Source organism: Octopus sinensis, linkage group LG19 (genome assembly GCF_006345805.1).
Source record: "Octopus sinensis linkage group LG19, ASM634580v1, whole genome shotgun sequence".
NCBI classification, from domain to species: Eukaryota; Metazoa; Mollusca; class Cephalopoda; order Octopoda; family Octopodidae; genus Octopus; species Octopus sinensis.
In genome coordinates, this window is record NC_043015.1 from 19,284,717 (window position 1) to 19,411,407 (window position 126,691).

Sequence of the window (126,691 nt, forward strand, 5' to 3'; positions counted from 1 at the left end):
TTAAATCAGTATAGTTTTTTTTGGTGCATCTAAGTTAGGTACCATATTCAAGTAAATTCATTTAAATTAACTTGAATCTTTATTGCTCTTTGAATATATATATATATATATATAACGGGAAGCTTTATGAAAATAGACAAAAGACGAAGGCAGGTGGAAAACAAACAAACAATTGTATTAGTATGGCGCTCAGGAAATATAAATAAAACAAGTCTTTAACGTTTCGAGCCTACGCTCTTCAACAGAAAGATACACAGAGAAAAAAAACACAGAAAGAAGGAGAGAAAACAATGCGTGCAGTAACTAACAAATCAACATGGCGATCTGATTTCGGCCAGAAGTCAAAGATCAAACATGAGACGCGAGAGCGAAATTAGGGGAGATAATAGGGTTGAATGACCTACTCCAACATAAGGGTGTGTGTGTGTGTGTGTATGAGAGAGTATTAGTGCGTATGAGAGGTCTGGACGTGTGTATGTATAGGGTTGGTGTATGTATTAGTATGTATTAGTATGTATTAGTTGGTGTATGTATTAGTATGGCACATCATATATGATGTGATGTGTAAAGTCGTGTGGTGTAGTGTGGAGAGAGGAGAAGAGGGGGAGGGGAGGGGGAGGGGAGGGGGAGGAGGAAGGGGGAGGAGGAAAGGAGGGGAGGGGGAGGGGAGGGGGAGAGGGGAGAGAGAAGGGGAGTGAGGGAGCAGAGGGAAGGGGAAGAGGGAAGGATGGAGGGAGAAAGAGGGAAGAAGGGAAGGGGAGTAGGGGTGAAAGGATGAAGGACTGAAGAGAAGTAGGGGTCGGGGGGAAAAGTAGGTGAGGAGGGGGGAGAGGGGGGTTAGATGAGGAGGGGGGGAGAGTTGAGACCAAATGGCGTATAAGAGCGAAGAGAGAAGATTAATTCCTGTTCACGGCGCAAACGGGAATCCGGATGGCCTCTGAGTAAGGACAAACCGAACACAGACAGGTGTTGCAAGGAGTGACCGGTGGAGCGAGAGAGATAGATAATACACATACACATAAATATATATATATATATAATACATACATACATATGTCTGTCCGTGTGTCATAGTGAAAATGTAACACTCCTTCCCATGTGACTATAAAGTCTGACAGTCAGTCATTGTAGGAGGTCAATAGTAGTTAGAATTGCTGTGCAAGTTCTCAGTTGGAGTCAGTGTCAGCTACGTGATATATATGAGTTCGAGTTACCATCAAGGTAGACGTTTCAAAGCTATTGTGGAGGAGGATATAAACAATTCATGTAGACAACATTGAAAAAACATTTTTTTCACATAGAAAATAAATAATTCATGCGGAAGACATTGAAAAATTTTTCACATGGAGAAATTAAAACTCAACAGAGGAGTGACAAACATTTTTGTTGTATGTATTTTATGAAAAATTGGTAAAGTTATAGAAAACTTGTTAGAGGGTTTAGTTGAGTTGCAAAAACAGCAACAACACAACAACAAATGTTACAGCAACATATGCTACAACTAATGGTAACAAAATTGGAAAATTCATTTTTGCCAGACTATGTAGCAAATGAATTTAAATATGACCCAGAAGACGGAATCACTTTTGAGGCATATTACCAAAGATTTGAAGAAATTTTTGAAAAAGAATGCCAAGACTGGACAGACGAAATGAAAACTTGTCTAATTCTGAGGAAACTGGTAAATAGAGAGAGCATGAGAAATACTGTAACTGTTTATTGCCTAAAAAGGTTTCTGACATAAATTTCACAAACACAGTTGACATTTTATGTAGGATGTTTGGTGAAAGACATTGTTGTTCAACACATGGAAGTGTTTAAACATGGAGAAAAGTGATGATGAAGACTTTACCACATATACAGGTAGTGAACAGAGAGTATGAGAGATTTAAACTGGATAATCTAGCTCCAGACTCATCTAAGTGCCTGACTTACTGCTAAAAAGAATGCAGAAGTCAGAACGAAAATTCTTGCAAAACGGGAAATGAACCAAGATACAACCATACAGAAACTGTCAGAAGAATGCGTTGATATTAAGAAATCCTGTGCAGAGATTGTTTACAAATAAAACCAGTCTGGAAGAGCCAGAAGATAGATAAAGTGTTTCACAAAAGACACAATATATATCAAGAGATAAATCCATGTATGGCATGCAGTAGGAAGCATCTGAGAAAAGAGTGTCCATTCAAAAGAGTGAAGTGTTTTCATTGTGGAAATACAGAACACATTAAATTGCACTGCAGAACTAAGATGATAAAAGATTGGACCCAATGAGAGAAAATAAACAGTTTGTCATCAGAGGAAAAAGTTTGTACAACAAACAGAAAATTCATCAAGGTGAGAATTGAAACCACTAGGGTCAAAATGCAATAAGACACAGATAGTGACATCACAATCATAAATGAAGAAATTATTTAAATCAAAGTAGCATATGGTGTTACAGGATAGAAATTATATTTCATTGGCGAATGTATTTGCAACTTTTTGAGGTGAAATGAAAAGGACAATCATTTATGTGTTGAAAAATATCACTGAACCTATTTGGCACAGAATGCACGGAGTTATTAAAAATGTGGGATACCCCCATTAGTGTTCTCTGTGAAAATGTAGTCAGCATGGTTAAATGTTCAAATGAAGTCGAATAACTGAGACAAAACATTTTTTAATTATTTCCAAATGTTTTTTTTTCAAAAAAAAGTGAGAATCGCTGTAAAAGAAAAGGCAACACCTGTTTTTAGGCTCAAACAGAACTTGTTGTTTGCGGCATTGGACCAGGCTAATAAAGAGCTAGAAAGTCTAACTATAATTGACAAAGGTGACCATTCAGACTGAGCAGCTCTAGCGGTTTATGTAAAGAAAAAAATAATAAACTAAGAGTATGTGTGGACTTTTCAACTGGATTCGATGACTGTTTACTCAAACACAAGTATCCATTACCAAGCTCAGAAGAAGTGTTCCCAAAACTAAATGGAGAAAAATTTTCTCAAAGTTAGACCTCTCAGAGGAAGATTGCACACACCTTTTAACAATCAATACACAATGTGGATTGTGTAAATTCAAGCGGCTTCCTTTTGGAGTAAAAGTGACACTTACCATATTCCAATAAATGATGAACACATTATGAGATCAGTGACTGTGTGTCACTTTCAAAGTATATACCTCGAACAAGGCCTAGTACTGCCATCTCTAGCCAACGGTTATCCTGTACCAATGAAGAGAAAAAATTCAGAAACCATGGTCAACAGGTACCATTTTAGGCTGAGTGGGAACATTAGCTCCTTTGTTCAAGGTATAATGATGCAGTTATGCATTGGTAGCCAGCTGGAAAAGATATTTTCCTGGAGCTAAAAAAGGTAGTAATATCGTTTTAATCAGGACTACCACTTTACATTGGCAAATAGATTTTACTCTGTAGTACTGTAACTACTTACTTCTCGCTCAGAGATTTAAAACTAATTATTTTCTTCTCTATGAGATTAGTGTCTGTGTGTTACTTTAAAAGTAACTGATCTTTAGTCAATGATCAGGAGAAATAACAGCTTACAAGGGTACTGTCATGAACAAAACATAAGTTTAGAAGTGGGTTTTCATACTCTAGAAATGGCCACTTGTCGCTTGAAGACCAAGCTTGTTCAATCTCTCGAATGAATGAAAACCTTGTGAAAATTCATGATCTGATCATGCAGCGTCATTGTTGAACAATTGATGAACTTGTCGATATGGCTGGTGTGTCCTGCAGCTCCTGCCAACGAATTTTGAGCAAGGAATTGCCAATGAAAAGCGTTGCAGCAAAATTTGTGCTTCACTTGTTCACAGAAAATCAAAAGCAGTTATGACTGAATGTGTGTCATGAACTAAAAAAAAAAACAGTTGGAAGTTGATCCAGACCTATTTTCAAAGGTCATCATTGGGAATGAAAGCTGGTTCTATGGTTACGACCTAGAAACAAAGCAATAATCAAGTCAATGGAAGCATTCAATGTCGCCACACCCCATAAAAGCACGTCAAGCGAAGTCCTATGTCAAGATGATGCTGATTTGTTTCATTGATGCAAAAGAAATTGTCTACACAGAATTTGTTCCTCCAGATCAAACTGTTAACCAGACATTTTATTTGGCAGTTCTAAAACACATGCAAGACACGGTGAGACAAAAATGCTCAAACCTGTGGTGAAGTGGAGAGTGGTGGTTTCATCATGACAAGGCGCCTGCGCACACCACCATGAATATGCAATAGGTTTTTATCCAAAGCTAGTGTAGTGATGCTACTGTGTAAGGTTCAGCGTGCATGCGCAGAATGGGACTACTTCTGGGTGGCCACCGGAAGTCTTCCCCATACGCATGTGCGGGAAACTGACCCTAAGGCACAGTCCACTCACTCACTGTCTCTGGCCCTTTCAGCCCTCGTGAACAGACGTGCATTTGGTAGTCTCTGAGAACTCTACACTGGCTTAGCAATGGACACGCACCTGCTACAAGTGTCAACGGTCCAAGATTCAACGGCACGTTCGTGCCCCGCTTGGACATTTTCCCCCTACGGAGGCCCGTTTTCGCCATGTCCACATCGATCTGGTTGGACCATGGCCTGTGAGTCGCGGGTTTTCTTATCTGTTAACTTGTGTCGATCGCTTCTCCCGCTGGCCAGAAGCCATTCCGATAGCAGACATTTCTGCTGAGACTGTTGTGCGAGCCTTCATTTCGAACTGGATTTCCCATTTCGGAGTTCCGTCCAGATTGACCACTGATCGTGGACGTCAGTTTGAAGCTTCGCTATTTCGCGAATTGTCGTGCATTTTAGGTGTGCATCATATTCACACTACCAGCTATCATCCAGCGTCTAATGGATTAGTTGAATGGTTCCATAGACAGCTCAAGGCCGCTCTTCGTGCCTCCTCGGATCCACAGTCCTGGATTGAGTTTCTGCCCATTGTGCTTCTCGGTTGTCGCACTGCTGTCAAGGCAGACCTGGGGTTTTCTTCTGCAGAGCTACTGTATGGTACCACACTGGCATTGCCTGGTACGATGTTGGTGCCAGACACATCCCATCCCCATGATCCGGCGACCTATGTCGCCAGACTGCGTTCCTATTTTTCGAATCTTCCACCCATGGTTCCCAGGAAACAATCTCCACCATCCCATCTTCCACTGGATATGGACACTTGGTCGCATGTTTTTGTTCGGGACGACTCTGTCAAGGGACCACTTGTTTCTCCCTTTAAAGGACCTTTCCGTGTGCTTTCTCGCACACCTAAGGTTTTCACCATTGAAATAAATGGTCATTCGGAGACCGTTTCCATGGACCGACTGAAGAAAGCATACTTTGAGACGTCTTCATCTTTTGATGACAACTTTGCCACACCCACCTATGCACCTTTAACAACACCTTCACCTGCACAAACACCTTCACCTGCACAGACACCTTTGCCTTCACTGGCTCCCACAACACCACCTTCGCCGTCAACGGGTACCCCGAGCACACCGTATGTTACAAGATCGGGCAGAACAGTGCATTGGCCCAAGAAACTCTCAAAGACAATTTATATTTAACTTTCTTTCAAATTTCTTGTTTTTTGTATGACATTGTGTACCAAATCTTCTGTGGGGATCGGCAAGCCATCTGTTTTTCTGCAGCACCACTACAAATTTTCTTGTTTTCGTACTTCCGCACTCAAGGGGGAGCCATGTAGTGATGCTACTGTGTAAGGTTCAGCGCGCATGCGCAGAATGGGACTACTTCCGGGTGGCCACCGGAAGTCTTCCCCATTGGCATGTGCGGGAAACTGACCCCTAAGGCACAGTCTACTCACTCACTCTCTCTGGCCCTTTCAGCCCTCGTGAACAGAGGTGCATTTGGTAGTCTCTGAGAACTCTACACCGGCTTAGCAACGGACCACATCGAATCACTTCAATCAACCAACAAGAAGCAGTACAAAGATTCGGCTGTCGTTTCCCCTCAGAAAATACGTACACCATCACGAGTAATAAACAACATTTTCTGTCTTTCCCAGATAACCTGACTTCGTCTGTTATATCTAACTAAATTGAATGTGACGGGATCAGATCGGACACCCCTTCAGGGATACCGATTCCAGATCCTGTTACACTAGCATGACCCTGCTTACCCACCCTCCTTATTCACCTGATCTTGCTTCCTGTGGCTCCTTTTTGTTCCCCACAAATGAAAAAGTCCTTAAAGGAAAACGTTTTGCAGATGGAGTAAAAATGACAGAGGCACTAAAAGACAACAGTTCGCAAGAATTCCAGGACTGCTTCAAACAGTAAGAAATGCATTTGGACCAATGCATTGCTTCAAATGGAGAATACTTTGAAGTCAGTAAACCTAGAAACATGTAAAACTAAGTGAATAAAATAGTATTCCAATTTCTTTTGGGTATACCCTCCTATACACACACACACACATATATATATATATATATATATATATACACGGTCACACCGACGATTTACGGACATTTATGTAAGTAAAATTATGTAATATGTTAACAGTGAAACATGTATGCGAATAATCCATATTTTTATTGCTTTTTCTTTTGTCTTGCTCGATTACGTTTTGGTTGTTTTGCTGAATTTTTCTTGAGAACATTTCTTATTGGTAAGACCATAGTGGATCTATTTCTAGCATAAGGGTGTCTTCATAGTGGTTTCCCTCTAATATGTATATAATACAATTTTACTGAACCTTCAGTTTTTTTATATGCTAGACCACTGGTGTGAAATCGATGTTAATTAAATTAATATCTAATTTCTCACCCTCATTTTAAATTTAAATTTAAATTTAAATATATATATTTATAAAATTTTATAATTATGAGTATAATTATAATTAGGGTTCAGCAAAAATTTGCTTCACCACATACTGAAATTTAGAAATAGTAGTTAAAACAAACTATTTCACTATCAGAAGTAAATCTCCCAGTGAGATAGTTTTAACTGCTATTTCTAAATTTTGGTATGTGGTGAAGCAAATTTTTGCTGAACCCTAATTATAATTATACTCATAATTATAAAATTTTATGTATAAGTTTAACGATTATGGTTCTTTTAATATACCGAACTACTTGGTAAAATTATAATTATTAATTAATTAATTAATTTCACCCTTTATTATTTTATATATATATATATATATATATGGGGCTAAAAACATTAGTAACACCCTCCTTTATAGGACCACCACATTTAGTTGGCAAATATATTTTATATATATATATTACAGTTCTATATTTAAGAGATGAGGAATTATGTACATTATTTACATTGTTTACATTTGACAGATATTTGTCCTCTTCATGTTTGTTGTTAACACTACGTTTCGGCTGATATGACCTCCAGCCTTCATCAGGTGTCTTGGGGAAATTTTGAACCTGGGTTCTCATTTCTAAGGTACTTTTTTTCAATGTTGTTATTATTATTATTATTATTCAGGTCACTGTCTAGAATCGAGCTGGGAATCTTGGAGTTGGTAGCCCATGCTCTTAACATATGTCGTAGTAGTTAAAAGTGCGGGCTACTAACCCCATGATTCTGAGTTCGATTTCAGGCAGTGACCTGAATAATACTACTAATAATAATAAGAAGAAGAACAACAACAACAACATTGAAAAGATACCTTAAGAATGAGAACCCAGGTTCGAAATTTCCCCAAGACACTCAATGAAAGCTGGAGGGTGCACCAGCCGCAATGTTGTGTTAACAACAAACAAGATGAGGACAAATATCCATCAAATGTAAATAATGTAAATAATGTGTGTGTGTGTATATATATATATATATATATATATATATATAACAAATTAATAAATAAAACATATGCATACATACATGCATATATGTACATACCTACATTTATATGTATATATACATGCATATATGGGTACAGGACATACAAAAAACGTAGAACACTATGAGAAACGAAAACATAAAAACAAACACATGGAAACAGACTTTTTCAAACAACAAAAAAACAGAGTACAAGACATACAACACAAGGAACATTCCCCTTCTTCAGCTGCTCCTGCTTCGACTACTCCATGTTTCGAATATATATATATATATATATGTATTTAAATAATGTGTGTGTATATATATATATATATATATATATATATATACATATACATACATATACATATATATACATACACACACATATGTATTCATACATATATAAAAGTATTTATATATGCTTGTGAGTGTGTTTGTATATGTATACATGCCTATATATATATATGTACACAGGCAAACATACATGCACACACACACACACACACACATATTTATGTATATACACAAAAGTATTCAGCACTGCTATTAAAGAAGGTAGTCCGTGGTAAGTGGTACCTAGTGTAAGGGATACTCACTGGAGACTGTAAAGCATGAAAGCAAGAACAACTACATTCTAAATCTTACATACACACACACACACATGTTGTCATTATTGTTGTTGTTTACACTGTTCTTGTTCAGTGTCATATTGATTGCTGAAACATCTTTAGCTGAAGGTCTGCTCAGTCAAGGATGACCTAGAACTAGACAACAACAACAGAAATATCTAGAAACATTAAGAAATTATCAGTTTTAGCAGCCCAACAGACTTCAAGATCTCTCTTATGCCAAAAATAAAATTAAAATAACTTTTATGTATTGAGTTTTATATTCTGAATTAAAACCTCACTGAGGTCAATTTTCACTTTTCATTTTTTTTATGATCAACAAAATTTCAAGACAAGTTGATAGAATTATTAGAGCAAAATAATACCACAAAACACTTTGTGGTATTTGTTCCAGTTCTTTATGAGTTTCCAGGCAGTAAACTTATCTGTACCAAGCTTTCAATATAGTGCCTTTTTAAAAATGTCCAACTAAAGCTAAAACAAGAAACCATTTTTGTATTTTCTCAAGAAAACTCTATTACAAGAAGGTAGCAGACTTTTAAAGATGATACCAGGAATCAATTGCAACTGCACAGTAAGGAAAGTTGTTCACTTTATATTGGAAAGCCAAATCTAAGACTGTTCATATATATTAAGTAAGATTTCATTAGTATAAATAAATTTAATAAGAATTACATTGCATATAATGGGTCACTAGAAATTATATACCTTGTACCATAAACTCAGTACTCGGACCTGTTCTGTTCAATAATATTAGATTTAGCATTTGATACTATATTTTGTTACTTATAGTTATTTACATTTACATGTACATTATAAAAAATATAGTATCAAATAGTTTAAATAATTGAAAAGTATAAGAAAACAATGTAGATATAACAGAATAGTTTGAATATATAATAAAGAAAAACTGTTATCCTCTTATAATCTTCTGTCTGTTATGTTACATCTGCCTACTTAAAGACCTGATTAAATTAAACATTTTATATTGAACAAATAAATAGACCAACATGAATTTTTCTGAAATTTCTGAAAATTTAGAGGAGTCTAGCTGATTGAATTCACAGAATGTCAGCAGCACAGAAAAAGAGTTAGTGACCAGTATTCATCATCAAAATTGTACTTAAACTATCTAGTTGTAGAATAGGTAGAGAGGCAGAGCTCACTGTTGAAAGTAGTCTGAATAGTGTATCTGGCAAGTGTTTCAACTTGAATTTGTTGAGTCCTTAATTATTCTATGGGATTAATGTGCCATAAATTTGTATTTTGTTCCTGAAAATGTCTTTTAAACGAGTACACTGAGAACTGGAATACCTTCAGCATACTGCATCTTCATAGTCAAATGGCAAGTAAAAAAAACCTTTTAAATTTAGTTAAATTAAGCAATATATAATCATATTTAGAATCCTGAGGAGTTTGAAAAAAAATGCTCACCTTATAAAAAGATTATCTGCTGAAAGAAAGAGAAGGTATTACAATAACATTTCTCAGAAGTATCAAAAAGAATGATTTACTTTTAAATTTCAAAAGATAATGTTATGTATCATTTACAGTGTTATGTATATGTATTATGTATTATGAACTGATAACCTATGATCAAAAAAATTTAAATAGAAAAGAATACAGGATTTTTCCCTCATGATAACAGGGGTCAGATTCATTTATAATACAGCATCTGTCAATGAATCTTAATACATTATGTTATCAATGAGCCATAGTATTACATTCTCTTCTGACTCCTAATTTCATCCTTTCAAAACTTCATTAATCTACATCTACTTTCCAAGTAATTATACTTTTCGCTATCAAGTATCATTACGAGAATCACATGCTACTATTGTAAAACTTTCTTACATATATCATCTTTAATGAAAATATAGAGTTTCTATCCCAACTGCTTCACATCTACAGTTGCTAGTAATTTATACAATCACTGTATATTTTATGTTTATGTGTTAATGTACAAAACAATGAGAAAATCTTTATTTTATTTTTATCAAAACTAGTTTGCTTTTGGTGGTTTCAGCTGAAGTCTGCATCCACATTAGCTCATCAGCTTTGGTGTAACCAGCTTTTATTTCACACTTACTTGCCAGCTTTCTTTCTAGAACTGCTTCTAGTGGAATAGTGAGTTAGACGGAGTTGCTCTTCTTTACGTTTCTTGTTATCATGTGGGTTTATTTGGTACTTTAGATATAAATTTGGCCAGATTTTTTTTTAAAACATTCATATCTATATTTTGTAGAGCTTTTAGGTTGTTTGTCAGTCTTGAAAACCTAAGCTGTTACAGTAATACAGTTGTATATTTAAGAGATGAGGAATTATGTACATTATTTACATTTGACAGAGCTTTGTCCTCATCTTGTTTCGGTTGATATACCCTCCAACCTTCATCAGGTGAATTGAGGAACTTTCAAACCTGTGTTCTCATTCCTAAGGTATTTTTCAATGTTGTTGTTGTTGTTATTATTATTATTATTATTATTATTATTATTATTATTATTATTATTATTATTATTATTATTATTATTATTATTATTATTATTATTCAGGTCACTGCCTCAAATCAAACTCAGAATCTTGGGGTTAGTAGCCCACACTCTTAACCACTATGCCATATGCCCATCGGCAATTATTGAGTGAATCTTTAGGGCTTATAAATCTAATATTTTCCTATCTTTCCTTAATACCATTTCCCATATGCTATTCATATCTGCACTTGGTCTGCTTAGGAGGTTGATGTGTCCTATCATATGTGCTGCTTCTTTTAGTTTTCATATTTTCCAGTGGTGTTCTGTGTCTATTACTTTAACTTCACTCCACAGGGGGAGGTGGTCTCCATTTTTCTATACATGATCGGCTATACACGATTTATCAATATCTCCTTGTGTCACAGCTTTGCAATGTTCCTCTACTTTTATTTTGAGGGGGCGGCATGTTTCACCTACCACATGCAGCTGTGGTAGGTTATAACCTACCACAGCTGCATGGGATGGAGTACACACAGTTTTTGGTCATATTCTCTTCTATTGGTGGTTTTACCTGAAGGAGATATTTGCGAAGTGTTGTATTACTCTTGAATACTGTCCTGATGTCATATGGGCCGCATATCTTTTGCATTTATTCGGAGAAGCCTTTCACATTGGCTAGACAGACTGTAGATAGATTATTGGTTTCATCTTCTCTTTTCTTCATAATTGGAGTAGATAATATGTTTTTGGGGGTAGTTGTTGCTTAATAGATTGTTACTGAGCTTGATCATTTCTTTGTGGTGGGTATCACAATCACTGCTTATATTCCTTGCTTGATATTTTAGGCACTGAGCAATCTCTCTAGTGACAGACATCCATCTAAAAGAACACACTAGTATACCAATAAGAAACTTGATGGAAATGTTGACTTTCTGTGTAGAAACTACCTATTTCAGTATGGACACTAATATATATTGACAAGAAAAGGGTTTAGCTATGGGTTCACCATTATCACCAATAATAGCCAATATATACATGGAATTCTTTGAGAATTTGGCTTTAGAATAGAACACCACTAAAATCAACCCTATAGCTGTGATATGTTGATGACACCTTTATACTCTGGCCCCACCAGGAAGATGACCAAGTGCTGTTAGATCATGTGAACCCAATAAAGTCATCCATACAGTTCACAATGGAAAAGGAAAAAGACAATCAGCTAGCATTCCTGGACGTATTAATAACATGCACCAAGTATGGATTCAGGACATCTGTATACCGCAAGCCGACCTTCACTGGACAATACCTTAACTTCAATTCCCACCATCCATACAGTGTAAAGAGAGGGATTGCTCAGTGCCTAAAACATCGAGCAAAGAATATAAGCTGTGATCGTGATACCCACCACAAAGAAATGATCAAGCTCAGTAACAATCTATTAAGCAACAACTACCCCAAAAACATACTATCTACTCCAATTATGAAGAAAAGAGAGGGTGAAACCAATAAACTGTCTACAGTCTGTCTACCCTATGTGAAAGGCCTCTCCGAAAAAATACAAAAGATATGCGGCCCATATGACATCAGGACAATATTCAAAAGTAATACAACACTTCGCAAATATCTCCTTCGGGTAAAACCACCAATAGAAGAGAATATGACCACAGACTGTGTGTACTCCATCCCATGCAGCTGTGGTATGTTATACAAAGGCAAAACATGCTGCCCCCTCAAAATAAGGGTAGACAAACATTGCAAAGCTGTGACATGGGGAGATATTGATAAATCTGGTATAGCTGATCATGTATGGAAAAATGGGGACCACCTCCCTCAGTGGGATGAAGTTAAAGTAATAGACACAGAACACCACTGGAAAATACGAAAACTAAAAGAAGCAGCACATATGCTAGGACACATCAACCTCCTAAGCAGACCATGTGCAGATTTGAGCAAAATATGGGAACCGGTATTAAGGAAGGATAGGAAAATATTAGATTTATAAGCCCTAAAATTCACTTCATAATTGCCAATGGGCATATGGTGTTAAGAGCATGGGCTACTAACCCCAAGATTCTGAGTTCGATTCCAGTCAGTGACCTGAATAATAATAATAATAATAATAATAATAATAATAATAATAATAAAAACAACAACAACAACAGCAACAACAACAGCAACAACAACAACAACGAAAAATACCTTAGGAATGAGAACCCAGGTTCGAAAGTTCCCCAAGACACCTGATGAAGGTTGGAGAGTATATCAACTGAAACATTGTGTTAACAACAAACAAGATGAGGATAAATATCTGTCAAATGTAAATAATGTGTTACAGTAGTGTCCCTAATCTAAATGGAGAGGATAGGTTCTTTGGGACAATGCAGTGACATTCAGTCTGGTCATTGGTATGGCTTTCGATCCCTAAACCATCCAGGATCTTCTATACATATATCACTACATATCTTTTGCATCTTCTCTCTAGGGAGCAGATTCTCAACTTTTTTAGTCTTTCCCAGTGGCTCATCTGTTGCACCAAGTCTGTATTCTCTGTGTAATGGCATTAGATTGATTTGAGTTCTGCAGTTAGTTTGATGCTTTGTGGCAACAACAGTTGGAAGCAGTAATTTAGGCAGTTTAGAAACAAAATGTTCTCCATAAGAGTTGCATGGTATCCTTTCTCCTGGTTCTGAATGATCTCATAATCCAGCCAGCCACTCACCTGCATAATGTAGCCATCTCAGTAATATGCACATAGGAATGCTGCATCATTACTCATGTGGATTTCCAGGTCATACACAAAGCCTGACTCTGGGATTGCACTACACCCTGATCCTGTGCATTCCAATTGCAGCCTATTTGTGAACCAATAGTTGAGTATTCTAAACTTTCCAGCATTGAACTGCATGCTATTTTCATCAGTCAATTTGTATATTGCATATAGGTCTTTCTGCAGTTTTTGAGTCAGCATAACTGATGAGAGTGGCTGACTGTATGTCTGAGTGCATATCTGAGAGCCACTACAAACTGTAGTGGTCCCAGTACAGTTCCCTGAGAGACTCTGCTGAGAATTGGTGTCTCCTCAGAAAGAGCTCCATTGGCTGCAACTGTCTGACTTCAATCTTTTAAAAAGTCATGCAGCCACACCCCTAGTTTTCCAGCAATACTAAGATCATACAGTTTGTAACATATCACCCCATGATTAACTTTGTCAAAAGCCTTGGCAAATTAAAGATATATTACATCCACATTTGAGTGGCTGTGGTAACTATATGAACAGAAGCCATTCTGCATGTTTGTGAGCAAGCTATTTTCTTCTCAGAATGTGATCAACCTCCTTCTGACAATATGTTCTATGACTTTGCTAGCATGTAAAGTCAGAGAGGTGAGCCTGTAATTTTTAGCATTTATAATGCTTCCTCCTTTATGGTCAGAGTATATTGTACCTTCTTTTAACATTTTCAGAAGTTTACCACATGCAAGGAAACTCTGAAAAGTATGTCTTTAGAAGTATGCCTTGCATGCCTTTAAAATAACAGCTGGAAATCCATCAGGGTCCATTGCTGAGTTTGAATTCACCTCATCAATGGTCGATATTACACCTTCCTCTTTTTGTTTTGAGAATGTGAAGGTTAGGTGTATTTTCTTGGTATATTCACTTTTGGGGGATTAGTATTTGAGGGTTCAGAAAAGAATGTAGGTGGGTGGTAAGATTTATTTCGTTGACACATTGGTATTATTTATAATTTTTTCTTATTTATATTTATAGAACACTGGTTATCAACCAAGTATGTTACAGTGATATTTAATATGGAAAGTTTTTTAAACAAATGTTTTAATGTTCACAAGAATATGTTGGTGGGTTTAAAGGGTATAGATCAGCATATTTATCTCAAGTGGATTATCTTTCTGGAAAATATTTGATTGACATTTATAATATTCAATGTATGTGTTAAAGAAGGGGAAGTTTGTTGGCTGCTTTTTATTAATATTTCTGAAATTTGGTATCAGGCATGGGAACTTTTTATAATCTTACATTATTTGTATTAAAATGTGGCATATTTGTGCATTATAAGTCAGGTTGTTCCTCTGTCTTCCTTGCATAAATGTATGTGTGTGTTTTTTGCAGGTGTGATACAGATTTTAAAAAATTATGAGAACTTTTTTTTAAAAATGGTGACTCCTAAATAATTTCTTCCTGAATTGTTTAGTGTAGGGTTGTAATATCAGTGTTTATGTGTGTTATTATAGATGTGTGCATTCTATTTTATGTGTGTATATTATAGTTGATGGCGAAGGTATTAATGTTAGAAGTATGGTGGTGAGGTATTCTTATATTTAGCCATTAGTAAAAACTATAGGTTTGAAGTGTATTTAAGATTTTGTGCTTACATAAAGAGACTAATTTAGAGTTTCAGCTCAGATTTTGGTTCTTTAATATAAGAAAAATCAGAAATACAACAAATATTTAAAATATCTTTGTCAAATGAAAGAGGATCATGGAAAAATGTCACATTATATAAAATTAATGAAACTCCACTTAATCTAAAAACGCAACATAAAATTTTGTCTATAGCTTCTTCACAATCAGCTGAAATGGTGCTCTTCCTGATAAATTTATGCCCCATGCAGTTAAAGGTAAGAAATTGTTGAAATTATATATTACTCATAGGATTCATTCGTACAGAATTAGTATGGTTTGTTATTACCTTTATAAGGTTGTACATGTAACAATATTTTCCAGTTTATAGTAAATGGAGTATTTTTTTTATTTTAATGTCCATATCTGCTTGAATAGAGAGGTATCATTGTTCCTGTTTGAGTTGCAAAAAGTGCATGTGTTGGTTGCACTGTGTTTTGAATTGGTTTGCTGTAGACCCTATATATGTAGATGTAGTAGTTTGTTCAGTATTCATGGTTACAGTTGTGCTATAGAAAATATTGCTTGAGAGACACTTTCCTTCTAGAGGGTAAGATGATGATGTTCTACAACTGCAATTGTTATTATTTGTGTGATTTTGTTTTCAGATTTAGAGTGGATGTTGGTGGTTATAATTGACTTCAGTTACATCAAAATTGTTAGTTGTAGAATATGACACTTTAGTGTTGTGCCTATTAATCAGTTTGAGATATTTGTGATTAGGGTGGAAGTGTTTTTGAAATATTGTGAAAAATAATTTGGCTATTAGAGTAGAAACTTGTATGTTGAAGAGGAGGTTGAACCACATAATTTTTTTCTTTTTTGAAATGTAATATTGTTTATATATACTACTTTTTCTTTGTGTACAGTTATTTGACCTCTGTGTCTGATGTGATGCAGCTAGTGCAGACACATTAGGTTTAAAATTTGTCATCTTTAACTGCAAATCACCTCACTTGATTATATCCAGCCTATTTTTACATTTAAAAAACAAGATATTAACACAGCTGAAGCCAAGTAGGACATTGGGAAAGCTATCAAAATCAAATTTAAGTGCTTCTATAGATTAGGATAAGTTGTCACTGTACTTTGAGGATATCATGCTTACCATGAAGCCTTTACTGTATTGTGAGGTCAGTGTCATTTTGTAAATCTATCAATTCTTCTTGTACATCATCTTTGCAGTTGATTACGTAGACTTCAAATGTGTTAATATCCTGAAATCATCATTATGCAATGTTTGCAAATAATCACAATATGTAATGACATTCTCATAAACCAATTCATCTTTCAAACTATCCAATTGTTGAAATTGGTAGAGTTGACATCTTGAAATGTTCATCTTAAAAAGCATTAATTCAGAAATGAAGGTAGTGATGGATGATTTACAGTCAACAAGCAATCATTTAGCTTGGTGAATATGTCACTAAGAAAAAAAATAAGAGGTTGGGGCTGAATAAGTAATATTTACTACCATTTTGACTTTGAAGAAAAATATATATTTTTACAAATGTTCCCTACCTTACAAAAACTATATCAGCTAAGCAAATGATTCTGATTTTTAAAAAAATTCCAAAAAGTGTGGAACTTTTGAGACTGATGGGGGAGAGAAGCAGTTTAAATTGTTTTGAATTCCCATGTGTAGAATACAAACATGCAAAAATTTTCTGAAAATTCTAAAAAATATAAAAGTTATGAGGGATTAAATGGGGTGCTTAAACTAGAATTCTACCCTTCTCTAAATGCATTGAAATTACTATAACATATCCAGAACACTACTACAGAAAATTATCTCCGTTTTCTTTGAACATACAAAAAGACAAAATTAGATGGAGCAAAAATGAGTAAGACAAGTTAAGATAAATTTGTCTCTTCAATTCTCCAGAATTACATTTGGGAAAAGACTTATACACATCAATATCCATTCATAGTCATCAGAAAAATCAGAAATGCAACAAATATTTAAAATATCTTTGTTAAATGAAAGAGGATCATGGAAAAATGTCACATTATATAAAATTAATGAAACTCCACTTAATCTAAAAACACAACATAAAATTTTGTCTATAGCTTCTTCACAATCTGCTGGAATGGTGCTCTTCCTCATAAATTTATGCCCCATGAAGTTAAAGGTAAGAAATTGTTGAAATTATATATTACTCATTTTGTCCCAGTTTAGACATAATTTTAGTAGTATAGGAAAAAAATTGACTTGGAATCCAGATATTTTATTAGCAACTTCAATTACAATTGGGTCAAAGTTGAGAAAAACTTTCTAAAAAAGTTACCTGTCACCTGACTATGTTCCAAACCCTTAGGTTTCAACAACAACAATACTGACCAGTTTTTATTCCCAAAGATAATGCACTACTTGCAATGTAACAGTTTCAAATGGGTAGGGAGAAAATATCAGGAAATCAGGAATTGCTCATTTTGCCCCAGTTACTAATTTCCTCCATCTCCACCCCCTACCTCACCCCTATTACATTTTGAAGCAATCAGGAAAGTGGATAGTGGAGTGTTTTGAGAAAAAAATTACTATTTTATCAAACAGACCACAAAGTTACCTTTTGACAACCATCGTATGGTGCAAAAGCCTCACATTATCATCATCATTATTAAAGCACAGTCAAAGAAAATTCATTCTGACAAAGAATTCAATTTTAGCTTGTTAGCAGTCTTAATAACCAACTACAGTACATCACTAAACCAGCCATTGATATTTTTTAACACTAAAATCTTTCAGTGAGCTACACAGTGAACTGTTGAAACAGAATGTGGAAGTTCAAGTTTTGAGAGAGTATCTACCTACTAAAGCAGGTAACAATATTGTTGCCTGCTATAGTATGTTATGCTCATTAAAAAGTAGCATAACGTCAGTACTCATTTTATCTATATGTTGAGAAATTGTGTTATTACTAAGTGGAATTGTCTTGATAGTTGTGTCAAGCTTTTATGCATTACAATCGAGAGAACTTCTTCAATAACAGGCCTTTGCGACCAATATTGCAATGTTGTATGATGCAATCTTCTTGTTATCTTACTACACAGTCACTCTCTGAAATTCCAAGATCAATGTTTTCTGAATGAGTTCTTAAAGTGTGAGAAATATGACAAAGGTTTTCCTGGCCCAGGAACAAAATTTGCTTAGGGAGTGCAAACTCAGTTCCAAAATTTGGCACTACTGGAGAAGTGTGGATCCGAGTTCTGGGAGTGCGCATGTCGCAAATTTGCGCATGCAAGCACGTTAGTCATAAGTAGTCGATTTTAGTACACAGGTAAACAACGAGATGCATGCTACTTGCTGTAAATGGAGGGTGGGTTATCCATCTAATACAAGAAGAAAATTGCAGATAAATTGAATAAAAACATGAAAAATAACAAAATGATATTTCATTGAATGATAGTTCAGAATGTTGTTTTCAAAACATTCATCTCCAGCTTTTCCCATATTTTATTAAGGGTTAGAGTTAGGTTGAGGGTTAGGGGAGATGAATGGTTTTTTTTCAGTATTCAATGTTTATTTTTCACTTTTATATTCAATTTTCTTTTTGTATTACATGGATAACCCCACTCCATTTACAACAAGTAGCGCGCGTCTGTGCATCTCATTGTTTCCCTCTGTGTTAAAATCAACTAGTAGTGCACATCCACGCATCTTGTCATTTGCCTTGTGAGCTAAAATCGACTACTTACAACTAACGCGTGCGCACGTGCAAATTTGTGACATGCGCACTCCCAGAACTCAGGTTCCAAAATTTTTACAAACAAGGTAAAGTTTTCTAATTTGGGTATCAAAACAAACAAATGTTCAATAATAATAACTTTTATTATTATGAGGATCGACTGGAAAATTAACAGGCTGACCAATATATTCTCATGGAATGTGACCAAATGAAGTTCATTTTTAAATATTAGGATCTTTTCTGCTTGATTTCACCTTCAGAAATTTTGAAATTAAGCAAAAATTTTCAAATTTGAAACATTGGTGTAATTTTCCACCTTGAATCTGATGCTATTCACTTACTCCAGAAAAACTTTAGAAAACTGTGACAGAGGTTTAAAGTCTGATCATTTTTCCCTCAATCAGAGAACAGGATGTGGAAGCTGGCATTTTCTACAAGGTGACAACATTACGATGTTAAAACATTCAACGATAGAAGTTTTAATAAAGTTCTGTGAAATGTTGGATAAACATACTGTTGGTTTAGTTCATGTGAACAATACACATTTTTGAAATTGGAACAAAATTGAGGCAATTGAAAAGTGAACATCAAACAGAAAAGATCATCTACATACTTCTTTCAGTGATTCATTGCTTTGATTGCCTTAGAAAAGAAGCTATCCTGTTTGTTAAACAAGTTTTCAACAGCTGATAAGACATCATCACTATGATATTGGTTCCTAACTGAGTATTTTTTTTTTATATGTAGGGGATATAGATAATAAGATGAGGTCAAATCACTAAAGTAGCTTAGCAGTTCAAAGCCAATCACACACAGCAGCCATCGAAACCAATTACTTGTGCGCTGGAGTATTTGTTTCGATGAAAGAAAAACATACTCAACAGTTTTCCTTGCGTTTGGCCTTGATAGCCTTTCGCAACTGCCTTAGAAAGGTGGCACAGTACAGCACTCTCCATTGATGGTGAGAGCCTTTTGAAAGTAGTCAATAAACACAATGCTTTTTGAAAGTAGTCAATAAACACAATGCTTTTTGCAATCCAAAATCCTGAGGCCATCACCTTCCATGCAGATTAAACAATCTTGATGACCTTCTTTAGAGTAAGTGTTGAGGAGTGTCTCCACGGTTAGATTATCTCTTATTCTCTAACTCAAAATGATGAACCCAACACATTTAAGGAAACTGGATTTGCCTCAAGCAATGTCAGATATTCTCGAAATGTCATCAGCCTGGTCTCCTTTTAATCGGGTGTCAGAAGAGGCAACACCCACCAAGCAGAAACTTTCATCATGCCAAATTTATTGTATAGAATATTCTCAGCTCTCACACATGATATGCAATTAACATTGGCAATTTATTTTGTTTTTTGTCACCGATGGAGGCAGTTGCAGACTGTTCAGATCATTAGTCTTTTTCAAAATTATCTTTGCTCGAATCAGTTAATCACTTTTGCACTGGTGAGAAAACTGGAGCATCATCCTCCAATATATCAACATGTCCTTGGGGACTGAATCCTTTTTCTACAGGTACTTGATAACAGCACGATGCCAAATTTTGTTAATCTTCAAGAGAAGTCACTAATAGTTACTTTTGAAGTTTTCTCTGAACAGTCAAATGTCAGTTTACCAAGAAAGAAATAATGAAGCTATAAGAAGTAAGCCAAGTTTTTGCATCACTCCATAATTCACACGTATATAAAGAAAACTGTATCAACATATTCCAAAAGTTTTCCTACGCTCACACATTTTGTTAATGAAACGTTTCATGAGGATGTGCAAAGTGTTTTCATCGTATATTTTTTTATGTACATGCATTATGGCACAATGTGTAAGACAGTGCTGTGTCATTGTGGTACGGAGCCAGGTCTTCAAACGGCAAAGTGCGTTGAATGTTCTTTTGCTTGATGCAACAGATATAGGTGAAGACAAGACAAGCTGCATTAACACCACCACTTGTGGCATACTAGAACGAAAAATAGCATCAGACACTCTCCCATTTTTCAACTATGTCATTAAATGATTTAGACAAAGTTTCCCTTTCCGTCCATAGGCCAGCAAGAAGTTTGATTTGAGATGACAGTAAGAGCAAATCAAAAGAAGCAGGTAGATGTGCATTTTCAAAGTTAAATACACCACAATTGACTGCTGACAACAGCAACTCCTTTCACTCAGAGCATACACGCATTCCCTCTTGCTGAAACCAACGAGTCAATTCATTTTCGATGACATATAGAGAAAAATTGCCGACGCCAGTCATCGGTGACAGAAAGAGCAACTTCTTCAGTAGTTGTTGTGTGCCTAAAGCGCAGTGATATGTTTTTGGATCACAAAATGTTGGGCATTTTCACTAAGTCAGAAGAGGATACTTCATCGAAATATTTTTCAAAAACCTTCTCACTTCTCAATTTTGAATGAGAGTTTTTCAACTTTTCAATCAATTTCATACAATCACTGGCCATTGTGCCTGGACACTGTAAGCTACGTGCCACTGGCTCACATACTCCAAATATATCCCAGCGATTTTAATGCTGAACAAAGTGGAAGCTTTGCCAGATTGTTTTAGCAGCCCTTTAACAGTAACCTTTGTTGTTGCTCTTAACGACAAGTCATTAAGAAGGTCAATCAAACAATTCTGAATATACCTATAATTGTTTTCTGCTCGTTTCAGTGCTGTTGCTCTAATGCACCACCAAGTTGGACACACTGCTTGCAACATGATGACATTCTCACCACAAAGATTTGCCCATTGTGCTTTTCTTTTTGGTGACTCTGTTACAAGAATGGTGCATTGATGAACTAACTTCTTGGAGGACAAGGTCCAGAGAGTGGTTTCCACAGTGTACAAAATATGTACCTGGGAACAAATTTTTCAATCACATTTGTACACCTGAAATGTTTCCACTCATGGTACTTGCACCATCGAATGAACAGCAGCATAACTTTGAGCCAAGTAAAATGTTTAGACGACAAAAAACATCTAGAATAATCTTAGTCAGTGTCTCCAAAGAGCAGTCAGGGGGATTATAAAAACCTAGAAAATCCTCATTGACATTCAGGTCTTCAGAAATGTACCAGACAGGGATTGATTCTTGTTCCATGCCAGAGCAATCAGTGGTACCATCACATATAATGCCAATAAACCTGGAATTTTCTACTTTTATTTTGATCTCATGTAAAATGTTATGAGCATATGCCTCTAAAATTTCATTTTGAATTGTATCAGAGGAAATTGTCCCGATGCTTAAACCACTGACTTACATCTGCAATGCATTCTTCAGCAAGTTCCCTTACGAGATTTACAAAGTTTCCCATATCGTGGTCATGCCCTTGTAATGCTAGGCCTTGCCTACACAAAATCTAACCGCTTTGAAAATAATTTTTAAGCTTGCTGGGTTACTTCTTGTTGCTGAATCAGCTGCTTATTCAGAGTCACAGATATGTCTGTTTTCGACCGAAAAGTGCAGACAGCATTTATATGGGGACCAGAGCGGCTATGTGCAGCAATTTTTGCTGTAATTTTGCCCCAGTTTCTTACACCAGTCAAAAAGGCAGTTTCCTTGGGAGATGGAATCCTGTTAGCTCCTTCAAGACAATACCAGCAGATAACAACATCATACTAAATATCATAATGAAGCTATGGGTTCTCTTTAAACCAATCTGAGCGGCATGAACAGTTTTTTGCATCCTTGGGAAATTCAAATGTTTCACTTGGCACAAATTGTTCTGTTGATGTGCAATATTTCGATGGCACATTGCAATTTACTGCAAGAGCTTTATCAATAATTTGTTCATTGAGTTGCACTTCCACAATATCCGATGCTCCTGGATTCTTTTGATATGACGAAGTAATGAAGAAATCAGAAATTTTCCTCACTTTTGCTTCTCGTGGATTCGACATAGTACACACAGCTGAAAATAAAAGAAAACTTGTCTAAAACTGCAAGCAGATTAACAATTTCATATTTGGAAAGCAAAGAAATGGAGAAAGAGGGCAACAGTCACTGAAGAGGTCTCAGGTGTGTGACGAAAAATTTCCAGACATGAATATTGAGTTAAAACAACAATAAACAAATGAAGAACTTTGCTTAATAGTTTTTGATTGTTTTATTAAAGCTTACTCGTTATCAGATACATCATTATCAAATATTTCATTTAAAAACCTTAAAATTCAAAAACAATTAGAAGTTGCGTGATGCATATTTCTATATTCTTTTTTATTTATGTTAAATGAGTAACACTACATGCAACAATATGAAGTATATTTTGGGTACTATTTAAGAATAGTGGTCCCGGTGCGCGCACTCACGCATCCATGCTAGCTAGTTGTAACTAGTCGATCCTTACTTTGTGTTTTTGCTTTATTTACTTTGTTTTAAAAAAATTATTTACTTTGTGTAAAAAAATTATTTATTTTGTCTTTTATTTACTTTGCTAGGTAGTCGTTGTAGGATCAACTAGTCACGACTAGCTAGCGCGGATACGCAAGTACGCGTACCGGGACCACTCTTCTTAAATAGTACCTATATTTTGTAGGTTAAAATATACTTTATTTCGGAGATATACAAGTTAAGCAAATGTAAGCAGTAAAAATACAAATTGCAAATATAAGACATTCTATAACAAAAAAAAAAGAAGGAAATATCGGTTAAACTAAAGCATTTGACCCAGTCATAAAAACAAAAACAAAAAATAGTGTAATAGGTGTAAAACAACTTCCTCAAAACGAATATGACAAAAAAAAATGCGTGCTCGCAAAAGGAGAGGACTCGGAAAATTCACATCCGGAATTTCCAAAAGCATCTGAGGGTCTGACCCGGGCACAAAAACAAAACAAAAAATAGTGTAATGGATGTAAAACAACTTTCTCCAAACGAATATAACAAAAAAAAATGCGCGCTCGCAAAAGGGGGTGGTGGGGGAGAGGACTCGGAAAATTCACATTTTCAGTCCATGGCCTTTAAACTATAGAGTTTGACCCAGGCCGGAAAAAAATAAAAAAATAGTGTAATTGGTGTAAAACTACTTGTTCTAAACGATTATCAAGAACACACACACAAAGAGAAATGGTTGGTTCACTGCAACATTTAAATCTCCAAAGACAAAATGTTTAGACACAAACGTGTGTCTGTGTGTCTCAGAAAAACAATCTCAAACACAAATGCATGCTACACTTAGATGTGTGATATACGTTTGTGAAGCTTTCAAATATTTATTTTGAAGACAATCTACAATTTTAACAGCCATAATGTTCAGCATATCATTGGTTACTGTGTGAAAATTTGATCTTTTTTCATGAATCCGCTCTGGAATTCAGTGTGGTAGCATGCGTTTGTGCTTGAGAATGTTTTTCTGAGACACACGGACACACGTTTGTGTCTAAATATTTTTTGTCTTTGGAGATTTAAATGTTGCAGTGAACCAACCATTTCTCTTTGTGTGTGTGTGTTCTTGATAATCATTTAGAACAAGTAGTTTTACACCAATTACACTATTTTTTTATTTTTTTCCGGCCCCTTTCGTGAGCGCGCATTTTTTTTTTGTCATATTCGTTTACAGCAAGTTGTTTTACACCTATTACACTATTTTTTTTGTTTGTTTTTGTGCCCGGGTCAGACGCTTTCGGAATTTCACGATGTGAATTTTCCGAGGCCTCTCCCTCACCCCTTTCCTCGAGTGCGCATTTTTTTGTCATATTCGTTTAGAGGAAGTTTTTTTACACCTATAAAATTTTTTTTTTTATGACCGGGTCAAACGCTTTAGTTTAACCGAAATGAGAAGGGTTGCATTTGGAGGAAAAAATTATCTCGAGCCAGGATAAAGACTTGCTGCTGCCAATAAGAATACGTGTATTCTCTTGGCAGCAGGTTTAATGCTTTCCATAAATAGGAATCTAGAGAGGTATTGCTTTAAGTAACAGGCACGAATGCCTGGGCCTGTGTGTGCACCGACGCGTTTGTAGGATCAACAAAATTTTCACTGTGGTTGATCCAAAAGTGGGTATAGCCGAGATTTACCAGAGAATTATACGCAGCCCAAGAATCGCTATATTCTATGGACCCTTGGCGTATATATCGAGTAATTAAGGGGATCAGTGTGGCGGCATCTTGCCTTTCCTCTTCACCACACTCAGATGAAAGAGGTATCAAAAATTTCTTTTTGGCTACTCACTCTATCCCACCGAAAAGCCAGATAGTTTTTGTGAGTCTTCCATGATTATATTTTCTTCTTACAATAACCGTCTCATCAATTTCTACTTCAACTCCTGGTCCACCGATTTGGTCCCAGTAATTCTCAACCCAATGCTGACAAACCTCCGAACAGAAGGATCGCCAATCAATCGAGGTCGGATATGAAATCCTTAAATTCTCCATGACTAATGCATACGACCAACAGTCTGTGAGAAAGTAATTTACAAATAACAGGACTTTACAGGGTGGTATCTGATTCTGCTCCAAAAAAGTGTTGTTGTATAGGGATATAGAATATCCACATTCCGTGGGCCTTTGTCTTCGACGGCGAGCAGTCCTTCGACATCGGAAGATGCTTGTGTTTTCGCGGAGATTATGTTTTCGAAAGAAATCTAGTGCCTCACTGTCATTATTAAATCGGCGAATTCCATCTTCTAATGTTAATTCACATGAATTGCAAAGTGCCATTCTGTTGCTGAAGACCAAGTGTATCATACAACTTAATGCTTGTGTATCCATGACTGAAATGAATAAGAACTTGTTGGTACCAAGTCCATAGGCTTGTCAAAAGGAGTGGGAAATCCTCCACACCAGAAGATGGGATGAGTAAACACTGGTCAATGAAAGGTCCTTAGACAAAAGACTGACCTTTCATTGACCAGTGTTTACTCATCCCATCTTCTGGTGTGGAGGATTTCCCGCTCCTTTTGACAAGCCTATGGATTTGGTACCTTCGTTTAGAGGAAGTTGTTTTACACCTATTACGCACATTATTTTTTTGTTTCTTTGACCGGGTTTAACGCTTTAGTTTAACCTATTAATGTATATATATGTGCGTGCTTGTATCACTTTCTCTCTCTCTTATATATATGTATATATATATATATATATATATATATATATATATATATATATATATATAGGGGGCATATATACAGACAGGGGGCAGATCTAATGTAGCTATAAGTCGTGATTGGGCAGAATCTGGATGACGTCCCGCTATGCTTGACTAACGAAGCGACTGGTCAAGACAGGAAACAAACAAGAGGGAGTTATAATGCAGCGATTGGTCAAAATAATGATGACGTCCCGTTCCACTTGATTAAAGCCACCTAACGAAACGATTGGTCAAAACATTGATGACGTCACGCTACGCTAGATTGACCACCTAACAGGCATTATAAAACCGAGCATTTCACAAAAACTCACTAGAACCACCCATGGAACTTCCACCATGGGCCATCACAATTGCTTACGGTAAAAATGAATTCCTCGCTCTTTCGGAAACATCAATCTTCTGTATTGACCGCTTTCCACCACTTTGATCTGTTTTTTTGTATTGAATACGTATCGCCACCGTGGGCCACTGCATCGAACACTTTGAACATATACTTCAAACTATATATCAACTATACATGAACTATATATCAACTATACATGAACTCTAAGATGTCTGACTCCGTTGTGTATTATAAATGAATTTCTTGTGTTTGACGGCATGAGCTGTCTCTTTTTATATATAACTTTTTTTGATAAGGTTCATTTCAGGAACTGAAACATGTTATAATGTATATATAAAAATTAAAAATTGTATAATACAGCAGCATTTTCGAACTTCATTTTTTACAAATATATATATATATATATAATATATATATATATATATATATATATATATATATATATATATATATATATATATATATATATATATATATAATATATATATATATATAATATACGGTAAAACCATATAACTGGAGGAGAGCTTACTCTACAGGTAGAGAAGTGGGTAAATATAATATATTTACCCACTTCTCTACCTGTAGAGTAAGCTCTCCTCCAGAGTAAGCTCGTAACAATACCAGCTACCAAATGGTTTCACGGTGAATTGGGGCCCCGATAATCGGCTCGGGATTCTCCCCAATGACTTTACTAAGGTCACTCAGGGCCCCAATTCACCGTGAAACCATTTGATAGCTGGTACCGTTATGATTTTTTTTTTACTTCATCTAGTTTCAGCTCACGAGCTGTGGCCATGCTGGGGCACCGCCATTTTAAAAAAGTTGCCAGCAGATGGTTATGGCATTTGAACCCATACAACTCAGATACTGGCTGAGTACTTTACCATTAGCTAAATGACCCACGATGTCTATTTATATTTAGCCATTTCTCCGTAGATTGGAAAAAAGATGAACAACCTTAATCGATTTTCGAACTTTATTGGGTTCTCATCAGAGGCATAGTGGTTCAAACATGAAAAATAGAACTCATGTTGAGTCAGACTCAAATAATAAGTATAGATTTATTGATCGGCGAAAGTTACATAGTGACTGAAGGTTCGAGAGTTTTGTGCAGAGGCACTTATCAAACTAATTAAATCAGTTTTCTATATAAAACGAAAAAGCAAGACAGTATAGGAAACAAATATGACACAGATAATATTTTATATATACTCAGGAAGACTTTTGATTGATAATACGACAGAATTAGGGCAAGATGAAAAAATGAAAGTCGTCAATATATAAGGCATTCTGCCTAAACACCGTTTTTAAGATACGATTTGTTAGTAGTAACGCTAAAAGTAAACTATTTCCTAAGGAACTCAAGAAAAGGATAAAAAGAGCAGAGAGAGGGGAATAAAGACAAAAAGAAAGTAAGGATTGAATGAAAAATGAAAAGGGGAATCAAGGCTGAAGTGAATGCTAGGCTGGAGTTGAAAAAAAGGCACTTACCCAGGCAGTGATCAAGCAGATAATGGTATGGGATATTAAATGGTCGTTTTGCACCAAAAAGGTGGATGGGCGGGGAGACCTATTGACATGGGAGTGCAGGTAGAAAGAAAGAGGAAGTGTAGAGAAAGAAGGCAATAAAGATAGATAGGAGATGGTTATAGAGACAGGAAGAAATGAAAGGTAGTAAAGAGAGAAAAGGAGATGTGTAGAGAGAAAGAACGATAGAAATAGATAGGGAATGTTTTACAAAGAAGAGGATAGGAAAGGTTAGAAAATGGAGACAATGCCCACCAAATGTTGAGAGCTGTGTGGGGTACCATTGAGTAAGAATAGAAGCGGATGCGTGGCTTTACAAATTTATTTCGGTTTGCAATTATTTATAGTTAAATGTTTACTTTCACATTTTGGACCTAACAACCTAAATCGTTTTGAGGGAAAGAATTTTGAAAGGGTTTTATTTTTAGACTGGGGTCAAACGGTCGAATCCATTCAACCATATTTTAAGTCTAGCAACACCAATTACAAAGAACTTGGGTGTGGTACTGAAAGATGGTGAGAAGTATTTGACAAACAGAAAGAGAGAGTTACACATTTTAACTGGGTGGCAGCTGTCTTCAATAATTCAAGTAATGCTATATATTCAAAATTAACCTTACATGCTGGTTTTGTTGTTGTTATTGTTGCTGCTACTGTTGTCATTGTCACTTTTTTGTATTTTCACACTACTTTCCTTCAGAAGTTAGTGGTCATAAACTCCCTAGGGAATTTTATGCCAGCTTCATCACTTTTATTTTTTTTTCCTTTGTTTAAGCATTTTATACTGATAAATTTTAGACACTTTTGTCTGAAACTGGTAAGATTATGTAGGGGGTGCAAATTTTGATCTTGCACCCCCAGAGAATTCTAGGGAGTGCAGGTGCACCTGCTGCACCCCCTGTTCCCAGGCCCTTGGGTCAGGATGCTTAGAGTATAAATGATGCTTTAAGCAAGTATGGTACCAGATAGGAAATTATCTTGTCATTTAAGTTACTGACTTACTTTTGCACTGCATTCTTCGGCAAGCTCTTGGATCTTTTCTTTTTGATGGACGGAATTTTCTAGTTAACTAAAAAATTTGAAACTTCGTATACTGGTAGAATGTGTCAAAAGAAAACATTATTGTAAACAAAATTGAAAATAAAATTGTAATTTGTAAGTTTAACGTAGTTTAATTCTTCGAATTTTAACCAATGAAATCCCAGCATTTGAGCTCAATTCATTTGCTGCGTCTAAGTAAACAGCACACACACACGCACACGTGTTATTCATCCTTCTTTCTCACTTCTGTCTTCTGCATGTGCTAAAAATAACAGCTATATCTCTTAAATCGATGAATTTCGTCGCCCAATAAAAATATTAACGATATTTTTAAAATATTTTCTTTATTTTTTTTTACTGAAAAGGCTTCTCCCATGTTTATTTCAATGTCATCCCTGACTTATGGAATGATTACCTGTGTGTGTGTGTTTTTGTTGTGTATGTATGCGCGTGTCTGTGTTTTTTTGTTGAGTATGTGTGTTTGTTGTGTGTGTTATTGTTGTGTATGTTTTTTTGTTGTGTATGTGTGTGTGTGTTTTTGTTGTGTATATGTGCGTGTGTGTTTCTGTTGTGTATGTGTGTGCGTGTTTTTGTTGTGTATGTGTGTGTTTTTGTTGTGTGTGTTGTGTGTGTGTGTGTTTGTTGTGTATGTGTGTGTGTGTGAAGTATGTAAGTGGTGCGTCAGGCATGACTTTATAGGAAATAACAAGACAATGCATGGAAACCGCAAAAAAAATTGATGTCCTGCGAAAGCGGAATGAATACGAACATGTTATAAAAGTCCAAAAAATATCGTTAATATTTTTATTGGGCGATGAAATTCATCGATTATTTCTAGCACATGCAGAAGACAGAAGACAGAAGTGAGAAAGAAAGATGAATAACACGTGTGTGTGTGTGTGTGTGTGCTGTTTACTTAGACGCAGCAAATGAATTGAGCTCAAATGCTGGGATTTCATTGGTTAAAATTCGAAGAATTAAACTACGTTAACTTACAAATTACAATTTTGTTTTCAATTTTGTTAACAATAATGTTTTCTTTTGACACATTCTACCAGTATACGAAGTTTCAAATTTTTTAGTTAACTAGAAAATTCCGTCCATCAGAGAGAAAAGATCCAAGCTCTTTTACAAGATATATGAAGTTTCCTGTGTCATGTTCTTACCCTTGTAATGCTATGCTTTGTCTAGCACAGGATCTGACTACTTGAAAATAATTTTTAATGCTTGCTAGGCTACTTCTTATTACTGAATCAGCTGTTTATTCAGAGCCATGGATATGTCTGTGTTTGGCCAAAAAGTATGAACTGCTTCCATTGGTGACTGGAACGGCTATGTACAGCAATTTTTCCTGTAATTTTGCCCCAGTTTTATACACAAGTCAAGAAGGCAGTTTCCTTAGGCATTGTAATTTTGTTATGCCAAACTTATCCCAGACAATACTAGCAGGCAACAACATCATGCTGAATATTATAATGAAGCCACAGGGTTTCCTTGAACCAAACTGGCAGTATGAGCTTTTCTTTGCATCCTTGGGAAAGTTGAATGTCTTTCCAGAGACAAATTGTTTTTGACAAGCAAAATTTCAATGGCACTTTTCAACATGCTGAAAGTGCTTTATCATTAATTTGTTCACTGAATCACATCTTTGCAACCTCTGAAGATCCTGCATTCTCTTAACATGATGTGGTACTGAAAAAATTTTTTATTTGCCTCACTTTTGCTTCTGGTTGACTTTACATAGTGCACAGAGCAGATAATAAAGGTAAAAAGTTAAAAAGTGTAAGCAGATCAACAATTTCATATTTGAAAAGTAGGCTTTCTCTTAATTATTTTTGACTGTGTTTTTTTTAAACTTATTTGTTTGACATCGTTATCAGACAGAAAATTGAATATTTTTTTCATTCAACAACTTTAAAATTCATCACACTTCAGAAAAAAAGTAAAAGCAGTATGATATACACTCGCACATTTTTGATTTGAATTAAAGGAGTAAGATATAGTGTGCCTAATAATGTGAAGAATATTACATATGTTAAAATGTTTAATTTTGGAGATGTTCCAGGTGAGCAAGTTAATAATTAAATTATGCATTTATTGTGAACTTCACACAGCTTTTTTTTTTTTTTTTACTATGAAAGAAGTTTTATTTTCATATATAACATATAAACAAGTACAAGTACAAAAAAAAATGAACAACTCGTTTTTCTTTGCAAACATCATTTATTTTATAAACTATAACTTTGAAAAATGGCTATATACAACACAACAAAAGTAAATCACAGCATTTAAAAGTTAATAAAAATGAAGACAAAATATACTGGCCAATATACACTGTAAAACTAAGATATTTATTTAAATTGGTGTTAAGGTCACTTATACAGCTGTGGCTATTTGTGACAAAGATCAACAATCATTCATATCTGCACATAAAGACCAGTAAATAAGGAGTAACGGTATTCATTTTAAGGTTTGATTTTATGACTTGAAATTTGGAAGATTTGTTAAAAATGAATATATTTAGAATGTGCAGAAATAGGAAAAACACATTAAATGTGAGAGATATCATCAATAAAATTGTATTTGAAACCACAGATAGGAGTATTACTTACTAACCTGGTAAATGAGTAATTTGAATGGAAGACAAAATCATGTATTCAGCCTATTGTTACCAGTGTGTTGCTAAAATGGATTACCTTAAAAAACTGAGGTAACCCATAAATGGGTTATCTTAATTTATATTTTGTGCAGACCTGAGATCTGTGGCAGATTCATTGTCAAGAGCAGACTTATCCATTTTTTTTTTCTTTCCACCTTTGACCACCATTACTGTCACTGGCAGTCCAAAGCCATTCTCAAGTCACCAACTCAACCTCTGCTTCTACCAAGCTACCAAAGCTAGTACAACCACTCCCCACACCCACAGTCTAGCCAAAACAGTACTCAAAGTGAATATTAATATCATCCTATGCCCAGTCCAGGGCCATTTTCAGTCCAATGACCACAAATCAAAATACAAAAATGCAATCATTTTCAATACATTATGAGCAAAGGATAAAATATATGCTCAAATGTAAAGCAAAATGTAGAATAATGGCCTTTTTGTCAAACATCAAAAACAATTAACAGGCTTCCTGCATTTTTAAAAAGAAAATTCAAGAGTTTTCAAGGTTTTTCAAGGGTATTTTCAAGCTAGATTCAAGGACCATCATTACTACTCCTGATCAGCATCACCACTCCCCGACTCACAGAGCTGAGAATCCTTACATTCTGTTGCCAGTTTGTGTAGACACTGACCAGCAGGTCCCCGGATAAATCCAGCATGCTATGATAAAACTCATAGGGCAGACCATCAAGCTCCGGCAACTTGTCCCTGGTGCACCTGGCCAACACCTTCTGATAAAACAAAACTATTTGCACAACTTAGGTTCTCAAATCATATTGTTTAAATATCACCCAATCTGTTTCCTCAAGTTGTTGACTGATGTGTAGCAATGTTTCCACACCAGTATTGGCTGCCTCTACAGACAGCCAACACTGACATGAAAACATTGCAAATATGAATTCAGATGATTGGTTTGGTTTAAGTAGAACATTTTCCTTCTGTAGTACAGGGAATGGACTGAATATAAAACTTTAAATATAAAATCCAAAGTTTTCAAGGATTATTGTGTGTCTGGATAATTTTCAAGGGCTTTCCAGGCCTGAAATTTTACTTTTGAAATTCAAGAGTATTCAAGGAATCTAAGGACCCACAGGAACCCTAATTAAGAAATTGGTAAGGCCTGCAGCATGATTTTCATTTTTAGAGTTATATGTGAACACAGGCCAACCTGCATGAGGATCTGCCAGCAGTTATCCTCACATATATAACATTCAGTGTCACAACATAGTGGTTAATTTCAATACTCTGAAAACCAAACTAGCATGTGTCCATTTTTCAAAGATAATTCTCACATTTTTTCAACAAAACCATACAGATACGGATATTGTAAGAAGTGGCTTGATGAGCTGGTTCTAAAGATATCCATATCTGTATGGTTTTAACCGAGAGAGTCCCAAGAAATTTCAAGCTGTGGTAGTCTTATACTAGTTTATTTTTTGGCCATTTTGATTGATGATTTAGGTAAATGGTTAACATAGATCTGAGCTCTTTCACCTCCAGAATGCATAAACCCCATAACATTAATGTCAATACAACTGCTTTGTTAACTGGTTGAGTGCTGGAAGCAACTGTTGTTGTTTTGAAGAAAAGTGGATTATCAGCATGGTATCAGTATCAGCAAAAGATCACAATTCTGCTGCTATTGACAGCCGATATATGATTGGCTGTTGGTTATACAGCATATGTAATGGTGATAGCTTGTCTTGAAAATTATTCAGAAACAGAAAGACATGCCCCAAGTACAGTTCCACCCAGGATGATTTATTGAGTGATGCTGACTGTTGAACAGCCTCACCTCTCGTCTGTGATATCTAATAATTCAGCTTAGAAAATGTAGTGTTGCTGATGACTACATCAGCAGCACTTCATCCAGTAAGATGAACTTACTTATCTGAGTGGTGTTATCACACCTGTGTAATCAGAGCGCAGATATCAATTTTGGTATTGGTCAATATTGAATTGAGCTATTGGATATCAGAAAATATCGATAATACACATATCGGCTCAACCCTAGGAGATGGCTATTCAGTTTGGGGAATTGGGTATACGAAGGCTGATATCTTCAATACATACTGTGAATCACTGATGAAAGTTTCAACTGGCCAAATGAAAGTTTGCCTTTTTTGCCATACCAGTTATATGCTCGCCTAATTTGCTGGTCAGAACATGGTGTCATATCCTTCCCACTGTATCACTAGCATTTTTACCCCCAAGCACAGCAAAGTAATTAACCTGAAAATGGATGGATTCAGTTATAAAGCTTTATACTCTACAAGCTAAATGACTGATGATACATTAACACTTTATATTATGAGAACACAAAAAAGCACAGCTGTCTTTGACTGTATAGAAAATTTGTCAACCATTCCAAACATATTTGAATTATAAATTAGATGTAGGGGCTTCAACAATTTTGTTTTAATGACAGAGTGATAAATTTGGGCAAATATACGAGGGGTGTTCAATAAGTAATGCCCCTGACTCACTTCCCATAGCAGTAGAGCAACGAAACTTGGCACAGTTATTAGTCTTTTTTTACATAGGAACCACCCAGAGTTACGCATTTCTCCCATTGTTTGATGCAGCTCTGGAGACCGTTTTTGTAGAAGACCCCAGCTTGGTCCTCCAACCTGAACGTGACTTCAGAAATCAAGGCTGCATCATCTGGGAAAACGCTTTCCTTTCAAAAACAACTTCATGACTGGAAAGAGGTGAAAATCAGAGGGTACAAGGTCAGGAAAGTAGGGGGATGGGGGAGGAGTTCATAGCCATACGCCTGTGCTTCTGATCTGGCGACAAGCGAGTTGTGGACCGGAGCATTGTCCTGCAGGAGGAGGATGCCTTTGCTGATCTTGCCCCGCCTCTTGATTTTGATAACTTCTCTTAATTTCCTCAAAAGTGAAGCATAATAGGCTCCTGCAATTGTGGTACCCTTTGCCAGGAAATCTGTCATCACTACTCCGTCCTGGTCCCAGAAGACTGTGAGCATGACCTTGCCAGCAAATTTTGACTCATCTTCTTGGCACATCTCCAAATTCACCCTCGAGCACTCGATGCATTCTTGCTTCTGGAAAGGCGTGAGCAACCTAGGAATCCATCTGGCAGACACCTTTTGCATATGCAAATGGTCGTGAATGATAGTTTCCACAGACCCGGTACTAATCTTGACCTGATGGGCTATTTGGCGAATAATTATGCATCGATCTTCCAAAATGGTAGCCTCAACTTGACGGAGAGATGCCTCATCAATGGCAGAAGGGGCGACCAGATCTGGGAGCCGTTTCCACAGAGTTCCGACCATGTTTGAATTCACGATGCCAGCGTTTTACAAGGTCATATGATGGGGCATCATCACCATAAGTTACTTTCATTTCATCAAAAGTCTCCCGTGGTGTGCGTCCTTTCAAATACAAAAACCGGATCACTGCTCGACACTCAACAGGCTCCATTTCACACTTGACTCGGTTCAAACACCTGTAAATCGGAAACCACAATTAATTCAGAGCTGTAATTTGCCACTTACTCTATAGAGATATAAATGATTGCACATGCAAAATTTCAGCTAGATCCAACAATTGCAAGTGGGTCAGAGGCATTACTTATTGAACGTCCCTCGTAAGAGTCCAGAAAGATATCCCATCATTAAATTACACATGGTGCACAACGTCAATTTCGGCATCTAGGCTATTTTGTGACAAACAGTGACAACATACAAATAGGATCAAGTTTTGCGAATTGTTTATGCATGTGATGTCCACTTGTCAGAGGATTTAAACCCACCGCCATTGGTTGACTTATTTTACCATTAAAACAGAACTTGTAAACCATAGTATACAAGCACCATGCTACTTTCAGGAAGTTCCTGCAGAGACCTTAATCAAATAATCTTTTCAACTGAATATCAGGTTGATGCTCTTAAATATTTTTAATTACTATACATTCAAAACAAACTGAATCTGAGGTTATGAGTACCGAGATGAGCACACAATGGTGGGTGTGAGTTTCTATGGTGTGTGTGTGTGGGATATGGAAACACAGGCATGTAAAGAATGAAGGAAGCAATAGTCACATGTAAGTAGACAGATCAGTTAGAGATGGGCAGAGAGGTTATTAATGAACCAACAGGTAAAACCATGAAAATGTAAAATGTACAACTTAACATGTTATTTTGAACCACACCATCACTTAACTAAGCTTCCAATGCCTCAACACCCTCTTGACTCTCACAAGGGAAATGAATTGTGTCGGGGAGTATTCTTGTCTCCGAAATGGAGGATGAGGATGGAATATTTTGAATTAGCTTCAGTATAGCCTGCAGCATTTCCCTCTGCTGGGACTGTTCCTCTTGAATTTTTTCATTTGCAGGGAATAGCCGCTGATCCGGAACTGAAATAGAAAACAGAAAAAGAAAAGGTAGAGTAGAGTTACAAAATATTTGCTGAGTATACCTCATGACATTAGTAGCTAACAGATATACTGAAAATGATACACTATCAATAATAATCTCATTTCACATTTGCTTTCTGGAATCGGGGAGATCGCTAAACCAACAATCAACTATCTGTGGCCTTATATAAAGTCTAGTATAACACTAATATTTATTTGCCTTTTCTAGTTTGCCGTGATTACGGGTAGAGGTTTCATATTTCAGAAATGGGAATTATGATACCTATTTAACAGGGAAGTGGCACCATGTTTCAGTGCCCCGAGGGCCTCTAGAATAGTAAAAGACACTAAAGTTAATATTACAGTATTATATTCCTCATGCTAATACAAGCAAAGTTTTTGTACCTCTTCTCCCAAAAGAGAAAACGTCCAGCATGGAGATGCTGTGGCTATCTGAAGCTAAAACTTGACATCATTGCACAAATATCAACAGACCAGTTAGGATGAGTTATACAATTTATTGTTTTTAAGTAATCCTTTTAAAACAAGTTAAGTTAAATTCATAAAATTCTTGAACATGTGTTTTTTTCTTTTGACTCTACCCTCATTTACTTGCCAGTTATTTCTTAAGCACTGTAGTTATGTATCAGAGTGAAAGCATACATTTCAAACATGGCTCTGCATGGAATGATACCCAAGAGCTGCTTTCAAGCATGAAATGTTTTATTTTTCTGTTTATAAATAAATTTGAAACCACTTTCCACATACCTTAAAGTATACCAATGACATAATATTGACTTACCATGCAACAACTGTTCAGATTTTCCTGACAAGTTGGGAGGAGCTACATTTGCACTTCTTTCTTTTGGGTTATTGTGAATGTCAGTTGATTGTGGATATCTACTTGGCTCTGGAGAAGACAAGTGGGGTTTGAGATGCTCTCTCTTTTGGAAACTGTGGAGGTGCAATGGCCCAGTGGTTAGGGCAGCGGACTCGTGGTCGTAGGATCGCGGTTTCGATTCCCAGACCGGGCATTGTGAGTGTTTATTGAGCGAAAACACCTAAAGCTTCACAAGGCTTCTGCAGGGGTGTTGGTGAACCCTGCTGTACTCTTTCACCACAACTTTCTCTCCCTCTTTCTTCCTGTTTCTGTTGTACCTGTATTTCAAAGGGCCAGCCTTGTCACATTCTGTGTCACGCTGAATCTCCTCGAGAACTACGTTAAGGGTACACGTGTCTGTGGAGTGCTCAGCCATTTGCACGTTAATTCCACGAGCAAGCTGTTCCGTTGATCGTATCAGCTGGGACCCTCATCGTCGTAACCGACGGAGTGCTCCTATATTTGGAAACTGAATGACAGGAGGTGGCTTTTGAAGCATCCGTCTTTGATACTCAGAATCATCATCCTTCTCATCATCTAAAAAAACTGGTGCCCTGTACAAAATTGAATGGAAAACAAACAGGGAATTACATGTATTTCCCTTCACATAGTGAATAACATGGGTATATGTTTGTCAATACATAACCTTAGAACACATTGCAACTCATACAAATGTTTATGATAAGCCTCAAACTTGTAGTGCTATCTATGGACGTGTCTGACAGCCTACCCGCACTTTCACGTAAAATGAAAGGTGGATGGTATGTGGGGACTCAGAGTTTTACATAGGTATCCTGAGGAACTGATATTCAGCCCCACTTCCAATGCAAATAATAAAATCAGCAAACATGGGGTCATCCTAGCTGTCAGATATGTTGATAAACACCAAAACAAAAAAATAAACAAACATCTAAAAGTGATACCCCAAATTATACTACTTATTAAAGAACTGTCTGTCTGGAATCTGTAGACAGGCTATCTGTAGCTCTCCTAATGATATCCATTTCTGTAGGGTTTCATTGAGAAATTTGAAATACATGTTGAGCTGTGGTAGGTTTATGTTGGTTTATTTTCTATTTGTTTTTGGCTACATGCACCAAAACGAATAACCTGTCAGATGTTGATGACCATTCAATTATTAGCTTTAAATGTAAACAGCATAATGTTTGTTGATGCTTCAAAAACACAATTTTAAGAACTTTTTTCATCCCAATTTAACATACCTTAAATTAAATGTTTGGCTCCAAGTTTTGAAAATGGCATTATGACACTAGATAAATCACGTGTTTTTTTAATCCTAACTTTCGACAGAGATATTGAATTTCCCTGCTTTTGATGTGGAAAATGAAAGGATTGCATTTTAAGTTGCTTCCCCTGTCCCTGCGTGTCCAGCTATAGCATGACAGTAATCCAATGTCCTCCCGATGTTGGAGTACTGTTAAAAAAATTAACAATACTACTACAAATACAATTTTTTCAACATGGATGATGATAGTAGTAAATGGAACTGACAATGAGAAATGCAAAACGTAAAATAACTCAGTTTTGATGTTGTATTGATGACGGGCTGATATCGGCAAAAAAATTATCGATATTCCGCTGTTCACCCGATATCGGCCCAATATGATCAAGTCAGCTGGGAACATGAGCCATCACTCCAAACCGATCCTCAAAGAGAACTGGAAGGTAATGAGATGTAATTCTTCCCTTTACTAATCCTACTTATTAGATAATTTTTAAATATTTAAATGTTATTACGGAGATGTACTTGCATAGCAAGTGACCTGATCTGAGATTGTGTGCTGGAACGAAAACAATTGCAGCATGGAAGGTGTTTATAAGCCATTTAAGAAACACACAAAAATCATTAGATTCACTTCAACATTTAAATTTAATTTGTCAAAATATTTTTGGCGCTTTCAGACCACGACCTGTTCACTGACAAAATTCCATGCAGCACAGAATTTTGTCAGTGAACAGGTCGCGGTCTGAAGGCGACGAAAATATTTTGATAAATTTAATTTAAATGTTGAAGTGAATCTAACGGTTTTTGTGTGTTTCTTAGATAGCTTATAAATACCTTCCATGCTGCAATTGTTTTAAATGTTAGTATTTCAAAATATAAATCACAGAATGACTTTTTTTTTTCTTAAGATATTAAAGAAACTTAACAATATAGGATTATGGTTATATCTTGTTGAAAACATTAATTCTTAACTGATAGCCCAAATCAGGTTTGATTATGACTTAAGAGTATCAGCTGCCGGAGATACATTTGTAAAAAGCTGCTTTTTCATTCTAGTTGTACACAGTAAAAAAAAAATGAACTTAATATTGTATATCAAAAACATTTAAAGAAAGTTCAAAAAGTTATCGGGACAATTCATGACTTATCTTTGGCAGCTTGGCTTGCCTTTCAGTAAGTAAATGTAAATGTAGCTTATTAGCACACATTTTTAGCATGTCATAGAAAATGTCTATTTGTAAATCTCTCAACAAGAGACGTTCAGTAACAGTACCCTAGAGTAAAGATTATTTGCCAACATAATGTGGCAGTCCTGGTTAAGGATGAATGTTACTGTTATTTAGCCCCAGGAAACATTCTCTCCAGCTGGCTATATAATACACTATCTGTGTCCTTATATTTTTGAACAAGGGAGTTTAGCATCCCCACTCAGAACAAAATAATATCTGTGTATCGCAGCTTCTGGGTTATTTCTCTTCATTAGCACAGAATAACTGTTTGGCTAAAGGTAAATTCTTTATTATGATAATGAATATCACATAGAGTGGACAATACAGGACAATACACACAAATAATGTTATGATGAGTTCGAATGTAACTTATAGATTTAAAATATTGATGAAATATATATATATTTTAACTTGGATGGGGGATTACACCCAGTTGCTTGAAAGGCCCAGCGACAATCCCATTCCATTTTCCAATGAGGATTAAGTAGGGTTACTCACACCCACCTTTCTTATCACGGCCTTCCATCTTTTCTCGAACACACTTCGCAACAGAATTCTCCTCTCCAGCCCTGTCTTGCCCTTCAGATGGTATCTGAAGTATAATAGTAGACCAGGGCCAGAGATGAAGAATCCCGCCACGAGTCCTTGCAATCTGGTCTTCCACACACACTCTTTCAACACTGCAACTGAACAGAGAAAAATGCTTCACCTTCTTTGAGAGTCTGGTTGACGGCAAAATCTTTATTATAGACTCAGCTGATAGCTGTACTCTGCCTAGATGTGACAACACATGTTCAACGTAAATTATCAAGCCTGAAAGCTTCTGACAGTGTACAAAAGCATGCAGGACGGTTTCATCGTCCAGCCCACATCTTGGACATGCCGTTGACATTCTGTGCCTGGATAATTTATTGCGAACAGGTAAAGTGTTCCTGTAGCACTGCCAGATCAGGGATTTTTAGTAATTATCCAAATACCCTGGCCTGAAAGCTTTTTGGAACAGGTTGGCAAGTTGGTTTTCGTCGAACCCCAGAGCCCCTCCTAGGACATCATTTTTAAACTCTACCAGCCCTTTATACAAAACCGAGGTGGTATTCCCACTGCCAGCCTTGCCTGTCTTGTGGATTAGCACGAGTGCCTGTCGACACTCCTTTTGCCATTCTGTCAGATTACGTCTTTTAAAATAACCTGGTTTGAATCTCTCCAAAGAGGTTGGTCGCGGAAAGAATTCCTGCACCAGCAGATTCCACACCTTGTCACCCTCCAGGTAGTGCCAGAGATGTCTCAGCCTGAATGCATGTGTACACATCATTAGCCAGGGCATCCCTAACCCACCCTTTAGCTGTTCTTGGCAGCAGACGGAGCACCTCACAAGTGGCTTTCCTCCTTTCCACAATAAGCGGAAGAGGAAGCACTCCAACTTCTTTAAACACAAGTCAGGGCCAGGGACAACGGTTAGGCAGTAGGTGATTACAGATGCAATAAACACCTGTACCACATCTGCCCTTCTGTTCACGGACAGAGCCTGTCCGGACCAAGTCTGAATTAGGGCCTCTACCCTGTCTTCCACCTCGCTCCAATTCTTCTTCATCTGGGAGTCCAGTCCAAACCAAACGTAAAAGGACCATCTGTCCAATGACCCGAGACACTGGATGATATTGATTTGCTCCTCAGGTGCCGAGGTGCAAGCCGATGGACTTGTCCCTGTTAAATTTTGTCCATGCCACCACCTCATATCCTTTGATAGGGTCCTCTACACAAGGTAGCTGAGCCTCATTGGAGACGATGATGGTGACGTCATCCGCATAAGCAGAGACCTACTTATTGCATCCAGTTTTCATTGGGGGTGCACCCCAAATTCTCCAACTTCTGCAGTAATGTCTCAAGAGCCAACAGAAGCAGAGACAGGGGACAATCTTGACGAACTGAGTGCTTGATCAAAAACGGCTCCGACAGGTAGCCATTTATCTGAACTGTGGATTTGATGGTGCTATACATTGCGGAGATCCACCTACAGAAGTCCGGGACCAGCCCAGCCACTTTGAGGACCACCTCCAGATACTGGTGGTCTACCCTATCAAATGCTTTACTTTGGTTTAAATGGACTAGTGCCCTACCTTTGCCGGTTAATTTTCCCAACCTGTCTAAGGTGTAGTGTATAAGGGGAAGATTGTCCTGGGTTGACCTGCCTGGAATGGTGCATGTCTGCGCCTTCCCTACAAGCTTCTCCACGACACACATCAACCTTTGCTAACACCTTGGCCATAATCTTTAACTCTACATTGAATAGAGTTATGGGCCTATAATTACTTATACTGTCCCCCTTGCTCGGGTCCTTCTGGATCAGCATCACCACTCCCCAACTCACAGAGCTGGGAATCCTCCCATTCTGTTGCCAGCAGGTCCCCAAACAACTCCAGCATGCTATGATAAAACTCATAGGGTAGACCATCCAGCCCTGGCATACTCGGCCAACACCTCTTTGACCTCCGCAGTATTCCACCTCACATGCCAAGAGTCATGGTCCACCAGCGAGGAAGCCCTTTACGAATTCCCCATGCTCTGCCAAACAACCGGGTGAAATGCTGGTGAAAGGCCTTTTGCATCATTTCCTGTCCATAGATCTTGTGCCCCTGTTTGTCAGTTAAAGACTTTATAGAGGCTTTATTGCCCCTCTGACGCTCCACACAACGGGCCCATCCGGCAATGTTAATACCTTCTCACCCCACTGCATGTAGCTTAGCTCTAACTCTGCAAACTTCGTGTTTGGTTTTGAGGTGACAGTACAAGACCATTCTTGCCGCCAGCACTCTAGCTGCAGAGCCAGATTCCATAGCCTTGTCTAAATTCTTAACTAGTTCCCTTTCTACTCTAGATCTAACTAAACTTAGCTGATTGCTAAATCTAATAGACTCTAAACAAATGGCTTTATTGAGGGCCACAAAGTGCCCTCTGTACTAAATCCTTAATCCGGGCACGGAAAGCTTCACAAGTCAAAATAGACTTGTTCATCTTCCAGTACCCGGGTCCCTGTCTATGACATTTATCTATATGTACCTCACACGTCACAAATTTGTGATCCGTGTAAGGTACAATACAAAATTGTGAACAACTAAAAGTATTCCTATCTCTTTCTCTAACGAATACCCTATCTATATAAGATCTGCGTGAGCCGTTATTATAACTCCACATCCACTGTGGAACGCTCGGCTCATCCAGTCTGTAATGGTCTACTAGATTATAGCTCTCTAGTAGACCCTTGAGGCCAGGATTTCCCCTCCTATCAGTCAAGCCAACACAATCCACCCATGCATCGAGGATAATCTTAAAGTCTCCTAACAGAACTACTGTTTTTGACGTCACTAGAAAGTGCTCTAGGTCTCAATAAAGATCAGACTGCATACACTCCTTAGGAGCATAGACTGCTACCAACTTGAAGGACTGTTTTCTTTTGTGAGTCACATCTAGGACGACCAGCCTACCTTCTGGGTCTAGAAAGACTGTACTTAGCTGAAAGTTCAAGGTCTTCCTGAGTAGGACCACCACCCACCTCTTCCTCATTGGCTAGGAGAAATAAATTTCTCATAGCCATTTAGAAGAGGCAAGAACACTTGTGGCCCACTCATCTTGGACTTAGTTGCAATGCATACATCTATATCTCATGACGTGAGGTCATTCAGGAGACAAGCTTGTTTCCTTTCTTCAAATACTTTTAACACAGAAGCTTATCCTCTTTCTATCATCTCTTCTATTTCCTCTGAACTGGTGAAGTTTTGGCACTTGCTTCATTATTTTGTGTGCTCAGTTCTCATGGCTGAAGCACTTCAACAAATCATTAATCCAATGCATTCAATTATGTTCTTTCACACTAACTGCTTAGATGCCAGAAATCAGCAGCTTTCTTTTGTCAATAACTCATCTGCACCATTCTTAAGAAGGAAGACCTTTCACTATGTATGCCAACACAGATCAATACTAGACAGTAAGACTAATCCAACACAGATGAATACTAGACAGTAAGACTCAGCAAACACCTTCATTGTATTTCACAGTTAACTGTGAGTATATAGTATATCAAGGGCGCTGAAAAAGCAGCTAACATAGTTCAGACAGTTGTATTTCATAGTCCAGCAGAAGCCAGCAACACAACAATGAATTACAGCCAAATTATTTTGGACACATGACTTCACAAACGAGACTCTCAATAACTTTTTCTGTGCATATTTTTATGTTTATAATTCATTTCATTTTAGTTTAAAATATGAAAAAAATTGCCCTGCAAACATCATTTATTCACAGATACATAATATCTTTGCAGCAAACATGTCCAAAGTTAACAAATTTTTTGGCAGCTTTCATTTGCAGTCCACTTCACACATATGTGCATATTACATGGTGTTCCATATTTCTTGTTGATTATACACCATTTATGTATTTGTATTACTCACTGTCCTCTTGCAATGATTTGTACTTCATGTTTTTGCATAAATGTTTGCAGTTGTTTTGTTCAGACTACTTAAACTTCACTGCAATTTCTCTAGTCCCAGCAATATAGAGATAATTTTTGTTTTCTAAACAAATCAACATAATAGAGCAGTACCAGGTATGAAAGTCAAATCAGGAATGTGTTGTTTTGGGGCAAGCACCATTGGAATGAAAATTCTATTTTTCAATACAACTTTGTAACTAATCCTCTGAAAGCATAAAATGCTATTTTTAACACTGAAAGGAACATGGCAAAATTGATAGTCTTCACTCTACTTTAACTTCAGTGAACTTTTTATCTGACTCTGAGAAAAATGTTTGATGATCATAAGTTCAAAAGCAGAGGAAAATTATTTATGCTGGAAATTTTCAATCATGGCATCAATCTGTAGAAGCGTGTATGTCTTCAAGTCAGAGGACGAATTTATAGTTTGAGAATAAAATACACTTATCTTGTGGCAGTTTATCTTTCATTACTAATACTTGTAGCAGTAAGGTGATATTCTGAATTTAATGATACCCTGAAAATATATTCTCTGTGAAATTTTACTAACTCATCCTGTTTTTATTGCAATGAATATGCCAATTAAGACAAAGTATAGGCATTTCAATGCATACTACAGCAAGAAAATGATGAAATTTAGGATTTGTTGCAAAAGAATTTTTTGAGGAACTATGATATTTAACGATGATATGGTTAAGTTAACCTCCAAAAAACTTAACCAAGAATAACGTTGCTACTCAAGTTTTTAATATAAGACTAATAGAAGGATAATGTTTACCTTTCAGTTCAATACCAATAGTGCATATACCAATAATTTTAGCATTTTAATTTGTGTCTTACAGTTGCTACACATAGTTAATAGTGAAATAACAGAAAGTTTGTTTGCTGCATATAAGTTTATAAAACTGAGAATTATTGAATTTTAAAAGGACATGAGTAGTAAGACAAACAAAATATTTTCATGATAGAATAAAAAGTGGATTTTAATGTGTCAGCAAGAATTCAGGGAAAAATAAAGACATATTTTTAATGTGTATATTGTGTGTTGATGTGAAGAATATTTGTAACCAAAATTAAGATTTAGTAAGGCCAGGAAAAATTGCTCATTGTTCAAGCAATGTTCATAATTTCAAAACAATGCCTTTATTTGTGAAAGTGCACATATTTTGAATGAGGTGAAAAGTTAATCTATAATGTGTAATTGAATTCATCAATACATAAATGCATTCATCAAACACGTTAGCTTAATGCATAATGTGAAATACCATAATTAGCAGTGTGTGCATTGTGATTCATGCAAGATGCAGAAAGGCAATATCTGTCTTGTGAGGTCTCTTCAATAAATCCGTGTCCTATGATGCCAAATGGCAGTTGGTGAGTTAGCTGCTGTGATTGTTCAATTCAGCTTTTTGGTGCAATCATTAATCAGTAGCAGCTTAAGATACTTCCTTTGAGGTTCAAAAAAACGGTCACGTGATTAATAATTTAATGCCAAGGCTGATAACATTTTAGCACCAAGAGAATTGAACAAAGCTGATTGACTGCTAATAACTACCAATATGTTTATGTATGTGTTTGTGCATGCAAGACAGCAGTGAAAAATGTGAAAGACATAAGGAACATAATGCTACAACTCTGAAATAAGTTTACCTTTGATATAGAACTTAACTTGGATCTTTTTTGGTTTGGTTGCCAGTGGCTCCAAAAATCTTAAAATTTGGCACAATAATACACTTGCCCAAACTAAATTTCCAGCAAAATGTTTTTAAAAAGTTTTAGAGGTTTAAAGTTTGATCCATTTTCACCCAGTCAGGAAACAGGATTTGGAAGCTGCCATTTTGTGCGTGACTGCACATTTTGTCATTAGCATCCTGAAAATAGCACGTGTTGTCAATATTTGTAAACAACATGTGTTATGTCTCCGGTAATTTTCTTTCATGTAAATAAAGCTTATTTAGCTGTTATTTTTAGCACACTTCACAACCACCTCAATGCTCAATGATAAAAAGAAACAAACATTAAACAGACGATTTAAATATGTTTACTTACAATTTAAATATGCTTAAAAAACAAACATTTAAGCATTCAATATGCATTTAATGCAAATGTGATGAACAACACACTACATGCGATAAACAATTTTTAACAGAAAGATTTGGAAGAATTGGATGAAAGTACTCTGGTAATTTTCTCCCATGTAGAAGATAAATGTTTATGTTAATTTTAAAATTTGCCAGTAAAATCTTATAAAATGACAATGTTTCAAAAGATGTACATGTTTATATGTTATATATGAAATTAAGAGTGAACAAAATATGCTTAAAAAACAAACATTTAAGCATGCAATAAGCAACACATTTCAAAATATTTTTTAGGTTGAAAACGAAAGTTAGAAATGCATTCAACTAATTTTTCAAACAAATCACAATTTTCATACGTCCTGTGCCACATAAATTCACAGACATGAATCTATCATAGAATGGTGAGTGCCACAGCATTGTTTATAACCTCGCTTCACAGAGACCCATGTACCCTCCACTTGTTGAGTGTGGGTACCATCTTTCAGGTTAACAAACCCAATGCTGTGGTTCACCGTTCTGTGCCCAAAATTGTAGCCATCAATTTCAGGAATGTGAGTACGCCCTCCACAAACCATTGAAAATTGTGGTTCCTGGAAGAATCAAGTAATGTATGCATTCTTCCAGTGTGTCACGATTCTGACATGGTACTGCATACAGAAAAACCTGTTTGGTCTCATGACACACTCCTCTGAAAACCCACTGCTCAGGTAGGACCCTTCCTCAGTTGTACTTGCATAGTTGTTGTCAAAAACTGTTCAATGGTTCATCCCCAGTTCTTCAACACAAAACTGGACTGAAGTCAATTCCTTAACCTATGAGTAAAGGAAGAGCACTACAGTCCTAAGAGGAAGGGTCTCACCTTCAAACCATGTGTCTCTCCTCACCAACACAGACTCCATACATTCTCGGCATGAGCATCACCAGTAAATGTTCCTACCACGTCTTTTTGTACACATAACATGTCATGTTTTACATAATTTTATTTGGGGTATAATACCCTTTTCTTGAAGGTACAACACAATATCCTCCTTTGTTTACAATTTTTCCATCATAGAAGCAAAGTTGCTGGGGCTTGCTGCCATAATCGCACAAATAATCAACACATGCTTCCTCACAGATAAAAGACTTTTCAAAGACTACTGTCAACACATGTTTCCTCACAAACTTTTCAAAGACTGTTACTATGGCAACAGGCAAAAGAGTTCCCATGTTTCTGCTTGTTACTATTGAAACAGACATGAATGTGTCTGTGGCTTACAATTAGCTAAAAGTACCAAAGCTTTCAAACTTTAATTACTAATAACTCTTTATTTATTGATTTATAGCGAAAATTACTTTCACGTCATTAATTAGCTCATAAAAGTGTATCATTACACTGAATATGAAATCAATTCAAACAGAAAATTGATGCTGGCAGCTACTGGCAACCAAACAGAAAAGATCCCTTAACTTTTCTTGGAAATAGTGAAAGAAATCAAATCAGAAGAAATATTGAATGGATTTTAGTTTACGTTTTATTTAAAGACTAGCCTAAGGTGACCCGCTCTATGCGTGGGTAAGAGTGTGGTCGTTACTTTCTGTTGCTTCCTTTCCCACTCCCATCCTCACTCCCATCTTCACCTCATTTTACATGTCCCTGTAAATTTTGGAGTCAATCCGACGGGATCTAGTGGCCTTTAACCCGTTCCAATCAAAACCAGACAAACTTTTCACATTTCAGAATTATAATATAGAGAGGATAACTACAAATGGATTTAAAACATAAATCTTTTATGGTTTTAGTATAAATAGGGAGTAACATGGTTTGTGATGGATGTAAATTGAAATAAAGAATACCAATAAAACAAGATTCTATTTCTCTCAAAATCTAAACTATAAGCAATAAATATAGCAGCAACTAAATATATTTATGAAGAACAAAGTACATATTTCAAAACATAACAATTATGGGTACTAAAGGAACATATATGCATTAACCTATAGTTCAGCAAACAGTAAAAAAAACTGGTGCTCTTGGAGTGAAGTCCTTTGTGAGAACAAAACAAGTAACAATATTGTTATCAAATTGCGATATAAAATAAACTAAATAATTGAACTCAATACAAAATACTACAGATAAATTTAAGGGGACTATTACTGAAAAGGATTAAAAATATCATTCAACAGTATTTTAAGGGAAATATTAAATTTTCATAATTCTAAAGAGTTGATACATCCTAATTTGAAACCACCCATTTGTGAAGTTCCCCAGAAAGAATAGTTAAGAATAAGATCAAAACAGTAATTCAAGATAAGTTGTGTTTGACACTTTATAATGCATAAACAAATTGCCTCAAATTGGAATGTTTGTTTTTTTACATTAAGCATGTTGGAATAGATAGGAATTAAGAAATAACAGCCATGCCTTTCTTACTGCTAATAAGCATTAGTTTCCTTCCTCAAATAAAATCCTCCTACTTGCAACCATTATTCTATCTTCTACATATTGTTATTGGTGTTGAATTGTCAATGTCAATTAAATTTTGTCTATGTTGGGTGTCAGTTCTATAAGTATAATTAAATGATTTTGAATACGTGTGATGTTTATGGCTTGTCTGCCTACTTTTACTAAAGATTTTAAAGCAGTATTGTGAAGTGCATAAAAGTAACCACATCTGGAATGGCATGTACAAATAAAAGACTGACAAATGAATTTTCCCCAGGATGCCTTCTGCATAAAGAACTTGTTAATTATGGAGTTCTATATTTAAGAGATGAGGAATTATGTACATTATTTACATTATTTGTATTTGACAGTTATTTGTCCTCATCTTGTTTGTTGTTAACACAATGTTTTGGCAGATATACCCTCCAGCCTTCATCAGGAGTCTTGGAGAAATTTCGAACTTGGGTTCTCATTCCTAAGGTATTTTTCGATATTATTATTATTATTATTATTCAGGTCACTGCCTGGAATCGAACTCGGAATCTTGGGGTTAGTAGTCTGTGCACTTAACCACTACGCCCATGGGCATATGGTGTAGTGGTTAAGAGCGTGGGCTACTAACCTCAAGATTCCAAGTTTGATTTCAGGCAGTGATGTGAATCAGAGACACCCTTCGGTCAGGAATGACCATTGGATTGCACCTAAAATGGTACGCTCTGAGGCACAAGTCCGGGCAAGGTTGCTTATGGAAGACCTGCAGTTGCCCATGCATACCAGTCCCCCTCTCCACACCACCGATATTATCCAAGGGAAAGGCAAAGGCCGATACAGCTTGGTACCAATGACATCACAATTCATTTCTACAGCTGAGTGAACTGGCGTAATGTGAAATAAAGTGTCTTGCTGAAGAACACAATTTGCAGCCCGGTCTGGGAATCGAACTCACAACCTCATGATCATAAACTCTAGCCACTGAGCGATACACCTTCACAGTGACCTGAATAATAATAATAATAATAATAATAATAATAATAACATTGAAAAAATACCTTAGGAATGAGAACCCAGGTTCGAAATTTCCCTGAGACACCTGATGAAAGCTGGAGGGTATATCAGCCAAAACATTGTGTTAACAACAAACAAGATGAGGACAAATATCTGTCAAATGTAAATAATTGTAAATAACATATTGCATGTAGTGAGCAAAGATGAATTTAAAATCAACTGAAATCATTCAGTAATAGGAAGAAAAATAATCCATATTAATGACAATTTTTGTAAGGAAATAAGAAAGAGGATTTCTAAATTTAGATTTGAGAAAGCATATTGAGATATGCAGTGAGGAGCAACACCTGTAAAAGATGAGGTTCCCCAGTAAGTCATGGAGGAGTCCATATCTATCTGCTGAGCTCTCTCCTTAAAAATAAAATAAGCTTCACAGCTCCCTTGTTCTATCAAGAATTACCCACTGCCAGGGCCTAAAAGTAATCTTGTTCCACCTTGCCAAATTTCTCTCAGAGGAAATAATCTGAGTTTGGCACACCCCTAAATATGTTTCGGGCATTATTAGTCTTCCTCTAATACCTGCCAGAACTTAAATTAAATGCAAGGATTCTTTTAAAATAAAGCTATTGAGAAACTCCCCAGGAATATCTCCTGCATGAAAGACATATAGTTAAGTGTGAGTCGGTTGTGAGCCAAAAAGAATTTTTAATCAACTGAAAACTACACCAGTAATGTGAATTAAAATTATAACATTAATGGCTATTGTTAAAAAGTGTGTAGTTACTGTGATTTGAATTTTAACTTCAGAAAATGTTAGATTATTTGATAATATCAGTTTATTACAGGGACAGTTTATGACTTTATATAAGACACTGTTAATGATATCCAGCTATCTTTGAAATGTGTAGCATCAGTACATGTTATACTTGATAGCTGTAGATAATGACAACTGATACAGTATGTATAGCACAGTTGACAATATTTAAAACCAGGAGTTTTATGATACAAAATGATTAATTAGCTTTAAAACTGATGCATAGGACTATTTCAAGTTAATCTATCAAAACCTTAGCTTTATGGTTACAAATGATGCACCATATGTAAGGTGCACTATACATAACTTAGAATGGACTTGCTCTTTAATCAAAAAGGAATAGGAAAATATACTAGAGTCTTGTACCTAATTCGCCCACAAAATTTATATATTCTCTAAGAGAGAACAATATGATGAAAGTGGTTACAAAAAAGTGTTATTAACTTCCTCACAAATAAAAGATTCAACAACATAGAATTAAAATACAGGAATTTATTGTACTGTTGTGAGGTTTGCTAGCTAAGAAATCAGTGCATGCTTAAGCAATCTTATAACTGAAAGATCAAGTGAAACTATTTATGAATATTAAAGCATTCCTTTTATGGAATACATTGTACACAGCTGTTATGATGCAAAATGAAATTGTGATTTATGAAAGACATTGTTTTGAATGAAATAAGTAAAGCCAAATCAGTTTATTATCCATCCACTGCTAATATTAGGAACTCTGAAACAATGCTGCAATTGTTTATAACTCAACTGAAAAAGCACATTTTGAGGAAAAGGAAATTAGAATCAACAATGTTACAGCATTCCAATTTTTTGGATTGATTTCAAAAGAGCTTTCAAGATCTACAAAACTATAAATATGTAAAATAACTTTCGATATCCCAGGGCAGATTTCTTGCTACTTGTGTTAATTCATTTGCAAACTTATCATACTTTTATATCTAAATTTGATAGTTTATTTTCTATTTTGGAATTTTATATATCCAATGTACATCTGGAAAAGTATCCACTTTTTAGGAATCCCACATTGACACATCACTGTTTTATACAGTTTCTGAATGTAAACAATTTTTCTCAACATTAGATTTAGTCAAGAATACCATGCATCCTACACTTAGAGATAACTATTCTTGAAAAATTTTATTCTGTGACATCTTTGTACTTCAGTATTCAAAACATTTAAAGGCAGTGAGCAGGCAGAAACGTTAGCATGCTGGGCAAAATACTTAGCGGTATTTCAACTGCTGTTATGTTCTGAGTTCAAATTCCACCGAGGTCAACTTTGCCCTTCATCCTTTCAGGGTCGATTAAATAAATACCAGTTACGCACTGGGGTTGATGTAATCGACTTAATCCTTTTGTCTGTCCTTGTTTGTCCCCTCTATGTTTAGCTCCCTGTGAGTAATAAAGAAATAAGTATTCAAAATATTTGATTAATTAATGTAACTTTTTAGCTTAAATTCCTCAGTGTGATTATGTGTATACATATGGATTTATGAAATTAAGATTCATTATTTTTCTCATTATAGATGATATGATAGGTTCTTAGAAACTTGAAATTCTCACCTGATACTAAAAATATTCTCCATCTCTGCTTTATGCGTTCACTCAATCTAGTTGAAATAGCAACCAAATCTACCTCAAATTACAGCTTAATGCTTTAAATAAAAAATATATAAAACAATGTGGTCTCACATATCCTTAAAAATATGAATTGGTCATAGCTAGAATGTCATTGACCATGGGGCTGCTTAGCCAGAGATGGCATAGCAATAAACACCACCAACAACAAACTGAAACAAATATATATATATATTTCATTTTATAAAGAAGTAAATAATTTTATTTTCAGTCACCTGCCCATTTTTAGAAAGTATTAATTGGTCTACTAATTGGTATGCTTTAAAATTAATGTACCAGTAAAATAATGGAATGAACTAAACTGACTATACTTCTTCCCTTTGCAAAACTGACTTTGTGAGTATGGGAGAGATAGTGTAAACAGTTGAGTTTCATCCCTTCAATGTTGAATTAACCTACAGAATCAGCAGTAAAACTTGTGTGTTACATAAAATACATCTTTTATGGACTGTAAAAAGTTTCAATGGATTATTAATAATGGCAATGCATGAACTGGTTTTACAAGACACAGGATTCAATATCTTCAAGTGAGAGGAAACTATTTGCTACAATATTCATTTCCTAAAGGACTTAGCAACATAAGCTTTTCAATTATTAAAAAATATGAATCAGTTTATTGGGAGCTTACCATTTGCTCAAAGGTATTGTTACCCTTTTCATGAATATATCAGTGATGTTTAACAAACTTTTTCTATTTACTTAAAGATTGTAGTAATTAATGTAATAAGACTTTGTCAATAGAGGAACATTTAGATATGTGAGTGTCCTAATTATAATGTATCTGATACTGTTTGGCAGATGGTGTTCTGCTTCTGCATTAATTCTACATAAATATACTTTTAAATAGACAATTTTGATAAGATCATATAAAAAATGTAAATTCACTTAAACTACTTCAACAAAATATTTTCACACTTTACTTCCAGACAGTTGTATTATTTTAATGTTTCTCCCATGAAATATGATAAAATGTCTGCTGTGAATTTGAACATAAGAACCATTAACACATAATCCAATACTTTATCCATTGTTATTTTGCTTTAGTACCAATTTCTATAAAAAAAAGTTAATTTTCACTAAAAGTCTCAGTTATTTTTTATCAAGTAACATGTTCAATCTATATATATAACATGGCTAGAGTGACTGTTAAGTCTTAGTGCTATTTCTTCTAACAATTACCAGTAAGATCAGCATTACACCAATTATTTGTTCTAGTTAACTTCTTTGCTGTTAAACCAGTCATGAATTCTTCAATGCCTTTTCCAGTAAAGAGTACAGTGCCATTTGAAGCATATGTCTTCTTCACCAAGAGCCTGACTCATGCAGCACAAACAATGTGCAAATGATATTACATCAGGATAGTGTTTAAAAGTAACATTGAACTCTAGAGATTTATTACCAGAGTAAAATCCTCATAAGAAATAGCAAACTTCTCACAATCATATACTATATAGAGACTAGTGCCTCAGATTAGTTACACAAAGAAATACACATACTCAAAATAAAAGATCACCTGGATACAGCAACAAAAATAAACTTTCAGAATATCTTCAAGAAGAATGGCAATAAAAGATAAATCTGAGGCTTGTAATCTGTTTCAAAATACCAATTGGTGTTTATCTTAGAACTATCATTTTCAGCATTCTGAAGCACTTGCACTATGTGTTCATGATTGGTAAGTGTAGTGATAATAGTTGCTAGATACCCAGACCACTGTTATTCCAATAAATGCTAAAAAGCTCTTCAACTGCATGAACAACAACTAAATGTAACTGGTGATTGAAGTTGTGCACATATGGGATTTCTGTTGCAATATTTCTTGGACACCAGCAATTCAGCCAGATATTATTGAAGCACCATCATAGCACTTTAGTCTAGCATCATCAGTACTTTGAACAATATAGCATTAGTCAAAATTTCAGCCTTGAAGTTTTCGGGCACAGTTAAAGCAATTGGACTTTCTGACATGCCCCCCCCCCCCATGCCACTTTTACAAACTCTATAATGACAAAGATATTTTTAATATTAGTAGGATCATGAGTTCTATTGCATTTAATAGTAAAAAAGAAGGTGGTATCTGATTGATGAATATCATCACTTATTTGATTCAAGACATCTTTCATAAATCATATAATTTCATTTTGCATCTTAACAGATGTGTACAATGCATTCTCAAGTATCATTGAAAATATTTCAAAAAGCCATAGAAAAATTTCAGAGACTTTGATATCATTATTGCGATGTGAAGGAGGAAAAGACAGAAGCAGAGAGAGAATTATGGTAGTCTTACCTGTCTATCTGGAAGGGTCACTCACAACGCTCACATGCTCTGTCTGCTGCTGTACTGCCTAACAGGTCTGCTCTTGTACACTGTCCACTACCAACTAACCGTTTGTGTCATGCCAACCCTGCATGTCCACCACGGCCCTTCCTGTGGGACACACATGCCCCACTTCCGACAGGACATGCGTACTCCCTCACTTCCGGTCCTTCCCTACAACATAGCCTAGCTCATAACACCATATGCCCCCTGATCTGAAGATCATTCAACTAACCTGCCCACACCCTCTCCTCAACCCTGACCACATGCCTTGTCTCATAATCAGCCAACCAGTGTGGAGAGCACTGCTCCCTCTGCAACCACTGTGGAACCTCAGGACTGGCCTCACTCCCTGGCATGTTGCTACCAGCTTCGTCCTCTTGTCCATTACTGTTGGCTCCATCCTCTGTCGCATTGATGATCCTGTGCACATCTAAAACATGACGTGGCATGCCATCTATGGACACATTGTTCCTCGAATTTACAGAGGTTATTGTCCCTTTTCCCCATGGTGATGTGCACCATGCATTTGGGGGTTTAACCCAGAATTCTTCCTTGACCTGCGAAAAGGCATGCTCTTTCTCTTCTTTGGGTTGTGGCGATGCAGTACATGGATGTCTCCACTCATACATGAATATTGCCCTGTGTGGCACTGGCTCCTCAGCCTGTCTCAACCTGGACGACATATTATACCAAAAACTGTCTTGACTAGTGACATATAGCCCCTCTCTACTAAGGTATGGATGGTGCGATGATGCCTCTCCACAACCCCATTGCCACTTGGGCGGTATGCCACTCTGAAGAAACAGCTAATATGCCACTTGTTGAGCATTTCCTTCAGCACTTCCAAGTGAAATGCAGTGCCATTGTCCACAAGCGGCTCATCCATGGGACCACATTCTAGGAATATCTCAGTATTCTTGTGATTCCTTCCGTGGTCCCTGTCTTAATCTTCCTTCATATGGCCAATCGCCCTGGTCCACATTCAACCATCAATAGGTATGTCCCCTGCCAGTAGTGCATTACATCCACTACCAGTTGTGTTCCACTCGACTGCCTCATGCACACCCGAAGTGGAGTCAAAAGACTGGCACCTGTCACAGCTCCCAACTACTCTCTGCACACTCTGCCTGGTCACGTCTGAGTCAAGTTTTCTGGCTAGGAACAGGGTCCTGTTCAACCCCATGTGATGCATGGTATGCAGTCTTCTCAGCTCTGAGTCACTCAGTCAACACATTGTAACCACTCCAGATCCTCTGGCACCTGCAACGAGAATTTCTTTACTCTGCTCAGGACGTTCACTCTATTTGGGCACACACCAGTTTCCTCTTACTGGGTCCTCTCTGCAGACACTCTCTCCAAGACTTCTTGCATCATGGTAGTTGTCTTCTCACCCACTTTGTCACTCCACCTCACTCCTTCAGCTTGCCTCTTGATGAAGCTGCATGCTGTCCAGAGCCATCCTGCACCCCACCCTTCTCCGCCTGGCAGAGCTCGTCCTCACCCTCAACTGTTTCACGTTCGCCGGGGAAACGTACCAATAGTTGTCTGGGGTCGCGATGGGAACGAGAATGGGCCCCAATTTCGCCAATCTCTTTGTTGGCTACAATGAGGCCCAAGTATTCTCCCAATTCTCCGGGCCAACCCCAGAACTATACGGTCGCTACATAGACGACTGCATAGGCGCCACCTCCCTTTCCCGCGAACAACTCTGCCACTTCATCTCTTTCCTCTCTAACTTCCACCCTTCTCTACAATTCACTTCCACCATCTCTAATACCTTTGTCAACTTCCTTGATATCTCTCTCAGCATCGACCACCCCTCCAACTCTCACCACCTCCGCTTTCTTCAAACCCACGGATTCCCACCTCTATCTCAACTTCTCCGCCCATCCCTTCCACACCAAACGGGCCATCCCCTACTCCCAGTTCCTCCGCCTCCGACGCTTGTGCAGCCGCGACCAGGATTTCGAGACCCAGTCTCAATACCTGGCCCGCCTGTTCAGGCATCGAGGATACCCACCTACACTGGTCTTGAACGCCCTCACCCGTCGCACCACCGCCCTTTCTCCTTCCTCTCACCCACCCCCCAACCGCACCCCCTTTCCCCTCCTTTTCCACCCCTCTACTCTATCCCTTCGTCGGAAGATACTACGTGCCTTCCGTCGCCTCCAGCTCGATCCCACGACCCGCCCCATTTTCTCCAACCCACCCCTGTCCTCCTTCAAACGAGCCCGGAATCTACGCGACCTCCTGGTCCGTAGCACTCTCTTCTTCCCCTTCAGCCCCACACGGATCCCTCCCGTGCTCCAGATCCCGCTGCAACACCTGCCCCTTCATCACCAACACCACTGCAGTTCCAACCTGCGAACTGTACGTATCAGACATTCTTTTACGTGTACTTCGTCTGGTCTCATATACTGCATTAAATGCAACCTCTGCGGAATGCTGTATATAGGACAGACGGGACGCCGGTTATCAGACCAATTCGTCGAACATCTGTGCGTGTGTGTACAATGTATGTATGTATGTGTGTATGTATGTATGTATGTATGTATGTGTGAGTGTATATGTGTGTGTATGTATGTGTGTGTGTGTATGTATGTGTGTATGTATGTATGTGTGTAAGTGTGTGTGTGTATGTATGTGTGTGTATGTATGTGTGTGTATGTATGTGTGCATGCGTGTATGTGTGTGTGTATGTATGTATGTATGTATGTGTGTATGTATGTGTGTGTGTATGTGTGTGTGTATGTATGTGTGTGTGTATGTATGTATGTCTACGGTCCAATTCTCCCGTCGCACGTCACTTCCGCTCGGCCAGCCATTCCCCGATGACATCTCTGTGTTTGATCTCGCCCCACACAACGGTCCTCCACAATCCAGGCTTCACTTGGAGCAACGTTTCATTTTCACTCTACAAACCAATACCCACACGGACTCAACACAGCCCCCTCCTCTTAGTGACTGCGCTCCACCTCTCCCTCTCTTTTTTTTATTGTCCTTATACAGAAGCACACACACATACTCACGTATCCACGAACACACCTACTTCCAACACACCACACACATACAACCTACATGCACATGTACGCACACATACTTCCACACCTATACACACCAACAAACAATACTCATACAGATACACACACTCTTATAAACACCTAGCAGAGACACACACACACATACACGCACGTAAGCGCACACACGCACACAAGCACGTGCATGTACATTACGCCCACACAACTCCAGAAGAAACCCCACGCACACGCGCCCACATTCATACATACATACATACACACACACACAAACATACACATACACACACACATACATACACACATACATACACACACACACACATACATACCTACATACACGCATGCACACACACATACATACACACACATACATACATACACACACACACATACATACACACTCACACATACATACATACACACACACACACACACATACACACACATACATACATACATGCATATGGGGTTGGCTGTATTTTTTCCATCAATCTTTCAATTTTAAAGTGTGTGCTTGTATACATACGTATACACACATATAAACTCCTACATTTGTACACACACGCACATATATACATACATTCACTCGCACGCACGTACACACAACACACGCACACACACTCAACAAAGGAGAAATGTTACTCCGGGAATCTGAAAGGGTGAATTGCCTGCAGACATAGCGAAATATGTCTGATGATTTTATGCAGCCACTAGATATATTCACAATCTGAAAAATAAAGAAAAATATTTTGGGTTTAATATTTAAATAAATATAAGGTAAGCATTTTTATTGGTAATATACTTTATTATTTACCTATGTTATTCAAAAAAGAGAAAAGTAACATTTCTGTATGACTTAAGAACCTGATGTAATGGAGATGACTAAAAAAAAACACCATGAATCACTATTTTTCATATATATTTCGGAAAAGATACCATACAATCAAAAAATATTTTAAATCATGCAGACCAGTGCTCTTTTCTACTCTATGCATAAACGCCTGAAATTTCTGGGGAGGGGTGCCAGTCGATTAGATCGACTCCAGTACGCAACTGGTACTTAATTTATCAACTCCGGAAGGATGAAAGTCGACTTCGGCGGAATTTGAACTCAGAACGTAAAGACAGATGAAATACTGGTAAGCATTTCACCCAGCGTGCTAACATTCCTTATTTCTTTATTGCCCACAAGGGACTAAACATAGAGGAGACAAACAAGGACAGACAAAGGGATTAAGTTGATTGCATCAACCCCAGTACGTAACTAGTACTTAATTTATCGACCCCGAAAGGATGAAAGGTAAAGTCGACCTCGGAGGAATTTGAACTCAGAAGGTAACATCATGCCTACCAGTATTTCGTCCAGCGTGCTTACATTCCTGCAGCTCGCCACCTTTCCAGCGTTATTAACCTTACAATCAGTACTGTTTGTTTCATTCTGCTACATTATGTACAAAGCTCAGGGATCTTTACCTTTTGACCTACAGATTAAAAAAAAATTTTGTAACTAAACACTTTCAAACTTCAGACACTGGTAGAATGTGTCATATAAAACATCTTTTACTCTTAGCATTTTTGAGAAAAACTTATATTTACGAAGTTATTTCACGTTAAAGTTGTCCTATTTCGGTAATTTCAACCAATCAATGACGTGTATACAGCTGAATAAAATTACTGCAGTTGTTTGTCAACAAGAACTTCCGGCAGTGTATATTTCGTTTGTCACTGTTATTTATGATAACCCTAACCCTAAAACCTTGACCCTAACTCTGACCCTAAAACCCTAACCCTAACACCAAAACCTTAAAACCAGTACAAACGCATGAACGATGTCATAAATAACAGTGACAAACGAAATATACACCGCCGATAGTTGTTGTTGACAAACAACGGCAGTAATTTTATTCAGCTGAATACACGACATTGATTGGTTGAAATTACCGAAATAGAACAACTTTAACGTAAAATATTTTCGTAAATATAAGTTTTTCTCAAAAAATGCTAAGAGTAAAAGATGTTTTATGTGACACATTCTACCAGTGTCCGATGTTTGAAACTGTTTAGTTACAAAAAATTATTTTTTAAATCTGTAGGTCAGTACTTTCCTACTTTGAAATGGTTGAAGTATTTTTACTTTTACTTGTTTCAGTCATTAAACTGCGGCCATAATCTATTTATTTTCATTACCTTTTCTTCCCCACCGACCACCCACAAACAAAAATCCTCACTTACGGTAATAAATAACTCGCGGATAGTTTACAGTTTGTATCTTTGTAGTGACAAAAACCACAAAGAAACTACAGTTTATTTCAATGACTTTTTGTATATATATATTTTTTTTTTTTCTTGAAAAAGTGAAATATACAACGAAGTATGCTATCACTTTTGACAACTTGGGATTGTCACAAACGTATTTCACATTAAAGAGTTACCTAAAAGTTAAACTTGACCTTTTTTTTCCTTTTGGAAAAAGAAAAAATTGAAAATAATTTGTTTTTACTGTCTATCGTTTATTTCAAACCTTTTTCTTTTCTTTTTATTTTTTGTTAGTTTTAAAAGTGAAAGATAAAAAAAAACATCCTTTCTTTCAAATTGTGAGAATTATCAAAAACTTTACTTTATAAGTAACCAGAAATTTCAAATGTTATTTGAAGTCACAAAACAAATTTATCTCCCTTTCTACAGGTGTGGTAATTACGCAAACCTAGAAGTAAACAGATATCGTTCAATGAAAAAGATATATCAAAATGCTTATAAAGAAAACTTGTCAATTATTTATGCTAGCCATCGGATTTTTTACTTTCTTACAAGGTGCGTTTGTTTTTATACAATTCTTTGATTAACCAACCTTTTTATTGTTTCAGAATATTCTTCTCGGAGTACAAAACTGACAAATTGTTTTAGAATTGAAGAGAACCTAGTTTTCAATTTGGTTAATAATTTGTGTATGACCAGTGCCGTTTTAAAGGTGAAAAGGTTGCTCCAACACATACATATAAGTCTATATATTTGACGAGTCGCCTTCACAGGTGAGCGCTTTATAGGTGCGAAACCAATGATCACCCTCTGACAGGCCATAACAACCAACATTCACACACAGCGAGAAGGAGGAATCCGTTAGAAAGGAAGTGCCAGGTGTGGGTTGTAAAATATTGAAACTTGTGGATAAACAAATTTTTTTCAGAACCATTATTTTCGTTGAATGAAACTTTTAACTGCTGCGGTGTTTTATTTCTCTTTTCTTTTTCTGTTTGTTGTATTTCATAGAAAACCAAAACTTTTTACTGATGAGTTTTTGTGAATTTATTTACAATTTGCTTTGTATATGTTTTATTGATATGTGTAAAGTATACTAGCTACCGTATACTGGCGATGTAACATCAGAAATTAGGTTAAAATTGTTTCACTACCATTACTTCAATATCTGAGCGATTGGCTTGTACGCAACTTTAAAACTAGATTTTCAAATAATAATATTCACTTGAGAAACAACTTGAAAAGGTACACGAATAGAAGAAAATTTGCAGTTCAATTATATTGTGTGAGTCGAACATAATTCGTGGCTCTTGTGTTCACAGGGTATGAGCTATTTGGGATCCGGACAAAAGCCTGGTAGTTAAAGTGTGAAAGTGGACAAAAGCCCCACCTTTTACTTATTTCAGTCATTAGACTGAGGCCATGCTGGGGCACCACCTTGAATAATGTTTAGTTGAACGCATCGATCTCAGAATCTTTGGTTAATATAAAGATCTTCACCCGGGAACAAAAAAATAATAAACCAGTCTGCTGGGTGTTAACAAGTATGTAGAAAACGAATATTAAAAAAAAAATGCGCGCTGACAACCCTGATGGAGTGGGGAGAGGACTTTCGGAAAATTCACAAGATACGATCTTTCCGCCATAACTTCCGGTATATATATATATATATATATATATTGATTTTTTTTTACGGAATCTCACGTTTTGGGTTATGGAGGATATAATTCTGGAAAAAAAAGGTTAATCGCAGAAAAATCAGCATTTTGAAATTTAAATTTAAAGTCTTTTGTTTTCTTCTCTCAGCACTTACAGATTGGATCTTTTCGGTTTGAACGGCAGTTTTTTTTTATAATTTCTATGTAACTAAAAAATTTTAAACTTCGTATACTGGTAGAATGTGTTTATAAAACATCTTTTTCGGCGAAGTTTCGCATGTCGTAGCTCAGATTTCCGTCGATTTCCGTAAAAAACTTTTATTTTTTTACATAAGTAATGAGAGCGAAAGAGACTAAGAGGAAGCAATTTTATGACGAGGGAAGTTTGTCTTTGAAGTTACCGTCTAGGGGAAGCATTGATGTACATGTGTGTGTGTGTGTGTGTTTGATGGGGTGTGGGAGACAGTATGTTGTGTAAGTGAAGTGCTTCTGTTAGTGTGTGCGAAGAGACAGAGAGAGTAATGTGTGAAAGAGAGAGATAACTGATTTTTTACTCGGTGTATGTGTATATGTATGTATGCATGTATGTGTGTGTGTGTGTTTATGTATCTATGTATGTGTGTGTGTGTGTTTATGTATCTATGTATGTGTGTGTGTGTGTTTATGTATCTATGTATGTGTGTGTGTGTAAGTATGTGTGTGTGTATGTATGTATGTATGGCCGATTCATCGTAATTTTTTACTCGGTGTATGTGTATATGTATGTCTGCATGTATGTGTGTGTGTATGTATGTATGTATGGCCGATTCATCGTAATTTTTTACTCGGTGTATGTGTATATGTATGTCTGCATGTATGTGTGTGTGTGTATGTATCTGTGTATGTGTGTGTGTGTATGTATGTATGGTCGATTCAGTGTAATTTTTTACTCGGTGTATGTGTATATGTATGTCTGCATGTATGTGTGTGTGTGTGTATGTATCTATGTGTGTGTGTGTGTAAGTATATGTGTGTGTATGTATGTATGTATGTATGTATGTGGTGTGTGTACGTATCTATGTATGTGTGTGTGTGTATGTATGTATGTTTGGCCGATTCATCGTAATTTTTTACTCGGTGTATGTGTATATGTATGTCTGTCTCTTCGCACACTAACAGAAGCACTTCACTTACACAACATACTGTCTGTCTCCCACACCCCATCAAACACACACAGGCCGACTTCAAAGAGAAACCTTCTCGTCGTAAAATCGCTTCCTCTTAGTCTCTTTCGCTCTCATTACTTATGTAAAAAAATAAAAGTTTTTTACGGAAATCGACGGAAATCTGTGCTACTACAACCGAAACTATGCCTCTTTTTCTCTTGGCTTTATTGAGAAAATTTTATAGTTTGTAAGATATTTGGTCTTTAATTTCTTGCATTTCGGCAATTTCAACCAATCAATGACGTCTATTGAGGTGAAAACGATTTCTGCCGTAACATTTTATGGCGGCGTCATATGAAAATGTCCCTGTATTTTATGAGAAAAAAGATACCCTGTGGCCATAAACTGAGGGGTCACTCGTAAGCAGAGCTGGATAACAAAACCGTTCCCTCTTTAGTGTCCACCCATAATTATGACCCTAGTATCGATCTATTGCGTTTCAATGTTTTAGGGTTAGGGGTGGAAGGAAGGGTATCTTTTTTTTCTTCAGAAATGTAAATAAACCCAATCTGTTTCTTAAACGAGGGACATTTTCATATTTTACGGCAGATAATGTTTTCACCTCAATAGACGTCATTGATTGGTTGAAATTACCAGAATTGAAGAAAATATCTTACAAACTACAGAATTTTCTCAAGAAAGACAAGAGAAAAAGATGTTTTATAAACACATTCTACCAGTATATGAAATTCTACCAGTATATGAAGTTTAAAAGTGTTTAGTTACATAGAAATTATTTTAAAAAACTGACATTCAAATTGAAAAGATCCTACAGATTAATGAGAATAAGTTGAGCTTTTGAACTTTCTCCAGCCGTTGAAGGTCTAGCAGAATTATGGCTAGACATTCAAACATTTCCCTTTTGTTAGAATTCAGACATGTACCTTGAGTAGAAAAGAGTCTAGTGTTCTGTTATTCTATTATTGATGTTAAAGTTGATTTATTTTCATTTTCAAATTGTGGTGTTATGAGCCAGGCTGCATTGGCTGATTACGAGACAAGTTAAGGTGTGTGGTCACGTTGGTTGAATGATCTTCAGATCAGGGGGAGGGCGTGTGGTGTTATGAGCCAGGCTGTGTTGGAGTGAAGGAGTATGCAGGTCCTGTCGGAGGTGGGGACTGTAGGTCCCACTGGAAGGGCTGCGGTGGACATCTGCGAGGCGTGAGCAGGCAGTTGACAGCATACGAGAGCAGACCTGATGGACTGTATTGCAGCCGACACACCACGTGGACGTTGAGTGACTGCTTCCAGGCAGACAAGTAAGACCTCCATAATTCTCCCTCAGTTTATTTGTTTGCCTTTTCCTCCTTCACATCACAAGCTATTCTGGCTCATAAAAAAAAAAAAGACTATTGGTATGGTCCATATTTCGAACGAGATGGTAAGGCCATTTTGTGACGAGGGAGAAGTCATCACTTGGTTGAAAAAAATTAAGTTGGTGGCAAAACTCCACAATATGGACAACCATTGTACCTTGATGATTCGGCATTGGCGCTATACTTGGAAATGGGGGAGAAGGACCTGTTAAGCGCAGAAAAAATAGACATCCAAACCATGGGTCTTCTCGAAACTCTTTCTCCGCTAAATTCAGCTGCTCACTTTCGCACTGTTGATAAAGCTGGAGTGTCATCTCCTAATGTAACAACCATATCAGCATGAATGTCCTTTTTCTGCAGGTACTTGATTACAGCACAATGCCAAATTTTGTGCATTTTCAAGAGAAGTTGCTAACAGTTACATTTGAAGTTTCTCTGAATATTCAGATGTCAGTTTACCCAGAAAGAAACAATGCAGTTATTAATAAGAAGACTTGAAATTACTGCAAGCAAGATTCCACAGCTCCCACATCTTTCCTTCATTGTCAGCCTGTGAACTTTTCAGCCCACACTCCGAACATTCTCTCACTTGATACAAGACAGAATAAGCTGCAAGTGAGAGAACTTTCAGTGCATTTCACCATTTGAAGACTTGGCTCCATATCCCAACACACTGAATGTGCATAAAAATTTGTGCTATGAAAACACTTTACACATCTTGATGAAAAGTTTCATTGCCAAAACAAGCAAGTAAAGAAAAATTCTGGAATGATTTGAAGCACTTTTCCAGATGTACAAGACAGAATAAGTTAGATTAGCATCAATACTTGTGGCATGCTAGAATCAATAAGAGCATCAGAAGCTTTAAATTTTTAAACAATGCAATGATAAGGAGAAAGTTTCCTTTTCCATCCACAGGCCAAAGAGGAGTTTGATTTATGATGACAGTGAGGGCAAGTCAAAAGAAGGCAGATTTGCATTTGTAGGCTCAAACATGTCATAGCTGACTACTGATAACTGCAAATCCTCTTGCTCAGAGCATATGCGCATTCCCTCTTGCTGAAAGCAGTGATTCAATTCATTTTCGATGACATCATTCATACCGAAAAATTGCTGATGCCAGGTGACAGAAAAAGAGAGAGCACCTTCAGTAGTTCTTCTATTTCTGAAACGCAGTGGTGTATTCTTGGAACAAAAAGTGTTCGAAATTTTCACAAAATTAGCTGAGGATATTTTGCCAAAATAATTTTCAAAACTTTCTCACTTTTCATTTCTTCAATTTCTCAATCAGCTTCAGGCAGTTACCAGCTGTTGTGCCTGGATGCTGTGAGCTGTATGCCACAAGTTCACATATTCCAAATACATTCCTGGCCACCTTAATACTAAATGTAGTGGAAGCTTTGCCAGATTGTTTTAGCTGTCTTTTGACAGTAGCCTTTGTTGTTGCTCATAGCATAAGCTTGAGTAAGAAATCCTTAATCTTCTTATTTTGCTCTCCACCTGTTTCAGTGATGTTTGACCAAAAGTGCTAACTGCTTTCATGTGGTGACTGGAACAGCTATGTACAGCAGTTTTTCCTGTAATTTTGCCCCAGTTTCATACACAAGTCAAGAAGGCGGTTTCCTTTGGTATTGTAATTCTGTTATACTGAACCCCCCCCCCCCCCCCCAGACAACATCAGCAGATAACAGCATCATGTTGAATGTCATAATGAAGCCACAGGGTTTCATTGAACCAGACTGGCAATATGAGCTTTTCTTTGCATCCTTGGAAAAGTTGAATATCTTTCCAAGCACAAATTGTTTTTGTGTTGTGCAAAACTTCTATGGCATTTCTTGACATGCTGGAAGTGCTTTATCATTAATTTGTTCACTGGATTGCATCTCTGCATTCTCTTGACACGATGCAGTACTGAAGAAATCTTTAATCTTCCTCACTTTTGCTTCCGGTGGATTTGACATAGTACTCAGAGCTAATAATAAAGGTAAAAAGTCAAAAAGTACAAGCAGATCAACAATTTCATATTTAAAAAGTAGGCTTTCTCTTAATTATTTTTGATTAATTTATTAAAACTTACTTGTTCAACATCATTATCAGAATATTTTCATTTAACAACTTCAAAATTTATCACACTTAGAAAAAAACTAAAAGTTGTATGATCTACATTTGCACATTTTTCATTTAAATTAAATGAGTAACATACAGTATGTATAAAGGGAAAGTTTACGAAAATAAACAAAAGACGAAGATAGGTGGTGTACAAAACAAACAGATGTATTAGTATAGCGCACGGAAATAGAAAAAGTCTTTTACGTTTCGAGCCTACGCTCTTCTACAGAAAGGTACACAGAAAAAACAAGGAGAGAAAAAAAATGTGTGTAGTGGCTAATGATCTATCATAGTGTCTATATTATACAGTATGTATAATAATGTGAAGTATATTTTGTACATTAAAATGTTAAATTTTGGAGATGTTTCATGCGAGTACCAGAAGCAAAAGTGAAGGAAATTTCAGATTTTTTCAACATTGTGTCATGTTTAATTTTGGAGGTATACTAAATGAGCTTATCTTTAGCAAAGCAGTAAAAATACAAATTGCAAGTATTTTAAAATGTGAGACACTACATGAAAAATAACAAAAAAGAAAGAAAATAGTGGTGCTTGTGTTCCAAAGGTATGATGAGAGGGCTCAGGAAAAGAATAGAAAGATGGGATAGAAGTAAAGAAAAGAATTAAAAGTAAGATAAGGCAAACTGAAGGTTTGAAGTGGATACTAGGCAGGAGATGAAAAAAACCCATATAAAACATGGTCTTACCTAAGCATTGGTCAAGTAGAAAAAAGATGGGTGGTAAAGAAATTGGATGGTCTGTTGGTACCAAAAAGTGAAGAGAGAGAGACCAACAGAGAGAAGTAGAGGAGGTTGGGGAAGAGCAGGTAGGAAGAAAGAGGGTGTGCAGAAAGAAGAAGGGAATAAGAATAGACAGTAGATAGTTGACAAGAAAGAGATAGACAGAGGAAGAAATTAAAGGTAGTATAGAGAGCAAGACAGAAGTAGATGGGGAAGGTTTTGCACACAAGAGGAGAAGAATAGAGAAAGGGATAGAAAAGAAAGAAAATTTTGCATCAAATACTGAACATTGTGTAGGGTGCCACTGAGTAGGAACAGGAAGTGCGTTGTTACATTGATAAATAACCATGAAATATTGCACAGGAGGTAGACATTATATAAATATGTACATACACAGATAGATAGATAGACAGATTGATTAAACACTTGTACAGAAGGATGACTAAGAAGCAATTAGAAAAATCACATACGAGATATGGACAAAGATGACAGAGGAACATACTGAAAAATCATGCATAAGACGTGCTATTGTCTAAAGTCATAATTTCCCGCCTTTAACAATAAGATTGTTCAATTTGGTGGTATCAACAGCAAAAATATGATCATCACACCAGCTGAGACTAGGAAAATTGAAGTTTTCTGTTAAAAGTACATTGGCCTATGGGATGGCCTCACCTAGGGTTTGGCTTTTGAATGATAAAGCATCCCTGAAGTGATCTCTGTAGTTAATCACATCAGGAGGATGATAGGTAATGCCTGGCCAGTTATATGCATTATTAGTGTACCACACATTGCGTTGGAACAGGAGAGGAGGATTTTTGTTGCCAGGTTTTCGTGGATGAAATGTGATACTCCTCCTTGTTTCTGTCAGTTCTGTGAAGTACATTTATGGAATGAATTTTAGGGCTTATAAATCTAATATTTTCCCATCCTTCTTTAATACCAGTTCCCATATGCTATTCATATCTGCACTTGGTCTGCTTAGGAGGTTGATATGTCCTATCATATGTGCTGCTTCTTTTAGTTTTCGTATTTTCCAGTGGTGTTCTGTGTCTATTATTTTATCTTCATCTCACATTTTTCCATACATGATCGGCTACACCCGATTTATCAATATCTCCTCATGTCAGCTTTGTGATGTTCATCTACCCTTAATAGACAGAGAACACCACTGGAAAATACGAAAACCAAAAGAAGCAGCACATATGTTATGACACAACAACCTCCTAAGCAGAGCTAGTGCAGATATGAGTAGCATATGGGAACCAGTATTAAGGAAGGATAGGAGAATATTAGATTTATAAGCCCTAAAATTCACTATATAATTGTCCACGGGCATATGGCATAGTGGTTAAGAGCGCAGGCTACTAACCCCAAGATTCTGAGTTCAATTCCAGGCAGTGATCTGAATAATAATAATAATAATGATAATAATAACAACATTGAAAAATACCTTAGGAATGAGAACCCAGGTTCAAAATTTCCCCAAGACACCTGATGAAAGCTGGAGGATATATCAGCTGAAACATTGTGTTAATAACAAACAAGATGAGGATAAATATCTGTCAAATGTAAATAAATATGCTCTATCCATAATTTTTATCTCCTAAACCTTTTAAACGAATTGTAAAATGCATCAAGTATATTTATTATTTATGAGAAGAATAAACTTCTTTTTGCAGCTACCTTCATTGTTATGCCGTCAGAGTGTACAAGAGAAGAAATGACTATTCAAGTTGTAAAGATGAAAGATATTTATGAAGAGACAATTGTGTCTCATTTAAAAAAAAATGGAAGAGTACATTATTCCCAGTGTGACAGTGTACTTACTATAATAGGGATTGATAGTTACCAGTTTGATCTTAGAATTGAATCACTTGACCTGCGACAACCTGATGATGGGATCTGCACTGATTCCTTGAAAATTTTCAATGGTAAGTTATGATTTTTTTTCCCTCTATTCCTTTCTGAATTTGCATTTCCTGAAAAGTTTATATTTTCACAACAATATTGTAGAAAAATCATAATAGCTATTTAAAATAAACTTATGATGTTATGTTCAATTTAATGATATTCTGAATATCTTTCATTTCTTTGCTGTGTAATATATGTATGGGTGTGTGTATATGCATATTTATAGGTGCATATATATATGCATATATTTATATATATATGTGAGTGGCCATGGGAAGGCTTCAGTATTTTGACAGAGAAATGTAACGTTTGATGTGTGTGTGTGTTTTAGTGAGGGAAAGAGAGAGAGAGAAAGGAAGAAACAGAGAAAGAAAGCGAGAGAAAGAGACAGAATCTCTGAAGTAGTATGGCAGAGAATATAGAGGTGGAGAGAGAATAGAGACATAGAAAGAAAATCATAGGGAGATGGTGTCCGGTTTTAGTTTCACTTTGTGGGACAAACAGACAGAACCTTTTTTTATATATATAGATAGAAGATAGATATAAGCATATAAGGTTAATACTGTGTATATGTATATATGGACATATGACAACTTTCATGTTCTTCTTACCCCTCACTTTACTAGTCCTTAATCTGGATGGTGTATGTCAGTGATGAAATTGTACTTCATTGAATTGAATACAGGATGTACCAGGGTTCTACACTACCTAGCAAACGTTTGCCCAGATCTTCTTTTCAAACATGGACAAAAGCTCCACAAGAACTATCTTCCCTTTGTCCCTCCCAAGTACACAATTTTAGGGCTGCAAACATCAACATTGGCTCAATGAAGGGGAAATTTGATGAGATTATCAAAATGATGGAGCATCACCAAGTCGATGTGTGTGCAAGAAGTGAAATGGAAAGGAGCCTCTGCTAGTTTCTTCATGGATAAGAAACAGAGGTTCAAATTCTTCTGGATAAGCAGGAAAGATGGAATGGGTGGTGTGGGCATACTCATAACAGAAAAGTGGGTAGATAAGATAATTGAGGTAGTCAGAGTATGTGATAGGGTTATTAAGTTGTGACTTATAAATAGATTAACAATTACATTTATCTCTGCCTATGCTTCACAGGTTGGGCTGCCTCAATGACAAATGACAGAGACTTCGTTATTGTTGCTGACGACTTTAGTGGATTCCATGGTGTGCATGGTTGTTATGGTTTTGGCCCCATGAATGAGGAGGGAACAAGGCTTCTTGAGTTCTGTGATGCAAATGATCTCATGATCTGCAACAAAAACTTCAGAAAACCAGCCAGCCACCTAATCACTTATCAGTCTGGTGGGAATATAAGCCAGGTTGATTACTTCTTTACCAGGCAATGAGATAGGCTGATGAACACAAATGCAAAGTCTTTCCCAGGTGAAGAGTGTATGCCCCAACATAGGCTACGTGTTTGTGACTTCAGAATTAGCACTAGAGAGATTCTGAGAAATAAACCACACTGGAAAAGAAGATTAAAGAAGATCAAAACCCTGCAAACAAAGTAAAATTTAGAGACATTCTACTGGAAGCCTATGATGATAGAGAGGAAGGGACATGTAGCTTAGAGGAAAACTAGAAGTTCCTGTGGAACAATTTACTGGGTACCACTGACTAAATCTGTGGTTGGTGGAATAAGGAGGTGGACAATGCTATAAGAACAAAGAGACTGGTCTGAAAGGACTGGAAAAACAGTGGAAGCAGCACATTACATCAGAGAGCCAGTAAAAAGGCTAGGCAACAGGTCTACATAGCAGAAGGTAAGGAGTTTATCAATGTTCTACAGCATGAGGATCGGTGGGGTGATGTGTTCAGGATTGCAAAGCAGTGTATCAGAGAGGATAGAGATGTGGTAGGTGAAAAATGTGTACAAATGGTTAATGGTACGCTTGTGCTTAGAGAAGAAAGATGCATGGAGATAGCATTATGAATGATTATTAAATGTGGAGAATGAATGGGAGAAGGAGAATTTTTCAAATATCAAACCAGTTGGGGCACCAGCAATTAGAATTGATAGCAGTAAAACAGATAAGGCAATTAAGGTAATGAAGACTGGGAAAGCCCCTGGACCTTCGGGTATCACTGCTGAGATGATTAAAATATCAGGTAGTGTAGGATACAGCTTAGTCACTCATTGTTAATCAAGTTAGATAGAAACAACTACAGAAGTATCAAACTACTGGATCAGGTCATGAAAATTACAGAGAGAGTTATATCTCAACTGATTAGGGATAGATTTAAACTAGATGAGATGCAGTTTGGTTTTGTTCCAGGGAGAAGTACCATAGATGCCATCTTCCTAGTGAAAAGTATTTGGCCAAAAGTAAACCATTGTACTTAGCTTTCATCAACAAGAGAAAGCTTTCAACAGGGTTCCCCGCTCTCTTATTTGGTGGTCATTGAGACCGCAACCTGTTCACTGACAAAATTCCATGCTAGCACGGAATTTTGTCTGTGAACAGGTCATGGTCTCAAAGCGACGAAAATATTTTGATAAATTAAATTAAAATATTGAAGTGGATCTAATGGTTTTTGCGTGTTTCTTAAATGGCTTATAAACACCTTCCACGCTGCAATTGTTTATATATATATATATATATGCATATGTATATAGATATATATATATCATATATATAAGGCACTTTGGCTTGCTCATAACAAAGCTGGTCTCACCCGAGAAGAAATTAATGTTGTGTTGGCAGCCAAAAGATCTATTATTAAATTTGATGATAAGTTGTGGGTCCGTAAAGACACACCAGATAGTTTCAATATACCAATGGGAAGTTCTGATTCAGCACACATAGCTGATTTGGTCTGTATATATATTCTTTTTGAAATGGCTGAATAGTTCCCTAACATTTATGGAGGTCTATATCGTGATGATTGTTTACTTTACCTCCAAAATGTTTCCAACCAAAGGGTACAAAAAGTTAAGAATAGTTTAGTTAATTTTTTCAGTAGAATGGGCTTAAAAATCGTTTTTGATGACGATATGACGAAGGCCAACTTTTTAGATATTATGCTTAATTTACACAGCGACTCTTACTTCCCATATCGTAAACCGTTGACCAATCTTAAGTACATTAGCAAATTTAGTAATCATCCTAGAGCAATTACTAAGAATCTAGTTAAGAATATTTCATTTAGATTATCTAAATTATCTGCTAATGTTGATATTTTCAATAATAATGCTGAATTCTATAACTCTGCCTTAATCAAAGCAGGTTATACAGAGAAATTGATAACATAACTTGCTGAGACTGGTACTATTCCGTTTATTTCTATCCCTAAATGTTGAGTAATGGATAGAAATTCTTTTAGATAACTCTAACGATGTGCTTCCAATGTAAAATCGTACTTTATTACGAGTACTCATTATACACTGGTATATAGAATTTTTAATCTTAGAGTTACTTGACAAACTTAATTCTATTGGAATTGACTTCAGATACAATAACCTTGTTATTAATATTTCTAGAGGGTTGAATGGTATTAGCTAAATTAATGTTAGTATTAGTAAATGTATTAATATTTAACAGTTTGTTATTATGAGAAGAGATAATTTGCGAGAGATTATTTACTTTTAGATCGATAATAGGGGATTAAATAAGGGTTATAAATTCACATAAGGTTAGGATAGGTTTTTCAAACACAAAAAATCTCTTGCAAATTATCTCTTCTCATAATAACAAACTGTTAAATATTAATACATTTACTAATACTAACTTTAATTTAGCTAATACCATTCAACCCTCTAGAAATATTAATAACAAGGTTATTGTATCTGAAGTCGATTCCAATAGAATTAAGTTTATGTCAAGTAACTCTAAGATTAAAAATTCTATATACCAGTGTATAATCAGTACTCGTAATAACGTACGATTTTACATTGGAAGCACATCGTTAGAGTTATCTAAAAGAATTTCTATCCATTACTCAACATTTAGGGATAGAAATAAATGGAAAAATACCGGTCTCAACAAACTGATTTGGTATTTAAAAGACCACAATAAACAATTTCATTTAGAATGGTTGATTCTCTCAATTTCGATACCATATGACAAAGGCAAGAAATTCTGTCTTCTCTGCAATTCTGAGCTATTTTCCATTATTTTTTCTAAAAATACTCTAGTAAACACGGTTATAGAGCGAGCATACAGATGTAAGCATTGGCAAAAACATACATTTAGTGCATATAAGTAGTCTCTATCATTATATATAATTTAAACTTTAATTTCCTTTATATTTAACATTCACTATTAATATCCCTGCTCTTTCTGTTAGCTACTTATGACGTTATATCATATAACGTTTTTTTAAACAATATTAATAGCGTTCTGTCTATCGCTGTACAAATCCATCATTTTTTGCTAAAATGTCTTATTGACGAGTTTCGTTTTTTTCACTTTCCTGATAAGATTGCATTGTTTATACCATTTATTCTTTTGAATAGTATCAGTGGAATTTTTGAAACATGTGTCGAAAGTAAAAATATTTGATTACACCTGCGTTAACTCCATTTTTTTATTCATATTATTCAAAATATTCAACGTAAACACGAAGTTTCTACCTTTATAAACAAGGAGTTACAACACCTTTACTTGTGAGATTTTTGCTGCCCTGATAACTATTTATTTATTTTTTCCGTGTTAATTGTTAACAAGGTAAAAATACACTCATCTATTTATATATATATATATATATATATATATAATATATATATATATATATGCATATATCATCATCATCATCGTTTAGCGTCCGCTTTCCATGCTAGCATGGGTTGGACGGTTCAACTGGGGTCTGGGGTCTGTAGAGTGGTTTATGACATCTTCTTCATTGCCAAACCTTACTTCCACTGTGCCATACTTTCTTCCATGTGTATGTGGTCAATTTTTTAACTTTTTCAAAGCACTCCTCTATTTCTTCTGTTGGGGCGAAATCTATCTTGTTTGAGGATGTAGACAACGTCCTGTATACTACCATCCTCTTTACTATGCTGTTCATGAGTTCCTCTGCTTTAGACTGACTCCCTCTCTTTTTACCAGTTTGTTTCCTTCCCTCCACTTTCTTGTGTCAATTTCTATTTTCCTGTACTTCCAGGGTGTTAGCATTTATTCCTTGGGTCGTTGCCTCTGCATAACTTTGTCTATTCTCCATCTTTCTTCCTTTCTCCACTTCTCCCGTAGACGGGGAATATACAGATGCAAACAAAACAGTGACTAAAATTCAACAATTTAACAATTTAAACAATTCAACGAATTTTGGTTCACCTACAGCAAACATACAATATCAGTGTGTAATGATTTGAACTCACGTCGAAGAAATCACCCATGAGTGACAACACCCAACACCCATGAGTGACAATCACTGGTCAGTGATGTGAAGTGGTTCCCAATGCAAATATATATATATATCTCCAACCTGATGGACCCAAGTTTCTGGGTATTGACTCGCCATCAGCGTGTGACAATCACTGATAGGGCACAGAATGTGTGTCAATTGCCAGCTAGAGGAGGTGTCTTCCTGAGTCTACAAGCTACAGTAGCATCCACCCTTAAAGGTTAACCACATTTAAGTGGCAAATATACTTCACGATGTCTTGCAGCTACTGTTTATACCTCGCTCAGAGATTTGTTATCGCTTGTTTACACTTTTGCGAGACCAGTGACTTTTTGTCACTGGGAAAAGGATATATATATATTTGCATTGGGAACCACTTCACATCGACGACCAGTGATTGCCACTCTTCTGTGTTTGGCTGCTACTGCTTAGTGAGTTTATTTGGTTAATGTATTTTTGTTGTTAAAATTGTTATGTTTGTGCTCTTGTTGGAATCGAACTGTTGACCTCATTGTAATAGAAATTTTCGCCCTACGAGGCAGAAAATTAAGTGCTGCATAACTTGTTGGACTGTTTTTTGTGTTTTTTTTTCTTTTTTATCCATCGCAGAGTAAAAAATTATTTTTTGTCATTGTGATAAAATAACTACTATTTTTCTGATATTCAGAAGCCATTTGCAAAAATGGATTTGAATTTGTTTTCGAGTGTCGACTTTCTGTTCTCAAAGGAGGATTTCCCAGCCATGAAAGAAAGTAACCAAGTTTGTAACCAGGAAAGAAAGGAAAAGTTTTTCTGCTGCTGTCGGTGGCAATTTCTGTGAATTGGAGTTATCTAAGGAACATTTATTTATGTTTCAAAACCTGATAAAGAAAAGTGGCAATGAAACCAAACTTCTGCCACCACAGGACATGATACAAAACTTAACTGCCAAAACGGTAGTATACAAAACGTACAACCATAAAGAAAAAAAGAATAATGTCAGTGAAAAACGAGGTTGTAGAGAAGTGTCTTGCCCCCATGTGGGGAAAAATTACCTATGTCAGTCGAGGACCAAGAAACACCACTATTGAGGTGCAATTCGAAAACGCTGAAATAGCAAAAGAAATATCAACTCAAACTCTAAAAAATGAGGAGATAATGTTACTTCCGACCTACCTAGGCTGGAGAACTGCAAAAATAACAATTGAGAAGATACCAGCTGGTTATGATGTAAACTGGATGGCAGCAGCCGTAATTTACGACACAGAGGAAGAAATATCAATACTGCAAATGAAAAAGCAAGAGGCTCTAAACTGGAAAGGCCAAACACTCGAGATGTTGGTTCAGACTTCGAACAAAATATAGGGGAAGGATTTTTATAAGGGAAGGACTAAGCGCTAGAGTATCTGTCGAGGAATGTAGACCCAGATGCTTCAAATGTGGAGAAAAAGTTAAAAAACAACAACAGCAGCCTCCACCCTGATTTCTCTCCATATAGCTATTTGCCCTGGTCTACACCTTTCCCTGATAGCGCCTCACATCAATGGCTAGCCTCTTCCAATCTTCCTCTACTTGAATCTTTCCTGGTTCGTGTGTGCTCAGGGTGAGATCAATCGATTGGCACCAGTTGCAATTCCCCACTATCCTCCAAATGCTCTCCCCGGTGACACTGGGGTCAGCCATCCTGTCAACTCTCACATGGTGCATGTTGTGCAGCTCCTTAGTTCTGTATCTTCCAGTCAACAAACCACTGCTACCCCACTCAGAATATTCTCTGCTGTTTCCATCAAATGCTTTTTCACTCTGGTTAGAATATCCACCTCATTCTTTTCTGAGGGCATAAAACCACATGCAACTACTGGTCAAACTCGGCAGCTTGCTCCCTCAGGATTCCCAGGCGATACTTAATCACCATTTTTATGGCCCCTTTTGTGCAAATCCTCTTCCAGTTGGTGATTACTGATTCCACCCACCCTTGCACTGTGGCAGAATCAATCCATACCTCAACAGTTTTCAGTCCCTATCTCAATGCTAGTTTGACACTTTTCAACACAGTATCCAGGCAACATTCGGTGGTGCACTTTCAATTGGTCATGAAGGGAACTAGTAGCACAGTAGTTCCTCTCTGCTTGTTGCTCGGCTTTCAGTTATTCACTATGTGTCCAGGGTGGCTGCATCAGTAACACCAGTGTTGGCTTTGGTTCCATGCATTCCCTGACCATGTGTGAACTTCAACATTTGAAGCATGGTCCTTTGACCATTCACCTTGCCAGACTCTTGCTGTCATTTTTTACTACCTGTGCCTTTCATCCCACTTGTATCCACTGTCACTGTTGCCACTACATCATGTGTGTCACTTTGCAACAACACCCGCAATTTGTCGATCATCTCTCCTACTGACATTGTTTCAATGTCTGGGATCTGCTGCAGACGTAGAGAGATATGATCGGGGAAGCTGGTCGCAAAAGACAGCTTCACCATCCAATAAACCCTGCTATGCCACCGACCTCCTAATCTTACTCACATAGTCGTCTTCACTATCCCAAGCTTGCTGTAGGTTTTAAAAGCCCCTCCATGCATGCATCTTTCAGCTGCTCTTCAGTTTTTTTCTGCTTTCTATTGGTCTGCTTCTTCCCTCTCCAAGTACAGATTCAGCACACTGCCTTCTAAGTACAATAGCATAAGGCTAGCCACATCTTCTATTCCCTGCACCTTCACCATGAGTCTCACTTTCTTTATCTAGGCCACTGCATCACCTTCCCCAGTGAACGGTCTCAACACATCACTACCAATTCTGATTTTTGTGGCTATTGCAAAAAAAAAAAAATGAAGAAGAATAAGAGCAACATAAAAAATTTAAAAATCTAGTTCACCGACATAACCTCATAGTTGGTAACATTTTGCCAGAATAGCTTATGGTTTAAAGGTACAAAAATAGAGTTGCTCTTACTTTAACTTGCAATCAGCTACTGCCAGCAGATCATTCAGTTATTATTACATATTGACATGACCGATCTCTTCACACCACATCTGGCCTCTGTCACTGACAGCATAAAGAAGAGGGTGACTTTCCTTGTCGCTCACCAGTGTGACGTCATCTTATCCCTTCCAGTCTTCCTGCACCATCTCTCCCCCTCCCTTCTGGTCAGTTACATTTCCATCACAATTATGTATATATGTTTACACTAGGTATTTTATTCATGAGCTGTAACTCTCTTCCAGTTTGTATATTTATATTTGTCACAGGTTGTATATTTATATTTGTCCACAAGTTTCATTTGTAAATTTGTCTGCTTTATACTCTTTATGAACTGAGCAACCGGTATTTGTCATATAAGCATACAGACATACACAGTTTTTGAGATGAGTGTGAGATTAGCAATTCTGTCAAAATATTACTACAATATTACTAAATGATTTAATGAGAATCAAATTAACATATTTACTACAAATTTTTGCTTAATACTTTTTGTTTTATGAAAAAGGTCCACGAGTTGACAATGCTAACATCCTTACTCCAATGGAAGGACTTTGTGGCAGTTCATTGCCTTTAGAAACATCATTTAAAACCAGTCGTAACTATTTGACTGTTCGTTTCAAAATTGAAAGTTCAAGTAATGAGAAACGCGAAGGATTTTCTATCAAAATTTGGCAGCATGAATGGAAAAGTCCTGTCAACTCTCAACGTGGAGGATTTAATCCTGGTGGTAGGTTCAAATATTTTCTTTTATTTTCTGTTTATTTAATATTGTCATTCAAAGATAGCCTATTCTGTAGAGAATCAGGTTTGTATTTGTGGTGCTAAAAAATCAATTACGGCAGTAAAAACAGATATGATCATAGAAATTCTAGCATATATATTGAAGTGCTGGCCAATGGTAAGTGCAAAGGAATAGTAGATGTATCTTAAAATTGAGAGTGCCAAGTATTGTAAAGTTAATGCAAATGGTAATGTACAATAGAGTTGCTGTGATCATAGTGAGATTAATAAATAATAAAACTCTTGCATATATAATTTTTTGAAGCACTTTGCTGAGAATGTTATCTACAATATATTACTGTTCTGTCTGAGAAATGTTTTTCATATATTCAACACTATGCAAAATCAGAGGTATGAAAACAGTGAGAAGTACAGATCTTGTAGAAGGCTCTGAAAGCATCAGTGAGGAATGTTCACATTGTTTCCTCACTTAGATAATATAGAATGAGGTTATCTTTTTATCATACACTTAGCTGTCTTTACATCAAAGCTAGTATTGAAAGTAAAAATATTTCAATATACAGAAGCATGAATGGTTTCTTTTGTTTTTACACCATTTGGTGATAAATACAGAGGGACATCTGCTTTCTATTTCAAAATTGGAGGTGTCAAGTATTGCATTGTAAATGTAAATAATGAGTATACAAAAGGGGTGGTATGATCAAAATGAGGCTAATATAGACTCAGAACTCTGGGAGCATTAGAGTTCTTTGCTATATTCTACTGATTACTGTTCTCTCCAGAAAGACTTTTTTTTTCTGTTACATACTTAACATTGTAGAAACCAAATTCAGGCACTCTTGTGGAATACAGACTACTGACACTGTAGACTAGCATCCTAGTGACAACTACAGGCTTATCCTCTAGATTTGTATATGCTAATATTTATCAATAAAATTGTTATTCTTAGTTAAATATATAGAGTCACTTATGTCAATCTGAGTTTCAGTTAGCTTACAGACATCACACATTGTTCATAATCTGCACAGCAGTATAACACATGCTACATTTAAACCTTATAAACCCAAATAATTTATTAATATTTGTGAAAGCAGTAGCAAGTGCTGTAGAATACATGTTAGCTCATACCAAGGCAAATACATAGCATGGTTTTAATAACACTACAGCTTATTTCCTGACACTTATAAATGTGTAAATATTTCAAATTCTCCTTTACCCTTCATTAACATCTTTTGTGTCTACACAAGTAATGCTTAAAGGTCCATTGAAGAGTCAGAAATTTAGAGAAGTACTAAGTGAAACATTTGACAAGATGGTAGAAGAGATAGCAACATTTAGCATAGATGACATTTGGAAGTTCTTTCAGTCAACTTGCTGAAAAAACTGCGAGAAAGGAGCCAACAGAGAACTATAACAGGTAACTGAGACAGGAAGTTAGGTGACCATCATGTTGTGCAGGAAGGTAAAGGAGACGCCTTAGGGAGAAGTAATAGCATAGGCAACAAATTACTGGAAGTCAAGAAAATTGTTTCACAATGGCAGCAACAGAGAGTAAGAAGTTTGTCAACATTCTACAGTGGCAGGATCAGCTGGTGTTGGTGTGTTTAAAACATCTCCATAGCTTAGCAGTTCAATAAAAGAGACAGAGAATAAAAACCAGGCTTAAAAAATACTGGGGTCACTTTGTTCATGCTAAAATTTTTCAAGGTGGTGGCCACAGTCTAATGGCTGAAACAGGTAAAAAATAATGTCCGGAAAGTTCGTGCCGATTTTTAAAGGAAAGAAAATGGTCAATAAATACTTGCCATTACATTTTTAATCAACCAAATATGAACCATTTTGTTGCACAATGATTCTCCATCTTTCCTTTAACTTGAAAATATCCTCTTCCCAGAATTGAGATGGTTTCATGGCAAAGAATTCATCATGGTATTTTTTTACGTCATCCAAGGAATTGAAATTTTTACCATTAAGACTATTCTGCAGAGACCTGAATAAGTGGAAATCCGAAGGAGGAATATCTGGTGAATATGGAGGGTGGGGTAACACATCCCAGCTGAGCTGCAGCAATTTTTGTCTGGTTCCCAAAGAAATGTGCGATCTTGCATTATCATGTTGGATAACAACACTCCTCCTGTTGGCCAATTCTGGACATTTCTCTTGAACTGCTGCTTTTAACTCGTCCAGTTGTGTGCAGTATTTCTCAGAATTAATTGTCTGGTTACTTGGGAGAAGCTCATAGTACAGAATTCCTTTCCAATCCCACCAGACACAAAGCAAGACTTTTTTTAGGGTGAAGACCTGCTTTTGGAGTGGCTAAGGGTGCCTCATGTCGCTTACTCCAGGATCGCTTTCACTGAACATTTCGGTAGATAATCCATTTCTCGTCACCTCTCACAATTTGCTTTAAAAAAGGCACGTTTTCATTCCATTTATAAAGCGAATCACAGATGGAAATGCAATCCAAAAGGTTCTTCTCACTCAACTCATGTGGTACCCAAACATTGTTGCAATTTGTGTACCTAAGCTTTACCAGTTGCTCATTATTAAAAAGTTAAAAAATAATAATTCGAACTGATTAGATCAACCAGTGAAGTCATTCTTTTCTCAAATATACCTAACTGTACCAAGGATCTCACATATTTTCCAATATATATATATATATATATATATAAGGTTCATTTTGTTAGGGACGTAGCAGAGTACAGTGTAGAGCTCATTCACCCTTAGAATTACCAAATAGCTGGTAGTATTATGATATACTTCCAAGTCTAGATTTTGGCATTCGTCATAAAATTGAATAAGTTAGAGTCAATAGGAAGGAATTCGGTTGGGCAGTTATTTTTTAATCATGACAAATGTTTCCGCACAACATAGTTCTTCATACATACAGGTATTTGATTATGCTACTGTTTACCTGTATAATGGGATCCATTTGTATTTCTTCAGATGATATTCAATTGCTGTCTCTGTAAAAAAACTTCCAACTTTAATGCTAGCATATTCATCTGCTTTGTTTGAATTTAGTAGATGCTGGCAGTTTCATTCTGCTTGCTGTTAATTTTTGATCTGTTCCTTATGTTGGGCTGTACATGTGAAATTTTATTATCTGAAATATTCATTTTTAGTTGGAATGGAGATGTCCTTTAGTGAGAAGTCTAGATTTAGTTTTTCCATCCTTTGACCCTTTGTAGTACTCTGATTCAAAAAAAAGCGACTTCTAGTTTTTGTCAGTGTTATTTAAGGTGTATTCCATTAGGAACATAGCAGAGTACAGTATAGAGCTTGTTCACCCTTAGAATTACCAGATAGCTGGTAGTATTATGATATACTTCCAAATCTAGATTTTGGCATTCGTCGTGTGAAAATAAAATTGAATAATTTAGGGACAACAGGAAAGAATCCAGTTTGACAGTTATTTTTTAATCATGACAAATATTTCCACACAACATAGTTCTTCATATGTCCAAGTATTTGATTATATAACTGTTTATCTGTATAATGAGATCCATTTGTATTTCTTCAGGTGATATTCAATTGCTGTCTCTGTTAGTAAAAAACCTCTGACTTTGATGCTAGCACATCCATCTGCCTTGTTTGAATTTAGTAGATGCTGGCAGTTTCATTCTGGTTGCTGTTAATGTGCTTCAACGTGCCTGCCATGAGTAGTAAATTCAAACAAAGTAGATGGATGTGCTAGCATCGAAGTCAGAGGCTTTTTACTAACAGAGACAGCAATTGAATATCATCTGAAGAAATACAACTAGATCCCATTATACAGGTAAACAGTAGCATAATCAAATACCTGTATGTATGAAGAACTATGTTGTGTGGAAACATTTGTCATGATTAAAAAAATAACTGTCAAACTGGATTCCTTCCTGTTGACCCTAAATTATTCAATTTTATATATTTGTGTGTGTATATATATATATATATATATATATATATATATATTATATATATATATATATATATATATATATATATACACATAAATGGCAATTTGTTTGGTTGTCTGTTAGTGTCAAGTTGCCATCTACACCCATTAACGAATCTTCATGAAACTTTTTATACATGTTAAACCTACATCCAGTTTGCTACTAGGCTCATTGTAGTTTAGTAAAAATTTATAATTGGATGGCTAGGGCCCCTAGAAGGGGTCCAGATGTAACCGACCTATTTTCCTTTAACGGCCAAAAGGAAATAACCCATTCATTTTTCTTTGTTTTTCTCCCTCCATTTATTAGAGAAGCAATAATATTAGAGTGACCGATTGCCAATGGTTACATTGTATAAATACATGTGCATTCTACATTATGTGGACTTTGTTACAAGAAGTTGTCATTGTGGTGTATACGAGAGATTCGAAATAAGAACACCTACGTTCTCTTCACTTGACGGAGATCGCTCAGTGGTAATGGACCCTTCAACGCAGCCTGACCCGAACACTAGAAATAGCAGCTGCTTCTCCCCTACCTTAACAACGTGCTCACACGTCTGACTCCTTCGGCTACCTCAATCGAAAAGGCCCAATCCTGCCCTGCCTGCGCGCACGTCACTCCTGCTCCTTCCTCTTCCAGTCAGCCCCAAGTTCTGGTCAGCTCCCCAGCTGCTGACATCATCCCACACGCCACCCTGATCTTAAAGATCACAATCTCTCTACTCCACGTCGTAGTCCACCATCCAACTGGGAGAGCGCCTTGCGCGTTGAGATCTTCTCAGGCTAGGCACCTCGTTCTCCCCCTCCCCATAATCGTCGTCCAATGAAGCGACAATCCTGCGTAGGTTCAAGACATGTCGTGGCATTCCATCCATGGAGACATTGTTTCTGGAATTGACCGCCGTCACCGTTCCTCTGCTCCATTGAGATGTACAGTGCGCCTTCGGTGGCTTAACCCAGACTTCCTCCCCTATTTTCACGCAAGCAGGTCCCTTCTCTTCCTCGTGGCCCTCCGGTGCTTTACTCGGGTGCCTCCATTCATATTTAAATACAGCTCTCTGCGGCACAGATTCTTCAGCTTGTCCAGATCGGGGAGACAAGTTGTACCAAAAAACTGCTTCCAGCGGCGAAATGTGTCCTCTTTCTGCTATGGCCTTGACTGTTCGATGGTGCCTCTCTATGATCCCGTTACCGCTCGGCCTATACGCTGCTCTGAACAAGCGACGCACTTTCCACCGGTCGAGGATATCCCTCAATGCTTCCGAATGAAATGCCGCCCCGTTGTCCATTAGCAGTTCTTCCATGGGACCTCTCTCTAAAAATATCCCATTCAAAATCTGCGCAACCTCATCAGCATTACTCGTTCTCAACTCCCTCCAAATGGCCAGCCAGCCCGCAGTCGACCATGGAGAGATACATTCCCTGACGGTAGTGCGTCATATCCACAGCTAGCCTTTTCCAGTTGTGCTCCACCGAAAGATTTCCTTGCTCATGCCCGCATGACACCTGTCGCATCTCTCGACCACTTTCCGGATGCTTCTCCTAGTGACATCAGCATCAATTTTCTTCACCAGAGTGATGCATAGCATGCTGTCTCTTCAGTTCAGAGTCATCCAACCGACATGCCACAGCTATCCCTTTCCGAGCCTCCTCCGGTTCCTCCAACCACGCCCTTTTCACCCTGGTCAGTGCGTCCACCCTGTTTTTCTCCGAAGGCACGAAAACCACGTTCAGCTTCAGTCCGAACTCTCCTTTCACAGGTGATCACCGATCTTACCCAGCCAAGCACAGTGAAGCCCCCATTTCAGGGCCAAGTTCACCCCGTTTAGCACCGCATCTAATTCGGCAACATTGATGTGGTTGAAGTCATCTGCTTTCCGAAACGCCTTCGATCGCCAACGCAACCCCTATTGCTATACTGCTAGCATCACACCAGACGGTCCCGCATTCCGTCTTGGGCACATACCAGTTCCCCTGAGCGAGTCTTCCGCTTTCGTCCTCTCTAGGATTTCCTGCATCATCACCACCGTCCCTTCTCCCACCTTCTCGCCCCAACTCTCCTCCTCTGCTCATCTCTTGGTGTAACTGCACGCTGTGCACAGCCATCTAGCGATCAGGTAGTGACCGACCAACATCCCACACACCGAGAACAGCTCTCTCCTGCTGACAATGGAACTCAGCTCTGGGATTTCATTCCCTCTCCAGAACACCAACTCACCCAATCTATCTCTTTGCAGCTTCAGCCCCAGTGCAGCTCCCCCTTCCATCGACTCCGGTGGCTTCACAATAAGTCCGAACTTCTCCAGATGTCTAACTACCTCGTTGGCTGGCACTACAGTTTCGTCCACCAAAATGTTATCTATGTAGGAACTGGTGGCCTTTCTAATCTTGCCGTCTTTCCCTAGGACGGACTTAAGCACTGCCGCCATGATCTTCGGAACGGAATTCAGTCTGCAACCCAGCCTGGTTAAACAGTACGTCCAGCCTTTGTACCGCACCAGCTGATATCGCCACAGTTTGTCGCTTACACGGAGCTGCAAGTATGCCGATTTCAAGTCGACAATCGCCGCTGCCTTGATCGACTGTCTCCACGCACGTAACGTCTCGCCACAAACTTCCGTCGCCTCACCTCCCGTGTGACATGATGTTGGTTTAGCTCCCTGAAGTCCAGCACCGGTCTGACTTTTCCCTTTGTAGGCTGCACCACCACCATCAGGGGTAGCACTCTGCCCACTACCTCCTCCTCCCAAGGGACAAGGACCCCTTCCTCAATCCACCTCTCCACCTTGTCTTCAAACTCGACCCTGGCATGACCTTTCAGGGTATGCTGGTAGCAGCTCACGTTGTTTTTCAGCATCGGGGGCTTGTCCTTCCATTGCCACTCTATCATCCACCGCTGACCATCGAACGCCGCCTGAAAATCTTTGTCTTCGATGGTGTAAGCGGCGCAATCCCTCGCAGAGCTCTGCTCTCTCTGGCGAATGTGACCTCATCTCCCACAATACTGACGCCACTGAGGCGGTTAATGGCGTCCATCCCCATCACCACATCAACCCCATCTATCACGCATTCAGCTGTTGCCTTTGCAACGGATTTCGCTGCCGTCGACTCCCCGGACGCTACTTGCCCCTATCCATTTCTTCGCCACTCTTGAAGTCACAAGGGTGGTCGTGCAACCCGTATCCATGAATGCCTTGAAGTCTTCCCCTCGGCCCCGATATCAATTAAGGGCTGCATCTCCAAAATCGCCTCTACTTGCGGGGAAAGTTCGAGAGGCAGCAACTTCCCCATGGTCGTTTCCCTGGTCGCAATCGCAGGCGATGTGCTCTGTCTGCCTGCATCGATAGCAAACGGGCCCGGTTGTGTACACTCCCTCGCCCTGTGTGACCCCTGACATCTAAAACACTGACCTGAGACTGGCCACTGTCGTTACACGGTAGGCTTCTTCACGTCTTTCTCCGGCCGTCTTTATGCACCTCCGTTACTGCCATCACTATCGCCTTCCGCCCAGTGTGTCACGACAACACTCGGGTTTGAGTCACCAGTTCGCTCAGCACCATCTTTTTACTCCCGGGCAATTGTTGTAGGCGAATCTCTACGTCGTCGGAAAACCCATTTACGAATGCCAGTCGCACTGCTCTCTCCAGCCCTTCTCCTGTAAAACCAGCCAGCGTGGCTAACCTTCGCACTTCTGCCACGTATTTGTTCACCTGTCCTCCCGTCCATCTAATCGTACCCAGCTTAACAAAAGCTGTATACTCACACTCGGTGTAAGCATCTCTCAGGTGTTGCTCGATCTTCTCCTCGCTCAGACGTTCTTCCTCGTCCATCTGCTTTCCTTCCAAATACAGCACCATAAGACTTGCCACATCGCTTATGCCTTGCAGTCTTGCCACCAGCCTGATTTTACGAATCCAGGCCACTACATTGCCCTCACCATTAAAGAATCTGATAATGTCGCTGGCGATCCTGATTTTCGCTTATATGGAGCGCCGAAATATGGACACCTACCTTCTCTTCGTTCAACGGAGACCACTCAGTGGTAATGGACCCTTCAACACAGCTCGATCCGAACACTAGAAATAGCAGCTGCTTCTCCTCTACCTTAACAACGTGCTCACGCGTCTGACTCCTTTGACTACCTCGATCGAAAAGTCCCAATCCTTTCCTGCTTGCGCCCGCGTCACTCCTGCCCCTTCCTCTTCTGGTCAGCCCCAAGTTCCGGTCAGCTCCCCAGCTGCTGACGTCATCCCACAGTCAGACAAGATCAGTGATACTATCAATCTAACCTCTGTCCTAATTCAATATATAAATTTAATGACATTTCATAGACCTTCCTTAGATCTTTCATTTAAAACAAAGTTGAATTAAATCTCACCATGAGTTATGGATATGTCAATGCCACAATTTATTTGCAAACTTTACCATTAACATACTGTTTCCATGGCAACTGTGCAAAAAATTTTGAAAATATTACATTTTATTTGATATAAATCAAGTTGAGTATGTTTATTTCTTAGCATTTGAACTGGTAGGGGATCTTTTCGGTTTGAGCGGCAGTTTTTTCTAGCGGTGTCATATGAAATTGTCACCCATAATTATGACCCTAGTATCAATCTATTGCATTTCAATCTGTTTTAGGGTTAGGGTTAGGGGTGGGGGGAAGGGTATCTTTTTTTCTTCAGAAATGTAAATAAACCCAATCTGTTTCTTAAACAAGGGACATATTCATTCAGCACAGAATGTTTTCACCTCAATAGACGTCATTGATTAGTTGAAATTGCAGAAATTGAAGAAAAAAACAACAGATATCTTACAAACTATAGAATTTTCTCAAAACCACAAGAAAAAGATGTTTTATAAACACATTCTACCAGTATACGAAGTTTAAAAGTGTTTAGTTACATGGAAATTATTTTAAAAAACTGCCGTTCAAACCGAAAAGATCCCTGGTAGGTTTATTTTCGCACTTTACCCAGAACAACCCTTAAACAAGTAAATAGTATTTTCCTCAACAATAGATCCACTTATTTCATTTAGTGACTTATTCACTAATATACCATGAATGACGATGCCTTTCATGTCACTTCAGCCAATTGACAAGCGCTGCATTAAGAACTTTTCAGAGTTACTTATTTTGAATTGTTATTCTCTCATATTCAATTTGCCTGTTATTGCGCAACATGCTTAACAATTTTGGTATAAATACCTTATTAGTATTTCCTCCTAAATTCTATACATTCTGGGAGTGCATCAAAGCTCTTATCAGGGCTACTTTATTTGAATTCTTAATATCAGGTAACTAATTTGCATGTTATTACATAACTGACTTCAGGGTTTTGGTATCCATAACTTACTGGAATTTCCTAAAAACAAGATCCTATGTGAGACAGTTCAGTATTCTCTGTAAATGCACAAAAACTCTTTTAAGGCTACATATTTTGTATTGTTGCTACTGGATTAGTGAAATATTTATGAGAACGGACCAAGAGATAAACCCCACTTTTCTGGGAATTACCAATAACGTGTGTATATATATATATGTATATGTGTATATATATATATATATATATATATATATATATATATGTATAAACATACACACATCACAGCTAAGCTAAAAAAATTTCTTGTTTTAATTGCTTCATGCATTCATTCATGTAACCCATAATACTAACATGTACTATTCCCTAAAACCTTAGTTCTCTCTCCCTGTTTCATAATGTTTACATCATCGTTCTCTAGTAAACCAGCCATGTGTATTTTCTCTCATTTTAGTTGCTTCGTTCATTCATCTAACCCATAATACTAACATGTGCTATTCCCTAAAACATTAGTTTTCTTTCCCTGTCCCTAAAACATTAGTTTTCTCTCCCTGTTTCCATCATTGTTCTCTAGTAAAAATGGCCATTGCTTATATATATATAAAATACTAGCAGAGATACCCGGCGTTGCCCATGTTACATGCAATTGAAGAATTAGACTTTTCTGTTATATTTTCTGTAATGAACTGGAATATCTATGTTTTGAATTTCATCTAAATTGCAGATGAGGGTTATTTCCCTCTTTACACACCCTAAAAAAATTGTAATCATGCCACATGCATCCCATACTACTGATTTTTATGTGCATATTCCAAAATCCAGTCTTATTGAACCTGAAAAATGAAGGTCATGGAGCACTAAAATGTGAGAGTTAAGGATCCTGTTGGGGATGGGTGTCTTAATGTCAAGCAGAGAAGTTGGATTGTTGAGAATCTTTTTAACTTGGGTCTTATATCTATTGTTTGAATTTTTTGAAATAGGAAACATATGTTCACTAGGTTTGTAAAAGAGAGCAAAGCTACAGGAAACCAAAAGACGAATGATCACAATAAGCAGTCAGCTACCCTACCCTAGTCGTTACCACTCCCAATGTAGGATTCCTCACCAAGCAGGTGACAGGCACAGCCGTAAGATGCATTATGAATCTATAGCAATTGGAAGGGCATGACCCAACTCAAATAAACATTAACAACTGTGTGACATGAGGGCTAAGGAGAAATGAAAGTGTCACCTCTGGAGTTTGCAAATGACCACTATACTGATACATAACTGGACAGAATAAATTTACAATCTATAAATGTCTTTGAAATCAATCAATATTACCATCTGGGGACTATGTGTGACCCAATGATAATAAAAAGACTGAAAGGAAGTCTGCAATCAAATAACTTTACTCAACACTTTGCAACTGAATCAGTGGAGGCAAAGATGCCTCTCACTTACTTGACAATTTATGCACCACGCTAGCATGGAAAGCGGACGCTAAATGATGATGATGATTGCAGAAATCACAATGTAAGTGTATGTCAAAGCAAAGTGTTACACTGTTGTACCATTGAATTACAAATAATGCTCATCTTTTATGCTCAGGTAACCCTACAGCTTCCAAGAGTACAACTGTATTCGTCTTTGCTTAGATAAAATCACAAAATTGTGGGTGTTATGTCCCTATGGAGGGGTCTTTCTATCTTGTAAGATGAAATATTATAAATATTACTTCATTTGTGTCTACTATGTATGGTTAAAATTTCATCAACAGCAAAAATATATGAATTGTCATGGGGGTTATGGCCCTTATGCATAGAATATAATTTCATAAAGATCCATTCAGTACTTTTGACCTAGTTTTGGATCATATAAGAAATGACTAAAATTTGGGAGTTAAGGCCCCCATTAGGGTGTTTTGTATATATATATATATATATATAGAGAGAGAGAGAGAGAGAAATTGATAGATACAACTGAGTGGGCAAACAAAAATATGAGACACTGCTTTTTTTTATGTTGATAAGCCTGGTACTTATTCTATTAGTTTTTCTTGTGAAACCAGTAAGTTATGGGGATGTAAATAAATGAACAGCAGTTGTGAAGCAGTGATGAGGGCGAAACACAGAGACAAAGACACACACATACACTTACATATATACATACATATATATACGATTGATTTGTTTCAGTTCCTGTCTACAAAATCCATATATAAATTGATAGATACAACTGAGTGGGCAAACAATAATATGAGACACTGCCTAGTGCTTTTTTTTATTTTGATAAGCCTGGTACTTATTCTATCAGTTTCTTCTTGTGAAACCAGTAAGTTATGGGGATGTAAATAAACAAACACCAGTTGTGAAGCAGTGATGAGGGAGAAACACAAAGACACACACATAGACTTACATATATACATACATATATATACGATTGATTTGTTTCAGTTTCTGTCTACAAAATCCACTGACAAGGCTTTGGTTGGTCTGAGGTTATAGCAGAAGACACATGCCAAGTTACCACACAGTGGGACTGAACTCAGGACCATGTGTTTTGGAACTAAGTTTATTACCACACAGCCACAGCTGCACCTATGTATGTGTGGGTGTGTGTTTGTATGAGTGTATATATGTATGCATGTATATATGTGTATATATATGTATACATATTACCTGTACATCTATATATACATCTACACATGTATACATATACATCTATATCTATAGAAATGCATCTATATATATACATGTATACATATACAGCTATACATATACATCTATATCTATATACATATATATATATATATATATATATACAGCTATATGTATACATCTATATATATATATATATATATATATATATATATATGTAAATTTAATTTTAAAATAATAAGGGTGAAAAATTAAATATTAATTTGATTAATATGAATTTAAAACCAGTGGTGTAGCATATAAGACCATAGCGGATCTTTATCTAGCATGTCCAGCTACAGTTCATCCCTGTTGTATGATAGTTTCTCTTTAATAGTTTCAGTATTAAAGTGAAAGCATGTCACATGACAATAGAGAGATGTTTTTGTTTCACTTTTGACATGTAATACTGAAATAGTGGAGAAGATATGATATTGCTGTGGGATTGTACTAGGCAAAAAGTTTTAAAAATTTTTGCCCATGACACTTCATGGACCCTAAGTAAGGAATGTGTAAAATTTAAATGAAATTGGTTGTGTAGTTCTCAAGTTTTAGGGATTCACACAGACAGACATACATTCTTAGTTTTATATATATAGATTATTAAAATTAATAATATCTACGAAAATTTATGTCAACACATTATCAAAGTAATTCAAATTGGTGAAATCCTAACTGAACATCTGCAAAAATTTTAACTGTTAAAAAACACTAACAAAAAAAAATGCTAAACTAAATTTAACTTCATTCAACCAAGAGCAACATCATTGAATAACTAATTTACTTTATGAAAATAAAATATAAAAAATACCATACTAATTCCATATTGTTTTTGACAATTTGAAATCTACATAGAAAAAAAACTAAAATACGAGTATATTTATCTACAAATGACATCACAGGACATCTAAAGAACAAAAACTGTTGACAAGAATTCTACATTATACTTAATAGATAACTCAAGAATAAAAACTACAGATAATAATTCTTAATAGAGACTTAGATATTTTACATCACAATAATTAATTACCTATTTATTTAATATAATAAACCCTTCTATAGGAATTAGCCTTATATAATAACTGAAAAATTATTATATTCAGCAACATGTACAAGCACTGATGACCTCTCTGGATAATCAAAAAATAAAAATTGAAGACAACTAAATACTAATTCATTATATTAAATTTTTGTTATAGGAATTAACCTTATTATATATTAATTGAAAAATTATTATAATTAACATTGTATACAATTATTGATGACTAAGCTGGATAACTAAAGAATAAAATTGACAGATAATTAAATACCTATTTATTATTATATCATACCCTTTTATAGGAATTAAGATAAGTATATAATAATTGAAAAATTATTATAATTAATAATATATACAATTCTTGATGATCTCAATGGATAATTAAAGAATAAAAATTATAGATAAGAATTTTACATTATGCTTAATTGAAGCTTCAATACTTTACATCGCTATAATTAATTACTCATTATATTAAACATTTTATTAGGAATTAACCTTATTCTATAATAGTTAATTTTTAAATTATAATTAATAATTGAAATATTTAAATGTCTTTCTAAATTTATGGCAATATCTTAAAGTTAAGTGTCCATTGAAATTCAATTAAATTAATTTAGAAGTGATTATAAAATACAATTCTTCAACACGAAGATCACAAGTAGAATTACCAATATTATACGACAGTGCATAACTAATAATGAACCACTTTAAATTGTACTTAATCCTATCCTTTAAATTCCAAATGCTTTTGCTAAGATTAGTAGAATTACATTTTCTTCTATATTTGAAGGAATTAGAATGATAAAATCTAGATTTCCAACTAGTAGCAGAAGAACCAATATAACAATACTTATGATGTCTAGTTATTACTTCACACTCATATACTATATCCTTCTTTAAACACTGATTTTCTGAAGGGTATGAAGTTTTGTTTACACAATTACACATGGATTTGTTCACTTGTAAATTGCCCTCATAGTTATAAGAATTTCTACTAACACCCATCTGTAAAATAGGTGTTAAGGTTGGATTATAATTATTATTATTATTAGAATTAATATTAATACAAGTTAGGAAAATAAGTGCAAAACAATGTGGATAAAATAGTTCTCAAATACCAAGGGTAGAGTAATATGCTTTATTATAAAAGCTACAAAATATTCGCAAAAATGCTCTGTGGAAATTTTGCATTTTTTATAATAAATTGTATATATATATATATATATATCTATATATATAAAGCTGTAGTTGTGTGAGTGTCTGTCCCCTTCGATTTAGATTCCTAACTACTCCCACATTTTGCGGTGCAGTTTAACCAAATTTGGGTATCTTATAGTCGTGATTCATATCGAGCCCGTCTGAGTATTAGCGCGCGTCTACGATGAGTCTACGATTTTAAAAATAATTTAACATCATTTTTTATTCCATTTTAATGCATAATTTTTCGTGTTGGCGTCCATGGTCACACCTGCACCTGTTTGCTTCTCCCCCTTCTTCCCTCCCTCGTGAAGCTGTGGGGAAGGGAGTGTAAGGAAAAAACGTCGTAAAGCGTTGTCAAGGAGACCAGCGTTCTTTTAGAACAACGACTTCATGGCTTAAAGAGACCAAAACAGAAATGGCTAAGAAAGCCCGAATTGGCATCTATAAGGGAAGTAACTTTCTAAAAATGCTTATATAGTTATTTCCCTTACAAACCCGAGCAACGCCGGGCGATACTGCTAGTATATATATAAAACTTTAGTTGTGTGAGTGTCTGTCCCCTTCGATTTAGATTCCTAACTACTCCCACATTTTGCGGTGGAGTTTAACCAAATTCGGGTATCTTATAGTTGTGATTCATATCGAGCCTGTCTGGGTATTAGCGCGCGTCTACGATGAGTCTACGATTTTAAAAATAATTTAACATCATTTTTTATTCCATTTTAATGCATAATTTTTCATGTGTCGATGGCGGCGGAGTTGGCGTCCATGGTCATACCTGCACCTGTTTGCTTCTCCCCCTTCTTCCCTCCCTCGTGAAGCTGTGGGGAAGGGAGTGTAATGAAATCAACGTCGTAAAGCGTTGTCAAGGAGACCAGCGTTCTTTTAGAACAACGACTTCATGGCTTGAAAACACCAAAACAGAAATGACTAAGAAAGCCCGAATTGGCATCTATAAGGGAAGTAACTCTCAAAAAATGCTTATATAGTTATTTCCCTTACAAACCCGAGCAACGCCGGGCGATACTGCTAGTATATATATATATATATATATATATATACAGCCTCAAATAGATCTGCACATGTTTCTACTGCACTGGTATTATAGTAAGGTTGCAATTGCAGCAGTTACCAATCAATGCAGTAGAAACATATATATATATATATATAGGGATCAAAACAGTTTTATTTAAATTCATTGGTACTCTTGAGTTTCATGTATGGTGCTAGTCAGCCATTTCACACTTGAAACTCAAGAGTACCAACAAATTTGAATCAAACTATTTTGATGCATACATGTAACTCCCAATAAATTAGTTGAATGCCCTTCTTTTGTCTGTCCACTCACTCATGTATATATATATATAATTATTATAATTATTAATTATTTCAGAGAGGATTGTCTGTGGAGTCATATTTTGTAGTGATAAGAAATAACGGCCTTTTGGCTGCTATTTCTAAATTTTTCGGTATGTGGTCAAGCAACTTGTTGCTAAACCCTTAATTATTGTTATATATATATATGTAGAAGATATGAGAATATTTGTTAATCACCACAATTGTTTTGACCCATTTAGCATCAATCCCTTATGGGTAGGATACTAACAACTGGCTTAGGAGTATCTGTCAGTGTAGATGTGTCTCTAGGTGATTCAAGACTAATTTCATTAAAATTATGATTGTTCCGCAAGTCATCTTTTTGGTTTGTGTATAGAAAAGCAGCAAATTAAGGGATATAGAAGATCAATAATATTTAACAGATGCAAAAAGAAACAAATACCCAATTCAGCAAAAAATGTATTAAATATAACCATTAAAAGATATGGATGTATAAACACCCTTAGGTGTACACCATATGATTTATTATCTAATCTGTATGTGTATATATATATGTATATATGGAATGTCAATGTATCATATATCTGAATAAGAAACACACTCTAAAGTAGAGAGCAGTGAAGTATTAAAATAATAAACTTAATGTCTGGTCATAGAGTGACCAATGGTTTCCCATCCACAACCTGTAGCTTCATGAATTACTCATCAGACTCTAGTCCAAAGACAAATTTAACTCTTCACCTCTCAGAGATGGAAAATTGTTACAGTCAATGGTCATCAGAGAATAAAAACGACATACAAGGAGAGCTTCCATCTTCACTCTATGGTGCAGTACCAAAGAAGTGGCCTCATGGTTTCATGCTAACTGGGAGAGGGGAAGAGCAAGGTTCACACAATTTTTAACCGGTGATATTGAAAGGGTTGCTGATCAAGGCACTTCAGTTTCTGCAGGTATAATGCTCTAGCCATCTGTAGGGGAGCCAATAGGCACACACTTGATAGGCTTAGAAAGGACCCGATTAGTGTACTAGGCTCTATGTGACTCAAAATTACTATGGAGATGAATCTCACCACCATGGACTTCCTAAACCCACTGGATGCTAGTGCCTTGTAGTAGAGAGCATCATCATCAAAGATATCTTGACTAGAGGATAGATTCGAAATCCTCTTGCTCACACCCTTCACAAAGTTCTTGAACATGAGAGGTGGGTGGCAGGAGTCTATGGGTGTTAGCTAATAACTTTTCATGTTAGATGCATATCTAAAGGAGGCCCTTAGGTTGTTCCTGTTGCATCTAACATGAAAAGTTATTAGCTAACACCCATAAAACGTGGAAAGATACAGGTTGCTCTTGTAGGTGTACAATGACTGTCCAGTGGGAGGCCAATGCGAAGCCGAGGGAGTCATCTATGAAGCTGTGGTGACACCCAGGCCTAGCAACCATAGTAATAGCAGCAGTGGATCATCTAACAACGTCGGCAGCCACAGCAGCAGAAACACCGGCACTGACACCAACAGCCCCAATACCAGTGAAGCTACCAGTCTCACACCCAACTTTACAATCAATGGCACCCACACCACTACCAGCAGCAATAACACCTAGCCTATGGCTAGGGATGACTACCACAACGATAACTACAGCTGCATTGCCAGACCTGCACATCAGTGATAACAGCACTGACAGCAGCTCCAACAACAATATCCCCAGGCCCAGAGCCAACCAGAGATGCATCAGTAATTTGAACATAGCTAACACCCAAACCTAGAAATACATTGGATCAGCTGGTCTAGTATTCATGCAATGCTTGTACAACCACAGGTCCTCCTTCAGGATGCCAGAAAGACAATTTGTCACACCCCTGTCCAGCCATGTGTGGCACCTCAAAAATCATGGAACCCTATATGATATTGAGTGGAAGATCTTAGAACAGCCAAGCCCCTACATCAAACAGGAGCAGATGCTGCAAGCTCTGCATAGCTGAGTGAGCTAGGATACTTAAAGACTCCCTGAGACCTAGGTCACTGAACACTCACCAAGAAATCTTCACCCTATACATCCATTTCAAGCATTACCTGCTGCAAACATGGGATACCACATTCACTGACTAAACCTGGAGGAGTCCTTACAATCCATTAGCAAACCAAGGGATAGATTGCTTATTCTCCTCTCCAAATAGCTGGTCAAGGGGAGATAACCTGTCCTCACTATCACCGGACTTTTTATACTCTGATGACCTTTTGACCATTGACTGTAACAACTTTCCAACTCCAAGTAGTGAAGAGTTAAATTTGTCTTCAGAGTAGAGTCTGATAAGACATCCACAAAGCTACAGCTTTCATCATCATCATCATCGTTTAACATCCGTTTTCCACGCTATGGCTATGAAACCATTGGTCACTCTATGACCAGACATTACCTTTATTACTTTTATATATTTGTATATATATGTAATATCATGAGTAGGTTGCAGAACAAACAAATATAAGGTCATCCACGTAACATTTCATATCTCGAACATTTAATCACATAATGCTTTTTCTTTCATGTTACGTGGATGACCTTATATTTGTTTGTTCTGCAACCATAGTTTAATAATATATTTGTCTCATTTAATTGAGCACTTCTATAGCAGTCCTATTAAACATTTTGTTCCTGATAAGAAACAATCACTTTATTATTAATATTATCATGAGTAGGTGCATGAAGCAGTGATAGAGAGTAAACAAACTTAAAGCCAATTCAAATATGTCTGAGAAATATTTGAACCTGTAAAGGCTTTTCACTGCAGTTTGTTGTGTTGAAAACATTTGCACATGAGACAAAGCAGTGTTAGAACACCATAGTCTGCTCAGAACACTCAATTGGACTGGTGAATGCATTTCAAGCTCATTAGTTCTCTTCAACTTAAACTTAAGTTTGTTTACTCCCCATCACTGCTTTCCACATCTACTCATTATATTTGTTGCCTTGAAATTGCACTATATTTTCAGGAATTTCATTTTTATTTATTTGTGGAAGGCATGAATATAAAATGCTTATATTTCTTGTAAACCATTTTATAAGAAATCATTGTAAATTTAATGCATTTTAAATTTCAGGATGGAATGATGGTGTTACATCTTTATTTCAATGGACATGGGATCTCCAAGTCAGTGTTCCAGGAAGTTCTTTATCAAGACCAGGTCAAGACCTAGAGAAAAGTTATGAAGGCATTGAGTGTGTTGAGTGTGCTAGCTGTTCTCTTGAAGATTTTGATTGGGACCGAGATGTCTTCACTATGGCTGCCGGTTGCTACATTTGTGCCAAACAATGGGATATATGTAAGTTTTATGGCCTTAACATGTTTTATTTGAAGAGAACCATCAGCTTTCTCTTCCTTTAAGGCTTACCTGTAGCTGTATGACAGCTGCCAAATATTGCTGTTATCTACATGCTATGAACTAATTTATTTCTACAATATAAAAGTTTAAAAGCCAAAAGTAATCTTTTGATAATAACGCAGAAGATTGCATTGATAAAAATATTAAATGCTAAACAGGCATGGCTGTGGTAAGAAGCTTGCTTCCTAACCACACAATTCCGGGTTCAGTTCCACTGCATGGCAACTTGAGCAAGTGTCTTCTACTATAGCCTTGGGCTGACCAAAACCTTGTGAGTAGATTTGTTAGACAGAAATTGAAAGAAGCCCTTCGTGTATATATATATATATTAAAATTAAAATGAGGGTGAAAAATTGGATATTAATTTCATAACATCAATTTTAACACCAGTGGTCTAGCATATAAAAAAACTGAGATTCAGTAAATAGTATTACATACATAAATATAAGAGGGAATTTTACCACTATGTGGAAACCCTTATGCTAGAAGAAGATCTGCTATGGTCTTAACCACTAAGAATTGTTCTCTAGAAAATTTTAGCAAACACCAGAAACGTAAGTGAGCAAGACAAATGAAAAATAACAAAAATATAGATTAATCACAAACAATTGTTTCACTATCAACAAATTACGTAATTTTACTTACATAATTTATCTGTAGATCTTCAGTATGATCGTCTACACGAATATAATTCGTAGAACTACACGGCAGACATCAACATGAGGTCAAAAATGCATGCAGTTCTACCCATTACATTTGTGGTTACTTTTCAAAAGTTTTCATTTAGGCGTGCTAAATTACCAGAAATTATACTGCATAAAATAATTCACTGCAGTAGCCTTTGCTGGTTTGAGAATGTATTAATTTAAAATTAAAATAAGGGTGAAAAATTGGATATTAATTTGATATCATCAATTTGAACACCGGTGGTCTAGCATATAAAAAAACTGAGATTCAGTAAATAGTATTACATAAAAAATATAATTTGTCGAACTGCATGCCAAATATTAACATGAGGTCAGAGAGACGAACAGTTCAGCCGATTATATTCACAGTTACATTCAAATGCCCTCGTTCTGGCGAGCTAAATTCCCGGAAATAAATACTGCATAAGTAATTTACTGCAGTAGTTTACGCCGGTTTGAGAACATATTAATTTATATGGCGTGTAGTTCGACAAATTATATTTTTCATGACGTACTCCACTGATGATCCGAGGATATTTATGTAAGTAATATTACATAATTTATTAACGGTGAAACAATTTTATGGGGTTAATCTTTATTTTCGTTATTTTTCATTTGTCCTGCTCGCTTACATTCTTGGTGTGTTGAATTATTTCTTGAGAACAATTCTTAGTGGTTGAGTCCCTTTGCGGATCTATATCTAGCGTAAGAGCATCCATATAGTGGATTCTCTCATAGTTGTGTATTAATAATATTTACTGAATCTCAGTCTTTTATACGCTAGGCCACTGGTGTTTAAATTGATGTTATTAAATTAATATCCAATTTTTTCACCCTCATTTTGACTTTAATTATATATATATATAAATATGTTTGTGTATCTGTGTTTGTCCCCCCACCATCGCTTGACAACTGATGTTGGTGTGTTTACATCCCCATAACTTAGTGGTTCAGTAAAAGAGACCGATAGAATAAGTACTAGGCTTACAAAGAATAAGCCTGGGGTCAATTCGTTCAACTAAAGGTGGTACTCTGGCATGGCCACAGTCAAATGACTGAAGCAAGTAAAAGAGAATAGCATATCTTAATAATTTCTTTCCTTACAAATGCATGAAGGACCATTTCAGAGTAAAATCTGGAAACTGCTAATAGGCTACACCAACAACACTTAGTTCATAAGAGATTTGAGAATGAGGAAGAGAAAATAAATAGGATTAGACAAGTCAAGTCTTAACTTCACTTGATTAATAAAGTCGAGACGATTTTCAAATGATTGTCTCATAAATTAAATTTTACATTTATAATTCTTCTTCCATATTTGATTTGCATGTATAGTTAGATGTACTGATACTTATATATATATAATATATATATGTGAAAATATTGCTGTATACATGGCCATCTATATGGTTGCACATGTAAATAAGAATGCACAAGTATGTTTCTATTTACATGTATGGACAGATATATGTATTTGTGTATATAGAAACTGATACGTGTAAAAACGTACAAGGGATATGCCCATATGTGTGTATGAATGTAAGCATGTATACTCATATATAAATCTGTATGAATATGTGTGAGTAGATAGATGTGTGTGTGTGTATGTAATCAATCAGTTGTCCATAAGTCAGGAAAAAAGCATACTCTAAAAGAGAATTTGAATGGTCATATATTGTTGAGTAGTATATTCTTGGTTAAAGTTTATAACCAGTAAGAAAGTTACCATTGGTTTTGTCTGTTATTGCATTTGACCTTGAATTTACTTCTCATAATAGAAAATTCATTTGATATGTGGTATCCCCCTTTTTTGGGACTAAAGAACAGAAAACATATCTATGACTTTAATCATACAATAGGAGGCAAGTCTTCTTCCCCTCCCAGAAAGTTTTTTTTTCCATTTCACTTTTTTTATCACCACTAAACCAAACCAAGACTGTATAATTACCTCCAGCATTAAAAGGTTATGTGTTCCAGCCAGAATGTCTGAAGACTCATCAGTATTGCCAAGTGCAATAGCAGATGCAAGACCAATGGTAATTCTCTGATCATTTATTTATATGCCATAATCAAGAATATACTATTCAACAATATAAAAATATAACTGCTCAAATTCTCTTTTAGAATGTGTTTTTTCTGACTTATGGACAACACTTCTCTTGTTACAGAGTGTATCACATGGTTTGTGCTTTATAGCTGCCTCTCTGATTGTGCACCTATATATTGTCATGAAAGGACTTGTTTTATATGCTCTTTATGGATATGGAAATATATGATCTTGGTTATTCTACCAAAACCATACCTGTGTCATCAAACAAGCTGGACATAAGGATGCACTGAGGGAAGTTCATTGACCTTATAAGATGCATGAAATGCAAAGCCTACTCCTATGACCAAACAACATCACCCTCAGATTCCATTTTTTATAACATCAAATCTGGAAGGTTTCTTCCCAGAATCAAAGAACTGAAAGCCTCCAAAGCAGATTTACTGGCATCATCTTCAAACTGAAATACCAGAAGTTCTCTAACCTGCTTCAGTGCAAGCTCACTTCAAATATACATTTCCTTAAAGATTCAGACTGGGCTTTGCTTTTCTCAGATAAAACCAAAATCCTAAGTAAAAACCAGCACATATGATGAGGCTCTTTGGGGATAGCATCACACAAAACTTTAGATGATAGATCGCTAGCCACTAAACCTTTTTCTATTTTCTTTCCTTGTTTATTTCTTTGTTCCTTTCTGTCAAAGAGTGTAAGCTCAAAACGTAAAAGACTTTCTCACTTCCCAAGCATTAAACTAATACATCTGTTTGTTGTTTACACACCCATCTTCGTCTTTTGTAAATTATCACTATAGATGAGCTTCCCTCATATGATGGCATAAATAATGTACCAAAATATTTAGCTAATTGTTAGATATAGCTGATAGAGTAAAAGCCTTAGCTGAGAGGAATGCTTTTATTATCACCAAAGATCATAAGTCAAACTTCACCTCCAACCCCAAGTTCCACCTGATTGACCCGTCTAAATCAGAATTGAGGAAGATAAGCAATGATATAAGGAAGATATCCTGTCTTATGACAATAACAATGAAGTAATTTAATGGATTAAAGCAAGCCAAAGTAGAAATAGAGCAAGGTTCAATTCAATATAGTGGTTGTTTATTCATCTGCATCAAAGACATTATTTTCACTAATAAGTTTACCAGTGTTAGTAATAGGGATATAGAGGTAATAATTCATGCCAGAAAAACCCTGCTGTTCAACAAAGGTTCAGCCTGCCTCAAACAAACTAACCAAGAAGATTTTTTCGATGTGGTGATGGAAGCATTTGACAGTGCAGATATCTGTGACCTCATAAGATTATTTGTGACACCTTAAAGTGTCAAATATAAATAAACAGGTTGTCCCATCAACCAACTTTGGTCTATATAGGGATGATGTTTAAGCCATCTCTATAGGCAGAAATGGGCACACCTTGAACAAGCTTAGGAAAGACTTGATTCACAACCTTAACTCCATTGAACTTAAGGTTACCATTGAAACCAAAGTTACCTTAGATATAACACTCAATTTGAGCACTGATTCATATAATCTATACTGCAAACCTAATGAAAGGTTGTCATATATCAACACAGCCTCCTGGTACTCACCTATATATAGTCTTTAAAAACCTCAAAGTGTGTCATTAAGATTATTTCCAACTTATTCTTGAATAAAGATGTTTTTGATGTAATAGCCCCCTATAACAATGAGGCTCTTGCAACCAGTAGGTTTAAGAACTGAACTACTTATATGACTGGCCCTAATATCCACAAGAGAAAAATGCCACTGTAAAGTCTTCTGGTTTGCCATACCCTTCACACTCAACATAAAATCTATGTGTAAAGTGCCTTCCTTAGATTGTTAGATAAGCATTTCACATTGTCCCATAGGTATAGGAGATTATTCAGTAGACATAACTTAAGGGCTGCATTCAGATGTGCACCTAGTGTCAAAAAGATATTAGAATACACTTCAAAGTGTTGTACAGAGGCATGATGTTCATGTAGGTTTAGCAGCCAGTGTTCAGTGAAAGGTTGGTGTAACACCAAGGGTGTGGTGTATGAAGCAGAGGTAGTACTATCAAACAATAGCAGCAAAGGAGGAATGCATACTCAGAAATATGTTGAGGCAATAGAGGCCCCCTTTAAAGCTAGGCTAAATAATCACAAGCCCTCTTTTAGGATCCAAGAGAGGTGCAACATTATAATATTAACCGCTTATATATAGTGATTAAAAGAGGAAGGAACACCATATAAAATCAACAAGAAGCTGCTGGCACAACCTGAGCTATATCTGAACAGAAGCAACTAAGCTTTACTTATATGAGAGAAGAATAATCTTTAAAAATTCATACAGTCCAGGTACCTTTTTGAACTCAAAAAGTGAAATTTTTAGTCATTGCCCTTACAATAGAAAATTTATTTTGAAAGCATGTCCGCCTTTTTAAAACCGAAGAACCAAAAATATGTACACCAGCACAGCTGACCCCATTCAGCCATAGCTGGAATCATACAATAGGAAGCAATTATTCCCTTCTCAGATAGGTTTTTTTTTTGTTTCATTTCATTTCACAAATGAGCTGACCAAGATTGTATATTTACAGTTAACATTAAAGAGACAATGTGTTCTTAGTCATCGGTATTGCTAAGTGCAGCATTCAATGCAAAATACATAGCAACTTTGTGACTGACCAGTTGTATGCCATAACCAAGAATATACAACTCTACAACGAAGAAGGACAAATCATAAATCCCTTCAGGTAGATGACCCTGCTCAATCTGTAGAAAAGGCATAGGTAGAAACTCATAAGATGTACCCTGTATAAGCTGTGGACACATAAGAGGTGCAGCAATATCAACAGAAGGTTAACTGGGAAGATAGTTTTTGTGTGTGGCAGATGCACAAGGGCAATAAGCACTGAAAATGTACAGAAAACAGATTCCATCACATACCAGGGGAAAAAAACTAGAAGTAGTTGATAGCTTGTGTTACCTAGGTGACCAGGTGAGTAGTGGAAGTGGATACTCTGGGAGCATAGCTGCTAGAATAAGAATAGGCTTGGGCAAAGTTCAGAGAGATCCTACCTCTGCTGGTAACAAAGGACCTCTCGCTGAATGTGAAAGGTAGACTGTTTGATGTCTGTGTGTGAACAGCCATGCTACACGGCAGTGAAACATGGGGTGTGACTGCTGAGGATATGCAGAGACTTGAAAGAAATGAAGCTAGTATACTCCGCTGGATGTGTAATGTCAGTGTGCATGCACAACAAAGTGTAAGCATCCTGAGAGAAAAGTTGGACATAAGAAGCATCAGATGGTGTGTGCAAGAGAGACGACTGCGCTGGCAGGTCATGTGATGCATATGGATGAGGATGTGTCACACCCTAAAGGTGGAGGAAACTTGTGGAAGAGGTAAACCCTGGAAGACATAGGATGAGGTGGTGAAGCACAACCTTCGAACGTTGAGTCTCACAGAAGCAATAACAAACAATTGAGACGACCTATGGAGATATGCCATGTTTGAGAAGACCCGAAAAGCCAGGTGAGATCATAATCATGACTGATTACAATCATAACTGGCCCATTTAAAAGCACCTTCCAATCGTCAGGCAATATGCTGTGATTGTGAAGACCTGTTGAACCAAGTGAAATCAATGCCATGGCTGATGCCAGTGCCGCCTGACTAGTACACATGCTTGTGACATATAAAAAGCACCATTTGAGCATGGCCAATGCTAGTGCTGCCTGACTGGCACCCAAGCCTGTGGCACATAAAAGGCACCATTCAAGCATGGCCAATCCAGTGCTGTCTTACTAGCACCCACGCCGGTGGCATGTAAGAAGCACCATTTGAGCCAATATCAGTGCCACCTGACTGGCACCCTTGCTGGTGGCACGTAAAAAGCACCCACCAAACTCACAGAGTGGTATTAGGAAGGGCTTTCAGCTGTAGAAACCTTGCCAAATCAGACTGGTGCAGCTTACCAGTTCTCAGTCAAACCATCCAACTCGTGCCAGCATGAAAAGTGGATGTTAAACAACAATAATGATGATGATGATGATAACATACACACACAAAATTAAGGTTGTTCACAACGGAGTCATACCCAACAACTAGTGTAGCTGTAGTCAACTGTTACAAAGGTAAAGGTGATGCCTTTGACAGAAATAATTACAGAGGTATAAAATTGCTAGACCATGTCATGAAAGTTATAGAGAGGATCATAGCTCAATAAATCAGGAAGAGAGTTAGCCTAGATGAGATGCAGTTCAGTTTCATGCCGGGGAGAAGCACTACTGACACTGTCTTCCTGGCAAGGCAACTGCAGAAGAAGCATTTAGTACTTGGCTTTTTTTTAAATGGAGAAAGCCTTTAACAGAGACTCTCACTCCCTCATCTGAAGGTCAATGCACAAGCTAGGGATAGATGAGTGGTTGGTGTCAACTGTACAAGCCACGTACTTAGATGATGTCAGTAAAATAAAGGTTAGCAATGAAGTTAGTGTACAAAGAGTCACTACCTGAACTAGAGAGGAAATTTCAGGTGTGGGAGCAAGGTCTGGAGCCAAAGGGCCTTAGAATTAATTTAGCAAAGACCAAATTCCTAGTAAGTAGGGAAACAGATAAATCACTAATCTTTTCAGAGAGATGGCCCTCCACAATATGTACAAAAAGGTGTTGGTAGAAACTCCATATGGTGTACCCAGTGCAAGCTATGGACACATAAGAGGTGCAGCAATGTCACAAGATAATTAACAGAGAAAGTAGTCTTTGTGTGTGTGGCAGATGTGCAGGTACAATAAGTACTAAGAGTTTATAGATAACAGACTTCAACAAATTTCCAAGGGGCTCCTTAGTGTAGTAGATAGCTTCTTTTATCTAGGCATCCAAGTTAGCAGTGGAGGAGGAAGTTCTGAAAGTGTAATTGCTAGAATAATAATGGAGTGGGCAAAGTTCAGAGAGCTATTACTTTTGTTAGTAACAAAGGACTTCTCCCTCAGAGAAAAAGATTGTATGATACCCATATATGTACAGCTATGCTGCATGGCAGTGAAACATAGGCTATGACTACAGAGGACATGTGAAGGCTTGAAAGGAATGAAGCCAGCATGCTCCACCGGATAGGTAATGTTGGTGTGCATGTAAGACAGCAAATGATTTAAGAGAAAAATTGGATATATATATATATATATGTGTGTGTGTGTTTGTGTTTGTCCCCTACCACTGCTTGACAACTGGTGTTGGTGTGTTTACATCCCCATAACTTAGTGGTTTGGCAAAGTACCAGGCTTAAAAGAAAAAAGTACTTGGATCAATTCATTTAACTGAAATTCTTCAAGGCAGTGCTCCAGCATGGCTGTGTATACATATATATGTGTTCACACATGAATTAGCATCTATTGGTGTTGAAAATATATAACTGATAAGGGCACAATAATGCCATTAATAAAAAGGACAACATGCTGTAGTGATAAATGCATAGGTATTGATGATGCATGCAGGATAATTAATGGTATTAGCTAGTAGTGAGGTAATAGTAAGTAATCTGAGAAAACTTGGAAATGAGTATTTATATTCCATCTCTCAAGGTTGTGAGGGATGAAATGCATGAAGTTATGTTGTTGTTTTAGACCCTTGTTACTCATACCAGTATAGGAAAATATATGTTAAAGTTATGAGGACGATGGTCAGAACGGTTCAGAGCTATTTATATCATTCTGTTCATTCTATCATAAGTAGACATATATTAAATGTAATAGACTTCAATTTATTTTATAAAAATACACTATATTAAAGAAAATCAATTGTACACTAATTTTTAGAGGGTGGGCAGGTGTGAAATATTTCAATTTTTTGTGTAGAGAAAGTATTGTGTTAATTCCTATCATAGTCATCTAGCCTCTAATAATATTCTGGAGGTGGAAAATAGTTGGCAGATTTATTGTATTAGACCAAGAAGTATAAAAAAACACATATGATCTCAGCATAAAGGAATATATGTAAAAGCTGTAAGATATTTTGTCTAATGGTCCATTAATTCTGCCATTAACCACTTTTGAATACTTAGAATTTTGATATTTTTAGCTAATTATTACTGCAATAAATTCAGCATTTTCCATTTCTCTTTGTATAGCTTATAATACAGCCCAGAGGACATGCTATTCTCAAAGATCCTATCTCAGTCTAATCCGCAGAATTAAAGGTAAGCATTTATTCAAAAATTATTTTTTTATTTTATTGCATATTTCATTTAACACTGAAATTTTACTTTTATTATACTACTAAATATTAACAATCATGTCTATTATTTCCACTGCTTTTACAGATAAAATTCAATACAAAGAAAATATCTGTTAATTGATATTCACTGAACCTCTCCTGTTTTTTGTTTTTAACAACCTGTTTTGGATTTCTTTTTCAAATAGAAAAATGCATGTCTTCCTTAATTGCTATTTGTATTGCTTTGAAGAGTTATTTAATGAAGATAAAGCAAGAATGGAACCAAATAGTATTTGGTTGAAAACACTATGTATATATATTTTTGTTAGATTAGAATATGTATATGTGTGTGTGGATCAAAACAGGTTGATTCAAATTCGTTGGTACCCCGAGAGTTCTAAGTGTGATGATAATTTTCAGCCATTTTGAATTTGAATGAAAGAAGTTGATTGTTATTACCATAAGGTGGGCTGTGATTGGTCAAGGAAGGTCACGTAGTGTCATGGTTTGATGTTGGTGAACAGGAAATCAGTCAGGTTGTTGGAGGGGAGGTAGGAAGGGGCAGCATATGCAAGTATATAGTTGTATATGTGGGTGTGTAGATACACTCATATGGTTTTGCATGCATGTCTGCATTGATGCAAGTGTGCACAGCTGTATATGGATGCATATTCTCACACACACAACTATATATGTATATGAACAGACTTGCACACATGCATATTAGTGAGCGCATAACAAGCATTTGGAGTTGGTAAGTGTTGAGAATTGGTAAGCATTGAGGATTGGTAACTGGTGGTCCTGCTCATGGGGTTGGTTGGTGATGGTGACCTTGGTGCAGAGTAGCAGCTGGTACTAAGGTGATATATCCAGGTTGTCAGCAGTCAGAGGCTTGAAATTTGCCAGAAGGGCATACCGCTGGTGACAGCAATAAGATAACTTTCTTTTATTAGCCACACAGGCAATAAGATAAATCATATTTCTTATTGATGGATACTGCAGGTTGTTGGAGGATATGCAGTTTTATGTGGAGGCAGAGTTGGCAGTTTGGGGGCACTGGGAGAATATGGTGGTGCTCTGTCAACAATAGTTCACTTGATGCTGGGTGTTTCATCTCAGAGGTCACAGAGTCTCCAGAGAAAATGAAACAGGGAAGTAGAGTTCTCTGTGTCCCATACAGGAAGCCTAATGAGGAAACACTATACATCCACGAGCTCAATTAAAAACCTGGTTCCAGGCATTAGAAACGACTGTCTAATCTCTCAACCAATAGAGATATCTTTAACAAGGCTGACCCCCACTACAACAATGCTTTGGCTAGGGGTGGGGTTACTGAGAAGCTCACTTATGGGGACAACACCCTCTCCTCACCCCAAAAAGATTAGGAAAAGGAAAATGATATGGTATAACATCCCTTTCAACCCAGATATTTCCACCAACATAGCTAAGGGCTTCCTATCATTAATTAAGAAACTCTTCCCCAGAGACCAATAGTATTACAAACTCTTCAACCCCATAATATCAAGGTGAGCTACTCCTGATTAGACAACGTATCCAACATCGCATGCATCAACAGACATAAAAATGCAATCGCACCACCCCAACCCCAACCTGCTGAAACCCCACCATGTGCCATCTAGAATGATCCTGCCTCTCAGGGGCTGTAATATGCAGAGCCACCCTTACACCATCTGATGGCATTACCAGGCACTATACAGGTATGACAGCCAATAACTTCAAGGGAAGATACTCCCAGCATATGCACTCATTCAGATCCAGGGATAGAGAGAACTCTACCTCCCTGTCTCATTTTTTCTAGAGACACTGTGACCTCCGAGATGAAACACCCAGCATCAAGGGTATTAATTGAACAGATCAACCCCAGGACTTTTTTTAAGCCGTGTACTTATTCTATCATTTCTTTTGCCGAACTGCTAAGTTATGGGGACATAAACACATCAGTACTAGTTGAGTTGTCAAGCAGTGATGGGGGACAAACATAGACACAAGACACACACATAGATATACAAACACACACACATACATATATATAGTTCAAAACAGTTTAATTCTGATTCCGTACTACTTAAAGATTCAAAGCCCCTAATGGAAGAGGGTAGGGCTTTCCTCAGGCAAGTGGAAATCAGAATAAATGGAGAGGGGTAGGAAGTCCAAGATGGCTGGTGGCAGATTGGCTGCGATTGGTCAAGAGATGTCACATGATGTCAATATTAATAAGCAAACAACAGCAGATACTTGAGAAAAATGGGAATTTGGCCATGGTTGGACAAGAAATTGATGGCGTCTGGGTGTAGGGTCAAAGGGGTGTAGTGATGCTACTGTGTAAGGTTCAGCGTGCATGCGCAGAATGGGACTACTTCCGGGTGGCCACCGGAAGTCTTCCCCATGCGCATGTGCAGGAAACTGACCCCTAAGGCACAGTCCACTCACTCACTCTCTCTGGCCCCAACAGCACTCGTGAACAGACGTGCATTAGAAGTCTCTGAGAACTATGCATCGACTTAGCAGTGGACACATCGAACCACTTCGACCAGCCTACAAGAAGCAGTACAACAGATACGGCTGTCGGTCCCCCTCAGAAATAGGCACACCAGATCAACACCATCACAAGTAATAAAACAACATTTGCTGTCTTTCTCAGATAACCTGACTTCGTCTGTTATATTTAACTAAATTGAATGTGACGGAATCGGATCGGACACCCCTTCAGTGATACCGATTCCAGATCCTGTTATAATTGGTGACCCCGAGTAAAAAAAAAAAAAAAGAAAGAACAGAAGACGCAGCGAACAGGTTTTGCCAGTTAGCACGCTGAAAACTCAGTTTTCACTTTCATTTTTTCGTACAAACAAAAGTTTATCCATCGCACTCAGTACACTGAAAAAAAAAAAACACACACACACATCATTTTTTCTTTTCTGTAGCCTTTGTTTTTCCTTTGTGTGCACACACACACACCTATTCTTTACTACCCACGAGGTGCACACACACACACACACACACACGAGTACACAAAACACGTTTTTTTTTTATTTGCTTTGTCGGTTTCACGTGTTCTCCACTTCTCGTTCTTCCTTCTGCCCCCTTTCTGACAGGCGTTTTTTCGGACAAACATGGCTGCATCAGGTTTGCCTTTATTCACAGGGGATGCAGGTCTGTGGTTTGCCCAGGTGGAGTCGCATTTTGACGCACATGCCGTTCCTCCACAGCAGCAGTTGCATCTGCTATATTCAAGTTTGCATCCCCGACTCGCCACATCGGTCAGGGATCTCATAATAAGTCCCCACCCGGACGCCACATACGTGTCCGTAAGAGCCGAAATCCTCCACCGCAACATGCGGTCGGAGGAGAGTAATTTTAAGGAGCTGATGGCTGAGGAACAGTTGGGATACAGGACTCCATCCCAGTTCCTGTGCCACCTAAGGGAGCTGAGCGGGAACGCAGCAGACGCGCCGCTCTTACGGAGGATTTTCTTCTCCAGGTTGCCTGCCCACATGCAGACAATGTTGGCCACGGCACTGGAGTCTGTGTCAGTAGACCAGATTGCCACGATGGCAGACAAAATATTGGAATTTCCGAAACCATCTCCATCGCGAGGCCTGTGCGCATGTACAGAGCCCCCTCCGACAGTTTCTCCGATGCATAATTCATTAGCCGAGCGGCTCGCTGCGCTCACACGGCGAATTGATGATCTGTGCCATGCGATCGGGCGTCGACCACACAGTTGTAGTCGCAGTGGCTCTGCTGAAAAGGCAGAACGGTGTACCCAGCCGTGCACTTTTCAGCTCTCGGGAAACTAAATCCGGAGGAGGTGAGCACGTCACCTTCTTCCGTCTCGTTTCCCAAAAATCGTGCGTTCTTTGTAAAAGATCTGGTGTCGAAGAAATTCTTCATGGTGGACACCGGCTCTTGTTGCAGCATCTGGCCCCTTTGTCTGATTGCAGACAAGCCCAAGCACTCTTCAATTGTCTTGCATGCCATTGACTCGTCTCCTATAACCACCTTCGGTCAGATTTCGCTGCGCCTCGACATCAACCTTCGTCGAGATTTTCAATGGGTTTTCGTCATCGCTGACATCCTGCATCCTATTCTCGGCGCTGATTTCTTGGATAGGTTTAATCTATTGGTGGATGTCAGGCGTCGGAGGCTTCTTGACAGCACGACGTCACTCTCATCGCTCACTGGGAGTTCCACCGATGCGGTCCTTAGCCCGACATTCTTTGTTGCCACCTCTGGAGACGCTTTTCACTCTCTTTTGGCTTCGTTTCCGGAGCTAGTGGACATTGCCTTTCAACCAGAAAAGCCTACCCACTTGACCCTCCATTTTATCACCACCACTGGGCCGCCTGTATTTTCGCGCCCACGGCGCCTTGCGCCTGACCAACTAAAAGCGGCTAGGGCCGAGTTTGAGCACATGCTTCAACTTGGCCTTATACGCCCCTCCACCAGCCCATGGGCGTCTCCCCTTCATTTAGCGTGAAAGGACGAGTCTGATTTTCGCCCGGTAGGAGACTATCGACGCCTCAATGCCGTAACAATAGCCGACAAGTATCCAATCAGAATTCTACAGGACTTTACGGCAAATCTCCATGGTTGCACCATTTTTTCGAAGGTCGACCTTATACACGCGTACCATCAAATACCGGTCAACCCAGCTGATGTTCCAAAAACTGCAATCACTACCCCTTTTGGGTGTTTTGAGTTTTTGTATTGAGTTTCGGTTTGCGGAATGCTACCAGCACTTTCCAGCGTTTCATTGATGAGGTTGTCCGCGGTCTTGATTTTGTGTTTGCCTATGTCGATGATATACTCATTGCGAGCGACACACATGAAAATCATCTCCAGCACCTTTCTCGGCTTTTTCAGCATCTTCGCGCTTATAGTATACGTATAAATCCCGACAAGTGTGTTTTCGGACGCTCTTCTCTAGATTTTCTTGATTTTTTTGATTGATTCGAGTGGAATCAGCCCTCTGTCATCAAAGGTCGATGCCATTCAACACATCGCACCTCCCACTTTCTTGCGCCAGCTCAGGCATTATCTAGGGATGATCAATTTCTACTGACGTTTTATTCCCGGTTGTGCAGATAAGCTACTTCCTCTCACCAGGCTATTAAAGGACACTCCTAGAAAGGACGGTCAAGTTACCCTCTGTTGAGGCACTGACAGCCTTTGAGTTCATTAAGGAGCTGGCTTCTGTTTCTTTGCTTGCACATCCGGTTCCTGGTGCTTCTCTCTCTTTGACTGTAGACGCATCGGACACTACGATTGGCACTATGTTACAACACACAGTGGATAATCATATTCGACCTCTGGCTTTCTTTTCCCGCCAACTGCAACCAGCTGAACGACGATACAGCACCTTTGATCGTGAGCTCCTAGCGATCTATCTATCTGTTCGTCATTTCCAGCATCAACTTGAAGGGCGAGATTTTGTGATCTATACGGATCACAAGCCCCTTACGTTTGCCCTGTGTTCAAAAACGGACAAACTCTTGCCTCGTGCTTTCCGGCACCTGGATTTTATCTCTCAATTCACTAGTAACATTCGACACATACCTGGAAAGGAGAACGTTCCTGCTGACGCTCTCTCTCGCCTTCCAGTCTGCGCCCTTTCGTCTCCTGCTGCTATCGACTTAACTGCCATCTCGCAGGAGCAGCCACCTTTGGCGTCGTTAGATTTAACTTCTCCCAAGTTCTCTTGTTGCCAGTTTTCCTACCTTCCGTTTCCGTCAGCCGAAGGCACCATTCTTTGTGATACTTCCACTGGTTCTCCCAGGCCACTCGTGCCTGAGAATCATCAACGCTCAGTGTTTGAAGTACTGCACTCCTTATCACATCCTGGCATCGCTGCCACCCTTAAGCTCGGTTTTTCTGGCTGAATATGTGTCCCACTATTACTTCTTGGACACGCACCTGCTCCAAGTGTCAACAGTCCAAGATTCAACGGCACGTTCGTGCCCCGCTTGGACATTTTCCCCCTACGGAGGGCCGTTTTTGCCATGTCCACATCGATCTGGTTTTCTTATCTGTTAACTTGTGTCGATCGTTTCTCCCGCTGGCCAGAAGCCATTCCAATAGCAGACATTTCTGCTGAGACTGTTGCGCGAGCCTTCGTTTCGAACTGGATTTCCCGTTTCGGAGTTCCGTCCAGATTGACTACTGATCATGGACGTCAGTTTGAAGCTTCGCTATTTCGCGAATTGTCGCGCATTTTAGGTGTGCATCATATTCGCACTACCAGCTATCATCCAGCGTCTAATGGATTAGTTGAACGGTTCCATAGACAGCTCAAGGCCGCTCTTCGTGCCTCCTCGGATCCACAGTCCTGGATTGAGTTTCTGCCCATTGTGCTTCTCGGTTGTCGCACTGCTGTCAAGGCAGACCTGGGGTTTTCTTCTGCAGAGCTACTGTATGGTACCACACTGGCATTGCCTGGTACGATGTTGGTGCCAGACACTTCCCAGCCCCATGATCCGGCGACCTATGTCGCCAGACTGCGTTCCTATTTTTCGAATCTTCCACCCATGGTTCCCAGGAAACAATCTCCACCATTCCATCTCCCACCGGATATGGACACTTGGTCGCATGTTTTTGTTCGGGACGACTCTGTCAAGGGACCACTTGTTTCTCCCTTTAAAGGACCTTTCCTTGTGCTTTCTCGCACACCTAAGGTTTTCACCATTGAAATAAATGGTCATTCGGAGACCGTTTCCATGGACCGACTGAAGAAAGCATACTTTGAGATGTCTTCATCTTTTGATGACAACCTTGCCTCACCCACCTATGCACCTTTAACAACACCTTCACCTGCACAGACACCTTTGCCTTCACCGGCTCCCACAACACCACCTTCGCCGTCAACGGGTGCCCTGAGCACACCGTATATTACAAGATCGGGCAGAACAGTGCATTGGCCCAAGAAACTTTCAAAGACAATTTATATTTAACTTTCTTTCTTTCAAATTTCTTGTTTTTAGTATCATATTGTGTACCAAATCTTCTGGGGGATCGGCAAGCCATCTGTTTTTCTGCAGCACCACTACAAATTTTCTTGTTTTCGTACTTCCACACTCGAGGGGGAGCCATGTAGTGATGCTACTGTGTAAGGTTCAGCGCGCATGCACAGAATGGGACTACTTCCGGGTGGCCACCGGAAGTCTTCCCCATGCACATGTGCGGGAAACTGACCCCCTAAGGCACAGTCCACTCACTCACTCTTTCTGGTCCCAACAGCGCTCGTGAACAGACGTGCATTAGAAGTTTCTGAGAACTACGCATCGACTTAGCAGCGGACACATCGAACCACTTCGACCAGCCTACAAGAAGCAGCACAACAGATACGGCTGTCGGTCCCCCTCAGAAATAGGCACACCAGATCAACACCATCACGAGTAATAAAACAACATTTGCTGTCTTTCCCAGATAACCTGACTTCGTCTGTTATATTTAACTAAATTGAATGTGGTGGGATCGGATCGGACACCCCTTCAGTGATACCGATTCCAGATCCTGTTACAGGGGCATGTGGGTATATGTGCATATAAAAGGGATGTGGATTTGTGTGGCCTGGCATGGTTAGTGTGGTGCTTATGCATTCTGTATGCATGCAAACATGTATATGTACATGCACATTCACATTCATACACATGCATGCACCCACACACACATGAACACAGAGACATATTCACCCGCATACATACATACATACATACATACATACATATATATATATATATATATATATATATATAAATGAATGTGTGTATCATTGGCCATGTAAGGGGGTGGGGCATGCATGTTTATGTACGGGGTGGTGTGCATGCACATGGATGCTTCTGTGTGTCCATATGTGGTTACTATTGCATGTGTGCCTCATATATAGGGACTGCACATGCAACAGCAAGCACATGAACACACACAAGCATCCTTGGCCAACCACAGCCCATCTACCAGCAGCCATCTTAGACTTCTTGCACCTCCCTATTTGTTCAGATTTCCACCAGCATAAGGCCCTGATTAGAGGCTTTAAAAGTTTAAAAAGCATGGAATTGGAATCAAATTGTTTTGTTCAATACATGTAGCTCCCAATTAATGTGTTGAGTGCCCTTTCTTTGTCCACTTACATGTATATATATTATCTATATATTTCTTTATCATGTAAACATAGTTCCGATAGCTTCGTCTTCCTTGTTTGTCTTAAGATCATGCATATCTGTTAATCGTTATATTTTATTTCTATTTTATTCAAGGTTATCATTTCATTATTTCATTCTCTCTAAATTTATTTAACCATTGTTTACAAGTGCAGAAGACGATGCTCTAGTCTAAACTTGCTGTTTCGCCCTCGCACCCCCTCCACCTTTAACCGGAAGTTACTAACCTATGTCTTCCTTCTCTACCTCCCGCGAACACTTCTAAGGGCCAAATGCTACCTACACCCCTATGTAGGGTTCATTTGATCATTTAGCGCATAAAAATGGTGTAGTGTATGTAGATTGTAGTCTAGTGTTTCTTTATGAATTCTGCCAAATGCAAGCTTTCTTTTCAGGTACATGACACTGCTGTCCCTCATCCCAGGGTCTCACAGGCCCACACCTCCCACACCCTCAGAGTTGGCACACTCAACGTTGGCACACTGAAAGGTAGGTCTGGTGAGATTGTTGAGATGCTTGAACGGAGACATGTAGATTTGTGCTGCATCCAAGAAGTAAGGTGGAGAGGAGGTTCCGCTAAGTTCCTTACAGGCAAAGAACACAGGTACAAGATTTTCTGGGCAGGGAGCACTGATGGGGTCAGGGGCGTGGGTATATTTCTTGCGGAGAAATGGGTTGATAAGGTAATCGAGATAGTCAGAGTATGTGACAGAGTACTTAAGATTAGATTAGTGCTTCACCATAGGTCAGCTACCATTATCTCGGCCTATGCCCCTCAACCGGGGCTACAAGAGGTGCAGAAAGACCGATTCTATGACACCCTATTGCAGACTACTTCGTTGACAAATGACAGAGACCTTCAATGGACATGTTGGTCAACATGTCGGGGGCTTCCATGGCATACATAGAGGCTATGGTTTTGGTTTTCGCAATGAGGAGGGAACCAGGCCGCTGGAGTTTTGCGATGGAAATGGTTTGCAATACCAACTTCAGGAAACCCGCCTCCCACCTAGTCACCTACCGTTCTGGCAAACACACTAGCCAAATTGACTACATCCTCACCAGAAAAAAGGAAAGAGGGCTGCTTATAAATGCCAAAACATTCCTAGGTGAAGAATGTACCCCTCAACATAGATTAGTAGTTAGCGACTTCGGGATCAGAGCTAAGTGGATGCCCAGAAGAAGACCAGCTTGAAGGAGAAGGGTCTGGAAGCTTAAAGATCCTGCAAATGGACAGAGATTTAGAGACGTATTACTCGAAGCCTTCGTTGAAATAGAAGGGGATATAGCTTCACATAATGTGGAAGACAACTGGAGGTTTCTACAGAACAACCTGCTGAGAGCCACTGACCAGATCTGTGGATGGTGCAAAGTCCCATCTCGACCCAATGTGGTGGTGGAACAATGTGGTTGACAGGGCTATTAAACAAAAGAAACAGGCTTGGAGGGGCTGGAAGAATGGAGGTAGCAGGGAATTGTATCAGACTGCCAGAAGAGAAGCTAGGAGACAGGTTTATTTAGCCAGAGGGGAAGCAGATAAGAAAAAATTTGCCAATGTTCTGCGCTGTGAGGACCAAAGACTTGAAGTATTTCGTGTTGCAAGACAGTGTGTGAGAGAGAATCGTGATGTCATAGGAGAGAATGTGTCCGTATGGATGATGTTTCACTTGCACTAAATGAGGCTACAAAGAGAGAGGTTTGGAGACGCCACTATGAAAGGTTGCTCAATAAAGAGAATGAATGGGAGAAAGAGTGTCTGCCGAATGTTGACCCAACAGAGGGACCAGCTATCTGAATTGACAGTACCTTGGTAGATAAAGCAATCAAGAGTATGAAGACAGGGAAAGCCCCCAGCCCATCAGGAATCACTGCAGAGTTGCTAAAAATATCTGGCAATGTCGGCTATAGCCTAGTCACCCATATAGTTAACCAAGTGATACACGTAGGAGTCATACCCAATGACCGGGCGTTGTCAGTGTTTATTGAGCGAAAACACCTAAAGCTCTACGAGGCTCCGGCAGGGGATGGTGGTGATCCCTGCTGTACTCTTTCACCACAACTTTCTCTCACTCTTACTTCCTGTTTCTGTTGTACCTGTATTTCAAAGGGCCGGCCTTGTCACTCTCTGTGTCACGCTGAATATCCCCGAAAACTGCGTTAAGGGTACACGTGTCTGTGTAGTGCTCAGCCACTTACACGTTAATTTCACGAGCAAGCTGTTCCGTTAATTCGGATCAACCGGAACCCTCGTCGTCGTAACCGACGGAGTGCTTCCATCCATACCCAATGACTGGTGTAGCAGCACCATAGTTAACTGCTACAAAAGTAAAGGTGACGCCTTAGATACAAATAATTACAGAAGTATCAAGCTGCTGGGTCAAGTAATAAAGGTCACGGAGAGGGTCATAGCCCAATCAATTAGAGAGAGAGTCAGTTTAGATGAGATGCAGTTTGGGTTCGTGCCAGGGAAAAGTACCACTGATGCTATATTCCTGGTAAGACAGCTTCAGGAGAAATACCTAGCCAAAGATAAACCTCTGTACCTAGCTTTCGTTGACATGGAGAAAGCCTTTGACAGAGTCACCCAATCCCTTATCTGGTGGTCAATGAGGAAACTAGGGATAGATGAATGGCTAGTGAGAGCTGTGCGAGCCATGTACAGGGACGCTGTAAGTCAGGTGAGGGTTGGCAACAAGTACAGTGAAGAATTCCGGGTAGAGGTAGGGGTCCACCAAGGTTCAGTCCTCAGCCCCCTCCTATTTATCATAGTTCTCCAGGCAATAACAGATGTACCCAGTGTAAGCTATGGACACATAAGAGGTGCAGCAATGTCAAAGGAAGGCTAACTAGGAAGATAGTTTTTGTATGTGGCAGATGCTCAGGAGCAATAAACACTGAAAATGTGCAGAGAACAACTTCCGTCACTTTCCAGGGAGAAAAACTAGAAGTAGTTGATAGCTTCCGTTACCTAGGTGACCAAGTCAGTAGCGGGAGCAGGTGTGCTGAATGTGTAACTGCTAGAGTAAGAATAGCCTGGGCAAAGTTCAGAGAGCTCTTACCTCTGCTGGTGAGAAAAGGCCTCTCGCTCAGAGTAAAAGGTAGATTGTATGACGCATGTGTACGAACAGCCATGCTACATGGCAGTGAAACATGGGCTGTGACTGTTGAGGACATGTGTAAGCTCACAAGGAATGAAGCCAGTATGATCCGATGGATGTGTAATGTCAGTGTGCATACTCGGCAGAGTGTAAGTACCTCGAGAGAAAAGTTGGACCTAAGAAGCATCAATTGTAGGGTGCTAGAGAGACGTTTGCGCTGGTATGGTCATGTGGCGAGAATGGATGAAGATAGGTGTGTGAAAAAGTGCCATACCCTAGCGGTTGAGGGAACCTGTGGAAGAGGTAGATCCAGGAAGACCTGGGACGAGGTGGTGAAGCACGACCTTCAAACTTTAGGTCTCACCGAGGAGATGACTAGAGACTGAGACCTTTGGAAATATGCTGTGCGTGAGAAGACCCGGCAGGACAAGTGAGACCATAACCCGTGGCCTTTACATGGGATGTAGCCAGTCCATTTATGCATACCTTTCCTCCTTGGGACACAAAACTCTACTTGTGAAGACCTGTTGAGGCAAGCGAAATCGAAATCAATCAAAAATTCAATGGAAATTGTAGTTGTGATACCATTGCCAGTGGCACGTAAAAAGATCCATCCGAACATGGCTGTTGCCAGTGCCGCCTCGACTGGCTTCCGTGCCGGTGGCACGTAAAAAGCACCAACCAATCATGGCCGTTTCCAGCCTTGCCTGTAACTTAAAAAGCACCCACTACACTCATGGAGTGGTTGGCGTTAGGAAGGGCATCCAGCTGTAGAAACACTGCCAGATCAGACTGGAGCCTGGTGCAGCCTCCTAGCTTCCCAGACCCCAGTTGAACCGTCCAACCCATGCTAGCATGGAAAACGGATGTTAAACGATGATGATGATATATATATATAATTTTTTTTTGTAATGAGATATAAAAAACCAAGGCTGTGTAGATTTTAGAACATTTACACAGCCTTGGTGTTTTATCTCATTACGGGAAAAAAAAATTTTTATATACACACGCTGTTATATGACCTATGTTGAACCCCTTATTTGCATAATCACTGAACCTGGAACTTAACGATGGTCTATCTATAGCACTTATTCAGCTTACCTGACACCTTTGGGTCTCAATGACACCATTACCTCTCATAACCCCTATATATATATATATATATATATATGACAGGCTTCTTTCAGTTTTGATCTACCAAAGCTACTCACAATGCTTTGGTTGGCCCAAGGCTATAGTAGAAAATGTCATGCAGTGGGATTGAACCCACAATCATGTGATTGGGAAGCAAGCTTCTTACCACACAGCTACACCTGCACCTATAAATATATGAATCATCTAATCTAATCTATGTTGAATTAGCTTCTTTTCAACTGTAAAGAAATTATTAACATTGGTAGCGTTTTTTATCTGGAAATCTTTTTCACACTTCCTGTGGCCCCTTTAGCAACTCTCCATCCCACATATCTCCTCCTGTTCGTTTTTTCCCCCTTTTTTTAAATATCATAAAAACATTTAGAATGAGGCAATGTTTCATTCACCAATATTTAACATTATGCAGTTGACATTGCATGAACTGTATACTACAGGTTTTGTCAGCAACTGATTACAATGTTGTTTTTTTTCTAAATTTTTAATCTTTTGTACTTTCTGTCTATACCAAGTTTTATTCATTCCATTTTCTGATTTACATTAGTTGTTTCTACAATTATGCATATCCTTTTATTCAATAGCTGAGGACCCTACTGAACTGATTGTTCTTTAAACATTAGGCAGAGCCATGTTGAGAAAACTTTAAAATGAGGTTTAAATCTATGAGCTCTGGCTTCTTAGATTCATTGGTTAGTTGGTCAGTTGAACAATTGAGGAAGACATTGGATTTATTGTCCACTCATAACTTCTCTCTCTAATTTTGTTTTATTCTCTCATCTGCATGGTGAGCTTGTGCATGAGTATTCTGCTTGTGTAGCAGCAGAAGTCATGAAGTTTCCAACTGTCATTTGTAGCTTGTTTCCAGGTTCACATACTTATGGTTTGGTGTTCAATAGTTGATTTTTTTTTTTATATTCAAGTGTTTTTGTAGTTTATGATTAGTTTTGCATTTTGTGTTATCTTTTTATGAGAGTCTTGATGTGCTCATCTTTTCTATTGTTGTGCATTTGATTTATATAGTATAATTTATATATGATTTGTGTGTGTATAATGTTTATAATGTCTGGTGTATTGTATTAATACTTACATTCTGCTTTTCTGTATGAATGCTTAATTCATAAAAACCAACTTATTCTCTCTGTTGAATTACTCTCAAAGCAAGGAAGCATTATAACTTGTCAGAGTTTGTTCCAGTATATGTTCCAGTTATAACTTGTCAGAGTTTGTTCCAGTATACATTCTTTACTTGTTTTCATATTTCTATTTTCTCCTTTAATTAGGTGTTCTCAATAATGCTGTTATTGTCTTTATAGTTGATATTTGATGAAGTTTGATACTATTGTTTACATATGTGGTACCTAGAGTGATATAAATTTATCTGATATTCTGACATCTTTTCCATAGATATTTCCTATGCTTTTTGATGACAGGAAACAGTTGAAGCCCTTTTGAGCATAAGACTTTTGCAATATCTAGTTCTAATTCAGGAATTATAGGACAATATTTGGCACAGTGCAGTAGGGTCCACTTGGGACAGTTGCATAACTTTTCTATGTCACACATGGTCAGTATCCTTCCAAGCTCTTTTAAGTATTATTGCCTGGTGTTATTTTCTGTTTCTCTCTTTTACACTACAATAAATAGAGTCTTAAAGTATCAGTCATTCCCTGTAGTTTGGTTAGTACATAGAATTAATCTTTGTTGTATAAGATTATTGAATAATTTTCAATTAAATGATGGACTTGGTATGAAACTGCTCTTTTGTTCTAAATGCTATCAGGATCCACCTAGTTAGTTATCTACACAATTCTGCTGGTTTTAAAGTAATAAGAAAATGATAATTTCCAAGTTTGGCAAAAATTCTGACTGAGGTTTCAATCTCTACTGGACCCAGTGTATCTAGTCTGCAATGTGTCAGAGGGTTAATAGCAAAGCACTTGAAACTTTTCAACATTTAATTACATGCTTTTTTTGTTCAACTCTCCTATTTATGTCATTCTGGTATCATGGGACTCTTAAATGTCTTTGAAATTTATTGTATCAGTAACATAGCTATTTAAGATAGATGTACTGTTATCTGAATTTGCAAGATATTTTACAATTGTAATGGATCCAAAACACTTCTTTAGGACATGTTACACTGGATTGCTGTTATTTTGAAAAGTAATCATAGATCACGACAACTTCATTTCTGTCTTTTAGAATATTGTGTACAACTGCTCTCATAATTTTACATTTCAGCTGGAGTCATTTAGTTTCTAGTATATTATCTTATAATCAATTTTGATGAAGCCTTTGCGAAGTCCAGAGATACCACATCTACATTTGACTAGTTAAGTAGCTGTTTTAATATTCAGTGCAATGATACTACAGCTATGTATGGCAGTTTCTAACTGAACAGAAATTGAGTTGAGTGCCACTTTACAAATCATTAAATTATTCTCTTATTATGAATTTGTAATTCTTAGCATTTACTCTTTCTTCTTCCATTAAAGAAAACACACACACAGACACTTTTTTTTTTCTTTGGGAGCTTTTTATTCACAGGAAACTTGGGCCACTTTCTTTTGCAAAGTTCTGATATTAATAAAGTCAACTGGTTCTGTCATTTACATGTTATTTGCAGTATAAAGGAAAAAACTTCATCATTCAGTACTTTGCTTGCCTTCCTACAAGATGTACTAAGTGACCTATTTCTGTCAGACAATGGCCTTTGTATCCTTTCATTTTGTGGAAAATTTTATTTCATTTTAAATTTCCATGTGATTTTTTAAAATGTTTTTCTTTTCCTTATAGAGAGATATATATTTAATTTATTTGAGATATTTTGTTCTTCAGCAATCTTTAGAGATATTTTTATGAACTCTGCTCTCGTTTCATAGGTAAAGAATTATACCTATGTTATTAAGTTGTAAAGAACTTCTAATATTCAATAATAGTGGTATGTGGAATAACAAGTTTAGGTTTCTATGTTTATTTGTAGTGGCTAAGCATGTTTTTGTGAATAGTTTTGGAGTCACACCAACTGTTGTATTATTTGTTGTGCTTTCTTTTCTTTTTCTACCAGTTTACCTTTGGGGAAGCAATTTATTTGCTTAATCCTTTTCAGTTGGGTGTATTTACTTTTTGAAACATGTTTAGCAGCAGTTCATTTCCCTTTTTTCATGTTTGTAAGTGCCTTTTAAATTATACTTTTAACACTTTTGCTGTGAATGGGTACATGTGAAAAAAATACACACACACATGCATACATAGTATCTGTTTTTAAGTTCATTTATTCTTTTACTTTTAGACCCATCAATTAATCTGGATGACCCTGTAACACCAGGAAAACTTCTAGGATGCCATCTTTACAGCAACCCATATGGAGTTAAAATCAACTATTGCTTTTGTGAGGAAAATCGTTGTAATAGTTCCAGAAGAAATTTACCATTTAATTTATTATTGTTGACATATATTTTACTTGTACTTCATCTGTGAAAACATTTCAATATCAAACCCATTTGAAAAATAGACATTGTGTATTGTATGTAATATATATATTTTTCTAGAAATTCATTCTACATTAAATGTAATCTACATTCTATATAGGGGAGACCGGGGTTAGTTGACTACATTTTTTACATTTTCACTGACAGAGCAATGTATTCTACTGCATCTTGTATTACACGCATAAATCAACCATAGCAGAAGACTTACAAAGCTAGAGATCTCATCTGCTTATTGTCTGGATTTATATTTTGTGCATTTTCTAAGACCACTTAAATGTGTCAACTTGCCCTGATACTGGGGCAAGTTGACACATAATGGGGTATGTTGACACATGAATGCATTTTCTTGGAACATACATGTTAGTGGACAGAAACACATGATATAAGCTTGTTGGTTTGATCAAGGGCCTTTATTACGGTTTCATTACAAATCATCATCAGAGTCACAATTTGGGCATGTGAATATTGTCAGACCTAGTGTGCATGCCTCGTGAGCCCAACCTTTACAATCAGAGCATTGAAATCACACTTCACTTCCTTTGCTGTTGGAAAAAGGCTTGCTGCACACTAAGCAATAGCACTCTTCCTCATCAGAGGCATCACTTTCTTGAAGTTGAACTTTTTTCTTAACAGTTGGACCTTTTCCCTTCATTGACCTGCCCTTACTGAGTCCCTTTCCTATCGTTCCTTTATCAATGTTTGCCTTCTTTTTACTTTTACTTTTTGTCTTTTCTTCTATGATTGCTCTTTTAACCGGCGAGTCAGTGAGGATTTCAGAACAACGTTTCTTTCTTCCTCTGGTTGATTCTTTCCTAGGGCCTGCTTTGGGCAGTGGATGGATTTGAAATGGTGAAAGAAAAGACCTGGCAGCTATGTTGCTTGAAGGCCCAGGTGTTGTAGGTGCTGAAGGCCCAGGTGCTGAAAGTGCAGGATCCGGTCGGTCAGTGACATAGCTTGGTGTAAAGTTGCTGTCTCTGAAAATGTTGCGATTAAAAGGGCATATTCCTGTAGAAGAAAAGCCACTAAGAATGTTCGTTGGAGTTGCAGTTAGTGGCCATGCAGTTTTGACAATTCACAGAACGTCATAAATGGTCATGGTCTGGCCAGGATGGTTGATATGCCAGTCATCAATGGCAGTGTTTGTGTACTTCTTCAGAGGTCCATAGACCGCTTTGTCCAACGGCTGTAACCTATGTGTGCAGTGAGGTAGGAAAGAGAGCATAGTGATGCCATTTTCTGATGCATAAGTTGAAACTAGTTGCTCGTGCCAAGCTTGTTGCCTGTGGACTTCTTATGGATAAATTCTTGTCGTTGAAAACCAGTCTTCGCCTGCTATTTCTGTCTCATGCCAGGTTGGAGGGATATTACATCCATGTGCCTTTGCCATCTGAAAAGCCAATTTCCGCACATCCTTTGGAGCAAGCCCATAGTAAATTTCTGCGGCAGCCAAAACATAAGCCTCTAACTGATTCTCAAACTCGTCGGTGAGAACTTGCTGTGGCTTTTTGTATCCACTAAGACTGTGATCATTGTTGTTTGCTTCAGCGGCCTTAGTGCAGTAGCGAGACAGAGATTTTAAAGGGATGCCAAATGTCCTCGAAGCTTCCCGCAAGGAGATGACACGAGCTCGGATCTGTTGAATAGCCTGTTGGATTACATCCTGTGGAAGGGTTGCCCTCTCGCTTTCGCGGTTATAGTGTCGCACCATGACAATTGTTGATCTAGTTCTGTAAAGAGAGAGAGAGATGAAGAAAAAAATGCAATTTAGCTCATTGCATAATCCAACTGTGGAAGCAAAACGAAGCTCTGAGTGTTTACCTACTTTTTAGTTTCAAGCATGCCTGGTCATGGCATAACTTTATGCTTATATATCAGTGGTACAGGTTACAAAGCTGAGGCAGTATACAAGCTGCTGACTAAGTAGGTAGCAGTATGAAGTTAGAATAAGTTGGTATAAATAAAGATAGCTGATCTAAAACTATAGCAAACAATACATAAATTACTCAATGAATTGATCCACTGTACCAGACATGAATCAAATAGCAAACACTCTTAGTTAAAATAGGATAGATACAGTCTGTGAATCAATGTAAGCAACCTACAACTTTATCACAAGCCGGGGCAAGTTGACACACTGTGTCAACGTGCCCCTGTTTACATGTGTCAACTTGCCCCGACCCCATTTCCCTCAAAAATGTAAACACTGAGAAAAAAACCACTAGGGTTTCACAAGAATCCATTTGTATAGGATCGTGATATTTTACTATCTCCTTATGGTTTAATACACATAATGCAGTCTTAATATCCAAAATAACTAATTATCAAAAATGTCAAAAATAACTTACCAAGTGGAAAATTCCAATGTTGTCCACATGTAGCAGACAAACTCTCACAACGGCAACAAAATCAAATGAGGGGAAGCTTATACTAACAGCACTACTATGATGTCATTAAACCGTCCGAAAGTAGTTTCGCATTTTCTCTAGAGAAAATGTGTCAACTTACCCCGGTCTTCCCTACTTTTCTAAAAATTCATTCTGCATTAAAATACAAGGGCCAGCTAAAAAGTTCATTGGCTGACAAAGATACTCCCATGGAAAGTAACCAAATGAGATTTATTTTTCAACATAGTTCCCCCCTGTGGTTCATACACTTCTTCCATCAGTGCTTGGATCCCATTGCTGAAGTTTTTATCCTGTTAGCCAAAAAGTCATCAACAGCAGATATGACATTATCATCACTGTGATGTTGGTTCCCAGCCAAGTGCTTTTCCATGTTGGGGAACAGATAATAGTCTGATGGGACCAAATCAGGAGAATAGGAAGGGTGATTAGCTATTTCAAGCCAGTCATGCACAGCTGCTATTGAAACGAAAGACTTTTATCAGTTTACTTGGGTGTTTTGTCTTGATAAGCCTTTCATAATTGTCTCAGGAAGTTGGCATAGTATTTTCTGTTGATGGTGTGCCCTTTTGAAGATAGTAAATGAACACAATGCCCTTTGCATCCCCCTAAAAAACTAAGGCCATCACCTTTCCTGCAGATGAAATGATCTTGGCCTTATTTGGTACAGGTGAATAGAGGTGTTTCCACTGAATGAATTGTCTCTTTGTCTCTAGCTCAAAGTGCTGAACCCAACACTCATTCTGAGTTAGGAAATGTTCAAGAAAATCGCTTATTCTGTCTCAAACAATGTCAGATTTTCCTATGATGTGATCAGTCTATGTTTTTAATCAGGTTTCAGATGTTGCACCCACCAAGCAGAAACCTTCATCCTGCCAAGCAGAATATTCTCAACTCTCTTGCAGGAGATGCTAATTGCATTGGCTATTTGATTTATAGTCAATCACCTGTCATCCATGTAATAAACACTCAATATTCTTTTCTTGGTGGTAGTTGCAGGACGTCCAGATTTGGGTCATCTTCAAGACTCTCCCTTCCCCTCCTAAATTCAACTGCACACTTTTGCACTGTTGATAAAGCTGAAGCATGATCCTATTATGTAGCAACCATGTCAGCATGAATGTCGCTGAGGGCTAAACCCTTTTTCTTCAGGTATTTGATAACACCAAATTTTCTCCATTTTAAAGAGAAATTGCTACTAGTTATGTTTGAAGTCTTCTTTGAACTGTCAGGTGTCAGTTTACCTGGAAAGAAACAATGCAGTTATTAATAAGAAGGGTTGAAATTAATGCATGCAACATTTCACAGCTCTAGCATCACTCCATCATAGTCAACCTATCAACTTTTCAGCCTACCCTTGTATTTTAAAAATCATTGCAGTAAACATTTACATAGAATGTCTTATCTAAAACAAAAATATTCATTGTATTTCTAAAGATGCCTGACCAACATTAACACCAATTTCAATTTGCATAATATTGTAATTTTTAAATTTTTAAAAAATTAAAACATTTGTAATGTAAATACATTTTTAAAAATGTCATTGAGAGTTCAATAAAAAAAAATAAGGGATTTAGTTGATTAAGTGAATGCCCTGTTATTTGTTGACATATTTTATCATTTTGAACATTTTAAAAAGTTCACCTATTAATTGGAAATTCAGATATAATTTTATCTGCTACAAATGAAAGCAAGATCTTTTTTCTAATTACTGAAATATATTTGGAATTCAGAAATACTTTCAGAGAAACATATTCATTTAAGCAGTTTAGGTTTTAGTTCATCCATGTTTGTGAAAGGAAAGAATGCCCATGAAAATTGTTTTCTTTCTTTTTCTTTCTTTTTTCACCATTGTTAAGTGACTCTAGATGTTATATTGTTTAATATCAAAGAAGTTTAACTCGGAAGATAGTTTTTGTATGTGGCAGAGGTACAGGGGCAATAAACACCAAAGGTGTACAGAGAACAGATTCCATCACATGCTGGGGGTAAAAACTAGAAGTAGTTGATAACTTCCATTACCTAGGTAACGAAGACAGTAGTCAGGATAGATGGTCTGAGAGTGTAGCTGCTAGAATAAGAATAACCTGGGCAAAGTTCAGGGAGATCCTACCTCTGTTGGTAACAAACGGCCTCTTGCTCAGAGTGAAAGGTAGACTGTATGATGCATGTGTGCAAAGAGCCATGCTACACAGCAGTGAAATATGGGCTGTGACTGCTGAGGACATGTGTAGGCTTGAAAGATATGCTCTGCTGGATGTATAATGTCAGTGTGCATGCATGACAGTGTAAGTGCCATAAGAAAAAAGTTGGACATTAGAAGCATCAGATGTGGTGTGCAAAAGTGATGATTGCACTGGTAAGGTCATGTGTTGTGTATGGATGGGGACAGCTGTGTGAAGAAGTGTCACACCCTAACAGTGGAAGGAGCCTGTAGAAGAGGTAGATCCAGGAAGATGTGGAATGAGATGGTGAAGCACGACCTTCAAACATTAGGCTTTACAGAAGCAATGACAAGCAACTGAGACCTTTGGAGATATGCTGTGTTTGAGAAGACCCAGCAAATGAGATTATAGCTGTAGCCGATGTTAGTGTCGCATAATTGACCCATTCAAAAGTACCCTTCAATCATTAGGCAATATGCTGTGCTTGAGAAGACCTGTTGAGTCAAACGAAATTGTAGTCATGGCCAATGCCAGTGCCACCTGACTGGTACCCAAGCCAGTGGAATGTAAAAAGTACCATTTCACCATGGTCGATGCCAATGTTGCCTGACTACTTCCCATGCTGGTGGCAGAGAAAAAGCACCCACTACACTCTCTGAGTGGTCGGTGTTAGAAAGGGTGTCCAGCTATAAAAACCTTGCCAGATCAGATGGTGCCTGGTTTAGCCTCCTGGCTTGCCAGTCCTCCATCCAACCCATGCCAGCATGGAAAGCAGACGTTAAACGATGATCCTGATTATAATGAGGGGAAGTCAAAAATTATCTGCACTTTTGCCATAACATATCTTTATTATTGTCACACTGCCTTTTGTGC

The 126,691-nt window shown here is 37.6% G+C and overlaps 2 protein-coding genes across 2 annotated transcripts in view; one reads left to right on the forward strand and one right to left on the reverse strand.

Annotated features, from left to right (window-relative positions):
- LOC115222205 (sodium-dependent multivitamin transporter-like) overlaps positions 1-9,965 on the reverse strand; it is a 135,643-nt gene extending 125,678 nt beyond the window's left edge. Inside the window, exon 1 of the mRNA XM_029792356.2 lies at positions 9,848-9,965. The gene's annotated coding sequence lies outside the window, so the exon portion shown is untranslated. The remainder of the gene's footprint in view (positions 1-9,847) is intronic.
- Positions 9,966-57,848: 47,883 nt separating this feature from the next.
- LOC115222183 lies at positions 57,849-121,273 on the forward strand. The gene is made up of 7 exons (XM_029792328.2): positions 57,849-57,992; positions 59,901-60,026; positions 68,182-68,433; positions 77,245-77,466; positions 96,102-96,323; positions 105,248-105,316; positions 121,053-121,273. The coding sequence occupies exons 2-7, from the start codon at positions 59,963-59,965 to the stop codon at positions 121,238-121,240; spliced, it is 1,017 nt and encodes a 338-aa protein (XP_029648188.1). The 5' UTR covers positions 57,849-57,992; positions 59,901-59,962; the 3' UTR covers positions 121,241-121,273.
- Positions 121,274-126,691: the final 5,418 nt, after the last annotated feature.

Bases quoted from the DNA above. Each gene is read 5' to 3' on its own strand.
- LOC115222183 (XM_029792328.2), top strand. From the start codon at position 59,963: ATGCTTATAAAGAAAACTTGTCAATTATTTATGCTAGCCATCGGATTT. The intron at 96,324-105,247 runs GTAAGTTTTATG...CTCTTTGTATAG, and splicing joins TGCCAAACAATGGGATATAT to CTTATAATACAGCCCAGAGG. The intron at 105,317-121,052 runs GTAAGCATTTAT...TTTTACTTTTAG, and splicing joins TCTAATCCGCAGAATTAAAG to ACCCATCAATTAATCTGGAT.